Source organism: Colossoma macropomum, unplaced genomic scaffold (assembly GCF_904425465.1).
Source record: "Colossoma macropomum unplaced genomic scaffold, Colossoma_macropomum, whole genome shotgun sequence".
Classification (NCBI taxonomy): domain Eukaryota; kingdom Metazoa; phylum Chordata; class Actinopteri; order Characiformes; family Serrasalmidae; genus Colossoma; species Colossoma macropomum.
In genome coordinates this window covers 40073850-40195745 of record NW_023494803.1, presented here as the reverse complement: position 1 = coordinate 40195745, position 121896 = coordinate 40073850, and the positions used below count along the sequence as shown (strand labels likewise).

The 121896-nt window shown below is 39.1% G+C and overlaps 4 protein-coding genes and 1 long non-coding RNA gene across 8 annotated transcripts in view; 3 read left to right on the top strand and 2 right to left on the bottom strand.

The window, feature by feature from the left end:
- Positions 1–593: 593 nt before the first annotated feature.
- ero1a (endoplasmic reticulum oxidoreductase 1 alpha) lies at positions 594–16179 on the bottom strand. Its single transcript, XM_036592801.1, is given in 17 exon segments — positions 594–806; positions 2743–2815; positions 2818–2878; positions 3966–4052; positions 4155–4224; positions 4664–4910; positions 6353–6445; positions 7158–7184; positions 7283–7294; positions 7422–7468; positions 7568–7688; positions 9136–9209; positions 10617–10693; positions 11955–11993; positions 12088–12171; positions 14061–14180; positions 15872–16179. Coding segments are annotated over 17 exon segments (1374 nt in total). The 5' UTR covers positions 15944–16179; the 3' UTR covers positions 594–736.
- Positions 16180–18952: 2773 nt separating this feature from the next.
- On the top strand, positions 18953–75159 carry wdhd1 (WD repeat and HMG-box DNA binding protein 1). Of its 4 annotated transcripts, XM_036592798.1 has the most exons (28): positions 18992–19071; positions 21586–21646; positions 23189–23300; positions 25491–25602; positions 27200–27351; positions 29352–29463; positions 32209–32259; positions 32895–32990; positions 37052–37144; positions 37403–37512; positions 38074–38233; positions 39680–39890; positions 40551–40723; positions 42633–42817; positions 44296–44537; positions 49830–49967; positions 50098–50254; positions 51322–51436; positions 54942–55073; positions 56519–56736; positions 59974–60110; positions 61919–61978; positions 62729–62760; positions 64031–64198; positions 64746–64885; positions 69241–69376; positions 74583–74785; positions 74876–75159. In XM_036592798.1, the coding sequence occupies exons 3-27, from the start codon at positions 23224–23226 to the stop codon at positions 74766–74768; spliced, it is 3393 nt and encodes a 1130-aa protein (XP_036448691.1). In that variant the 5' UTR covers positions 18992–19071; positions 21586–21646; positions 23189–23223; the 3' UTR covers positions 74769–74785; positions 74876–75159. The 4 variants fall into 4 exon arrangements, with proteins under 4 accessions (XP_036448690.1, XP_036448691.1, XP_036448693.1 ...); XM_036592800.1 differs by having other exon boundaries at positions 37406–37512; positions 74583–75159; XM_036592796.1 differs by having other exon boundaries at positions 74583–75159.
- A 4303-nt stretch (positions 75160–79462) lies between these two features.
- gch1 (GTP cyclohydrolase 1) lies at positions 79463–105586 on the top strand. Its single transcript, XM_036593335.1, has 6 exons — positions 79463–79979; positions 88340–88449; positions 95777–95832; positions 104271–104302; positions 104464–104548; positions 105306–105586. The coding sequence occupies exons 1-6, from the start codon at positions 79628–79630 to the stop codon at positions 105430–105432; spliced, it is 762 nt and encodes a 253-aa protein (XP_036449228.1). The 5' UTR covers positions 79463–79627; the 3' UTR covers positions 105433–105586.
- On the top strand, positions 96364–100902 carry LOC118823622. Its single transcript, XR_005008544.1, has 2 exons — positions 96364–96797; positions 100808–100902. It is a non-coding gene; the product is annotated as an uncharacterized LOC118823622 (long non-coding RNA).
- Positions 105587–113878: 8292 nt separating the features above from the next.
- The window catches only part of samd4a (sterile alpha motif domain containing 4A), a 110669-nt gene continuing 102651 nt past the window's right edge, over positions 113879–121896 (bottom strand). The window contains 1 exon segment of the mRNA XM_036593990.1: positions 113879–121896. This exon segment is cut by the window's right edge and continues 1159 nt beyond it. The gene's annotated coding sequence lies outside the window, so the exon portion shown is untranslated.

Genomic DNA, 121896 nt, shown 5'->3' with positions numbered 1-121896 from the left:
TAGGTCACATAAAATTAATGATGACTGTTTTTGGTACAAAACAACACACAAATGTCATAAATTGACCTCAAGGGGAAAAACAAAACACTCGAAATTATAAGACGTGGACCCTTTAGACCTCCTAATGAAGTACACTGAGACATTCCATAGTGCAAACTGTGCCAAACTCGCTCCCAATGACGGATAAGGTGCTTCTTTTTTAAGGGTGCTTTACTAACAGGCCTCCTCTGTGCTGCTCACTGTACAGGATGATGGATGAAATAAACAATGAAAGCTGCAGCTCGACAGCAGTGATATGGCTACACAGGTTTAATGAGAGGTGGGGTGCGTCTGAAACCCTGGACGCATGTGTAAGATTAATAGGAAATCAAACGAAGGCTGACAGACGTCCTCCCTCACGTCTCCTGAGGTTAAAGGAAACGTTCAGTAAACATGACTCTATACAGCCCCCCCCACTTATTCCAACTGTAGTCGATCAGTCAAGACGTGTGGTGTCTGGAGTTTGTTGTGGCTCCAGTGCAAAACTAAATAAGCAAACTTCAGACAACAAATACGTCTCAGCTGATCGACCACATCTAAAGTAAGGGGGGAAAATTGTGTACATTTTATTTTGTTTGCTGAACTGTCACTTCAAGCTGCCCTTGGTTGCCCCCTTGATCTTCACTCCTCCGTCTGGGTCCAGGTTAGTAGTCCACAGTGAGGAACAGTGCAATAACAGATTAGGCTGTGCTGCTGGTTACAGCTCAGTTTTGAGTTCTGATAACAGCGTCCTGAAGTTCTCCAGTTCTCTGATGCTCGTGGAGAGTCTGGAAAAATGTGGACATTATATCACTGTTAGTTTTGGAAATGGTACTATTAAGACTTACACCGATCAGGCATAACATTCTGACCACCTCCTTGTTTCTACACTCATTGTCCATTTTATCAGCTCCACTTACTATATAGGTGCACTTTGTAGTTCTACAGTTACAGACTGTAGTCCATCTGTTTCTCTGATACTTTGTTAGCCCCCTTTTACCCTGTTCTTCAGTGGTCAGGACCCCCATGGACCCTCACAGAGCAGGTACTATTTGGGTGGTGGGTCATTCTCAGCACTGCAGTAACACTGATTTGGTGGTGTGTTAGTGTGTGTTGCGCTGGTCTGAGTGGATCAGACACAGCAGTGCTGCTGGAGTTTTTAAACACCTTGTCAGTCCACCTTGTAGATGTAAAGTCAGAGACGATAGCTCATCTGCTGCTGCACAGTTTGTGTTGGTCATCCTCTAGTCCTTCATCAGTGGTCATAGGACGCTGCCCACAGGACGCTGTTGGCTGGATATTTTTGGTTGGTGGACTATTCTCAGTCCAGCAGTGACACTGAGGTGTTTAAAAACTCCAGCAGCGCTGCTGTGTCTGATCCACTCGTACCAGCACAACACACACTAACACACCACCACCACGTCAGTGTTACTGCAGTGCTGAGAATGATCCACCACCCAAATAGTACCTGCTCTGTGAGGGTCCATGGGGGTCCTGACCACTGAAGAACAGGGTAAAAGGGGGCTAACAAAGTATCAGAGAAACAGATGGACTACAGTCTGTAACTGTAGAACTACAAAGTGCACCTATATAGTAAGTGGAGCTGATAAAATGGACAATGAGCGTAGAAACAAGGAGGTGGTCATAATGTTGTGCCTGATTGGTGTATAGTGAAGTTCACAGTGTTGGAATCATCATATAAAACCGATTTTGTAGCAGATGCATGTATAAAATTGTTAATATTGTTAATAAATGAGAAAAGCTTTATAAGACTGAGTTCTAATAAAATGGCTACCTAAAATGTAGTTCCAGTAACGCATCCAGAATGAGGTTCTAATAAAATAAATATACTTAATAACTTTTGTAATAAAATGAATATCAGACTGAAGTGTTATACAATTAATGTCTAATTAATATACAGCATTAAAACATTATTCCGGAAATAAACTGTACAAAGTTCTAATAAAATGAATATCCAGAATGAAGTTCTAACAAAATTAACATCCAGAATGAGGTTCTATTCAACTTATTATCCTTAATGAACTAATAATAAAACCAATATCCAAATAATATATACAATTAACACATAGTACAATTTATTTCTGGAATAAAGTTCTAATAAAATGAATATTCAGAATGAAATCCTAATAAAATGAATATCCAGTATGACGTTCTAGTACAATTAACACCCAAACTGAAGTTCTAATATTATTAGTGAAAACAATTAATATCCTTTCAATATATGCAATTAATATACAGTACAGTTTATTTTCGGAATACAGTTTTAATAAAATTAATATTAAGAATAAAGTTCTAATAAAATTAATATCCAGAAGCTTAATACTTCAAAAGCAGTGATGAAATCTTGAGGCAGATAAAGTTGATCTGATATTACAGTAAGATACATAATTACAGTATATTATTTATCATTTAACCCTATTCAACACATTTATGGCACAGACTAAAAGTTTTGAACCACACAGCGATGAGCTGTGAGTCAGAAAGATTCATGTAAGATCACTGCATGCTCGTGTTACTGCTGGTGACTTTTACCTTCTAAAGACCATTAGATGTTAGTAATATATAATATTATGATTTCATTACATACTGGACACATTATTATTAAATAAAACAGTGTCTGAATTTATTATAGGTAAAATATTACTGTGACGAGGGATCCCAAACATTGGAACATTAGAGTGAGTATTAATGATGAGACTGTACCTCCCAAAGGCGTTAAAGAGTGAGACGATCTCTTGGCGGCTGAGCTGGAATGAGGGTTTGGAGCTGCTGGATGAGGCAGAGTCTCGATCTGCTTCTCCGAGAACAGAATCTTCAGAGCTGTACCCAAACCCTGCGTCTGATACACAAACAAAACCATTAAACATTTTCAAAATTGCATAATTAAACGGTTAAGATGTAAACAAAGTCATTTAGAGTGGTTTGGTTTGAAATGCTCTGTTCTAAAGAAACATAACGTTCAGTACACAAGTAAACAGTCAACATGTAGCCAAATAGACAGGCAAGGCCTTTGGCTATTAAAGAGGAATTCCACCTATTTAGAATTTCTGCATAATTAAATGGTTCAGATATAAACAGAGTCATTCAGAGTGGTTTGGTGTGAAACGCTCTGTTCTAGAGAAACTTACAGAGTCAGAATTGTTCAAAGTGGTGGTGATAGGAACCAGACGTCCACCTCTAAAAGCTCCCTCACAGAAAGTTACCACATGAAATGGTTATGAATTCACTGCCTGATGACTGAGACACTGTTTTATGATAGTTTTGAGAAGGTTCTGACCTGATATATATCTAGTAAATATATATTTAGCATATATTTTAAAAATCCATTCATAGTGGAGGGGTATCACAAGGCAAAAGAGTCCCCTAAGAAAACGTATTATTTTAGATTTACCACATCACATATAAACACTCAGAAGGCTCGTGTGGGTTCACTGGTGGTTTTGGAGATAAATAAAATGTCTATATTTGTGTTGTAGTCATGGCGACCCCTGGTTCCTATCACCACCACTGTAAAGACATCTGAACCATTTCACACCAAACCACTCTGAATGACTCTGTTTACATCTCAGCCACTGAATTATGCAGAAATGTTGAAAAATTGGTGGATAAATTCCCCTTTAAATACTGCATACATATATACAAGTTATTCACTGTAGGGCTAAATGATTTGGGGAAAATATCTAATTGTGATTTTTCAAAGCAGTACTGTGATTGTGATTTTTATAAACTGAGGTTCAGGCTTATTCTTTTGGCCAGGCAGTCTGATCTGATCGAACTTACCTACAGATCACAAGCTCTATTATATCAAATTTTCCAGCTTAAAACTTGTAGGCTTTCAAATTGCGATTTCAGTGTAAAAACGATTCATCTTTCAGCCCTAATTCACTCAGGAAAGTCCGAGACTGGTGCGTTTTCAGTCCTCTCACCTGCAGCTTGCCCCAGAGTCTACACTTAAAGCATCCCACACAGTCCATGATCCTGGAGATGTTTTTAAACGTCAGCTTGAAGTCATCCTGATGGACAGAACAGAAAGGTGAGTACACAACGTCAGACTGTGCTCCTTATATTTATCATAGTAATAACGTTTTTTAAAGAAAGTACAAAAATGCGCTGACTTTTAGTTTAGCTGCTTCTTTCCTGTCACCAGCAAACAGTGTGGTTTCATCAAAATGCAGCGGGAAAGATCTGGAAATGCAGATAATCATCGCTTTACTTTAGATAAAACAGCATAAATAAAGAGTAAGCAATGCGGTGTATGCAGGCATGAGTCACTTTTGCTAGTCTGCGGATCTCACATGTCTAAAAACTCTAATATTCACAGTAAATATCACATTAATCAGAATCAGAATTGTTTTTACTAGCCAAGCAAGACATCAGAGATATTAATCTTAGCAGTAGCTCACATCAAGACACACATAATAACAAGTAAAGACATTATAATTAAAAAAGAGGAGAAGAGAAATGAATGCAATACTAAAAGGAATGGAACCAAAAAAATGAGAAAATAACATTACTAGTAGTGAAATATCTACTAATATATGCTGAATGTATGAAATACACTGAGTGAACAACACTGTGAGTCACAAATCACACAAGTAAAGATGAGTGCATGCAGTACTCCTACTTGGCCATGTGGAGGAGCTCCAGCAGCAGCTCTTTATACTCCCTGTCCTGCTCTGGCTGGCCGGTGTACAGGTTGAAGGAGGGGCGCTCGAAGTAAGGAAGGACTTTAGCCAGCGCTCGGAGCTCAATCAGATAGAGGAAGTAGAGATTGCGGAGCCGTTTAGGCCCCTCCCCTTTCGTCAGCTCTTCATCAAATCTCAGCTGGAACTCGGTGACGTTATGCCCCCACTTCCTCTCGAACCAGTTATCTGAGGAGTCAGAAAATGCAGGGTGACCAAAATGGAACAATTACAAACCTCAAACAACAAGAAATGATGTGGAATATGATTAAATCCATCTATTATTTCTCTGCATACTTTGTTAGCCCCCTTTTACCCTGTTCTTCAGTGGTCAGGACCCCCATGGACCCTCACAGAGCAGGTGGATCATTCTCAGCACTGCAGTAACACTGACGTGGTGGTGGTGTGTTAGTGTGTGTTGTGCTGGTCTGAGTGGATCAGACACAGCAGTGCTGCTGGAGTTTTTAAACACCTCAGTGTCACTGCTGGACTGAGAATAGTCCACCAACCAAAAATATCCAGCCAACAGCGTCCTGTGGGCAGCGTCCTGTGACCACTGATGAAGGACTAAAGGATGATTAGCTCATACTGTACAGCAAGAGATAAGCTATCTTTCTGGCTTTACATCTACAGGGTGGACCAACAATGCAGGTGCGTCTAATAGAGTGGACAGTGAGTGGGCACAGTATATTTTATATGCAATTCTTACTTTACATTTGCATTTTGTATTTTTATGTATTTTTGTTACAGTAGCGTAGTCTAGTACTATTACAAACTTATTTAAAGCTGCACTATGTGAGATTTGGGGATTTGGAGACCTCTCTGGTAGAAATGTGTAATTGCATGCAATGTATGGAAGAACACTTTTTTCAGAACTCTGACTTTTAAATGATTATTTCAGGCTTTTTATTGACACTTCTTTCAATTTTCATAAGAAATCTTTTATACAAAGTGCTGCTTTAAAAACTTGATTTGGAACCTTCTTTTTTATTTGAACAGTGTTTTGTTTTTTTTGGCCTAAAACAAAAAGGTTTTGGGCAACTATGAGCTACTATATGTTTGGAATCTTAAGTTTTGCACTTGAGCTACAAGGCCAATGTAGCTAACAAGTAATGGAAACTTATACTCCACCAATTATCTGCAGGCCTGAATCATCATTCGCATCAAACCATGTGCAGTTTTTCAGAAATGTCTAATAGATTTATGTGGTTTCTGACACTGTCTGACACACTGTTATCTATAAACAAGCACTAAAGGTCGCTGCTACTGTTTTGAGCTATGTGTTGACCTGACAGTGTAATCAAGTCTATTAAAGATTACAGAACAACTCCACACGCTTTGAGGTGAGTGCGTGATGATTTAGACATGCTAACTAGCAAATTAGTAACTTTCCATTACTTATAACTTTAACTTCGGAGCCCAAAACTAAAGTGCCAAACTAAAGAACTTCAGACACCGGACTTGTCTTGTATGACTCAGTACATTTGAGGCAGGAAGGAAAATTAGATTAATGGCCAAACTATCACTTTAAAGGAGCTCCAGATTAAACCAGTGACACATCCTGCACAAATCTCAGGTCAGCTGCTTATCTGACCTTTCCTCTCTTTCAGCAGCAAGTTTGAATGACTCACCGGCCAGCAGGTATCTTGCGCTCAGGTGGACGTTTATACTGGCATGTAGTCCTGAAACAAGTCTATAGAAAGCTCTCTTCTCCACACACAGACCTAAATAGAGCACAGAGCCATGTTAAAAAGCAATAGAGACGCTTAAGCACTACTGGAGCTGGATTCGTTTCACTGCAGGAGGTTGTATAATGTTTGGGATTTCATTGGTTGAGTAGTTTGGCATAAAATATCTGAGTAATTTCCTCAAATTCCCACAGCCTGAATAGTCATAGACAAGATAATAATGTTACCGTTACCCCATAGGACCCACTCAATAACAATAACGACACGGCCACGTCTACTAGTGGGTTTTATTATCCCATTAGCATGAGGTCAATTAAAACAGGACAACTATTACTGAGAGAGCTCCAGGTTCGGCCAATTACAGAAGAACTTTCAGTTTTTACAGACTGTAAAACTACACACACTGCAGATTCATACTGGATTAAAATCACTCCACAATTATTACTGTCAGACTGTAAAACTACACACACTGCAGATTCATACTGGATTAAAATCACTCCACAATTATTACTGTCAGACTGTAAAACTACACACTGCAGATTCATACTGGATTAAAATCGCTCCACAATTATTACTGTAAAACTACACACACTGCAGATTCATACTGGATTAAAATCACTCCACAATTATTACCGTCAGACTGTAAAACTACACACACTGCAGATTCATACTGGATTAAAATCGCTCCACAATTATTACTGTCAGACTGTAAAACTACACACACTGCAGATTCATACTGGATACTCACCTTCTAACCACCTATAGAATCCCTTTCCTGAAAAGCAGAAGAAGTTTTTTTTAGTATGTTATTATGTTCATCAATTAACTAATTAATTAAGGCAAACTTTCACAAAAAATAAACATCTTACTTACCTTCACTCTCACCTAAAACAGAAGCAAGAAATTGGAATAAATAAAAGATTTACACTGAATAAATATTCAGGGATATGGTGTATTTTCATACTCATTTTTCTCCAAACAACATTATTTTTATTTTATAAGAAACACTCACCGCTGCTTGATACCAGGGGATTCAGGGGTCTTTGAACTGTATACGGTCTAAGAGTTTAAAACAAATGGAGTTGTTTTATACAGATTAGCATTAAAAAGCACTGATCAACTAAAGGCTGCTATTAATATCAACTTCTATAATCTTACTTGAAGCAGTTCTCTTCATATATACTGTTCCATATCTGCCACGCCTCAGGACCCTTATATCCAGTGTATCTCTCAGGGTTCAGGAGAAGGTCCACATACTGTGCATGCGGAGAGTCTTCATCTGGAAAAAATGAAATATTAAAATATTTAGAGAATATTTTAATTTTTTTTCAGTTCAAAATCAATCAATCAATCAATCAAGCAATCAACCTTTATTTCAACTCGGAAGTACATTGAGGGTGACCCTCATTTACAATGTAGCTGAGCAAATTACAAGAGATTGAAAAAGTTTAAATGAAATTTACCAACTAAAACAAAGGAAAATCATCAAGACAAAAAGATTTATTAAAAAAATAATAATTAAAATAAAAAAACAGCTCTAATAGAAAACAGGCATAAAATATCAATAAAATAAAAACACATTAAAATGAAGTAAAGGACCAACTTAGATACTAAGCAAGAAAAAAACTATTTTAGAAAAATCAAATTATTTACTAAAATAGAACAGTAAAAGAAATTAACATCAAATAAATTGCAAGTCGTAATAAAATATTAAAATATAATAATAATAATAATAATGCTAATAATACTCATAATAATAATAAAATTCTTTATGAGCATATATGTACATTTCTCTTTCTAAAGCAAATGTCAGAAACTCCTCAATCCAGTCATCCTTAGTTGAGATCAGTAAATCTTTGACGACGATTTGATTCAGTTGGATTGTTTTGATAAGATTCAGAATTACATATAAAAAACCCTGAATGTATAAACATGACTGGAGGATCTGTTTACACAGTAGTGGAACACAGACACTACATCAAGATCTTTTTTCTTTTTTTAATTCAGCCAAAAAATGAGCCTTATCGAATTTCATTTCTTATAACTGATTCTAATCAATTAGTCATATGCAAATGTTTAGGCACCCCGGTGTTGATTTTTCTATGGTTTCTAACCACAGTAACCATAGTAACTTCTACTAACCACAGAAGAAATATTCTGGAGCTGTGTAGAACCCTTTTCAAAAAGGTTCTATATAAAACCATCGATAGCACATTGTCCATCAGTCTGAAGAACCATTTCATGATGCAAAGAACCCTTTAAGCATGCAAAGTGTTCTTTGAGTGTTCATGGTTCTATGTAGAACCATTTTCTTTACTAACGAACCCTTAAAGGACCATCATTAAGTGTGTAAGTGTAAATAAGTGAACACATCCTCTACAGGGAAAACACATTTTAATACACAATTACTGTGTATTTGAATTTAACATGTTGGGAAAAAACAAACATAAAATGTTATTGTTGTTTTTTCCATTATGTTAAATTCAGCTAATAAACAGTCATGGTGTATTAAAAAGTGCAGAAGATGTGCTCAATCATCAAAGCGTGTCATTTGACCGGGGTTGTTAAAACTGTATAAGGTCCCAGTTTAACTGCCAGTCTCAGAATGCATCAGTGTGTTTTTACACCTCTACTCGGGATCGTAACTTTCTATCTCGTCGCGCTTGCATTACGGTAAAGAAGGCAGAGTGTCATAAAGACGGAAACGTCCTTTTCAGCAAAATTACCATCGTGCATGCAGAACCGGTCGGCCTCATCGTCGTGCCTGTTCCACTCCAGGAGAGCTTGTCGGGTTTCATCACTGAACAACACAAACAGATGCAGAGTCAGAACTGATACGAGTGTTTATACACACACACACACACAGACACACACACAGACACACACACAGACACACACACAGACACACACACAGACACACACACACAGACACACACACACAGACACACAGCATCGTTACAGTTTAACAGACTTAATTAAAAGCATGGCAGACCGTCACAAACATTAGAGGGTAATAATATTTTGGATGCACAATAGATGAATGAATGGTGGTGATGAGATATGACTCTGTTGCTGGAGCTCAGAGATACTAGACATGTACTAGTTCATTTAAAGGGGAATTCCACCAGTTTTTCAAAATTTCTGCAGAATTAAAAGATTAAGATGTAAACAGAGTCATTCAGAGTGGTTTGGTGTGAAATGCTCTGTTCTAGAGAAACTTACTGGTTATGAATTCGCTGCCTGATGCCTGAAACATTGGTTTACGATAGTTTTGAGAAGATTTTTGGCCTTAAACTCCCTTCATGGTGGAGCGACACATGCAGGGTGCTGTGAGGCAAAATAGTCCCCAAGGAAAAATTATTATTTCAGATTTACCACAATTTCACCATCATCAAGATTCCATATATAAACTCAGAAGACTCGTGTAGGTTCACTGGTGGTTTTGGATAGTAAATGAAATGTCTATATTTGTGTTGTAGTCATGGCGACCCCTGGTTCCTATCACCACCACTGTAAAGACATCTGAGTCAATCAACCATTTCACACCAAACCACTCTGAATGACTCTGTTTACACCTTAATGACCGTATTATACAGAAATGTTGAAAAATTGGTGGAATTCCCCTTTAAATACTAGAGTAATTCACAGTATGGATAAATGATTTGGGGAAAATCTCTAATTATGATTTTTTTAAACTAATACTGTGATTGTGGTTTAAACTGAGATCATTTTTATAAACTAAGGTTTATAAAAATTTGTTCTTTATAAAAATTGTTCTTTTTTGGCCAGGCAGTCTGATCTGATCAAACTTACCAACAGTTAACAAGCTCTATTTTATCAGGCAAAATCTTCCCACTTAAAACTTGTAGGCTATAATTAAAAATGCACACTTTGTGATTTGAAAAACTGGTGGAATTCCCCTTTATTTCCCAATACTTACACACACATTTATTTAATATGCATCTACATTCAATTCTTATTTCAAGAAAAGTGAGGAAAATTCAGCTTTTAAAGATAGAGGCCCTTTAAACATCTGAACACACTGCCTGTGTTAAATAAGACACACTTTGCTTACAGTAATACAGAATGTGTTGTTCTTAACTGGACACCCAGATGTGTGTAAAGAAACACACTATGTGCTGTTTTTAGCACTCAGTTTTAATGGCGTATTAGGTGCAGTGTTGGGTTTTTGGTAGCGGTGTTTTACCTCAGAGAGCCGTTGACGGCTCCAAGCTTCTCTGCCATTTCACACTCCTCCGTGTGTTTGCTGGTCTCTAATGAAGGCTGTTCACACCAACACATTCAATCATTAACCAGCTTCTGCAGCGCTGCTTAGAACAATCACTTCAATAGAGAACATGAAAACCACACAGCTCCTACACACACACACACACACACACACACTTATCCCGCTCAGCTCACCTACAGCCTGTCCAGTCACCACAGACTTCCATTAAAAAAAAAAAAAACTTTTTTTAGTTATGAATTTTTAAAGTTTGTCTTTACAAGTTATATATTAAGTTTTACTTCTTACTATATTATACTATACTATGACTGAGCTGAGCTGAGACTGGATATATATAGGCTACAACACTTTAAATCAAGTCAGAGCACATCTGTAATTTTTTTCTATTTTAATCAAACATAACTGTTCTCATTCAGAAAAACAATAAAAGTTGGAAGGAAGTAAAATTGGTCCCTTTTGAGAAAATACAGGGTCTAAAAGGCAAATGTTTAGCTGTGAAGCCGTTAATAACTCATGGTGTAGTTTCAAATATTACCTGCTGAAATTATTCAATCATGGTTTGGATAGAAATTTAGGAATACAACATAAAACATACATTTTCTTAATAAAACTAACTGAATAATTAATTTTCAAACTTGACATTTTTCATAATCTGATGAAACAACAGATACAGATGGTTAAACAAGTTAAGCCTCTTCTGGGGTTCATCCTAAAGTTAGGACAGTATTTAGGAGGTTTAGTCTAGTCAGGATGTTTGTGTGATACTGTTTTCTTATCTGGAGTTAACAGATAAGTTTATGAACTTAAGAACTGTTGCTCTGTAATAGCGTCTGTCCTAAATTCAGTCCTGACTCAAGTTGTCATGGTGACTAAGCAAATAAGATAATACATCAGAAAATACATCTAATAAATTAACATGAAACCAGTTGATGTAAAGTGGAATATTATCCTTATTGTATTGTGTTGCATTTATACTCATTTAATATTTCAGCTCATTTCAGTCATTCTGTAAGCAGTTAAACTCAGTATTTAATATTTCAATATCCAATTTAGAAAGCGATGGGGCAAAATTCATAACTAAAAAACAGCTCAGTTCTGAAATTTTTCAAGGTTGCAGGAACTAAACAGATGTTTTTGCTTACATTTTTGACATGACTGGACAGGCCATAAGTGAGTTGCCATGGAATGACCCTATATTTACTAATTCACATAAATGAATTGAAACACTTTTATCTAAAGTGATTTAATGTGGTTAAATAAATACAAATGTAAACCTTCAGGACAATAAATTTTTTTTACCTTGTGATTGTTGGATTTCAGCCCCTCAGGCACTTCATTCTGTAAATATTAAATATATATGACGGTACCTTATACAGGCTCACTAGCACAGAAAACCTTCATAAAGACCCTGTAGTGAAGAAATATGACTCACAGCAGTGCATGGTTTAACAGCGCAGTCCCTGAGCCCACAGTGTCCACTGTCTGTCCAGAACGGACATGGGTTATTCAGATTGACCTGAAGAGGAGACGGTTAGCAGCCAAAAGTGAAGAGCAAAAGGGATGAAATGTTCTTGAGGATCATATGTATCATATATATCTGCATATTAACTAACCATCATTAGCCATTTTGCATATGTTATCAGCTTTGTGTATCTACTATATTTATGTTGATGAAATTCAACCGATTTTTCACATTTTCTAAATAATTAAACAGTTAAGATGTAAACAAAGTCATTCAGAGTTTTAGAGAAAGAGTCAGAATTGTTCACAGTGGTGGTGATAGGAACCAGACGTCCCCCTCTAAAAGCTCCCTCACAGAAAGTTACTACATGAAATGGTTATGAATTCACTGCCTGATGTCTGAGATGTTTTTTACATTTTTATGGTGGAGCGGTGCACGCAGGGTGTTTTAGGGAAAAACGGTACCCAAATTTTTTTTTTTTTTTCAGATTTATCACTATTTTACCATAATTAAAATTCCATATAAACTCAGAAGACACGTGTAGGTTCATTGGTGGTTTTGAATAGTAAATAAAATGGCTATATTTGTGTATATTTACAACCATTCGTCATATATGCTTATGTAAACATGCTAACAGAAATACCTCTGTTCCTATCCTCTCATATTTTACTCTAATTTATGTCCATTTTTATTTTTGCCTAATATATTTAAGTTTATGTGCAATTATATGTCTTGCTACTGTAACACTGAAATTTCCCTTTGTGATCAATAAGGTTATCTATCTATCTATCTATCTATATATCTATCTATATATCTATCTATATATATTTGCATACATCGTGACTCAGGGGGCTGTATTACAGAAACTTCCTATCTTTTTGTCTTAAGTTAAGATCTGACAGGTCAAGATAAGATTTCTCACAAATTCGTATTGCAGAAGCAAATCTGATCTTACTTTAGGAATCTTATCTTACAGCATCTTATCTCGAATTAGGAAATCTTAACTCACTCAATCGAAGTCGACAATGAACTGTCATGTCTAGTTTTGTTTAGGTCAAACAAAACTAAAGCGTGATAAACTGAAAGTTAAGAATATTGTTTCAGTGCTTCCTGCTGTTTATCAGAGTCGCCGCTCCCCAGTTTCAGTCTCCATTTCCCCAAACGCTTTAGCCGAGCGCGCTAACGTTACTCCTCCTAATAAACAGACACACGTTCAGCTCCGTCTCCTCATTATTCACCACCATCACTGTAATATTTCATCATCAACATTAACACACGAAGGTGATCAGAGGGGCGGTGGAGATCGAGTCTGCAGCGTCTGGGGGTTTTTAAACGCTGTTAAAAAAAACCCCTCACAAGTCAAAGCACCATTTTCAGTGTTAATAAATGTATCATCATTCTAGTTATAGTGAACTGTGCTGCCGGTCACTGCATAAAACAACAGATACAGATGGTTAAACAAGTTAAGCCTCTTCTGGGGTTCATCCTAAAGTTAGGACAGTATTTAGGAGGTTTAGTCTAGTCAGGATGTTTGTGTGATACTGTTTTCTTATCTGGAGTTAATGATAAGATCATGAACTTAAGAACTGTTGCTCTGTAATAGCGTCTGTCCTAAATTCAGTCCTGACTCAAGTTGTCATGGTGACTAAGCAAATAAGATAAGATTTCAGACTTAAGAAGTTTCTGTAATACGGCCCCTGATTCCTATCACCACCGCTGTAAGGAAATCGGTACTCAGTGTAATGTAATGTGTCAGACAGTTTCTCTACAATGAACCTTTTCAGGTCTATCCACTCCGAATGACTTTTATTTATTTTTTTTTTTTTTACATCGCAGCGACTGAATTATGCAGAAATTATGGAAAATTGGTGGAGTTCCCCTTAAACATCATCTTATCTTAAAAGAAGAAAGTCTTCAGCAGAGTGTTCAGAAAAAGGTCTCACCTTATAGAACCTGAAATAATCTGAGGAGAGGAGCTTCTGGAGTTTAGTGAAGAGGTTCCTGTTGTTGAAGTTGTCGAGAGTTTCTACATCACAGGCACAGTCATCCAGGCTGCCTGTGACCTGATGGAAGAGGAACAGAGAGTAAAGTAAGGTTTAATTTAGCCTGAACTGGGAAACCCACTGGCTGCTTCTCTGCAGAAAAACGAGAATTAAAACAATTAGGATTAAAACCTGATAGATTTTTTGACTTCTAACCAGAGTTGGCTTAATGGTTACCATAGAGACTACTAGTTTCCTATAGGACACCTTTAGGAAACCACCAAATGCATATGGAATCAGTCACAGGTCACCTGATAAACCAGTAGAATCCTTTACACTGTGATATCAACCCCACAGGAAAACACAGAACACCATTAGTAACTACTGGACGCCACCAGGAACCAGCAGACACTTTAATGGCTTCTACGTTTTTTCAGCAGGGATTTCAGGCCATTATGTCCCGGTTTGATGTATATTATGGTTAAATGTTTCTTAACAGTTACCATTAGCGACCACTAGTTTACTGTTTCTCAACCCTGGTCCTGGAGGCCCACAGTCCAGCACATTTTCTGTGCTCTTCCCGATGTAACACGTCCACTTTAACTCAAGGTGTGCGTTTACGTGCACTCAATAATCCGATCATAATCGGATTTCGGCAGTTATCTGATTATTTAAATGGTCATGTAAACAGCACACACCGATCTATAAATCTGATTAAGAAATCTGATAAAGAGAGCTGAATTTTAGCTCAGTAATCAGATTTTTTAGTGCATGTGAACTCTTACTCTGATTTCTTTCGGATTTCTCAGTCTGCGCATGTGTGAAAACAGGCCGCGGTACCGGAAATAAGCGAGCAGCGTCGCCGTGAGACGACACATGCTTGACAAAATGAATGATTTAAATATTCTTCATCTTCTAGATGATGTGTGTTCATAATTTCAGGTAAAGTGGAACGATGTTTTTAAAAGCCGCAGCATAAAGTTTGAGTTTACGCTACGTCACGTCTTCTTCTGTGAGTTTACTGGCTGGTTGTGAAAGTAGAAATCTGATTACTGTCTGGCTCATGCAGACCCAGAGTTTCCCCATTATCTGATCACTCAAGTGCATGTAAACATGTCGATCAGATTACTGACAAAATCTGATTTTCTGCAGTTATCAGATTATTAAGTGCATGTAGACGCACTCACTGCTGTAGGACACCTTTAGATCCTATTAGGAAGCCATCAAATGCACCTGGACTCAGTCACAGCTCACCTGATAAACCACTAGAGTCCTTTACACTGCGATATCAACCCAACAGGAAAACACAGAACACCATTAGACGCCACCAGGAACCAGCAGACACTTTAATGGCTTCTATGTTTCTTCATCAAGGATTTCAGGCCATTATGTCCCGGTTTTATGTATATTTTAATGTATTTTTACGTGGTTTAAGAAGATAATAGGGAACCATTAGGGTTAAAACCTGATGGTTTTGCTTTCTAACCAGAATTGGCTAAATGGTTACCATTAGAGACCACCGGTTTTCTGTAGGACACCTTTAGGAAAGCATCAAATGCACCTGGAATCAGTTTGAGAACACCTGTTAAACCATTAGTCCTTTACACGGTGAAATCAACCCAACAGGAAGACATACAATACTATTAGAGACTGCTGGTCACCACCAGACACTTTTAATGGGTCCTCTGATGTCCAGCAGGTAGAAGCAGGTACATGTGAGGTTTTATGATGCTGCACGATGAGAAGATGAATAATGTAAGAACTGAACTTACTTTGCAGAAACATCTCGCCCAGCTGCCCGGAAGGACAGTAAACAGAGCGAACAGAGGCAGAAACAGGTTCATTGCTCTCCGGTGGAGCCTCAGCTGAATAAAGCAGCCAGCTGGTCTGAAAAATAGGAAAATATCTGCCCGTTTAGCTCAGAAACACCGACACATCTGCTGGAACTGCAGGCTGGTTTAAAGCTGATGTGTTAACTCATATTCACTTCCTGTTGCCTCACGCAGGAGCGTGAACGAGGCTGAAGTCGGCTTCCTATTCGCCAGCTTTCTCGTTCCACATTTTCCCGTTCCACCTTAAATGCTGCATGTATCATTATAACGGTTCAACTGCCAGAATGTAACTGTTGCGCATTTAAGGTGGACCGGGAAAATTCGAATGAGAAGCTGGCGAATAGGAAGCCAACTTCAGCCTCGGGGAACGTGAACTACGTGACAGACGAGTCTGAACGACACAATGCAGTATATTAATTTTTAAACCGTAAAATGAAACTGTAAAATGTAGTTTAACAACGAGAGAGGCGAGAGTCGAAGTGTTCTCCTACTGAAAATATGAATTTGGTTCAGTAAAAAATCTTCGTGTTTTGGTCCAGAAAGCGGTTTTAAACATTACCCACAGCTTCGAGGAGGGCATGTGTACAGAAACCTGTCTATCTACGTCTTTTCACCTCGATAACTGAGTAGCTGTGGTCAATCTTTTAAAACAAAAATCGATTTTTCCTCAGTGAATCGAGACAAACTCTAGATAGCAATGCGCTGAGCTCGCCACGAGATGGCGCCTAAGACCAACTCTCGCTGGACGGCTGACGTCTTAACTTAAAGGGGACCACGTCCTATATTTTTCTTGTCTTGCATTTTGTTTTTACCCGCCACTTAAGACATTTCTACGGAGCCCCGCCGGTGACATCCTGTATACATAAAAAATAATGCGTGGCCACGACTTAGTAAGGCGTGGGAACGAGATCCTAATGCGTGGCCACGACTTAGTAAGGCGTGGGAATGAGATGGTTGAGCCGTGGCCACAACTTAGTAAAGCGTGGGAACGAGATCACGGCTTACTAAGTCGTGGCCACGCATCAGGGTCTCATTTCCACGCTTTACTAAGGCGTGGCCACGACTTAATCATCTCATTCCCACGCCTTACTAAGTCATGGCCACGCATTATTTTTATTTATACAGGATGTCACCAGCAGGGCTCCGTACATTTGCATGGTTTTATATACAAAAAAGAGAAGTGGAAATTCATTTTATATGCATTTCTCCTCACTTCTTGCTATTCCAGGCTATGTCTGAGATACTGTAATTAAATATAATGATTGCATTTCACACAGAAATACTTTACTTACTATAATTTATATATTTGGTCAACAAAATACTGTATTCCATTGCTGTTCTGGTTGCTACCTCAGTGACTGCAATGCTCATATATCCTAGGCTATCTGCTCATCTGATAAGTCATAGTATCGTACATCCTCCTTTGCACAGCCCCACATACTCTCAGTACCGTGAACTGTCTCTGTGTTCTGTTCTGTATTTATTGTAAGTCTTTCGTGTTTATTTATTGTACTGTATTGTCTGCACTGTGTATATTGCATTGTTTTGCACTTGTGTTCCTGTGTTGGTCCTGGAGGAATGTTGTTTCGCTTCACTGTGTAGAGCTGAAATGACAATAAAGCCTCTTCAAGCGGTCTGTTTTGGTCACAGTGCCATTAAAATTGGTATATTCAAGGATGATATACACTGAAACAAGACAGGCTATTATCAGGTACAGGCCAATAAATGCTATATAAAAGTAAAATAAGGGTATAAAAGTGTGCAAAAGGTATTCAAGCAGTATAAAATGTTTGCCAAGTTTATCATTACAGTACTTTGTAGTAGCAATACAGCAAAGTACACAGTGTGTAAGTCACCTCAGACACAGGGGACTTTTGGAGGACCTGCATAAATGTGTAATAAATTGGAAAAAGACCTAAAAAGTGAGATTAAATAATGTTTCACACTCATGTTTATTTCCACTTGGAGCTGCACTGGACATTTGTTCATAGTTTGTTATGAAAATAAACAAAAGTAGCCTTAGTAATGTGAAATATCCTAACCATGTTTTGTTAAAAATTTGCCTTGTGGTCAGCAGCAGAGGGCTGTGATACCAGACTGTGATGCAGATGGTCAGTAAGCTCTCCATTGTGGACCTGTAGATGTGGTGAGGGAGGAGACAGAGGAGTTCTCAGTTGCTGGGCTACAATTCTACAATTACAGACTGTTGTCCATCTGTTCCTCTGCATACTTTGTTATCCTGTTCTTCAATGGTCAGGACCCTCACAGAGCAGGTACTATTTGGGTGGTGGATCATTCTCAGCACTGCAGTAACACTGACGTGGTGGTGGTGTGTCAGTGTGTGTTGTGCTGGTACAAGTGGATCAGACACAGCAGTGCTGCTGGCATTTTTAAACACTGTGTCCACTCACTGTCCACTCTATAAGACCCTCCCACCTTGGCAGTCCACCTTGTAGATGTAAAGTCAGAGACGATAGCTCATCTGCTGCTGCACAGTTTGTGTTGGTCATCCTCTAGTCCTTCATCAGTGGTCACAGGGCGCTGCCCACAGGACGCTGTTGGCTGGATATTTTTGGTTGGTGGACTATTCTCAGTCCAGCAGTGACACTGAGGCGTTTAAAAACTCCAGCAGCACTGCTGTGTCTGATCCACTCAGACCAGCACAACACACACTAACACACCACCACCACGTCAGTGTTACTGCAGTACTGAGAATGATCCACCACCCAAATAGTACCTGCTCTGTGAGGGTCCATGGGGGTCCTGACCACTGAAGAACAGGGTAAAAGGGGGCTAACAAAGTATGCAGAGAAACAGATGGGACTACAGTCTGTAACTGTAGAACTACAAAGTGCACCTATATAGTAAGTGGAGCTGCTAAAATGGACAATGAGCGTAGAAACAAGGAGGTGGTCATAATGTTCTGGCTGACCGGTGTAGTATTCTCTATTGTTTCAGACGCAGCCGAGTTCAGCCGGAGCAGGAAGCCCGCCAAATTGACGTCAATTCCTGAGGCGGGTCCAGATGTCAAACGTCGACCAATAGAAACGCGGCTGAACGAAAGTGCACGCCCCTTCTGACGTCGTCGTCCTCAGCGCGGGAGAACCGGCTGCTGTTTTGAAGAATCGCCAACGGACAAAGTGAGTAGAGCTAAAAAAACGGCTTTAAATGAAATTATTTTACTTAAAAGTCGATTTTTTAGTGATTAAATGTCGTCCAGTACTGTTTAATGTGTTTTTAGAGCTTATGTTTAGCTGTTAAGTCGCCCAAATATGGACTACCAGTAGTAAGTGACGAATGTTGTAGGAATTTTCCCGTTCCACCTTAAATGGTAGGTTAACTGCTGCAGCATTTAAGGTGGAACGGGGAAATTCGAATAAGAAGCTAACTTCGCGTGTTAAAGTTGATCATTTTTACAACATAGCTGCAGAAATGAGCGCATTTTAGCGTTTTGCTTCGTTAGGTTGGAGAAGTATCTGCTTTTTATTTTCTTTTAAGTGACTTTTATTGTGTCTCTGATCCACTTTATGTTCTCAAACTTGACATTTTCTCTGAAGCGAGTTAGTTTAGCTGTTAAAGCTCTTTAATCCTGTGTGTGAAGCGGTTAATCTGTGTGAGCTAGTGCACGTGAGGCCCACTGCTGGGTGACACTGAAACAAGAAGTATTACTGACTTATATTTCCTGATATTGAAGTTTAGCATTAATAATAATAATAATAATAATAATAACTCTTTAAAAAGATGGTGAACACTCAAAGAAATTCAGTGTTTCTTTGCATGGTGACATGGTTCTTCAGATCAATGGAGAGTGTGTTGTAGGTGGTTCTAGATAGCACCAAAAAGGTGCATCCCTTTTTTGCTGCTATATAGAACAGTTTTCAAAAAGGTTCTGTATAGAACCATGTACAACATCAATAATCTCTCCGTTAATTTGACGAACAAGCCATTCAAGCGTGCAGATGGTTCTTTGAGTGTTCATGGTTCTAGACAGAACCATCGTCTTTACTAAAGAACCGCTGAAGAACCATCCTTTTTAAGAGTGACTGTCAGATTTTGATTTTGAGCCCAAGTATTTAACGTATCTGATATTTTTAATTCAGCATCTCTAGCAGTGCAACATCTCTTTAAATGTTAAATAAAGATCAAAGATAAATAAGAAAATTTTAAAAAGTAGCTGAATATTTGAGCTTCAAAAAGGGTTTTCACTCTCACTTCATTTACAAAAAGGGTTCTTTATAAGAACCATCCATTGAAAGGTTGTTCTTCTAAGGGAACGCTCTTAAGAACCCTTTTTTGGCGTCTTTGTTCAAGAATGTAGGTGAATGCGATGCCAGTCTGATTCAAACTTACATAAATAAGGAATGTAAAGTATTGAATTTTAAAGTATTGAACTATTATTGAAAGTTTGGTTCCTTGTCTAACTTTGAATGAGCTCTTGAACTGATGGCTGCTATTTTACACTCAACGAATGTCCTCAAAATATAACTTGCTTTGACTGTTTTCTTCCCTTATAATACTTCATGATATTAAAGTTTGCATTAATAATAATGCTAATAATAACTCTTAAAAAGGGTTCTTTAGTGAAGACAGTGGTTCCATATACGACCATGAACACTCAAAGTACCATTTGCATGCGTAGATAAAAAGTAGCTCAATATTTGAGCATTAAAAAGGGTTTTTTACTCTCACCTCATTTACAAAAAGGGTTCTTTATAAGAACCATCCATTGAAAGGTTGTTTTTCTCTCTTAAAATACTTACGTTCCCAATCAGAATGATGTTACAGTTAGCATTAATAATAATGATAATAACTTTCAATAAAAAAAAACATTTTTAAAGGGTTCTTTAATAAAGACGGTGGCTCTGTGTAGAACCATGAACACTCAAAGAAGCATTTGCATGCTTAAATATATTTTTACATGGTGAAATTGTTCTTCAGATAGATGGAGAATGTGTTGTATGTGGTTCTAGATTGCACCAAAAAGGTGTAACCCTTTTCCCTGCTATACAGAACTGTTTTCAAAAATGGTGGTTCTGTATAGAACCATATACAACATAAATAATTTCTCAGTTAATCTGATGTACAAACCATTTAAGCGTGCAGAGGGTTCTTTGAGTGTTCATGGTTCTAGACAGAACCATCGTCTATACTGAAGAACCATCCTTTTTAAGAGTGATTGTCGAATTTTGATTTTGAGCCCGATACCAAGTATTTAACAGTTCTTTAATTCAGTATCTTCATGAATGCAAATCTCTGTAGATGTTAAATAAATAAAAATAAATTAAATAAATAAAAAAAGGAAAAAAGGTTCTTCACGCTGTCACCCCATTTACAAAAAAGATTCTTGAAATGAACCAACCATTGTAAGGTTGTTCTTCTGTTCGCTCTTAAGAACCTTTTTTGTCATCTTTTTTTTAAGAACGTAGGTGAACGCAGTCCCAGTCTGGTGCTGGCTTTCATCAATAAATGATATAAAATACTAAACTGTTGTTGAAAGTTCTGTTCCTTGTCTAGCTCTGAACGAGCCCAGACATCCTGACTGCTGTTCTACACTAAAAGAATGTCTTTAAAACCCGATATAACTTGTTTTGACTGGTTTCTTCTGTTTTTGTCCCTTGGATTGACACCAAACGGACCCTAATAATTTGGCACAGTTACCCAGAAGAACCAGACAGGATTTTCAGAAAGGAAGCTTGCTGCTCATTTAGTGTTGAGGTATTTTTTTTTACTGTTCTTTTTAACCCTTTATTGCATGAATTATTACTTAAACATGATACAAATGTTTAAATATGTTTTTAAAAATGTAAAATTGCTTAAATAATGGAAATATTTGATTTTAATTTTTAATTATTATTATTTTTTTTTAAAGTGGTGTATTTGGTAAATCGTGCAATCATGCCGCAATCATACCGCAATCATACCACAGCACCATAAAATAATTTTTTTCTCTGAAACATGTTTATTGAAAACAAGACCAAACAAATCCAGCGTATACTAGTGAAATTTACAACCCAACGTTTACAAATATTTAAGCAGTAGAACCCGAGAGGGAGTGTGTTATCGCGAAATAACATCACGGCTGTGATTTGGTCGCCGTAGATCATCACAGCCGTGATGTTATTGGCGATAACACACTCCTCGAGTGTTCTATCGCTTTTATACAACAGTTAAATAAATAAAGTAATAAATTAATAAACTGGGCCGTGAACGCAGCGTTTAATATGTTTTAATGTTCACAGCTCCTTCACTAAATTACAGTTCCTTAACGAGCAGCTTGTTGCTACGTCAGAGTAACGAGCTCCGCCCACTCGCTGCACAGCCGGCAGTTCGTTCTCCAGCTCCACACAGACCAACTGACAGTTTGGGAATTTAGTGTCGTCTCATCTTCAGAGTCTGACCAAATCGGCTGTCGGTCAAATGTGACCTTAAAAGTGTCCGTTTTCTGTTTGCGGCAAAGTAAGAAGTAAAAACGTTCAAATGTCTCCTACAGCTGTCAAAGCCGTTGCTTAGCAACAGCGTCTCAGTGGAGTGATACAGTATTTGTGAAAAAAAACGTGATGTTATGGTGAAATAACAGCACAGTTAGAACGCTTCTCAACCAATCAGCTTGTGTGCCTGAAACTAACTGTTGTATAATGGAAATTAATACAATTTCAAATGGTATTTGGAATATATGGTAATAACAAAATCGTAATAGGAATTCCTGATCATGTGATGCCATAAAGTATTTACCCTTTTAAAATAAAAGACTCATTTTCCACAATGAAATAGGAAAACACATCTTATGGTACTGCTTTTTAGTAAAATTGTTGCCGTATGGCAACACTGTGCAATAGAGGGATTAAAACACTATAAATAACGTGCTTTTCAGAAAACTGTCAGGTCCTGGCTTCGCCTGTGATAATGTTCCCAAAAAAAACTTGGGGAAAAAAATGGGAAGGACTCAGTTTAGTTCTGTCTGTTTAGGTTTAGTGCAGCGCAGTGTGTGAAACATTAAATAAAAATCATTGTATTCATAGTTTTTCTGCTCGTAGCACTGCTGTTTCTTTTTTCTGTCCCAAATTTTCAAATCTCATATAGTGTGACACGAGCGTCTCTAGTATTGCGATATTTTTTTTCGCCGTATCGCCCACCCTTACAGTCCACCAGTATTGCTACAGTGATGCTAAAACTGAAACCAGTGCATGAATGTTGTGATATATTGGTATACATGCTGAATTGTCCAGCTCTAATGAGGCCTGCTGCCTTCTACTGTAGGTGACCACATCCTTTTCCCTGTGGACTGAGATAAGATGCCCTGTGAGGTGAAACCCATCCGCTATGGCCACTCAGAGGGCCACACAGACGTCTGTTTCCATGAGGATGGCAGGTAAGAATGAACATCAGGCACTGTTGGCCATGATCTACTACTGCCAGTCTGCCGGCATCTCCTTTCTGCTGTTTTCAGAGACTTTATTAGAAACGTCTCTACTTTATTGCACAGATAGAGGCGGCAGATGTACAGTTCGTCTTAGTCATCCTCTAGTCCTACATCAGCGGTCAGTTTCTGACCACAGAGCTGCTCTTGGCTGGAATGTTTGGGTGGTGGTCCACTCTCAGCCTAGCAGTGACACTCAGACCTGATATATACATGCGTGACTGCTACTGCTCACACGTATAGGCCATTCACACAGCGTTCTCCACCCCAAGACCCTCTACCCTCCTACTTTAAATACAACTTTATTTTTCCTTTTCATAAATGCTGCTATTTTACACTAAACGAATGTCCTCAAAACCTAAAATAACTTGTTTTCACTTGTTTTCTTGTCTTTTCTTCCCTTAAAATACTTACATTCCCAATGGGAATGACATTAAAGTTAGCGTTTATAGTAGTGATAATAATAAATCTTAATTAAAAAAAAAAGCAAACATTTTTAAGGGTTCTGTAGTAAAGACAGTGGCTCTATATAGAACTATGAACACTCAAAGAAATTAAATGTTTCTTTGCATGGTGAAACGGTTTTTCTGATTGATGGAAAATGTGTTATATGTGGTTCCTTATAGCACCGAAAGGTGTAACCCTTTTTGCGGCTTCATGGAACCATATACAACATCAGTAATTTCTCAGTCGAGCTGAAGAACGAACCATTTAAACATGCACATGGTTCTTTGAGTGTTCACGGTTCTAGACAGAACCATCGTCTTTACTAAAGAACCCCTGAGGAACCTTCCTTTTATAGAGTGATTGTCGAATTTTGATTTTGAGCCTGAGTGTTTAACATATCTGGTATTTCTTAATTCAGCAACATTATCAATGCAAATCGCTTTAAATGTTAAATATAAGGAGTGCTGACACTGAAAACCTGAAAATTAGGTCCTGAAAAAGATCAGATCGGCTCTCTGGTCATCCGTAGGTTTGCAAAATGTGCAGGTATGTTACAGAAAAATTAAACATGTTTAAAAACCACATGTAGTGATGTCTAAAAGGGGGAAAAAGAATATAAAATATAAATGTACGAGGTAGATGTGATTTGGAGCTGCAGTCCATCGTGTTTTCACTGAAATGCTCCACTGGCTTTTCCAAAAGAGCAGCTGTTTGGTCTTGAGAGTCTCTTTTGCTTTGAGGGGTTTTGTGATTCATATGAAATACACCACACACTCCATTCACCAAGCTTTTGTACTAGCGTCGTCACAATCAACAATAATGATAAATCTTACCTGATATCTGCGTCTTTGTCTTTGGTTTATCAGGAGTTTAACCACTCACGTCGCTGAGGCTCGACCAAATATACGCTCTGCGATACACGAGTTGAAATCAAACGCATCTCTTCTTTATTATTTTCTGACTTGTCTGTTGTTTTTAACAGCAGCTTGTGCTCGGTGTCTAAAGAGTCAGACGTTAAAACAGTCGTTATGCTGACTGTACAGCACCGACGTGCCTCTAGAGGAGAAGGAAAGCCATCTCTGTTGATAAAAAGAGCATGTTTCCATCAGCAGTGTGCTGAACAGGGTTCGGCCCGTGGACCACTAGAGGGCGCTTCACGGCCCACTGGTTGAGAAACCCTGCTGTAGAGCAGTGCAGCAAGAAATTTGCACAACCGTCCTTGTACCAAACAGATAAATAGTCAAATCAATCACTTTGCTGATTTGGTGTAAATATAATGTGTAAAAGAGCACGGTATGTTTGTTTATCCTCAGCTGCATTCTTACTTGTGATTGGGCAACTGTTTTGTCTCTGATAGACCACACAGGAAATCTGTTGCAGCAGGTTTAACTAGTATTTAATTGGATGACCGTCATGAATGAAAGGATTTGCCTTTTAAAATGTTTTCTTCTGTTTCCTGGTTCTTTTTTCATTGAGTGCGTTTACATGCACTCAATACTCTTATAACTGCAGAAAATCAGATTTTATAAGTAATCCAATAACCGCATTTGCATGCACTTGAATAATCAGATAATGGGGAAACTCAGACAGTAATCGGATTCAGATTATACAAGTTAAATTCACTCATTAGAAGTGCTGTTTGGGTACGTTTAACATTTGCTGTGAACGTTTAACATCGTTCTTCATCTCTTGCAGCTGCATCGTTACCTGTGGAAGTGACGGCGATGTCCGCATATGGGAGAGTTTAGATGACGATGATCCTAAATCCATAAATGTTGGAGAGAAGGCCTACTCCGTGGCTCTGAGAGTAAGTTTACACATCAAAGTTGTTTGTTTGTTTGACTTCTTTTTGTGAAATACCTTTATTTTGTTTTAACATTAGTCAAACTTCGGTAATTCTATCCTGTCTGTTCTAATCTGTTGTGCTACTTTAATTGATTTTATCATTTTTATTTATTTATTTATTTAAGGGGGGGTGGTGTCCAGTTTTCTCCCTAATTTAGTTGCATTCAGTTCCATCCACTAGTTAGGACTCCCCCAGTCACGCGATTCCACCAGCGCTGAAAGGGTGAAGGCAACACAAGGAAGTCGTCGTGTTCTGAGACACATAAGCTGGACGTCCGTCCCACCGCCGTCTTTTAAAGATCAGAGCATAAACTTCGTCTCCTCTGCAGACCAGTTTCTGCCCCGCCATGTTGAACGGTATAAACTTTCACTATGACGCGACGAACATGATCAGAACAGACTTAAACTTTCCGATAGGGAATGTAATCAGATACAGGCGTTTACACGGATATTATTCTTCTATTTAATGGATTATTTACAGGATTACCCACCTCGATCAGTCGGATAGACACTGTATTCCGAATGGCCTCAATCAGACTAGACTATTCAGATTGAGATGTATACATGGATGCATTCTATTCCAGTTGAGTTATTAGTAAGATTATTCTATCCTGTCTGTTCTAATCTGTCGTGATAGTTTAATTGATTTTATTGTTTTTATTTATTTATTGTCCAGTTTTCTCCCTAATTTAGTTGCATTCAGTTCCATCCACTAGTTAGGACTCCCCCAATCATGTGATTCCACCAGCGTTAAAAGAGTGAAGGCACGAGCTTCCTCAGAGTCATGTGAAGCGCCACCGCATCTTTTCGAACTGGTGCTGCTGCTCTGACTCAAACTATTTAATCAGAGCCATTGCTTAACCTGCTTTTCCCCTTGTCTGTACTTTAATATTTTGTACTAAAGATAAAACCTTATTCTCTGTTCATATTCCTCTTTTTTATTGTTTGCTATCTGGCGTCGACCAGAGGAGGATGGGTTCTCCTTTTGAATCTTGGTTCCTGTCAAGATTTCTTCCTCTTGAACTTAAGGAGTTTTACCCTGCCACTGATGCTCATGGGGGCTCGGACCCAGATTTTTCTGTGAAGCTGCTTTGCGACAGTGCCTGTTGTAAAAAGCGCTATATATAAACTTTGACTTGCTGCTAAGGCAACATCATTGGAGAGCTGAACATGCTTGGAGGAGAATGCTAACCACCAATGCTGATATGTCAGCTAACAGACGCCTGATGTCTGCGTTAAATGCTTGGGAGGAGAGGGAGGCCATCCTACCCACCCAGAGGGAGCGTGGCCAGGGATGCTGCGGAATGTTGATTTTACTTTTCCGGATTTCCTTACATCTCCTAGATTTCCTTACAGCGATCCTTCACAAACTGATCATCATGAAATACTTTCTGTCCTGAGAAAGGAACGTACAGTACTGTGTAAAAGCAAACTGTTTAAATTTAACTCAGTAGGCCTTTTTGTTCCCTTTGGTTCTCTGATGCTCCGTATTTTACTACGTTGTGTAAGCTGGAGGTGTAACTCATCATAACATTGACATTTATAATCTTCTCTTTCAGAATGGGAAACTGGTTACAGCTGTTTCCAATAACACAGTTCAGATTCACACGTTTCCTGATGGAGATCCTGATGGAATTCTTACTCGCTTCACTACCAATGCTAACCACGTCACCTTCAACGCCAGTGGCACAAGAGTGGCTGCTGGATCTAGGTAATATATTATACCTGCTCATTGTAGATATACAACCTCATTTCCAAAAAAGTTGGAACGCTGTGCAAAATATAAATAAAAACTAAATGCAATGTTGTGCAAATATTTTAAACCCTATATTTCATTGAAAATAGTACAAAGACAACATATCAAATTTTAGTGTTTTTTGAAAAATATATGCCCGTTTTGAATTTGATGCCAACAACACATTCCAAAAAAAAATGTACCAGCTTTTTTGGAAATGGGTTGTAAATAGGGATTGAAAAGTCATTTTCGCTTTTAATCCAAAGCTTCTTGATCAGAAATGCGTTTTGATCAAAAATAAATAAATAAAAAAAATAATCCAAGTAAAAAAAAATTACATTTAAATACAAAAAATTTAACTGGAATCCTATTTTATTATCATACATAAACATAAAAATACTTTTTTTTCCCTCTTTGTTGCTGGCATTTAAGTTTACTATACCCAATAAACCACTACAAAAGTGTAAATGAAGTATGATTGTCCACTATGAAATTGTCCACTGGCATAAAGAAACACTTTGCATCCCTTTTAAGTAGGAATTATGTTTTAGAATGTTTCAAAATAAATTTTATTTAATAAATGTTACTGTTCACTGTCAATGAAATTAATTTTGTAAATTTTGTTAATAGTTTTTATGTCATATCATGCTTCTGTAGGCACAAAACGTTATTTTTCTATCAGATTTTGTATCTGATACCAGTAATTGAGGATTTCATTGCTGTTGGAAGAAAACCTCATCTCCATTTTTGTCATTTTTCAGTTTTTTGACATAACCTGAAACTACTTGTTGCCCTTTACATTGTGTGTGAATGTAATGATGAATGGACTAAAAGAAATGACCCAAAATGACTCAGAAAAAAAGTCTGGTTTCACTGACTTACATTAAAAGTAAAGTATGTTGTTTTTTTTTTTCCCTTCTCCTGTAAAATTATTATTTTGGAGATACGAGGTTTTCTTCCAACAGCAGGGTGTATATTGTTTTTTTTCCATCTGAATTTACATGACCAAATCGTAAGGCAAATTATTCAGTAACTACATGAAATAAATGTAAATTTATGTGTTATTTATTTATTTATTTTTTGTAAAAGTTCCCCTCAAATTAACAGAACGTGTTTTATGATCACACATTGCTATATGCTTACAATTTACTGCTGAAAGCCAAAAATCTTAGACGCTCTTTGTATTATTTTATAAAAATAATTTTCACAGAGCAGATCACTGAAGAGACGCCATCTGTTTATAGTTTACAGCCCAGATTTGTGGAAAAATGGGTCGACTTTCAGTAGAAAAAAAATAGTTCAGCTTCTTTTATTATAAGGGTTTAAAATTACATCACCCATCTATTTGACTGGAAAGAAGACAGTTACAGCTCTCATACGACCCCCACCTTTAGAATGTAGCTTATGAAATATGAAAGTTATGAAGAATATGACGAAGTGCATTTTGGAACCACTGGTGGTCTCAAGGAGTTGAAAAGGTTAAGCCTAAACAGCTTTCCAAAGATCACTGTCATTGTATTTTGAGTTCTTTGTCTTGAGCTCCCTCTAGTGGCTGTACCCTTCATGGGTCTGTTCACTGTCTGAACACTGCATACGATTAAGATCCACATTAGCACAGAGAGGAAAACGTGTTGATTGTTTACCAATACTCATGCTCACACTGAGTGACTGCTTGTTGGATGTATGGATTTTTAAATGGGGAAACATTATAGAAATGAAAGCACTGACCATGTCGCTGCATCGATTGAGCTATTTTTCCTGCACTTGCTTCGTTTTGAATATTGATTCAGCGTGCTCCGGCAGCTGAGGCCCAAACAGGTTATTTGATTTTTTTTTTTTCTTCCTGTAGTGTTAGGAAATGAGTTTTCCTTCATTTCCCGCACTTGTGGATGGAAGATCTGTGCCTCTAATATGAGTGAGGCTCTGGGTGAGGTGAGCCGTGCGGATGTGTGAGCTGATGTGACTGTATTTTTCAGCGACTTCATGGTGAAGGTGATCGAGGTGACGGACAGCAGTAAGCAGAAGACTCTCCGTGGACACGACGCTCCTGTCCTGAGCGTGGCCTTTGACCCCACTGATGAGTTTCTTGTAAGTGGAAAAGAGGATTACGGCGTACATATTATTTCTTAGATGCATCACCTCTGTTTTTCTTTCATGTATCTCAGGGGTCGCAACCCAAACGTTAAGAAGAGCCATTTTGTCAACAAAAATCGAACCACCTTGGCAGCCTCAACATTTTATGTCCATTTTACCGTCTTGGCTGTAAAAATGTCTCAGTATGTGCTGATGTACTAGAATAGGATAAGAATATAATATAAACAAAGTTTATATTATACACTTACAGACTTACAGCTTTTGCTCAGCTAAAGCTGCTTTTCTCGCATCTCCAGCAGGAAACTTTTCCTCAAAAGTAGAACAGTTTCTTGTAAAATGTCTCTCAACGTTCGACTTTGTGCGAGGCTGAAGTCGCTTCTCATTCGCCAGCTTCTTGTTCGAGTTGTTCCGTTCCACCTTAAATGGTGCCTGAGGTGCCAGAATGTAACTGCTGCACATTTTTAAGGTGGAACGGGAACATTCGAATGAAAAGCTGGCGAATGAGAAACTGACTTCAGCCTTGCGACTTTATAATTTTGGACAGTTTTTCGTTGCAGATTAAACGTATCAGGAAACCAGCTGGAGTGATTATAAACGCAAAGAAGTCCATTCGTCTCCAAATTATCAATGTTCATTTTAAATCTCTCTCTTTGCCTTTTCGTTAGATACTAGCTATGCAGGAATGTTATCTGCGTTGTCTGTGTTGCTGCGCTATAATGTGACCAGCAGTCTGCACTGATCTTCAGGGTTAGAGGGTGAATCAGCAGTTCTACATTAACTCCAGAGTTTAAGACCATTTATTGTTAAAACTGTGTTGAACGATCAGCAGAGCTTTATTTTACTACAAAGGAGGGTTATTTTATTTTTTCTAAATCTAATTCTGCTGTGGAGCCACAACAGGGCAGGAAAAAAGCTGCATGTTGCCGACCCCAGATTCATCTCTTCAGATGTCTGGTTCCTATCACCACCACTGTGAACAGTTCTGACTTGGACAGTTTCTCTAAAACGGAGTGTTTCACACCAAACCACTCTGAATGACTCTGTTTACATCTTATTAATTTAATTATCTAAAGATTTAGACAAATTTCTCTTTAAATTTCAGATCCTACTCCAGTAAAACTAATCCAGCACTACAAAGGTTAAAGACAACAGCTCAGACTTTGCTGTGGCTGATAAGAAGTTCATGTATATAAGCCAAAGGTGGCCCGAAGACCCTGACCCGTTTAATTTATACCAAAACAGCATCAGCACATAGGACAAAGTTTGGCAGGCTTCTCCTTGAATCTGTTAATCTTTTAATGGCTCTGAATGCGACAGTGAAATGTAGAGTGTAAATAACACATTTGAACTCACATTGATTTTTGAATGCATGTTAGTCTAATGCACACAGACTGACCTCTGAATTGGACCCAAATACAGTCTAGATTGACTTGAACAACAACTTCTTAGCCAAATTGTTCATGTGCATTTTAGTGTTATAGGCCAGTTATCTTTTAATTTTCTCAAAACCTTTTAATTATGTCATCAAAGAATTGGTGTGGTACTGATATATGCCAGTATATAAATGGTGTATACTGTTGCTGTCCAAGAAAACAACATTCTTTTCCCAATTTTTAGTTTGCTGCCTAATTTGCGCTCAGCAGCTGTACTTCACACTGCGTGAAAATTTCATTCTGATTGGACCAACAGAAATGGTCCAAAATTCATTTGAATAAAATCTCTTTACAAAATTTAGAGTGTTTTTCTTCTCTCCTGTGAAGTTACCATTTTGGAGAGACTTGTTTTTCTTTGGACAGTGACTATATATTTATATGCATATTTTTTTTATTTGTATTTTTTATTTGTTTATTTTTTGGTAACTGTGCTTTGTAAGAATTCTGCCCAATCTTAGTTTCTGTATCGCTCTTCTGCGAAAGATCTAGCAAATTAAGACACTTGATCTACGTAATTTGGGTCAAAATAATGCTGTCATTAATAACAGTCTTTATCTTTCTTTTAGCCTGGCTTTACACGGTGAAACTTCTGTTCAGTTAGTGGCATGCCTGGGCAGCTTGTCGATTACACAGTTTAGACAGCAATTTAAAAACAGTCATAAAACACTGTACCCTTCTATAAAGCCGTCCATCCATGTGTTATTTATGTATTTGCATCTCCCTTTTATTTTCCATTGATTCGATGAAATTAAGGTTTTAAAATTGAAATTTTGATTGACTGATTCAGGAAACTTGTTCCATTAAGCTCAGTTTCAGGGCACTTTAGTTATGCAACTCAATTGCAGCTTAGTTTCATGTAAGTTTCAAGCAACTAAAATCTCACACGTTTCCCTGAGCAAAGCCAGCCGAACAGTCATCAGAGTTTACTGTGTTTTTCTTCTGCATTTTTGTTGGGATGGTTTTATTATCATCGGACAGATGTTTAGATTTGACTGATATTTTTGATTTACTCATTTCTTTGTTGCAATACAGTGACAATACTGTCAGACCCACCGGCTTTCCCTTTTAAAGACATCCCATCCCATGTGCTTACATAACTCTTACCCAGCACGACCCATTTCACAGGGTTCAGAAGTTCAGTTCAGAAGCATACGGCTTAATCCTATATGACCCCCTCCTTTAAAAGAGACAATCCATTATTTCTCTCTTCAATCAATACCTGATCAGCTGATTAATAAGATATTTATTCAAATCAGCCATCATAATGCTGTTAGTTTTATCCCAGTGAACATTGATCCCTCTGCAGGCGTCCTCCAGCTGCGATGGCTCTGTAGCAGTGTGGTCTGTAGAAGATCAGGTAAGGATGTTTGTTTTTCTGTTATGTCATCATAAATGCTGTGTTTCGTGGATATTGATGCTATACAGCCAACTCATAGCGCCTCTGCAACACACGCAAAAGCTTGGGTGCCCTGGGCAAATTACTTGTTTTTTATATAGAGGGAATAAGTGAAAACATCCTCTACAGAGAACACACTTCTACACATTTTACTGCACAGTAACTGTTTATTTGCTGAATTTTACATATAGGGATGGAAAAATAAAACATAAAATGTTACTGTGCAAAAGCTATGGCACAATTTATATTTGATGGTATATTTTATTCCTCAAATGTTAAATGCAAATAAATAGAAATTGTGCACTAAAATGGCCATATTTAAATGTGTTTTTGTGTAGAGGATTTGTTTGCTTTGTTTGCTTTCTTTTCACTTTGAAAGTCAAAACAAAATATTTCATTTGTAGGAAATTAAATGTGTATATTGTAACTTTTGCATATGACTGTGTGTTCACATGATTTATATGTTTACTTTTTATTCATTAAAGTCATTTTGACACTGTATACATCCATGCTGTGCTTGTACACACGCTGCTGCTTTGGAACAGTTGAATATCCGTTTGCGAGATCAGTAAAGATGATTTCATCTTGTTTTTCAGACTCAGGTGGTGAACTGGAATGTGCTGGCAAAGTGCAATGATGTCAGCAATACCAAGTCTCTGTGCAGACTTGCCTGGCAGCCGCTGTCTGGGAAGGTACAGCCCTGCAGCTTTTCTTTGCTAAAGTTCTACCTTAAATTAAAGACTGCTTGGATTCCACTTTGGCTTTGTTGTGAGTTTGAGGGCCACACACAACTGTTCAAAAGGAATCTGTGCTTTTGATAATATAAAACCAGTCTTGCACATAAATGTGTAATTCTAATATGCTAATCCAGAATAATGTAACATAGAGAAGTTCTAATAAAATTAGTATTCTGGAACGTAACATCCCGAATGCCTCATATTTCAAAAGTGCTGATCAGATCTCGAGGCTGATAACGAAGTTAGTTAAACAATAAGGTGATTAACCTCTTATGATCTCGTGGGTATGTTTTGGTTTTTCCATCTGAATTTACATGCCCAAATCGTAAGGCAAATTATTCAGCTACTGCATGAAATATTGTGCATTTTTGGGTTTAAAAGTTCCCCTCAAATTAACAGAAAATGTGTTTTATGATCACACATATTGCTACATGCTTACAATTCACTGCTGAAAGCCAAAAATCTTAGACGCTCTTTGTATTATTTTTATAAAAATAATTTTTACAGAGCAGATCACTGAAGAGACGCCATCTGAGATCCAGTTTATAGCCCAGATTTGTGGAAAAATAGGTCGACTTGCAGTAGAAACAAAAAATTGAGCTCAGCTTCTTTTATTTTAAGGGTTTAAAATTACATCACCCATCTGTTTGACTGGAAAGAAGACAGTTACAGCTCTCATACGACCCCCACCTTTAGAATGTAGCTTATGAAATATGAAAGTTATGAAGTAAAGAATATGACGAAGTGTGTTTTGGAACCACAGGTTGGTTCCAAAGAGTTAAAAAGATATTTATATAATATTTAAATAATATTTTCTGAAGTCATTATTTATGGAATAGCAAATAATTACTAAGAGAAGGTATTTCAAACTTTTGTACAGTAGCGTTACTTACACAGCCGTCCTTAAAGGCCAGTGAGTTTAATAACCTGAATCATTCCCTGCTTGCTGTATTTTGCATGCTCTGTACATTGACAGTAACCTTTGCATATAAACTCTAGTAATCTTGGATGATGAATCATCTGTCATTGTCCATAAAATCAGCTGAGAAGACTGTTGGATATACACTGTATCCTAATAAACGTCTCTGTCAGGCCCTCCACACCTATATGGATATTTCTGAATACACCTTTGTTTGTTTTTCTCCATTCTAAATTTAGAAAAAGACCAGCAGCATTTTCTGAAAATCTGCTTTTTGTTATTGTTTCTGGTTTATTACTGATTTATGTAAATGCTCTCTGTTCTTAATGGCTGCCCTGTTTTGTGCCTCATTCAAAGCGCAGTCCAGGCTGAAACATCATATTTTCACTGTGAGTGGGCGGAGCTAAACTGCTGTAGGCTGAATAGGCGGATAAAAGTAAATGTTTATAACGACAGCATAAAAACGGTGAATTTAAAATAGGCTGTTTTTTTGCAACATCATTTCCATATTTGGACTGCACAGCCAATGGCATTTTTTTAATTTTAGCGATGTTTACACCAGGTTTGCCACTAAAGGCTATTTTTCTATTGATTGATCTACCGATTAGTCGAATAATCTAAACGATTAAATTCCCTCTGAAGAAAAAAAAGGGAATTATGGCATTCCCTACACAAAGAAATGTGTTTAATATAATGTCAGAAATAAAATAAGTAGATATGGTACATGTCCCATCAAGCTCAACACACAAACACACACATGCTGGCAATCAGTGTAGAATAAATCTGGATTCTGGCCTAAACGTTATCTCAAAAATGTGTTCAATAAAAAATTCTAAGACAGCAGGCAGATAAGTTTATGGCTTTAATAATGAGTGGACTTAGCAGCTACAAGGACAGCAGAGTTCAGATTTAGCTCTCCTAGCTACTAATGATAATTTAATAAATATGAGTAAACAACACTTAAAGTGGTTCAGCCTTTTCTGGTGGTCCATCATCATCCAGAATGAGCTGAGTGTGTTTTCTCTTCAGGTGCTCGTGCATTGCACTAGCGTGGATGTGGTATTCCATAGAAACTGTGCACAGTTTTTTTTATGCTAATTTTAAGTACCCTACTTTCAATGCCTTGGGTCTTTGGAAGCCTTTAGAAACCTCTTTCACGACAGAGTCGGATGCTGCAGCCGACATGATTTTTTAAAACTGTAGTGTTGAATGGAGCTGACTGACTGACTGACGTCTTGCTCACAGCAGTTATTTTGTTATTTTGATTTGAAGCATTTTAGAAGTCAAAAAGGTAAATTCATCAAAATAATACTAAAAAAAATTATGTATCGGTTTAATTACATTGACTAATTATGGCAGCCCTAGTTTACATACTACAAACCTATTTCCAAAAAAGTTGGGAGGCTGTGCAGAATGTGAATATAAATAGAATGCAAATCATGTAAACCATATTTTTAAAGGAAAATACAACAAAGACAACATCTCAAATGTTGAAACTGAGAAATTTGATTGTTTTTGAAAAATATTTGCCCATTTTGAATTTGATGCCAACAACACATTCTAAAAAATTTTGGACGGGGGCAGGCTTACCACTTCTTCTTTTAACAACACTCTGTAAGCGCCCCATACCATCATGAATACTGGCTTTTGAACTGTGCACTGATAACAAGCTGAGTGGTCTTTAGCCTGGAGGACACAGTGTCCATGATTTCCAAAAAGGATATCAAATGTTGATTCGTTGGACCACAGGACACTTTTCCACTTCCCCTCAGTCCATTTTAAATGAGCTCGGGCCCAGAGAAGGTGGCAGCATTTCTGGATCCTGTTCATGTACAGTTTCATCTTTGCATTTAAGAGTTTTAATTAGCATTTGTGTATGCAGTGATGAACTGTTCACAGACATTGATTTTCAGAAGTGTTTATAAGCCCATGCAGTGATTTCCACTACAGAATCATGTCTGTTTTTAATGCAGTGCAGCCTGAGGGCCCAAAGATCACGGCTAGCAAATACTGGTTTTTGGCCTTGTCCCTTACATACAAAGATTTCTCCAGATTCTCGGAATCTTTTAATGATATTATGTACTGTAGATGATGAAAAGCAAAAGTTCTTTACTATTTTATGTTGAGAAACGTTATTCTTGAATTGTTGCACTATTTGATTGTGCAGTCTTTCAGAGTGGTGAACCCCTCCTCATCTTTACTTCTGAAAGACTTGATATTTTGATATGTTGTCTTTGTACTGTTTTCGATGAAATATTGGGTTTAAATGATTTGCACATCACTGCATTTTGTTTTTATTTACATTTTGCACATCGTTAAAGTTGCACTCTGCAGGTTTTTGGGGATTTGGAGCCCTCTCTAGTGGAAATCGTGAAAAGAACACTTTGTAGCGTGGGTTGTGTTTCGGACCCCTTCTTGGAGTGGATAAATCTGATGATTGATAGAGAATCAAAGAGAACTCAGTCTAAACCTGGTGAAGGAGCGTCTTCTGAGGATGTGAGCGAATTATCTACCATTGTCATCATATCTTCATCAGTATGATGTTGATTTCCTTAGCACATGCAAAATAGCAGTGACCAACCCTGAATTTTCATATATTTTACACGTCCTCACAAGAACCTGAAGGTGAAGCTTTTAAAAAAAGTCCACCTTAAAAAAGTTTTTCCAAAGCTTTTGTTGATTTTTACATCCATAATAACCAGCATTTCTTCTCAAATCAAGGTGTTAATAGTGAGAGCCTCTACTCTTCTGGGAAGGCTTTACACTAGATGTTGGAACATTGCTGTGAGGATTTGAGCATTAGTGAGGTCAGGTACTGATGTTGGATGGTCAGTTCTGAATCACCCCTGCTCATCTCAAAGGTATTGGATGGAGCCCCATCACTCAAGAGAAGACCACAGTTCCACTGATGCCCTATGCTGGGGGGGGTTTATAGCCTTCTAGCCCACAGCTGCTCCAGAGAGCCCCATCCTATTGGCCAATGCTTTCTATTGAGATTATACAAGCTGTGCCAAAATAGTGGACTTCATTTATTAGAAGGGTTGTCTCGATACTTTTGTACAGATTTGAATCTTTGTTTTTTTTGTTTTTTTTTAAGCTGCTTGCAGTTCCAGTGGACACGAGTGTACATCTGTATGAGAGGAGCTCTTGGACTCATGTTGGCACTCTTTCTGATGACCTTACTACCCAGGTCAGTGAAGGCTGTCTAATGTATTACTGTGGAACAGTTAATATTCATTTATGATATGATTAAGAAAATAATGATTTTGAAGGTGGAAGCAGATCATAAACTTCTCCTCCGTGCCTTGGCTGTTCTAGCGAGATTAACCTTGTCCATGCCTGCGTTTCTGAAGGACGTAGAAACTTTTACGATCAGGAAAAAGCGCTGTGTGTTTATTGCACTATTGTAATGTTGAAGCTGTTAATCAGGTTTTCCTCTCTGAATCAGCAGGTCATTAACGTGGTGGTTTGGTCACCGTGTGGGAAGTTTCTGGCAGCTGGGACGGTGGGAGGAACTCTCTCTGTATGGGACGTTGAAGCCAAGCTATGCATTGAGAGGTACTCTGGCTTAAACAGTGTCTTTATATAAACAAACTAAACTGTCAGACGGTCGTCCTTTACTGTGGTACTTGCTAGGCGGTTATGTGGACAGTTTAACAGTTCAAATTACCTAGAGGTTGCTTGCCAGGTGGTCTTCCTCAAGGGGGGGGCGGTTGAAGGTATGAAATGCAGGGAAGTATGAATTTTAACTAAAATTAGTTAAAATTAACTAATTAAATTAGTTAAGAAAACAGCCTGGTCTAATTCTAAAGTATTCAGAGAGACTGGAAAATGGTTGTGTAAATATGAATGATCACTGTTTTTGGGACATAAAACCACACATATAATGCTGTGAAAAAGTATTTGCCCCTCACCTGACTTCTGTTTTTGCTAATTTGTCATATTTAAATGTTTCGGATCATCCAATTACTTTTAATGTAATATAATGTCTCTGGTGTTACCTTTCTAATGTGTAACACCAATGACGATGGGTAACACCAGTGACTCCTATGGAGAGATAGAAAAGTGGATGTTTCTGTAGAACGACCCGTTTACATTTTTCGTTCTTTTTGCTCCCAGACAGAAGCATGAGAGAGGTTACACTGTGTGTGGGATGGCCTGGCACCCCTCTGGAGGACAGATCGCTTTCACAGACACTGAGGGCTGTCTGGGTCTGTTAGATGGACTGTGTGCATCTTCCTCATCTTCATCATCCTCCACCACCAACAAGAACACCAAGGTCAGTCTCTCCCTCCAGCTCAAACAGCTTCACCAAACCATCTGCTGTGAAGGAACTGAAGTCATGCTGTCAGGATTACTTAAACGTTTCTGCCAAACTGGTTCAAATGTCAGAGTTGTGATCGTATTTGGGACTTTTAACTGACCTGGACTTGAGACTGAAATCCTTTTGATTGAGTTATCCAATACCTTAATTATGTTCGTTTTATTAAAACAAATGATTGAACATTTAATTTTGTCACCACCGAAAAAAATCGTAACACTACCAGACTTCACCAAATCTTTCAGTAGTGACAATTTTAGCTCATTTTTGAGCTCAAAAACACAGCCAGTACATGGTCAGCAAACCCAACTGAAAACAATCAACATATATTTTATCAAAACGCATAATTTTCTTAATTGTAGAAAACTCTGTGCTTCGGTGGTGACAATTCTTAGTGTTCCACACTGATTTTCAGACTTCGAGAATCATTTACCTCAAAACAATGAGATCCAACTGCTCACCGTGTGGCCATAAGGGACAGGGACATTTTAGGGGTTATTTAACCCCTATAAATGTAGGGGTTAAATAAGGCTCCACCTACAGAATACAACTGTTTTAGTAGATTTTTTTTTTATTTAAAAATTAAGTATTTAAGAAATATGTTATTTAAAAACTATAAATCTATTTTTTTTCAACTTCAATTTAAAATAAATCATGTAAATAAATGTAGTTGTTTTTTCTTAGGAATGCTTTGTATAGTTTATTATTCAGTTAAGTCTACTTTTATTTTTTAGCCCTTTTTTGAAAATGAAATTGATCGATTAATCTATTTTACATCTAATTGATAGTGACTGCCCTAGAATGGAGAGTATCTCACTGGAAATATAGGCTGAATCTCAAATCACTCCCTATTCCCTGTATCTACTGCACAATGAAACAGAGATCTTCTGTAACCAGAAAGATTAATTGATTTTATATTGAAAATTGCTGTTTGAAAGAGCTGCACTTTTAAATATAGCCTATAGTATCAACAACAGTTTACTCAGTTTTAAGCACAGAAAATCAGCCTAATGATATGGAGGTTGTGAACTGCCTGTAAACGTGTTAGACCAATCAGGAGTAGCCAAACACCCACATACACTGTAGATGACAACATGACCACATCTGACTGGCAGTAAATGGCAGCATGCCGGACTCAAGCTAGAAAAAGTAACAGGCCTTAATTTATCAAAAGAATCTTAATTTAAGATCTTACTTTATAAAAAGAAATCATAGTTTAAATTGTGGTCTTAATATTGATCAAAAAAATTGCAGTTAAGATGTTTTTCCCAAAATCGTTTAGCTCTGTCACTGTGCACTGTGTGTCCAACAGAGAGCTGTTCAGGACGCAGCTATGATCTGTAGTCTTGAGTAAAACAGTCACTGTGAGAAATGAGTGTGTTTCTGTTTCTGTCTGATCTCCAGGCTGCTGTGAGCAAAGAGCCGAAGGACTACGATGATCTGTTCGATGAGGAAGATGCTGACGGACTGTTGGATCAGTGTGTGAGTGACTCTGGCTCTCCAGCGAAGAATGCGGTGGAGGACGACGACGACGACGACGATGATGACCTCATGCCGGCCACTGGAAAACCACGGAACAGAGGGAGCTTCCTGGACGATGACGACAATTCTCAAGGTGTGTCTCATTTATTTATGAGCCGTTTGTCTGATTCTGGTCCAGCTGAGTTTGGTGAATTCTCTAGTTGTAAATACTTTACCTGAGTTGTAACTGCTGACTTGAATCAGGTATCAGGAAAATCAGTGAACAGTGTGGGACTAAGGCACTCCAGAAATGAAGCTGGACAGTCTTGACATAGATATTGTCATCAAATGTTAGTATCAGCATCACATACAATATCTAGGGCTGCAACAGTTCATCGTCCAAAACACATTGCGGAAAATGACACAATCAAGCAGTAAGGCTGCAACATCTAGTCAACCCCCCTCAACTGATTTTACCTCTTGTTTGGAAGCTGCAAACACGTGCGTTTAGAAGCTCCTGCTGATGTGGGTTCATGACTTTCTTCTCTTTAAGTGATGCACACAAAATAGACACTTCAGACCACGAATAAATGAGTGAGTTCCAAAGTTACATTCGTGTGCCTTTGCATATTAAACAGTGAAGGGTTTTCCGAAGTTATAGCAGAAGCGTCTTATGTCTTCTGTAACCAGACATAATTAAACTCATTGCAGTGTTTAAGCTGAGCAGAAAATGCTGAGAATTTTCCTGAGTTGGTACACCGATCAGGCATATAATTTTTTTGTATAATTTATTTTTTTTATTTTTTTTAAACAGATACCGGGTCAGTGAAGGTGGATAAGTTGGCCGACAATGACGGCGACAGTGCCATTCTTCCTCCTGTTGTGCCAGCTGTGCCGCGGCCGGTCTATGAGGGGCCGATGCCCACCCCACCTCAGAAAGCCTTCCAGCCTGGCTCCACCCCAACACACCTCATGCATCGCTTTATGGTGAGTGTCGGTCACACACGCTGCGCAAAGATGTAGAGCCTGCAATTTCCCTTAGGGATCATTAAAGTTGTATCTATCTATCTGTCTGATGGTGTTTATTCAGAATTCATTATTCATTTATCTTTTTAAACAACCAGAGTTTATGATTCAGGGCTTCACAAATGAGGTCAGAGCACTTCAGGCATTGTCAAGCATTTAATAATGACTGCACTGGCAAACTGAGCAGTCAGGTTAGCATTCATTCATTCATTCATTTGGCTGTTTGATTATATTTAAACCAAAAGGTGTTCGACAATAAAAGGTGTTTGTAGAGCCTCAAGCAGAAGCAGAGTGACTTAATGAGCTTTCATGGCTCAGAGATTAAAGTGGAGCGAGACCAGCGCTGCTCTAATCTCTTGCAAAACTTGCACTCATGTAAGTAGTAAAATCTGCTTTCTCCTTGTCTCTGTTAGGCTGTAGTGATGTTTAATGCATAACTTATACAAACAGAAGACAACACATTAAGGTGTGGGGTTTTTTTGTATCACACATTTGTTATAGCTGCAACAGTATCTCAATTTCTACATAATTCAGTGGTTGAAATGTAGACAATCCTTCAGAGTGGTTTGGAGTGAAATTGTTCATTGTAGAGAAACTTGCTCACTTAAATGTCTTTACAGTGGTGCTGATAGGAACCAGGGATTACAACATCTACGGCACAAATATAAGCCATTTTATTTTCTGTCGATAATAACCAGTGAACCTACAGTTTTTATATGTAATGTTGATGAAGGTAAAATAATGATAAACTTATTTTTCAGATCATCTTTGGGGACTATTTTGCCCCACAGCGCCCTGTACCCCATGAGCCCATGTACCTCTCAACCATGAATGAATATTAAAGATGTTTTAGACCAAAATTTTCTCACATCTGTCGTAATATAGTGTCTCAGTCATCAGGCAGTGAATTCACAACCATTTCATGTAGTAACTTTCTGTGAAGGAGCTTTTAGAGGCATTAAACTCTTCAGATGCTGTGAACAGTTCTGAAGTATGAGGAAAAACCGATTTTGAGTGACAGACTTTTGCTAGCTACACTAGTCTCATAGTTTTGGTGCAAAACTAAAGAAGAAGACTTCAGACACCAAACATGTCTTGGCTGATTGACTACATTTGGGATAAGAGGGAAAACAGTACAATTTTTTCACAGATTTTTCCCAGACTGTTCCTTTAATTTGCGTATCGCAGCACCCCATATCTGTATGTAGTGTCTGATTTTGCACAGGTTATTAAACAGCTACTTTGAGCTTGTATTATATTTAAAAAAAAACTAATCTAAGTGATTTTGGCCACGTTCACATTACAAGCCTCATTTGTTCAAATCCAATGTTTTGCTCAAATCTGATCTCTCTGACAGGATGGTTCACGCTTGTTTAGGTAAGTGAAATGATCCTCATGAGCTCATCCTACTCAGTAACGTCACGTGAATGAATCACGTGAATCATCAGCACAAACTAACGAGCAAAATGAGCTTCGCTGAGAAGATAATTAACTCTGATCAGCTCTCAGCTTCATTATTAGAGCGAGACGAAGGAGAAAAAGGTGAGATGAGCTGCTTTTCCACCGTTTACAGGCTTTAACTGTTCGGTGCTGCTGCCATGGTAACGCTGAATGATGGCGCACGCACAGTGGAGAAAAGCAGGTGAATTCCAATCTGAGCGTCACATTAAGGTCACATGGCCACGAATCGGATACGTATCTGATCTAGGACCATAATGAAAGTGGCTCAGGTTGGATTTGAAAAGATCAGATTTGTGTCCACACAGCCCTGAAAACATCAGATCTGAGTCACATTAGTGCAAAAAATCAGATTTGTGCCACTTCAGCCTGGTAATGTGAACGTAGCCTAAGTGGATGTTTTGCTTTTCAGATGTGGAACTCTGTTGGAATAGTGCGCTGTTATAACGATGAACAGGACAACGCTATCGATGTGGAGTTTCATGACACAGCTGTCCATCACGCCATGCACCTCACAAACTCCCTGGACCACTGCATGGCTGACCTGTCCCAGGAGGCCGTTCTACTGGCCTGCGAAGGAACCGATGAGCTTGCGAGGTAAGATCTCAGATTCAGATACTTTCAAAGAAGCGTGGATCCAGATAAAATGTCCCAGATGTTTCTCAAGTTGAACATTTATAAAATCATCAGTAGTGATGATTTTGAAATGTAAGAATTAAGTATAATTGAATATATTAATTTTAAAGCTCAGGTTGCGTTTAAAGCTGGTTATGTCGTGTTATTGTTTGTAGTTATGTAGTGTATAAAGTATAAAGTTCCTCCATTTACATTTGTGTGTTCAGTGTTTCTCATCTGTATTCTGGCTTGGATTAAGTACATATATTTGGATGTCACTGAAAGGCTCACATTTGTTTCTGAGCGTTCAGATTTTATGTGGTATGCACTCATTTTTTGCTCAAAATAAAATTCTTCCAGTGTTTATTTGCACAGAAGCTTGAAATATTAAAGCAGAATTTAATTCTAACTTTGGACAGCTGATTATTTTATCATATATAATCTTATATTTTTTAATATTTTATTTATCCGTCACATCATGACAGCAATTACTGTCACTACAGGTTGATCCGTGCTGTCTTGTCGGGTTGTATTCTGCTTTTTTGGGTGGTGATTGGCTGATTTGGGTCAGTTTTGGACTCAGAATGCGATGCTGTGGTTTGAGTCGGGCTCGGACCAAAAATTCTTAAGCTGTATTCGGGTTCAGACCAAAAGTTCAGGCCTGGTTGTAGCTCTGCTCTGTTTATAGATCTAATTCACTGTACAATTTAATCACAGTTTTTCCACATAGACTTTACTGTCCAAACAGAAGTCAGTGTTGGTTTAAAATGCTATTAACAGTATTCATAAACATTTCTGTAGAATATAGAACCGTATGGGAATTATTCCTTGGCCCAGATTGTAAAGCATTCAGTCACACATGAATTCTAATATTAATTAACTACCTATAAATTCCAAAGACAATTGCACTGTTTAAAAATGAATTTGTACAGAATGTGAAACTTGGTGTGAAGTCATATACAAAGGTTTAAACACCCCAGTCAAATTTTATTAAATAAAATCTTTTATTGATTTTCTGAGAGTAAATAAATGTACAGAAGTGTGTCTCTGTAGAGGATGTGTTAAATTATTTTCACTTAGAAATTCAACAAAACGTGCTTTGATCAGGGGCACCCTAACGTTGAGCTGTGATGTTGCTCCAGTACCGCATGAGTTTGATTGAACTTCATACAGACAGCACCTGTATGTATTTAAGAGGAAAATACGGTTTACAAAAACATACCATCATTTTTTTCCTTAGCAAGCATCATGATGAGTTTTTGAACACGTCATTGTTTTCCAATATTTCTGAGAGTTGTCTTATCGATTAATGAGATCCCATCAGACTGGACTTGTTTTATCTCTGTCCCCAGTCTTTAGGCTGCCCCTTATTTGCAGAGTAAATTTGCCCAGTGCTGTTTTGTACCTCTGCTCTCCTCACAGTCCCTCAGTGACCTGCTTTAATCCATCTGTGTGCGCAGTAAGCTCCAGTGTCTGCACTTCTCCTCATGGGACACAAACAAAGAGTGGATGGTGGACCTGCCCAAAGGCGAGGACGTGCAGGCCTTGTGTTTGGGGCACGGCTGGGCAGCGGTGGGCACCAGCGCCATGCTGCTGCGCGTCTTCTCCATCGGCGGAGTTCAGAGAGAAATCTTCAGCCTACCGGGACCTGTGGTGTGCCTGGCAGGACACGGAGAGCAGCTCCTCATAGTTTACCACAGAGGTATCCGATGAACTCTGTAGACCAGCGAGCATCTTTATATGTCCCTTTATTTAAACTCATAGCTGTAAACATGCTTTCTTTTACAGTAGAAATCACGCCTAAAGCTACACTGATCAGGCATAACATTATGACCATTATGTCCTTGTTTCTACGCTCACTGTCCATTTTATCAGCTCCACTTACTATATAGGTGCACTTTGTAGTTCTACAGTTACAGACTGTAGTCCATCTCTTTCTCTGCATACTTTGTTAGCCCCCTTTTACCCTGTTCTTCAGTGGTCAGGACCCCCATGGACCCTCACAGAGCAGGTACTATTTGGGTGGTTGATCATTCTCAGCACTGCAGTAACACTGACGTGGTGGTGGTGTGTTAGTGTGTGTTGCGCTGGTACGAGTGGATCAGACACAGCAGTGCTGCTGGAGTTTTTACCACTCATTGTCCACTCTTTTAGGCTACGTTTACACAGCAGGTAAAAGTGGCCCAAATCTGATTTTCTCACCAAATCCGATTTTTTTGTTTGGCTGTTCACATTATCTTTTAAATGTGATCTGTATGCGACATCAGTCTAAACAGATCAGCTCCTAAACTGACCCGCATGCGCAAAAGAACAGTGCTTCACATGGCTCGTCCAGAGGTAAACAGTCATGACGGCCAGTGAACGCCAGTCGCTCCCGCAGCTTTCAGTTTCGGCTTCGCCAGCATCACAGGAGCGAGTATAAAGTTCCAGTGGTTGACAGCTGGACTCATCACCTACAGTGTGTTTGAGTTCACCGTAAAAGGGCGCGTTATTCGGCCACGGTCGCCTCTTTGGTTTGTGTCCTCGAATTCTTTAAACTGTTCTCTGACGCTGCAGCCTCGGTCTCCTCCGGCTGCGTTCGGCCGGTTCGTTCGAAACCTCTTCAAACACGGAGCGGTTTGATGAGTCTCTTCTCATTTTTCGGTACAGAAACATTAGACTAAACGTTTATAAGTCTCAGCAGTGCAAAATTATGACGAATGTCGAGTTGGACTGGCGTAAAAGTCGCATGAATTCCTATCTGGCTGTTCCGACTGAGTCGCACTGCCGCAGATCGGATATGTATCGGATTTCAGTACCACATATGAAAGCGTCTCAAATAGGAATTGAAATTGTCAGATTCAGTGCGTTTTTTGCTGTTCACCCTGCCACACAGACACACATCTGTGTCACATTTGAGGAAAAAGATCGGATTTGGGCCACTTTTACTTGCTGTGTAAACGTAGCCTTAGACACACCTGCGTTGCTGGTCCACCTTGTAGATCTAAAGTCAGAGACGATAGCTCATCTGCTGCTGCACAGTTTGTGTTGGTCATTCTCTAGTCCTTCATCATTGGTCACAGGGCGCTGCCCACAGGACGCTGTTGGCTGGATATTTTTGGTTGGTGGACTATTCTCCGTCCAGCAGTGACACTGAGGTGTTTAAAAACTCCAGCAGCACTGCTGTGTCTGATCCACTCAGACCAGCACAACACACACTAACACACCACCACCACATCAGTGTCACTGATAGTACATGCTCTGTGAGGGTCCATGGGGGTCCTGACCACTGAAGAACAGGGTAAAAGGGGGCTAACAAAGTATGCAGAGAAAGAGATGGACTACAGTCTGTAACTGTAGAACTACAAAGTGCACCTATATAGTAAGTGGAGCTGATAAAATGGACAATGAGCGCAGAAACAAGGAGGTGGTCAGAATGTTATGCCTGTTTAAAATAATAAATCCGCTGAAGTTTACTGTACGAAGCCAATATTCTATTGCTATCATAGCTTTCCTTTACTGTTATTCCAGCCTTCTTATTAATATTATTAGGCCATTAATTAACAGACATTGTCTTTTTTTTTTATTGACTTTGATGCAAACACAACATCAAAATGATTTAAGGCCTCACAAGAGAACACGTTCAGTGTGTGAAAGATTGCAGCTCAGCTTTATCTGTTTAAAAACAGCCAGAAGTTCTGAAGCCAGACAACATATTTAGGCCCAATCCCATTTGTTCTTTTTATCCCTACCCCTTGTTTTCAAATGTGTCACCCTAACCCCTTGGAACTGAGTTACTAGTTGTAGTGGTTGAAATCTTGCCTATGAAATGGGACCCTCAAATAAAAAGAGCATCACTTCATTAACAGCTACCAGCGCTGCTCTGTAGGCGACCCTGCCAGTCTGCAGTGACAGCAGAGGAGGGTAAAGTTCAGCCCCTCACTGCTGGGCTTTAGTTACATTTAGGGCATCATATGCCTTTAAAGAGGGGGTTTAAGACAGTTATTTATTGTCAGCCACCGCAAATTCTTTGGTGATACAAACCTGAAGTCAGATATTCACCAGCTTTTTAGTTTGAATTTCCCCGTTCCACCTTAAATGGAGCAACAGTTACATTCTGGCGCTTCAGGAGTCAGAACTGCTGGACTGTTTAAGTTGGAACGGGAAAGTTAGCTAGCTGGCTACCGAGACATTAGCATGCTATTAGCGATTTTCTTTTTTATGCTTGTTATGAAGAAAAATACCATAATAGACTAAAACGACGTAAAACTAAGATAAAACAATGGTTATCGTAATTTTTAACTGAGAAAATTCTCACATTTGTGACTTGCCAGTTTTTCTTTTTTTCTCATATCACTCAGTTTGGAGTCTGAAAAACCTCAGTTTGGGGGGCCATGTAGCCCTAACACTTCGCCTTACCCCTCTATCTCAACTAAAACTGGGACACCCTACCCCTAGACGTGAACACGCAAAACAGAGGGCTAAGTGGTAGGGGCGAGGGGTGAAATGGGATTGGGCCTTGGACTGATATGAACCTGCACTGCACAAAGAGTCAGATGTTGTTTTTGTCCGTCTTAAAGCTGTGCGTGACTCATTTTCTGACATTTAAGTTGACCTTCCAGCTTGATAGCATGAGATGGGGGAGACCTAGCAATCGAGTAGGAATTGGACATGACTCAGCTGAGGAGCAATTTTGAGTTAGGGTTGGGAAACAGAAAAGAAAACAGTGGGTGGAACAAATGTGCAAGAAATTCCAGGTTCGGGAATGTACGTGCGCATCAGCCTTTCCCTAGTGTTGAGCTCCAGCCTAAATGCAACCTACCCAACTAATCAAGATCTTCTGGAAAAAGTTCAATAAACCAAATCAGGTTTACTGTGTTTTTTTTCCCCATTACCCAAAGTGTAGCCCAACAAATAAGTCAGGTTTGTTCTTTAGTTTTGTACAGGAACTGTAGTAGTAGTGTAAGCTAATCCCCCACCATGCAGCATCATGAAAGCTGCATACCTAAATCTTCACACTTGTCTCAGTGGTATAGGAAACTGTTTCCAGTCCTGTTCCTGGAGTTCCCCTGCAGTGGATATTTTACTGTTCTCCCTGCTTTAACACAGCTGAGTCACCTCATCAGCTAATTAAAAAACCCTTCACCACTTTGAAAGTGGATCTGATGGAGCAATAGAATACTACAGTGTGACCACAGTCCATATTACATACAGTGTAATTTTTGTCTAGGATGGGGAAAAAAACAAAAATCCAAACATTACTATGGAAAAATGTGAGGAAATTTGTTACGAAAGAGAGAGGAATTTTTAACGGAATGAGCATTTCTCTGAAAACATGTTTCAGCAAGGTTCAGGGAAACTCCAGGACTGGGAAATTTTGGTATAGCCAGTGTCTGAGTGCAGAACTGCGTGGTATGTATGATTGACGCCTCAACAAACCATTTAGGTTTACGGTCTGGTGGACTTACGGGGGATAGAGTGCTTGATGACTTTATCCTCGCCTGGAAAGGTAGAGAGTTTGCTAAAATGTTGTTGGCTTCAGCTGTAAGTGTTAGCAAACACAGAGAACACGCTAGTGTAGCAGTAGGTCCTCTTGGTACCAATCACCAAAAACTACAAAACTGGACCAATTGGCCATTGGTTCTGGTACTTTATACAGTGGAAAACCTTATTGTGTGAACATTTCATATGAAGTGGAACCATAAACATTATCCAAAATCACTTTGTGTCGCCCACCCGCCCCCTGGGCCCTGATGGCGGCTGCGAGAGCTTGCCCGAAGGCAGGGCCCGAACACCGAGTGGTGACGAACCCTGGCGAGGACGGCGGGGAGAGAGGCGCGGGTGGGTGGGGGACGGAGTCCAATGCCCGAGCTCCGCTGAGGGACGAGTGTGACGGCGGGAGGAGGACGACAATGGTGCCTGGCACGAGGGCAAGGAGCGAGGGGCTTTGCACTCCGGGCCACCATCGGGGCCCGCCCCCTTTTTCCGCAGCGAGGCCGCTCCACCTCACGTTCGATCTGGGTGGACGAGCTGCGAGCAGGGGGCCGTGACGAGGAGGCGGAGCAGCGAGCTCTCGTTCCTTCTCAGCTGAGGCTGATCTGGCTGGCGCCTTTTAAGAAGAGCTGAGAGGGACGAGCAGCAGTAGCAACAGCAGAAGAGACTGAGTGAAGAGCTGAAAAGCTCCGGTGATGAAAAGGACTGAAAAGTCTATCTAGAAGGCTGAAAAGTGGGCAGCTTAGCGTTTCTTTTGGTTGGTTTTGTGTTTATTTGGTGTGTAAATAAAGGGAAAATGGCTACTGCAACCTTGAATCCTGCCTCCTACGTCCTCCTTGTGCCTGGGGTAGCGCATGACATGCTACACACTTGTAATAAAACCTTGTTTCATTATTTGTTGTCATGTTGTGAAGAGGTTTTTCTTCGCTATAGAAAGAATTGTGCATCCACTTCAGTTGTCTTCCGTGGTCTTCCAGCCTTTTTGGTGTTGCTGAGCTCACCATTGGCTTTCCTCTTGTTTAAGAATGTACCAAATTGTTGATTTGGCCACCCCTAAAGTTTCTGCTGTCTTTTTGATAGGTTTGTTTTCCTTTTTCAGCCTAATAATTTTCCCATTCAATTGCGTCGACACCTCTTTGGACCACAGAATTCCCATGAACAGCTACCAAATGCATATTCAGGACTTGGAATCAACTCCAGACCTTTTTGTTTCTTTAATTTGTCAAGAAATAACGTGTAAACATTGGAAACTGCTCATCAGTCAACTGTCCAATTACTTTTGAGCCTGTGAAAATGCTCCTAAATGGTTAATGCAGTATTTTTGTTAAACCCTTAATAAATCCGAAAGTCTGCACTTCCATCACATCTTGATTCTTCATTTCAAATCCATTGTGGTTGTGAATGGAGGCGAAATTACAAAAAATTGCCACTGTCCAAATACTTATGGGCCTGACTGTATGTCAGGTAGCTATTTAAACTAAGTGTCTATTAAAGCTGATCTTTTCTCACGCTGTGTAATCAGGTACTGGTTTTGATGGAGATCAGGCCCTGGGGGTTCAGCTGCTGCAGCTCGGCCGGAAAAAGCGGCAGATCATCCACGGTGAGCCGCTGCCGCTGTCCCGCAAATCCTACCTGGCTTGGATGGGCTTCAGTGCAGAGGGTGAGTCATCCACCTTCCTGTTTTCCCTCCCCCTTTAAATCCTTTCATTTTGGGTTCTTTGAAAGGTAGTTGTGGAAGAGAGAATGGGTCACGTCTGAAATTAGCATTATAATACCTTGTCGTGCTGCAGGGACTCCGTGTTCGGTGGACTCGGAGGGTGTGGTGCGGATGCTGAATCGCTCAATGGGAAACACGTGGACTCCTGTGTGCAACACCAGAGAGAGCTGTAAGAGCAAATCTGACCACTACTGGGTGGTCGGCATCCATGAGAACCCACAACAACTCAGGTGCGACACTGAGATTTTCTTCTCTGCTTTAAAGCGACAGTTTGGCAAAAAATCTCATTTAGTTTTCCCTGCTTACTCCAAATGTGGTCGATCATCCAAGACATGTTTGGTGACCTGAAGTTTGCTTCCATTGTTTTCTGTGCTGGTGCTACAAGGCTAATGCAGCTAATGCTGATGCATTAATATAAGCTTATGCCTCAGCAATTAGCTTTTTAAATGAAATAGAAGAAGCCATATCGCCCCCTACACTTCCTGTAGTGTATTACAGTCTGTCAGAATGACTGTGTGGATCATATGAACATTATAGAGGCTTTTTAAATGAAACAGTAGAAGCCGTATCGCCCCCTACACTTCCTGTAGTGTATTACAGTCTGTCAGAATGACTGTGTGGATCATATGAACATTATAGAGGCTTTTTAAATGAAACAGTAGAAGCCATATCGCCCCCTACACTTCCTGTAGTGTATTACAGTCTGTCAGAATGACTGTGTGGATCATATGAACATTATAGAGGCTTTTTAAATGAAACAGTAGAAGTCATATCGCCCCCTACACTTCCTGTAGTGTATTACAGTCTGTCAGAATGACTGTGTGGATCATATGAACATTATAGAGCTTTTTAAATGAAACAGTAGAAGCCATATCGCCCCCTACACTTCCTGTAGTGTATTACAGTCTGTCAGAATGACTGTGTGGATCATATGAACATTATAGAGGCTTTTTAAATGAAACAGTAGAAGCCATATCGCCCCCTACACTTCCTGTAGTGTATTACAGTCTGTCGGAGTGACTGTGTGGATCATATGAACATTATAGAGGCTTTTTAAATGAAACAATAGAAGCCATATCACCCCCTACGCTTCCTGTAGTGTATTACAGTCTGTCAGAATGACTCTGTGGATCATATGAACATTATAGAGGCTTTTTAAATGAAACAGTAGAAGCCATATCGCCCCCTACACTTCCTGTAGTGTATTACAGTCTGTCAGAATGACTCTGTGGATCATATGAACATTATAGAGGCTTTTTAAATGAAACAGTAGAAGCAATATCCTCTCTGTCTCCAGGTGTATCCCCTGTAAAGGTTCTCGATTCCCCCCAACTCTTCCCCGCCCTGCTGTGTCCATCCTGCCCTTCAAACTACCCCTCTGTCAGACCAGCACGGAGAAAGGCCAGATGGAGGTGAGACTTCACTACTGAAACTTTCCACTACTTTTTACTATATGCTGTAGTTTCATGTGAATTATTTCTGACTCGTGGCTCATTGAAACAGGTGGGTAATTGTGTGGAAATTGCAGATTCTGAACTTTCATTTCATGCTGCATTTGTGTTCGTAAGATGAAGAGGAGATATTTTATTATGATTTGCATTTGATAAAACGATTATCTTGTTTTGCTGAAAGAAAAAATGTAATTCAAGGGCTGTTGAAGTTAACACGTTAACCAATCCGCAGTAGTGCAGGCTGAAGCCCAGCTGAATGTTGCTCTGATAGAATCCACGATTGTAGTGCTCTCATTCAAATACAGCTTTTAAACATGATACCATCAGCAGACTACACTTGACAGTGCTTACCAGAGAACTGTGAATAAATCAACAAGCAGCTAACGAATAAAAGCAATAGCAAAGCGGAGCTTAAGTTCCTCTCGAGCCCCCACTGTAACAAGAATCCACAAGCTGTATGAACGAGAGCGAAAGCGAGAGGCTGCTAACACAGAGGATATGTTTGATATATACACTCATTTACAGTACATATGGTGTATATGATATATACCAGGAGTCGCAACCCAAATGTTAAGAAGAGACATTTTGTCCTTTCAAGAAAAATCAAACCAACTTGAGAGCCACAACATTTTCTTGAAGTAACGTTTTACCATCTTGGCTGTAAAAATGTCTCAGTGTGTGCTAATGTACTACTATAGGCTAAAAATAATAATAATAATAATATGAACCACAACGCAAACTTTTTTGCTCTGCTTTAAGCTTTAACTCAGCTATAGCTGCTTTTCTCACATCTCCGGCAGGAAACTTTTCTGTGAAAGTGGAACAATTTCTTGTAAAATGTCTCTCAGCATTTGATTTGATTGATTTTACGAGTCAGCTTCTCATTCTCCAGCTTAAATGACGTTTGAGGTGCCAGAATGTAACCGCAGCTTCAGTGTTTGACAGTTTCTCGTTGCAGATTAATCATATCAGGAAACCAGCTGGAGTGATTATAAATGCAAATAAGTCCATTCATCTCCAAATTATTGATGTTCATCTTGAATCTTTCTCTTTGCCGTTTCGTTAGTTACTAGGTAGGTGAGACTGTTGTCTGTGTTGCTATGGTGACCAGCAGTCTGTGCTGGTCTTCAGGGTTAAAGGGTGAATTAGCAGTTCTACATTAGCTCCAGAGTTTAAGACCATTTATTGTTAAACTGTGTTGAACGATCAGCAGAGCTTTATTTTACTGTAAAGGAGGATTATTTTATTATTACCTACTAATCTGATTCTGCTGTGGAGCCACAACAGGACAGTAAAAGAGCAGCATGTTGCCGACTCGTGATATACATGCTTAGTGACTGTATGTATGATACATATGATCTACACTCATTGATTGGAACATTCAGCCACTGTTGCTCTCACTGGATGTCAGTGATGAAAATTGGAAACTGGATTCACTGTGGAAATCAGGTAATTTTCAAATTCCGGTTCCGAAAATAGTGTTATGGAAAGTGATAAATACTTTCTGATTGTGCTTATTGTGTCCACTCAAATAGCTATAACAGTGCACTGCTTTTTAAAAGGGACAACTTTTGAGCAAATAAGACAAATGTGATTAATTACAGTGAATTATTTTTAGCTTTGACAGCCCTCATAGTTACATTTAAATATAGTGGCAAAACGAAAGCAATAACTTCTGAGAGTCAGTGTCTGCTTTTGTAAGGTCACAGTGAATGCTGTTGTTTGCTCTCAGTTTGGGGGGGATAGAGGGGGTGGGGGGGTTGTCCTGCCCAAAAAGGTTCCTAGTAATACTTGTTCACTCTTATCTGAGCGGTGTTGTCTGGTCACACTATCAGTCAGCCAGAATTTGCTCCAGGCTGTGAAATGGGGACACTAGTCTCCTTATGACCAGCAGCAGAACTGGTGTTTCCATCATGGATTACAGATAATATGAACTTTTTCCATATGGGTGCCTTTATTTTTGTTTTTTTGTTTCTTTTTTTATTAATTTCTAACATCATTTGAAAATGCCAGATGCTCTCATTGAAAATGTTTACACTGTGTGGACATTTCGTGGTGAAATTTTTTTTTCTTTTTGTTTTTTCTGTTTACCCAATTTTCTCCCTAGTTTAGTCGTTCCACCCGCTAGTTAGGACTCCCCCATTCACACAACACTATCAGCGCTAGGAGGGTGAAGGCTAACACAGGCTTCCTCCGAGACCTGTGAAGCGCCACCACATCTTTTCAAACTGTCGCTCACGCAACGTCATTGGACGCCTGCGCTGACTAGCATTGCGTTAAGTGATGGGGGGAGAAGGAGGGGCCATCCTACCCACCCAGAGAGAGCGAGGCCAATTGAGCTCGCTTGGACTCCCAGCTATGGATGGCTGTAGCATCACCAGGGATCGAACTCGCGATCTCCTGATGACAGGGCCAACGCAACCGTCTAAGCCAATTTTTATTTTTACCTGACAATTTTCCAACCTCTCTCTTTTTTTTTAAACTGTGCCTTTAAGACTTTTGTATGTAATATTCTGGCTGTCCTCTTTGTAACTTCAACATAAATGACGAGGCTAAACTGCTGTAGGCTCACAGAAACAGTGAGTTCAATTCATTGTTTTCACAGCTAAGTTTCCGTGTGTGGACTGTGTGGACTGGGGAGTGGATGGCATGTTTTGAAACATCATACTCTTTTATCTCAAAACACCAGTGAAAACTGGGTTTTTATGAGGCATGGGACCTTTTTACTCCACTTTTTAATTTAAAATATTATTTTATTACATCACTTTAAATCAGCTGCCATTTACATTGTGTGATCCGATTTCCTTATTGTTTTCTGACATTAACAACTTCTTCTCCCAAACAGTTTTAGTTTCTGAGATTCGAGGTTAGAATATGACAGTGACATTGTCCAGTGACTCTATCCGTGACGTTAGCCACAATTAGAACATCTGCCTCAGAGAAAATCACTCACCAAAGCATAATTAATCATCTGAAATCGTTCATTTGCATACAACAGTCATTCAGGTGGATCTCTTTCTGTGTTTAGTGCTTGTGTGGGTGTGGGTGTGGGTTTTACAGTTTAAGTAAAAACTTAGTTCTAAAACAAAAATAACAGTTGTGACCTACAAAACCTAAAAAATGCTCCTTGCTTGTTTATGAAAAATCTATAAATCTGTGTTTTATGAAAGATCCATGTTTAAAGTCAAAGTGTAAAACCGTTTCTTTTTGGTTTTTTGAGGTTAGGGTTAGGATTAGTAAGTATTAGGCTTTTTAATATATATATATATATATATATATATAGTATATATATATATTAAATTTGAGTAATTTTGTCCCATTCCTTTTTGCATAGAGGTACATGGTTTTTTTATATTTGTATAATATAATGTGTGTGTATATATATTTATTATGTATGGGTACTTGCATGTGTATTGGTTGTCACATTGTGAGATTGTATAAAACCCTGAATGTGTGTGTTTTTCAGGAGCAGTACTGGCGCTCTGTGCTCTTCCACAATCATTTCAGCTTCCTATCCTCCAGCGGTTATGAGGTCAATGAGGAGAACCAGAGGCAGCAGGAGAAAGAGCAGCAGGAAGCGCTGATGAAGATGTTCGCTGTAAGTCATCCTCAGATGATCAGAGCAGGAGGAAAACTAAATGCAATCAGATGGGCCTGCTTTGAATTTAACTGCAAATTGATGTCTGACATGCAGAGCTTGGCTATAATAACTGAAACGTCTGTCTCAGCTAAAGTTCTGCTTTAATTTTAGATCAGGGTACACAAGGGACCTGTCTGCTTTCTCATATAGTTACTGTTGCTAGGTTGGACAAGCTTTTACAGAATATTTAATGCAGTGTGGCAAAAAAGTTGAGAAGGGTCTGGCTGCAGACATGCACTCTCAGCCTGGCATTAACCGCCAGCCTGTTAATGACGTCAGTGCCGCTCTGCCACGACAGTGTGTTTTGTCGGTTTTATGAGGAAAAACAGTGAAACACGAACTGCTGGGCAACAAGAGCTACACTGAATGTATATTAACGTTGCCATACTGATAATAAGGTAATTAAATATGGAAACTTTCCAAGTAAAACCTACCACGATAAGACAGAATGTCGGGTTTATTCGCAGAAAAAACAAAAAGGCTACTGAAACTCGTGAAAGCCATGCTGAAGATGATCAGAACCGGTTATCAAAAGCTGTAATATTGATTAAAATAGAACTCATTAAGGATTCTAGGAGGTTGTGACAACGTACAGCCAACATAGTACCGATTATTTTTGCTGTCTCGTCAACGTCGTCACAACCTCCTAGAAGGCTGTCAGACAACGTTCATAACTTTCTGAGGAATTACATTTCACCATTGTGACAGTGTAGAGAAGCACCAAGCAGACGATGCTGTGGGCTCCAAAACAGTACGTTGACTCAACGTAACTGTGTTTGCAGAGCCGTTAGGAATAAAACCTGATGGTTTTGCTTCTTAACGGGAATTGACTTGATGGCTGCCATTAGAGGCCATTAGGAAACGATCAAATGTTTGTGGAATCAGCCCCAAAACACCTGATTAAATGATCAGAATCTTTTACACTGTTATATCAACCCATCAGGAAAACACGGAACCATTAGCGACTACTGAAAACCACCAGGAACCAGCAGACACTTTCAAAGGGTTCTATGATTTTTTTCAACAGGGAGGTACATTAACTGTAACTCTCTAGCTGTGTTATGGCTGAAAAATGGATTAAGTGATGTCGCTAAGCAGCAGCAGCCAAACGTTAACGTGCCGTTGGGCTGCGTCTGCCATTGTAGCAGAGAGTGCATGTACACATGACGTCACTGGGGCTGAGAGTGCATGTCTGCAGCCAGACTCTATTGAAAAAGTTTGCAAATGTGGTGCAACAGTCTGTTTTTAGAAATTAGTTTTATTCTTAAGTGTGTGTGGGTGTATGTATGCACACATATATATATATATATATATATTATATATATATATATATTTAAAATGTGTGTGTGTGTGTGTGTGAACATTTTGTTTTCCGTCCTTTTTGACATGTTTGCGTGTCTCAGCTGTCGTGTAAGCTGGAGCGCGAGTTCCGCTGTGTGGAGTTGGCGGAGATGATGACCCAGAGTGTGGTCACTTTGGCCATCCGCTACGCCTCACGCTCCAGGCGAATGCTTCTGGCTCAGAGGCTCAACGAACTCGCTTTGGAAAAGGCCAATCAGCTGGAAGAGGAGGAGGAGCTAGACGAGGAGCCGGCCTATCACAGCACAGCACAAAGCACAGGGTAGGTTGGAGCTTGGTGTTGGATACCGGGTGATATAATATGATCTGGATTCACAGAGCCACAACTAAGTAGGCTTGTGGGTGGGACTTCTTGTGATGTTCTTTGTACCCTGTTCTTTAGACTGGTCCGTTTTGACAGGTGTGAACACTCCACCTGTACTCGGGTGCACGCTGTGTAAAATGTAAATAAATGTAAATTAAAACAGAATGCAATGATTTGCAAATCTCATAGACCCATATTTTATTCACAATAGAACATAGAACACATATCAGACGTTGAAAGTGCGACATTTCAGCATTTCATGAAAAATATTAACTCATTTAGAACTTGATGGCAGCAGCTTGATGGCATTTCCAACAAAAATCTAACTACCTGGGGAACCACAGCATTTTATGTCCATTTTACCGTCTTGGCTGTGAATGTGTCTCAGTATGTGCTAATGTGCTAGTATATTCCAAAAAATATATAAAATAAACCAAAACACAGACTTACTTTGCTCTGCTTTTCTCGCATCTCCAGCAGGAAATTTTTTTTTGCAAAAGTAGAACAGTAGTGAGGCGCCAGGTTACTGGAGCACCATTTAAGGTGGAACGGGAGAATTTGAACAAGAAGCTGGCGAATGAGAAACTGACTTCAGCTTTGTGACTTTTCAGTGTTTGTCAGTTTCTCACTGCAGATTAATCATATCAGGAAACCAGCTGGAGTGATTATAAACACAAATAAGTCCATTCGTCTCCAAATTATCGATGTTCATCTTAAATCAAAAGTCAAAAATCTAATTCTGCTGCGGAGCCGTAACAGGACGATAAAAGAGCCGCATGTTGTCGACCCCTGTCTTAGATGTATCTTATGGTCCTCAACACTTAATATTGTGAATCTTTATTTTTCGGTTATTGTTCATCTTAAAAACAAGTGGAAAAATAGGGCTGAATGATTGCTGAAAATATCTAATAGCGATTTTTCAGACCGATATTACGACTGTGATTTAAGTCTCAATTATTGTCTATAAATTAAGGTCCAGTAGGCTGGAATATCCCCTTTTTCTGTCTTGAGTCTTCAGTGCTGGATGTTCAGTACTGCCAGTTATTTGTACTTGTGTTCTCATGTTCACAGCACATGGGAGTTGAGTTGATTTGAATTGCTCACCTACAAAAGGTTAATAAGCTCTGCATGATCAGGTTCAGTTTCCCCACTTAAAACATAAGGCTCTGGTTTTGATAAAATAGGCCATAATTGAAATCGCAGCTCATGTGGAAGATTGCGCTCTTTCATATTGTAATTTTGATAAAAGCGATTGCTCATTCAGCCCCAGGACACGGTAGTGGGGGGAGAAAAAATTGGCTTGTTGGTAAATGTGATTCATCTGAGCTTCTTCCAGCTCAACTTTCAATCCTTTTGTAACAGTATTACATCAAATTGCTTGTGCGTTGGTTCTGAATTGCTGATTAATGGTTTGGATGTAATGAATCATGTTTTCCCTGGTGTATGCCATGATGAATGTAACAGGGGAAAAGAAGCTGCCTTTCTATGAGAAACGTTAAAGCAGTATATACTGGACATAATACCATTTTAGCCAGCCTGTAGTAGTCCACAGATCCACTGCTGTTTGATCGTTGTGTGCTGAAGTGGGAGACCTTATGATTAATTCTGGATATGAATTTTGTTATAACTTCTTCCTTGATGTTCTACAGGTTTCTCAGTCATTTTTCAATCAGCTCTGTTTATCACTCTGCACACATTTAGCATTTCTTCATTTTATTTCCTGCTTCCTAATGTCCTACTGATTATTTGACACTAGTTAAATTGTACATGACTAGAATATTAGGCTGTGTTCACACAGAAGGTAAAAGTGGCCCAAATCTGATCTCACCAAATCCGATTTTTTTTTGTTGGCTGAAATATCACCTCAAATGTTTGAGTCTCAGCAGTGCGAAATTATGACGAATGTGGAGCTGGATTGACATGAAAGTCGCATGAATTCCGATCTGGCTGTTCAGACTGAGTCGCATTGCTTCAGATCGGATACGTATCAGATTTCAGTACCACATATGAAAGCGTCTCAAATCGGAATTGAAAATGTCCGATTCGGTGTGTTTATCTGTTCACACTGACACACAGACACACATAAAAATTTGGGCCACTTTTACCTGCTGTATAAACGTAGCCTTAGAGTAATTTAATACATTTGTCTGCAACCAAATTGGTTTTATATTATTGAAATGATTTGATTCCAAATTTTTAAGTAGTTGTGAATATTGAAGCAATTCATAATAATCCGCCAACTGAAAATCCAGCTGTCAATTGTTCTGTTATAAGAACTGGTAAGGCACTAGAGTAGAGGTCTTTAAATCTGGACCTTGAGATCTGCACTAGTGGCCAACCCGCTACAGCAACAGTTCCATTAACTGCCAGTGACTACAAAATCTAGGACCGGATTTAAGGTCAAGATTTTGAAGACCTCTAAAGAATGGCAGAACTGGTATTGTCACACTGGCTGAGAACGCTGTGCAAGATCCTGCAATCGTAAAGCATATACCTATATTTAATTTTTATATGTTTAAATAAAATGGACATTAATGTGTGTCATATTTGAGTTTGCATGCTTTTCTGTTGTGGAAATCGGGTTGAAGGGGAGTTTCACCAATTTTTCAAATATTCTCCATAGTTAAATGGTTAATATGTAAACAGAGTCGTTCAGAGTGGTTTGGTGTGAATTTTTCTGTTCTAGAGAAACTTACAGAGTCAGAACTGTTCACAGTGGTGGTGATAGGAACCAGACGTCCACCTCTAAAAGCTCCCTCACAGAAAGTTACTACATGAGATGGTTATGAATTCACTGCCTGATGACTGAGACACTGTTTTATGATTCCATTCCATTCATGGCAGAGAGATGCATGTTGGATACTGTGAGGGGACATCGTCCTCAAAGAAAACTTATTTTTTAAATATTTATCACTATTTAACATCAACATTCCATATAAAAACTCAGAAGACATGTGCAGGTTCACTGTTGGGTTTGGATAGTAAATAAAATGGCTGTATTTGTGTTGTATATTTGTGTTGACATCTTGACACCTGGTTCCTGTCACCACCACTCTGGAAGACTTTGATCTGAGCAGATGAATTAGGCTGAAATTTTGGAAAATAAATGAAAAATTTCCCCCCTTTTTTTTTAACATTTATTTATTTTTTAAATTGTGCAAGAACCCTGTATATAAGTTTGTCTGGTGTTCACAGGTTTAACCAGTCCAGCAGAGCATCCAGACACTCCAGCAGCAGAGCAGCACAGGAGAACGATGATGAATATGAAGAAGAAGAAGACGAACAGGAAGAATCAATGGAAGCGGAGGATGAAGCAGAAAGCAGGAAACCACGTAAGAGTACTGTTTGAACTGTTATTACTCAGTTGGATGTTATGTAAAAATTAGGACAGGACCAAGGCTGATGAGCTCATACAAACAACATATACCGCTGATAGGTTTTTAATACCTTTTTTACTGTTATTTTATGATTTATTTACATCTAATTAATTTACGCTGTGTTTGCTGGGGCTGTGCGTTCCAACTAATTTTAATATTTGCATCCTTAAAAATGTAGCCTTGACTGTGCGCACACATTAAGGCTTAGCAAATTGTGATAGCAAATTTGTAATACTCTGACTTACCGCAGATATGAGCCGATTTGCCACATTTCACAGTCCTGTTAATAATATAAACAGCAGTGTGTCACTGGATTATAAATCTGTGTGTTTTCTCTGTCTTACGGTAATGAAACGTGAGGAATATCAAAGCAGTGATTTAAGTATTTGAATACTGGCACCTTAAAGGCTTACCTGAGTACTGAAGAAGCCACGCACATCATTAGCATTTACACCAGAAAACATCTAGTGAAGATTAAGGCCTAATCCCATTTCTTATTTTTACCCCTACCCCTTGTTTTGAGTGTCTCCTTGCCCCTTGGATCTGAGTTACAAAAGGTAGTGGTTATAATCTTCCCTATAAAAGGGTAGGAGGGTAAATTTCAGCTCCTCACTGCTGGGCTTTAGTTACATTTAGGGCATCATATGCCTTCATAGGGGGTCAATTATTTATCACCCACCCCTAATTCTCCAGTGAAATGAAGCTGAAGTCAGATGTTCACCAGCTTCTCCCGTTCCACCTTAAATGGAGCAGCATTTCCGATGCCAGAGGTGCCAGAATGTAACTGCTGCACCATATGAGGTGGAAAGGGAAATTTATCTAGCTAGCTACTGGGACATCAGCACTACTAGCAATTCTTTTATGCTTGTTATAAAGAAAAGGACCATAATAAACTGAAATTACATTAAACTAAGATATGATGGTTATTATAATTTTTAAACAAAGAAAATTCTTACATTTGTGGGTTTCTCTGGTCTCTCATGCTCCATCTTGCTGGTATTTCTTTTTTTCTCATAACACTCTGTTTGGAGTCTCTGAAAAGCCTCTGTTTGGAGGGCCATGTACCCCTAAAGCTTCGTCGTACCCCTCTATCTCAACAAGAATCGGGACACCCTACCCCTAGACATAAACATGCAAAACAGAGGGGGTATGGGCTAAGTGGTAGGGGCGAGGGGTGGAATAGGGTTGGGCCTTAGTGATTAGATTAGCTTTTTCTTCATGTAGCCCAGCAGCGCTCGGTGACGTAGGCCACTGCATTAAAGGGCCACTCCATTTAATTCAAAGTAGGAGGAATTTTTTGAGAAGCTACACCTGCTTTGGGGTGGATTTTCATATGTCGTATAGGCAGTGCTGAAGAGCTCGCGCTGCCTTTTGGTGTTTGGAAAGTTGTTTATGGCATTTTGCTGCTAGACGTGTGCGGAAGTGAGCTTATGAATACTGCGCCTGTTTTTCCTGTGGGGTCACAGACAGAGTAGCAGCTTCTAAGGTTACACCACTGAGACGCTTTAAAGTGGAGTTCAGGAATGAAACAAGTGCTATTTCTCTGTTCTGTTGTCGTATTTATGGATTAGCTTTTTATCCGACTTCCATTTGTGAACGTTTCGACTGAGAATATTTCTGCTCATTTAATCTTAATATCTTTTAAATGGACATTTTGAGCTGACACACTTTTGGGTCTTGCATGTACACTTTGGTGTTGATGTTTTTCAAAATATTTCCAGTAAAACTGGAATAAATTCTGGTTTGTGTGATTGATGTTGCAGGTGTGAACCCTTTCAGTAAAGGCCCAAAAGGATCACCTGAAAAACCTTCCCCAAAACCAGGTGAGTGAACAACCAGAATGAGAAGTGATTGGACAGTTTTATTTATTGCTGTGTGAAAGTTTGGAATCAATGTTTTTAATAACATATAAATAAATAAAAATACAATATATAAATATATGATATATAAAACCCATTTAAAATGATTTAATGTATAAAATCATTCTAATAGGCTCGTCTTGTTCAACTTCACCGGGTTCATATAATCAGTAGGACACTAGGAAGCTGTAAATATAGATAAAAATAGATGTGTCTAGAATAAACATCAATAGAGGATTCTGAAATGACTGAGAAAGCTGTAGATCATCAGTAGATACAATATAATGTAATATAATACAGAATTCATCATATAGATTACAAAAATGTAGTCTAAATAATTACAGTATCTTATTTTATTAATTTTTCACAGAATTCTTAAAATATTAAAAAATAACTAGTTATAAATAATCTGCATTGTACAAGTTATTGTTGCATATAAAATAACAAACATTGTTAATATGACAAGTGATTCCAAACTTTTGAGTGGTAGTGCACGAAGGCCAGATGAGTCCAGTCTAACGCTCAGTGTAGCCCCGTTTACAAATAATGCAGCAAATACAAGTAACAGTAGTAATGCTAAAAGTACTATGCAGTCCTCATAAAGCACTTGCTCTGCCAGTCTACAGTCATACATATACATATTAAAATTGTATACACTTTTAAATGGATTGTTTTGTTAAATAATTTTGTGAATCCTTTTTTTTTCTCTTTCAGTCAGTAAAGAAGGCCGTGTGAACCCTTTTAAGGTGAGAATACACACTGGATATAGACAGTTACTGGTTTTAGTGGTGCACACATGCTATAAGAAACCAAGTAACAATCACAGTGTGTGTTATATACCTGAATATTATGTATAATGATTCCACTGCCTGTGTACGATGAGGTAAACAGTCTTCTGCGGTCTGCTTGCATGTGCAAGAGCAACACGTGTATGTAGTTATAATCTGAACAGTTACAGCCCGGTTCTGTGTTAGTATTTAAGTTGTCATGAAAAAGCCAATATACTGTACTTTGCTTCTTCTTTAAGTTCTATATGGTCAAAAACGTGACTCCTCCTATAGCTTCCGAGAAACTGTGCAGGATAGTAGAGCCTACACCCTAAATAGAAGTCAAAATAAAATTTGACTTACTGTGTTTGTACAGCGTTTGTTCAAACTCAAGTTCTTTCCACAGAAACTGAGTCATTCAACTTACAAAATTTATAAAACTTATACCTCTACCTCTTATTCCACCACAGTCTGTTTACACTCTGTAGCCAAGTGTTTTGGACATGTCTCTTATGTCACCATCATATAACACCTTAGCAACGACCTGGGTGGGATACCGTAGCAGTGGCCTAGCAACACCTTAGCAACCACCTGGGTGGGATACTGTAGCAGTGGCCTAGCAACGCCTTAGCAACCACTTGGTGGGATACTGTAGCAATGGCCTAGCAACACCTTAGCAACCACCTGGGTGGGATACTGTAGCAATTGCCTAGCAACACCTTAGCAACCTCCTCAGATACCCTAGCAATGGCCTAGCAACACCTTAGCACCACCTGCGTGGGATACTGTAGCAGTGGCCTAGCAACACCTTAGCAACCACATGGGTGGCATACTGTAGCAATGGCCTAGCAACATCTTAGCAACCACCTCAGATACCATAGCAATGGTCTAGCAACACCTTAGCAACCACCTCAGATACCATAGCAATGGCGTAGCAACACCTTAGCACCACCTGGGTGGGATACTGTAGCAGTGGCCTAGCAACACCTTAGCAACCACGTGGGTGGCATACTGTAGCAATGGCCAAGCAACATCTTAGCAACCACCTCAGATACCATAGCAATGGCCTAGCAACACCTTAGCACCACCTGGGTGGGATACTGTAGCAGTGGCCTAGTATTAGTATATTTTTATAGTAGGTATATTTTGTTTACCACAGTATTATGGAAAACTGTTTGATCACTAATATCATAATAGGACATTTCATTATTTACCAACATAATATTTATTGTGTTATTTTAACCTCTAGGTCGCTGGTGCAGGAAAGTCATCCGGATCTCCTGCAGGCCAGCCCAGAGTGGCTAATGTTCTGGACACCATGACCATGTCTAGCAGGAAACCTTCTGCTCTGACTGGTTCTTCAAAGCAGAGCAAAGCTCCAGTGCTGAAGCCTCTGGCACCCAAACCCAGGAGCAAGGTACAGTCTACTGATCAAACACGCACAGCAAGTCACTCCGCCCGGCTGCTTTCATAAAGCTCACTTCTGCCTGTCAGACAGAGGCGATCCTCTTATCTCAAATGCGTTTCAGAACAGAAAGATTGCCACGGCTGCCGTCTTATTTTTTCAGCCTCATGATGGCCTTTCTTACCTACACCAGTGATTTATTGAGGCCTTATACTGACAAATGAAAACTCTGAGGGGAGGAAATAGATATATAAAATAAATAAATAGAAACTAGTATCAAAACTGGGTGCATTCTATTTTGCCATTTTGACATTTGAGTATTTGTAAGAGATGATGAACGGATACCAGTTAAACCCAGGGAGTTTTATAAACAGGCTACATGAAAATGCTACAGTAACAAAACAATAAATACTAAGTATTTTTGAAGCGTCAGATCACTCTTGTTTATCTATAGCTCAACTCTACTGATCTTCTGTGTTGGTGTACAGTTTTGAGCGTGCATCTTTATGAATGAGTGTGCGGTTGGTTGTTTTATAAAGCCGTGCTGTCTGTGTTTTAGGCTCAGGCCACTCTGCTGCAGATGAGTGCGAATAAAGGAGCTGGAAAGAAGCCGGAGGAGAAACAAACAGAGAAAGAGACAGAGAAACAGACTGTAGAGAGAACTCCATCAGCAGCAGGAGATAATGCGGAGAACACGAGGTAGGAGTGGAGCTGACTATCAACAACTACTACTACTACTACTAACAATAACAATAAATAATAATAATAATAATAAAAAGGAAAATGTTTTATGTATACAGCACATTTAATGCATTTAAAATGCAGTGTGGTTTTAAAAAAGCAGTTCAAAATAGTAAAGAAGAATAAAAGTACAATAAGTAATTTATGTGTCAGTAAAAGTAAAAAATAATAGGTAAATGCTAAAGTGAGGAAATACAATATTTATTTAATTTACAGTACATTTCTCAAACCCAAGGATGCTTTGCAACTGTGATGCATACACTGGAGCACAGATCAACAGTAGGCAAAACGTAATATAAAATAATGAATGAAAAACCTTTTCTACTTTGTGTGTGGTGTTTTGTCTTTTTTGTCTTTTTTTCCCTCTCAAGCTTAGTCAGCTTGTTAGAAATGCTCAAATGTCCTACACCAGCCAAGAAGATTGTGTTTTTGCTTGTAAAACCTCTATATAATATCAGATTAACTCCTTATAATCCCAGGCTTGTTGCACACTAAGGCCTATTATTCAGTAACTACATGGACAACAGTGCAGACTGGCTGAGCTATTCTTAGGTCATAGAAGTGTGTATTAAAACCAGTGAGTCTTGGCCATTTAAGGGATTAATGCAAATAAATAATTAAATATTCAGCTAAAATATAAGTATTTTAAAACGGTTTTCGACTGAAAAACACTTCAACACTGAGTGCGTTTACATGCACTTAATAATCTGAGAACAGCAGAAAATCAGATTTTGTCAGTAATCCGATCAGCACGTTTACATGCACCTCAGTAATCAGATAATGGGGAAACTCCAGGTCTACATGAGTCAGACAGTAATCAGATTTCTGCTTTACAACTAGACAGTCAACTCACAGAAGACGTGACGTAACATAAAACTCCTTCTTCATGCATTTTTTTTTTAAATACTTTGTGCCACTTTAGCTGAAATATGAACATACATCATCTAGAAGATGAAGAATATTTAAATCCTTTATTTCATGTATGGTTTCAGTGTTTTGTTGCGTCTCGCGGCGACGCTGGTCGCTTATTTCCAGTACCGCGGTCTGTTTTTACACTGTGCAGACTGAGAAATCTGAAAGAAATCAGAGTACGAGTTCACATGCACTGAGAAATCTGATTACTGAGCTAAAACCCAGCCTTATAATCGGATTTCTAGATCAGAGTATGGTGTTTACATGACCATTTAAGAAAAATCGGATAACTGCAGAAATCTGATTATGATCGGATTACTGAGTGCATGTAAACACACTCATTGGCATAAAAGCTGTGAAGTATTTAATCCAGTAAAAACAAGAACAGATACTTGTTCACAAACCTGATTTAATTTCAATGAAGTATTAAACTGATTTAACTTAATGAAGGGTTGAAACTAGGTGTTGGGTGATGTCTGTGAATACTGGGCTTCCTCAGTTAGAGGTATTTATTGTACGAATGTTTAACCGTATTTACTCCAATCTTAGTGATTTTTCAGTGAATAAACGCTGATCTGATGATCTCGTTTGGTTATTTGGATGAACAAAGGCATATTCTGAATGTAGTATTCTATTCTGCTTTGTTTTATTCTGTTATAAAATTTTCTCAGATGGCCTCGGGGCTTCACGCTGCGTTTTTCTGAAGGCAAAACACGAGGCGCACCACCTGGCTGAGCGTTTTCCTGTTCCTAAGCAACAACAGTATTGCAACCGTCAGTCAGCTCTGCTTACAAGCTGTTGATTCCAAAAGTATAGACACAAAGTTTAACTGCACACTTTAAAAAGATGGTTCTTCAGGGCTGCTTTAGTAAAGAAAATGGTCATATATGGAACCATGAACACTCAAAGAACCCTTTGCATGATTAAGATCGACAGAGAACGTGTTTTACATGGTTCTATATAGAACCTTTTTAAAAGGTTTCTATATAGCACCTAAAAGGGTTCTTCTGTTGTTACAGCCTTGACATTGTAACTATAGAAGAACGCTTTTGGGTGCTATTTAGAACCCTTTTTAAAATAGAACCATCCACAGCACTTTCTCCATCAGTCTGAAGAACCCTTACATGGTGCAGAGGACCCTTTAATCATGCAGAGGGTTCTTTGAGTGTGCATGGTTCTATATAGAACAATTTTCTTTACTAAAGAACCCTTGAAGAACCATCTTTTTAAAGTGTGTACTGTTAACTAGCAGAAATGGTGCTGACAGAAAAAAGAAGCTAAACCAAAAAAAAAACAGAAAATACTTTTTCGTTTGTCAACAATCCATAAATGACCATGAAGGACTGCAGTCACTAATCCCTCCTTCAGTACTGGAGTCACCGAAGGCCCGCCTTACCTTAGATCCGATTGGTCAGTGCAGCAAAAAAGCGTTCTGACGGCTTTGAGTTGAACCCTTTTCGACTCAGGGCCACTAGACACTGCACATGAAAGGGGCCCAACGTGAACAACCCCGCAGGCAGATCTAGGGGACAATGGGGTCAGTAACATGATTTAAAATGCACGAACCAGGAAGGAACAAGACAATTGGTTCCTTTGGTTCTTTTCTTTTACCATTTAATGCACGCTAGGGTATTGTTGCTATCACGTTAGGACCACAGTGAGCCATGACTGGACCATGACGGCACTAAAGGAAAGAAATCGTCAAAACAAACAAAAAGAAACACTACCCTAGCTCTTTAGTTTAAGTTCTCGCCTAATGTCTACACTGATCTTACCTATACCAAAAATATAAATACAAGGATTGGCGCCGCCTCTTACCTAATGTGTCTATACATTAGGCTGCTGGTGTAAAATCTTTGAGCATGAACTTCTAACCCGTCCAGAAACCCCAAGAAAGCACCGCAGCATATGAGAGAGAAATAGAACTAGACGGATGTAAAGCAGCAAGTCTATAAAGCTCGTGTGATAAACAACTCGAGGCATAAAGGCATAAAGCTGACGTGGTCGAGACAAATCACCAAACTGGTGTGACGAAGCTAGACTAGAATCTACTACTAGAATCAGCAGCACAAAAACTACCCGAGTTAAAGAGTACAAAGCGCCTGCGTCCATAAACAACAAAGACCAGTAGCGCACTAAACAGCTATGAGCTCAGAGAGAACGCAGGCTTCTCGACGAGCTTAGCTGGGCTGCTTTTAAAGTTCAGGTCCCTCCTTCAGTGCCAGAAATCTTCATGATAATTGGTCATCGAATGGTAGACGTTGAGCCTCTAATGAGATTAACACCTCGACCAACCTATAACAGAGATAGAAACCAAGCAAGGGACATACAGGACGAACAGAGGAAGAGAGAATGAGCAAGCAGGACAAACATGGGCCAGACACCCCTTTATCCAGCCACATAACACTGAGTGCAAACCGTGTCTCTCGTATTGAAAACAATAGAAAAAACTTGCTCTATAAAAGGAGTCTATAATTAAAATTCATTAAGGTCCAGTTAGGGAAAATATCCTCAAGCAAAGATCCAGAACATCATAATGTCTAACCTGACATCATGATTCAGTGCCATATACTGTTCACTGAAGTGGCCTAGTAGGTATATCAACATTTATACAGTCAACAACTGCATGTCAAATCAAATAAAGTACAATTCAGCCATATTTCAGCAACATTTATGGTCATTTTTCTCTTTTTAGATCACGCCATGTGAAATAACTTCCCTCTGACTCACTTTCTTCTCCGACTGCTGTTTCTCGCCTCCTCCCTCCCGTGTGTGCGTCATTCACTCGAGTTTCAGTGCTCATCATAATGCACAGATCTGATTGGCTGAGTAGCGTCACGTGTGATATTTACAACGCATGCGATTGGTCTGTGAGTCTCCCGGGCCACTAAAGCTACCGTAAAGGCTAGAAAAGTTACGCAGATTAAAATAGGACCACCCTGTCAATCAAATAATTCTCCATAGTTTATCGGTTATAGATCTGGGTCCGGACTCGGACCGCGGTCCGCCTATTAGTGACCTCTGCTCTATAAGAATGTACACAGCAATGGATAAATACAGTTTTGCTCTTCCTTTTGCTGAGACCTGGTCAGATCAGTAGCACGTTTGAATTCCCTCGTGTCCATTATCTGTAGGTCAGAGTTATAGTAACAGTTTTTGCACCATGTAGTGCACTGACCGCTTTGGCTATCAAACTTCTGAAAAGGTCCGTCAGGTGACAGACTAAAATTTTCTGCATTGATTTGTTCTCTTGTTTTCAATGTGAGAGACTTGTTGACTTAAGGACAGGTACGCACATGCTGACTGAAGGTAACTGAACCAGTTGTGTAGCCACAGCAGTTGTTTACCAGCTCCAGTCATTTATGGTCTTATTTAACACTATGTGCGCTTGTTTCCCTCAGACCGAAGACGGGTTTCCAGATGTGGCTGGAGGAGAACCGGAAAAACATCCTCGCCGACAATCCTGACTTAGAAGAGACGGAGATCATTAAAGAGGCCATGGGCCGCTTCCGCACGCTGTCAGCCGAGGACAGACTGGTGAGGCGCTGCGATGAAGGATTGCTAATAACAGTGGTGGTGATGATGGTGATGCTGTGTTTGTGTAGAACCTTTCAAACATGTAAAATGTGGCTGAAAGTGCTGCAGTGTTAAAAAGCAACAGGGGAAACAAAACAGTAAAAGAAGCAAAAGCAATAAATAAATTGCAGCATTTATAAATGTATGCAAATAGAATAAAAATGCAGCAGTTATATATTATATTATAGTAATATAATAAACCGAAGTGCAAAGGAAAGTAAGAAAACATAAATGCTAATTAAATGGTAAAATGAAGAAGGTTTTTAGTTACATTTGTAGTCATGTTTGTAAGGGTTTTGTTTATTCTTTTTCATTTATTTTTTTTAAATGGAGGGAGTCTGTTCAGCTGCAGCTACAATGCTATTTGTTCTGGAGTAGTTTTACTCCAGGAAATCTAATAAGTCATTGCCAACAAGATATGTGATTTTAATCCAGTATGAATCTGCAGTGTGTAGTTTTACAGTCTGACAGTAATAATTGTGGAGTGATTTTAATCCAGTATGAATCTGCAGTGTGTAGTTTTACAGTCTGACGGTAATAATTGTGGAGTGATTTTAATCCAGTATGAATCTGCAGTGTGTGTAGTTTTACAGTCTGACAGTAATAATTGTGGAGTGATTTTAATCCAGTATGAATCTGCAGTGTGTAGTTTTACAGTCTGACAGTAATAATTGTGGAGTGATTTTAATCCAGTATGAATCTGCAGTGTGTGTAGTTTTACAGTCTGACAGTAATAATTGTGGAGCGATTTTAATCCAGTATGAATCTGCAGTGTGTGTAGTTTTACAGTCTGACAGTAATAATTGTGGAGTGATTTTAATCCAGTATGAATCTGCAGTGTGTGTAGTTTTTACAGTCTGACAGTAATAATTGAGTGATTTTAATCCAGTATGAATCTTGAAAGGACCTTTATTATCACCACTGCTGTAAATACACTCTCCACTGTTCTTCTATTAAAATTACACCAAAGGGAGCCGTATACAGCATTGTACAAACAAACAAAAAGTACATTTACAGATGGAAGATTTACTATTTACTTAATTTTGTAGATTTTAAATTTCAAAATTACTTGCACTGAAATTAACAGAGATTTCCTGAAAACAGTGTGTAAAATGTGCGAAATTGATTAAAAAAAAAAAAGGTAAAAAGGAACTGCTTGGTCGCAGGGACAGCACTGTTTTGGGGCATTATTAAATAATATAAACAGTAATAGTAATAAAATAATAAAATAGTAGATTTCAGCAGGCTCTCTCCTGCTCACTGACACAGCTTGTTTAAATTGTGCCGTTTTCAGCGTCGCTGCTTCAGAGAGCCACACAGCATCAATACTGAAGCTCCTCTTCTCTCTGCCGCTGTGTCTCTGCGTAATGCTTTCCTCACAACTTCACCTACTGCGTCTGCAGAAATGTCACGTTTTTCATATCAGAAGATGTTGCCATTTCCTCATGAGTGATGGTGGAAGTCAAAACTCATTTTGCAGAAGCGTTATAAACATGAAGATGGAGCCGGGGGCAAAACATCAGGGAAAGTAAAGCTAAGCTTATTTCGAGCCATGTTTGAATACATTTACTGCTTTCAGACACACTGCAGTCTGACGCTGGTAGAAACCTCATCAAACATCCTATTAATTACACTGGAAAATTTACAAGGGAATTGATTCAGGGGCATCACATCTAATACAATAAAAATTCAAAATCAAATTAGTAAATCAGTGCTCTTAACGTAGTTGCAGCTGTGATGTTAATTATTCACTATACACTGACATTTTACTTTTTTGTGGACTTTGCTCTCTTAGCCTGACCTGGGGGTGTGATTAGGTGGGTGTGTGGGTGGGCTGTAGAAGCCCTTGTGCCAGTGACGTTTGCGACTCTGCACGCTGCAGAATACTCAACACACACTCCAGATGTGAGGTGTGTTTGCGTTTTTCTTACATGTCTGGGTCAAAAATCTTCAAAGTTTGTAGTAAAACCAGAGAAAACATTTCTAACCTTCAAGATCAACCAAATGCTTCTGACTGTAAAGTGCTTTTACAAAAACAGTTTCAGGTTTTTAAAATTAAAAGGGAAAAAACTTTAATTATTTGTTCCTGTGGCTAATTAGGCTTAGGTTTTGCGTTGGGCTTAGAAAATTCTCATTTTATATTGATACTTTCAATATATAATGAGATTATTTTTTTTATATATATATATATATATATATATATATATATATATATATATATATATATATATATATATATGTATGTATGTATGTGTGTGTGTGTGTGTGTGTGTGTGTGTGTGTGTGTGCTTTTTCTGTTTTTGACACAATCTAAAAATTCCTTTTACCCTTTATATTGTGTGTAAATTTCATGATGAATGGACTAAAAGAAATGACCTAAAATGACTTGGAAAAATGTCTGGTTCCATTGACTTACATTAAAAGTAATGTTTGTTTTTTTCCTTCTCCTGTAAAGTTACCAATTTGAAAATATGAGGTTATATATACACAAATATGCAAGTACTGATACGTAATAAGTCCCATATATATATATATATATATATATATATATATATAAATTACTTTTAATGTAAGTCAATGGAACCAAACATTTTTCCAAGTCATTTTAGGTCATTTTTTTTAGTCCATTCATCATGAAATTTACACACAATGTAAAGGGCAAAAGGAATTTTTAGATTATGTCAAAAACAGTATATATATATATATATATATATATATATATATATATACACACACACACACACAAGTCTATATGTAATGATTCATCCTGTGTGTATGACATATATGCGAATACTGATCCACTTCTTTGATCTATTCATCATAAAATGTACACTCGGGCCAACAGGCACTAGTTTTGTTCCAACAGCATGTATACACACTCACACACACACTCACATATCACTGCTGTTGGAACAAAACTGTGACCTCCATTTCTGTCAGTTCTCAGTTTTTTACGTAAGCTGAAGATGCGTGTTGGCCTGAGTGTAAATTTTATGATGAATGGATCAAAGAAGTGGATCAGTACTTGCATATATGTAATACACACAGGATGAATCATTACATATAGACTTGTGTGTGTGTGTGTGTGTGTGTGTGTGTGTGTGTGTGTGTGTGTGTGTTTTTGTGTGTGTAATAATATAGTAAAGTTATATGTGACCTCAGATCCTGAGGTTATATTAAAGCAGGCGTGTATGTTTGTACAGGGGGGTGTTCTGGTTTGGGCGCCTGTTGCTCTGGAAACGTGGCCTGGGGGAGGAGGACGTGGACTGAACTCATTGATCTTATGTTAATGTTGAGGAGGGGGCTGGTTTTGAGTGGGTTTCAGGGCTGAATGAATAGAGACAGAGGGGTGGATGGGTGGATGGATGGATGGTGAACGTGTGGAGTGGGCTCAGGCTCTCATAAGTGAAACGTGTTTGGTGACTCATCTCTCAGCCTCCGTAATGTCCACCGCCTTTGTCTACTCACTGAGGAAACGAATGCGTCTGGACTGGCTGGAGCTGCTCTGTCTGTCAATAATGATTACTCTGACAGCAGCTGTTTGAATTTTCATGGCTTCTGTGCACATTTGACCAAATATAAATGTCACTGTCGTAAGAACGTGTTTGGATACAAAACTTTATAGGAGAAGTGAGAAAAAAATCATCTTTACTCTTAAATAAGGATGTCCTGATCAATTAGACCTCTGATCAAGTAATCAACTGATTATTTTGTCAATCAAGTAATTAGGGTGCTTCAGTGAACAGTGACGAAGCATGCACAGCCTTTGGAAGATTTCAGTATACTTTCCTGGAAAAGATGAACAAGAACCCAGTAAAACCTTAAAATAACTAAAAATAAATTCTTTTTTTTGCCAACTAATCATTTCTGATTAATTGAAAAATTGTAATCAATGTGTTTACATGCACTTAACAATCCGATAACTGCAGAAAATCAAATTTTATCAGTAATCTGATCAACATGTTTACATGCACTTGAGAAATCAGATAATTGGGAAACTCTGGGTTTATATGAGTCAGACAGTAATCAGATTTCTGCTTCACAACCATCCATTAAACTCACAGAAGAAGACGTGACGTAAACATAATGTAAAACTCAAACTTCATACCACAATTTTTTTTAAAACATCGCACCACTTTACCTGAAAGTATGAACATACATCATCTAGAAGATGAAGAATATTTAGATCCTTCATTTCATCAAGCATGTAGTCGGTTTCTGCGTCACCCCAAAAGTGTTTTGTTGTGTCTCGCGGTGACGCTGCTCGCTTATTTCTGGTACTGCGGTCTGTTTTCGCTCATGCTCAGACTGAGAAATCTGAAAGAAATCAGAGTAAGAGTTTACATACACTGAGAAATCTGATCACTGAGCTAAAATCCAGCCTCTTTATCAGATTTCTAGACCTTACTCCGATCTACAAAAATCAGTGTGCTGTTTACATGACCATTTGAATAATCAGATAACTGCAGAAATCAGATTATTGAGTGTGTATACATGCATTTGTCCGATTATACAAATGGTCATGTAAACACCATAGTGCGATCTAGTAATCTGATTAACAAATCTGATAAAGAGAGCTGGGTTTTAGCTCAGTAATCAGATTTCTCAGTGCATGTAAACTCTTACTCTGATTTCTTTCGGATTTCTCAGTCTGTGAATGCGCGAGATCAGACTTTTTGGCTTTTGGAGCGACACTGGAACCAAACACATGCTTGACAAAATGATGGATTTAAATATTCTTCATCTTCTAGATGATGTATGTTCATATTTTCAGTTAAAGTGGCGATGTTTTAAAAAAAAAGTCTGCAGCATTAAGTTTGTTTTACATTACGTTTACATCACGTCTTCTTCTGTGAGTTTATTGGCTGGTTGTAAAGCAGAAATCTGATTACTGTCTGACTCATGTAGACCCGGAGTTTCCCCATTGTCTGATTACTCAAGTGCATGTAAACATGTTGATCAGATTACTGACAAAATCTGATCTTCTGCAGTTATCGGATTATTGAGTGCATGTAAACACACTGTTAAAAAAATCAAGTAACGATATATAATTAAATGAATAGTTTCTGTAATATCGGTGGATGTTCTCCTGGAAAGACTCGGGCGGTTTAACCTGTAATCCATCCTTACACACCCTTTGACCCTTTATTCTGCATCTCCTCTGCAGAAGTGGACAGAGAGAGCGAAAGGTGGGTCGGGAGAGGTAGCGGACCTGAAGAAGAGAAAGCGGGAGGAGGAGGAGGAGAATAAAGAGATGGATGGAGAGATGGAGGTGGATGAGAACAGCGCTAAGAAGAAAAAGCCACTGAACACTTCCGCTAAGCTCTCCGCCTTCGCCTTCAACAAGGACTAAGACCTGAGGCTAACGTTGTAATGTTATTGTTTGTTTTTGTAAGTTGTTGTTTTTAATACTTGGAAAATCCTTCAGATGTTTATTCTGTGTGTTTCTAACCTTTGCAGAGGGTGAGCAGTAACAGTAGAGGCAGGTGGAAGCTGAAGCTGTGTTGAGTGTCTTGTCAGATCAATCCGGAGTGAAACAAAGTCTCTTTAGAAAAAGAAACCAGCGTTTTCTACAGCTGAGAATGATGTTCTTTCCCTTAGACCTTCAAATCTGAGGAGTAAAGCACGTTTTTTTCTTTTCATGTCTTGTTCTTGGATGTTTGTACATATTTGTTGTGATCTGTTCAACTCTGTACTGTATGTAAAGCAAAAAAGCGAATAAAATATTGTCTTTTATAAATGTAGTATTGACAGCACGTTTGTACCGGTGTAAAAGGAGATACCACATCTGTTGACTCAGAATGTACATCAGATAGTCAAATGACATGTTTTGTTGATATTCAAAGTTAAAAAGTTCTTTAAAAAGTTAATAAGTCAACACATCCTCTACGGAGACCACACTTAAATATGGCAATTTCCAGCAGATTTTAGAACTTAATATATTGGGAAAAAAACTAAAACATGAAATAATAAATGACCCTGCTGGGGGAAGAAAACAGAAAAGTACAAACCAGCAGAAACATTAAATGTAAAGTCTTGGCTTGATGGGTTGATGTCGCAATGTAAAAGAAAGGGTTTTCTGAAAGGATCTAAAGGTGTTCTAAAGGAAACTTGTGGTCTCTGATGGTCCATTTAGCCATTTCTCATTAGGAAGCAAAACCACCCCCCGCCAAAAAATTTTAAATTCAAGCCAATTAAAAAAAAGTGCATTAAAGTGCATAAAACGTGTCTCTGTGGAGGACGTGTTCACTTATTTACACTTATAAAATAAGACACAGCATGGTATTTGACACGAGTGCCCACACTTTTGCATATGACTACTCAAATTCTAGGTTGCTGGTTCCCGAAGTCAGTCTTAAGTAGGACTGGCTATCTTGATTTTTTGAATGTTGATACCGATAATGATATATTTTTATTTTGATATCGATTCCTGAGCAATACTTTTTCCAACATCTTTTAAATCACACACTGTAACACACTAATTGAAAAGTGCTGACATTAATAATGTGTATACGGAGCGTTCTTTATACAGTTAATCTGCAGTCAGTTAACCTGTGCTGTGATTGGCTACTAGTTTCCCTCCTGCACTAGAACTGATTCATACTTAAGGTCTCCTTATTGGTTACTCTCAGCTTTTACTTTGGAACTTTAGCATTTGTTTTAGTGCAGTGGCACCAATCACAGCACAGGAGGGCTTGTCTGAATACAGGTGGGGAAAAAAAAAGGTTTCCTCACTCAAGTTTAGCAATCTGAAGGACCTGTTGGGTCAGTTCAGGCAAGCTTCATTTGGCAGACGAGTTGGGCTGCTGACCCATGGTTTACTGACCTTTAGGGACAACCAGGAAAGCAGATGTTCATTATATTCCACTAACACCCTTAACAGAAGGTGGTTCTTCATTTCGTCAAGCATGTATTTGGTTTCAGCGTCGGTCCAAAAGTGTTTTGCTGCGTCTCGCGGTGACGCTGCTCGCTTATTTCTGGTACCGCCGTCTGTTTTCACACATGCGCAGACTGAGAAATCTGATTACTCAGCTAGAATCCAGCCTCTTTATCGGATTTCTTAATCAGATTTCTAGGTCGGAGTGTGGTGTTCACATGACCATTTGAAAACTGCAGAGATCCGATTATGATCAGATTATTGAGTGCGTGTAAACATACTCATTGTTGAAATTGAATCTTATTAAATATTTAGCATATATCTTAACAAAAATGCTACTCAAACCAATCTGTGAACTGTGGGTGGGGCTTAATATTCTAATGAGAATGTGTGATTAACAGCCCTCAGTCCAGCACTTTCAGCCTACTACCCCACTACTGCAGAATTAAACCCAAAAATGTGACTTAATCAAGCAGAACTGAGTGAAGCAGATATTTAGATACTCTAAAAACACTGGGCCTCATTTCCTGACATTCACCAATGTTTATGTGGGATTTATTCTTAGGTAAAAACAGAATCTACACACACTCAAGAGCACAAAGGTGAGAACAGTTCTGCGCTTTGAGAACACTGACGTGGCAAACCGAAGGACAAATGGACGAACAGACTGGCGACAGGCAGAGGAGCTACCTTGACAGCTCAGTTGTGTTTGCTGGGTTAGCTTTCGCTTGGTGGTTAGCTTTCTTTGCGAGTTTGTACGACTCAGAACTCTTAGAGAACAAAGTTTTGTTAGAACAATGAGGGTGGGGCAAGCCGCATCAGCTTTGTGATTGGTGGGGACACTGCTTACGTAAGTGCTACCCAAGATTAGGACCGCCTAACCAAAAGAGGAGAATTGTGGTGAAATATATCAGCCATTTGGTGGAAAGTGCAAAGTTATTGTGTGAACACAAAAGCAAGATTAATTTACTTTGAAAGGAAACATGGATTTAGGTTCTCGTATCGGCAGAGAACAAGGCTTTGGTGTTATTATATATGTAATTGACATGGATATAGAAAACACCTTTTGTTCACACTTCTGAGTGAGTGCACCTCTGAATGTGGTTTGAGGGATCTGATCACAATGAGTCCAGCTTGTGTTTACACACGTTTTTTATGTGGTCAAGTGAGATCCGATCAAATAATGCATCTCAATTTACACGTAAAGAGCCTCTAGTTCCATCCAGCCTCTGCAGAAACTCTTCAGAAGTCTTTGATTGGCTGGATCGGGTGTGTTTGTGGTAGGTAAGAGAAGGCAGCCTGCAGGTTGATGTTGGAAGAAAACTCTCTAGGAAAGTAATAGGGTTGTAATAAGACGGTGTATTATATCATATTGTTGTCTCATGTTTAGCATGGTAGCTTGGGGCTCGAGCTTCAGTTTGAGACCCTATTAAGCACAGCGTTAGTTTCAGACATTGGGCCTCATTCACCATTTCTTAAAATCCACTCACACAGTATTCAAGGTTCTGACATTCAACAGTGTTTTCTTTTTTGAGATTTGTTCTTAGGTAAGAACAGAATCTACACTCACTCAAGAGCACAAAGGTGAGAACAGTTCCGCGCTTTAAGAACAAGACATGAATCTGACGCAGACTTTTTCTTAAATTTCTCAAGAACGCGTTTAAGAACAAACTTAGGAAGGTATTGGTGTTCTTAATTCGTTTTTTGGGGGGTTCAATTTCGTTCTGTTGTGCTGGTTCAGCTCCTGGACTGCTGTGCTGTTGCTCAACTCTCTAACTTTGGAGCTCGAGGGTTTATTTTAGACCTAAAGGATCCAAAATGAGAAAAACGGATCTTAAACTTCAGTGTCTGCTGACACATACTGGATGTACTAAGATGATCCGTTCTGGTTCTGCAGGGTTATCATGCATTCATTTTTCTTTTCTTTTATTTCTTTTTTGCTGGGCTACATTTTCTTTTTCTCGTGTCGTTACAGTGACTCAACGACCCTCTTCTGAGAGGTGTAAGTCATTGTAGTCTGTCTAATATTTTCACGTAATATTTCCAGTCTTTCTAAAAATGCAGATGAAATTGTCATTCTTCATAACTCTCTATACCAAAGGCTGTATATCGCCACTGTCCAAAGAAAAACAAGTATCTGCACAATAGTAACTTTACAGGAGGGCAAAAAAGTTCTTTATTTTTAATGTAAGTTAATGTAGAGATATTTTATTCCAAGTAATTTTAGAGCCTCGCTATTGATCCATTATCACGATCCATTGCCACTGTGTTCAAATGATATAGAGAGCGAAAAATCTTCTGGTTCTGGGCCTTTGCATGACTAAAGGGTTCTTTTCATCTTTAAAGGGTTCTTCAGATTGATGGAGAATGTGTTTTATATGTTTCTAAATAGATCTGGTTTGAAAAGGGTTCTGTATAGCACCAAAATGGGTTCAGCCTTGACATTGTACACAATAGAAGAACCCTTTTCAAAAAGGTTCTATACAGAACCATGAACACTAAAAGAACCCTTTGCGTGGTTAAAGCATTTTTTTTTTTTTTGCATCTTTTAATTGTTCTTCAGATTGATAGAGATTGTGTTTTGTATGGTTCTACATAGAACCATGAACACTTAAGGAACCCTTTGCATGGTTAAAGGTTTTTTGCATCTTTAAAGGGTTCTTCAAATTGATAGAGAATGTGTTTTGTATGGTTCTACATAGAACCTGTTTGCAAAGCGTTCTGCTATTTTTACAAGCTTGACATTGTACACAATAGAAGAACCCTTTCAAAAAGGTTCTACATAGAACCATGAACACTTAAGGAACCCTTTGCATGGTTAAAGGTTTTTTGCATCTTTATAGGGTTCTTCAGATTGTGTTTTATTTTGTTTTATATAGAACCGTTGTCTCTACTAAAGAACCCTCTTTTTTAAGAGGGTACCGCAAACGGGCTGTTAGTGAGGGAGAACTATTAGCCAATCCGAGCGCAGGAGGAGGGACACGGTCAGCCAATCCTATTCGAGTCTAGCGCAAGGGGGCCTGGCTTTCCGGAATACGGGTGGGGAAACTATCAAAACCAAAACCATCATCCTCTTACGAGCCCCACGTCCTCTCCTCCTGGCTGATGACGCGGCTGGCGTCACAGTGGCTCTCGACCAATGGCCGTTCAGGAATTAGGCGAATGTTTATAAAGCCCAACGTGCTCTCGGCGACCGAGCGGAGTTTCTGTCTTCTCTGGAAGACGGAGGAGGAGAGGAAAAGGGAAGAAAGCCACCGCTTCTCTGTCAGAGCAGACCATTATCTTTATTTCTCTCTCTCTGTCCATCTCTCTCTCTCTCTCTCTCACCTCTGGAAATGGAGCGCTCCAAAGTGAAGCAGAGCGAGAAGGAGGCGCCGGTGGGCAGCGACGCGTCTCTGAACGGACACTGTGAAGGAGGGAGGGCGAAGGTGGCCAAGTGGAAGGATGCAACTGGTGAAGCCTGTAGCAGCAGCAAGCAGACCTCTTCGGTCATGGAGAGCTGGAAGGAGGAGCGCACTCGGAGCGTGGAGGACAACGAGATGAGCCTGCCCAGCATAGCTGCTGCCTACACCACCATCCTCAGGGGGCTGGGAGAAGACCCCCAGAGACAGGGCTTGCTGAAAACTCCTTGGAGAGCAGCTACAGCCATGCAGTTCTTCACCAAAGGCTACCAGGAGAAAATTATAGGTGGGTCTGAAACTTCAGGAGGTGGGTAGGAGCCTAGAAGCGTCCTCAGAAATCCTTCACCTGTCAGCACAGGAGGTGAAGAAGCTCTGTTTTTCTGTGTTTTTGGTCTGAAATAAAGTGCTGAAGCTCCAGAGTGAGAGGAGTGATCAACAGTAAAGCAGAGCAGGAGCTGAAGCAGCACAACAGAAGAGAATTAAAGCCCCTAAAAAGGATTTAGGAACTAAATGTTAATGATTAAAGTGGAACATTTGGAGTAGAAGTAAAAGTATGAATTAAAATACTCATCAAAACTGCTTAAAGGACAATTCAGCTAAAAAATCTGCATAATTCAGTGTTTGAGATGGTTTAATGTGAAGTGGTTCATTGTAGAGAGTCAGATCGCTTCCCAGTGGTGCTGATAGGAACCAGGAGTCACAGTGCTCTTCTAAGTTTGAATATATGATAAAATTTTGATAAATCTGAACAAAATATGTTGTTTTTTTATCTTAGAACATATTGCATGTTCCTCACTGTTATGAAGGTATTTTTTAGAAAAGAAAGTTTTAGGCCAAACTATTATAAAACACTGTCTCAGGCGTCTGAGTATCCACAGCATTTTGTCTAGTAACTTTCTGTGAGGGAGCTTTTAGAGGTGGACGTCTGGTTCCTATCACCACCACTGTGAACAGTTCTGACTCTAAGTTTCTCTAGAACAGAGCGTTTCACACCAAACCACTCTGAGCGACTCTGTTTACATCTCACCTATTAAATGATGTAGAATTTTTGAAAAATTGGTGGAATTCCCCTTCTGAGGAAACATTCATGTCTGCTCAGAAGCTGCTGGAATCTGTAAGGAAACTGTTTTACATGCAGTCGAGCTGTGCAGCTTTCCAGGAAAGACACACGTTTGATATAAAAAGGAATAAAGGAAAGTGACTCGAGCCACCTACTTTCATTTCTTTTTCTTTTTTTCCCCCCTTTCTTTTTCCGGGTGGTTTGTCATGCCCTGAACACTGTCATTGCACCATTTTGGCGATTACTGTAATAGGTTTCTAATTTAAGGAAGGAAAAATCATATGATGTTCCTCATTCCATTTGCATGTACTCTTCCTTTTGTTTTTGTTCTTCATCATTTCCTTCACTGTTCCTGTTTGTTTGAGCCTTTCTTGTTAAGAGCTCTGCCTTCATCACTGTGATGACTGCACTTTAGGAAAATTATCCTTCCTTTATCCCTCCAGTGCACCACCACCACCATCATCATATAACCGGCCGTTAGACGGCTTGGCGTCCAGGACATTGCGTACGATTGTTCTGCAGGAGAAGGCCGTATGCAAGCTCCATTCCAGGCTGTGTTGTAAGTGGTTGAGGCAGGGTGCTGCCCTCTTTTCAGTTTTACCCCAGACTCCACTAAAACACCACATCTGGACCTGGTTTGAACAGGATCTGAAAGACTTTGCATATAAAAAAAGGAAAGAATGAGTGTCGAGTCATTGCCCTCGCTGACCTTTACCCCCGATGCTCAGATATGAACATACAGTACACATTATCACGATGACATAATAGTGAAAAAGGAATATTCTGAAGAAATCTCTTCTCTCGTGTGATTGGCTGGCATGTTCACCACCCCTTTACATTGTAGTGTGCTTTAGAGATATTAGCATATTTCCTGAATGCTCAGAATGCATCACTTCACTGTGTCCCATCTGTGTGGATGTGTTTTAGTGGTTTGGTGACTCAGGAGGTGAGTTGGTGCCCAGGAAGTACTTAATTTGTACAGAATTAATGATCTCAGACATTCTGTGTGAAGTATGTGAGGTCAAATTATTTAGAGGCACTAAATAACATCTGGATGACCACCCCCCCCCCATCCCCCCTGCACTGTTAGAAACGCTTTGAACCTGCAGTTAATGACAAATGGGATAATTTCTGCTTTTTCCCCCGACCTTTTCCTTTTGTGTGCAGAAAAACAGGGGAGAGACGACTCATCAGATTTCCTGCTTTCTTTGCTCTGGTCACTTTATGGCCGAGCTCATTATAACCAGCTCTAACATTTTTGAATCTGAAGCCCCATAATCGCCAAGACCCAGCTAATAACAGTAATGGCATACATTTTTTTTTTTTTGTTGAAATGCAGTTGAGGATCTGTAATATATATATATATATATATATATATATATATATATATATATATATATACACACACACACATATATACCAAATATATACCTTAAACTTTACAAACCTCCAAGTCTTAACTTTGTGTAAGTTTATGTACTGCCATTTTGGTCAATTCCTATTGGTTAAAAATAATAACAAAAATAGACATACAAGATTTTGGCAAAATATATTAAATATATAATAAATAAGTGTAATATTCCTTTTTTTTGAGGTTTGAAAAAAGAAAGCGCCCACAGTGCCACATAAAAAATGGCCAAATTTCTCTCACTTTGTGACAAAGTGCCCAGTTGGTCACTGTTTTTTAAGTACTGGAGTTAAACATTATTAAGTGGTCTATTTTAGGGCTTCAGGGTCCAAAATGATTGACTGAATGGTTGTATGACAAAAAGTATATGAACACTTGGTCATCACACCTATATAACTTGTTGGATGTCCCATTCTAAAACCATGGGCATTATTATGGAGCTGCCCCCCCCTTTGCGCCTGTAACAGCCTCCACTCTTCTGGGAAGCTTTCTACAAGATTTTAGACTGTGTCTGGAAATTTGTGCCCATTCAGTCAAAAGAGCACTTTGTGAGGTCAAAAACTGATGTTGGACGAGAGGCTCTGGCTCACAATCTCTGTTCAGGTCACTGGAGTTCCTCCACACCAAACTGGTCACTCCATGTCTTTATGGAGCTGCTTTGTGTACAGGGGCTCAGTCATGCTGGAACAGGAAAGGCTCTTCCCCAAACTGCTGACACAAAGCAGGAAGCAGATAATTGTGTAAAACATCTTTGTGTGTTATAGCATTGACATCACTCCTCACTGGAACTGAGGGGCCCAAACCCTGAAAAACAGTCCCCAGCCCATCATCCCTCCTCCACCAAACTCTACTGTTGGCACTGTGCGTTCCGGTAGGTAACGTTCTCCTGGTTTCAGATTCTCCAGATTCATCTGTCAGACTGCCAGATCAGTGAAGCTGATTCATCACTCCAGAGAACACGTTTCCACTGATCCAGAGTCCAGTGGCGGCGCTTAACACCCCTCCAGCCGACGCTTGGCATTGCACATAGTGATCTTAGGCTTGTGTGCAGCTGCTCAGCCATGGAAACCCATTTCGTGAAGCTCTCGACACACAGTTCTTGTGCTGATGTTGCTTCAAGAGGCCACTTGGGACTCTGTAGTGAGTTATGCAACAGAGGATAGCTGACTTTCACACGCTGTGCTCTTCAGCACTCAGTGGCTTCACTCTGTGAGTTTGAGTGGTCTGCCGCTTCGTGGCTGAGCTGTTGTTGCCCCTAGACGCTTCCATTTCACAATAATAGCACTTACAGTTGACAGGGGCAGATCTAGCGGGGTGGAAATTTCATGAACTGATTTGTGGCAATGTTCATATCTTATGACAGGGCCACAGTAAAGTCACTGAGCTCTTCGGTACGACCCATTCGGCTGCCAGTGTTTGTGCATGGAGACTGCGTGGCTATGTGCTTGATTTTATACACCTGTCAGCAGTGGGTGTGGCCTGAACTCAGTAATTGGGAGGAGTGTTCCCATACTTTTTAGCCATATAGATAGATAATAAAAGTCCTGTTTTATTCTATCAGCTCCTAAACAGTCACATTTTGGAAAAAAATATTATTATTATTATTATTATTATTATTACTATCCCTGCTCCACCAAACTTTACTCTTGGCACTATGCAATCAGGTAGGTAGTGTTCTCCTGGCATTCACCAAACCCAGATTTATGCATTTATTATCTAAGCTAATTAATTAAATAATTTAGTTAAAAACTCTAATTATATACTAGTTTGTGTTAGACTGTATAGGCACACTCCATTATATGCATATTAGACAATGTCCTCTGTTATCAATATTAGTAACACTTTACTAAAACCCTGCTGAATAACACTGACATAACCATGCCATAAACATGTCATGGCACATGTTATGTGCGGTCATGACTGGTTTTGTCCAGTAGTATATAGAGATGTGCAGTATATGCACAATGAAATGTGGACTATCTGAAAGCTACCACCTCAAACGGCTAATCGAGTACTCGAGTACCTGTTCACACCGCTAGTAGCATAATAGTGTCATGTCACAGTAAAGTAAAGTTATTGTAAAGACAGATGACCCTGCGGCTCATTTGCTCAAGGCCTGCTGAGGACAGATGGATGCCGTGTTGTTTTGTGTTTGAGGGGGCAGAGGGCTCACTCGTTGACATCCCCACAATTTGAAGGGTTTCCATGGCGACCCGCATGCGTTTGCTGTGGTGTGTAAGGCGGTTTAGTGCGTGTAATTGAGTGTGTGCCCTGTTTGTGGTGAGAGATGACTTCAGGGAGAAGCTGATTTGATTTCCTGTTCTTTCTGTTGGTAGCTGTGTGCGTGTAGCAGGACCTGCATGGTGACAGCGCTCCCTCCGAACAGCTGCTGCCCTCAGGTCGAGTTCAGCTGAGGCTCCATTGAACTCTTACATTTAACTGGAACTGCTCTTACACAGCATGTGCAGTAATAAAACAATAGTCCACCCTTCATTTGTTTCAGTTCCACTAAAACGGCAGTAAACATATGCTTAACAAAACATTACACAGAGGCCTCGACAGCTAAATATCATAGTTTTTTTTAGTGAGTCACTCTGTACCTTCATTCCAGCTTCCATTCTTTCCAGGAGACTCACTTTCAGTTCCTCAAAGAATCTGCAGACACACCTCCAAAGTTCAGTCTTAGAAGCTGGTTGATCATTTTCTGAAGTAATCAAACCCATTCAGTGGTGTTGAGGTCTGGACTCTGGGGTGGTCGGTCCATCGTTCAGCTTCTTTGTTTGATGTGTCCGTCTCCTTTTCTCAGTGAGGTTCTCCTTGATCAGCTACACATCCTTTCAGACCCACAGCGCTGAGTCGTCTTCTCACAGTGGAAGGATGGACAGAAACACCTGTGGATGTTTTCAGATCTGAAGCAGCTTGATTTTCTCCTCTCTCTCAGAGATGAAAGCTTTAAGTGCTGTTTATCTGATGGGGGCAGTTTTGGTGTCTAACAGGTCTTCCAGGTGGTTGTTAGGAGGCACATTTTCTCTGTAGCTTTTTATATATTTTTTTGATATTATATATCTTTTGATTTGTATATATATATATATTTTTATATTTTTGAATTCCTGTTTTTTCACTTTCATTCATTTGACATTCTCCTTCATTATGCAAGTGGATTATTAATCTCCTGAAAAACAAATAACCTATATTCTGTCCCTTATGTAATATATAACATATGTGTGCTTGTGTGTGTAAGAAGTTTGTAAACCTAACCCCAAACCTAAACCTTAACCTATATTTATATTCCTATATTTCTTCTATTGAAAAAAATCACCTTGAATTGAAATACTTTGAATATGTTCTGATCCATATTTGTAGCTTTTATATGTATTTTAACTACCTGATAAACTGTTTTAGTACATCTCCTCTTTGCTTTATGAGGGTTGTGGTCACACCTTCTTATCAGGTCGTGTTGGTTTAATATTAAGGTTTGTTTTCTGGTCTTTATTGGATGCACTTGATGCCGTATTGATCACAGCGGCGATAATGGGCCTCCAAATCGATATGTTTGTGGCGTCCTCAGCGGTGCCCACAAATGACACCCGCAGACACCGAAACCCTCGAGCAACAAGTCGCACACTCCGCCCGCCGTGTTTCCACGGAAACTTTCCTCGGTCGAGAGATAGGGAGCCAGGAAATTAAAAAGCCGGAGAGAGAAAAGAGGAGCGTCTTGTCACAGACTAGATAAAGCGGGATATATTTGAACAGTGATATGAAGTCAGAGGAAGCAACAGCAGCAGAGTATTGGCCCGTATGTAATTACTTTCCTTTTTTCCCCAGTCAGAGTGTTTCAATACCAGAATTCAGACTTTTACACCGATACCATGCAGTGACATTAATCAACTGTAAAATGATGCTATGGCAAAAATTAAAACTCTTGTCATTGTCTAAACATTTAGTATCTATTGAATAATAGAACCTAATAAATATACTACACTCTCAGAAACAAAGGGTCTGAAACCGTCACTGGGGCTGTGCCCCTCTTGTCACTGGGGTGGTTCCCTCAAGGGTCCATCTCAGTGCCTTTAGTCAGGGAACATAACTGAACCATAATCCACTGAAATGATATGTTCTAAGCTGTACTGACTCCACACACCCCGTCTCGTCTCCAGGCTTTTAGTTTACTGTTCTGTTTAAAACATTCGGTTATGAAAAGGTACAAATACGAACTTTTCACCTGGAAAAACTTATTTAAGGTTCACAATCAGACCTTAAAACCACTGTTGGAGCTTTGAGGGAACATTAACAAAGTCAAAGTTTATTTATAAAGCGCTTTTTACAACAGGTGTTGTCACAAAGCAGCTTTACAGAAAAAAATCCGGGTCTGAGCCCCCATGAGCGTCGCCAATGGCGACAGTGGCAAGGAAAATCTCCCTAAGAGCAGGAGGAAGAAACTGTGAGAGGAACCAAGACTCAGAAAGGGAACCCATCTTCCTCTGGTCAACACCGGATAGCAAACAGCATTAGTATAAAATATTAGACTACAAAATGGGGAAAAACAGCTGGAGCAATGGTTAATTAGATAGTTTGAGTGTATGCAGCAGCAGCAGCATCATCTATATAGAACCATGTACATTTACATAGTTTGTACCTTGATGAATGAGAAATGTACCTGCACAGAACCTTTATTTCTAACAGTGTGCTGCATCTCTGTCATACAGGTACAGTCACCACAGACTCTGCTGAAGCATCTGCCCATTGACTCCTATTATAAATGAACAGGTTTTCAGTTCTTTTCTAAGTATAGAGAAATTATTCACATCTATTATCTGTGATTAGCTTCCATGCAATACAGATCAGGTTAAAAATGTCTGGAGTGCTCCTTTAATCTCTTTTCGTCAGCACAAAAGAAGCTAAATAGTTTGAACACGGCTTCTTTTAAACTTGAAGGGAAGATGATCAGTGAGATGAGGAGAAAGAGGAAAGATTGACATTCAGCACTGGGGTCTAAACTGGGGTTACAGACCATTAAAAATGGATCATGCCTTATGTTAATTGCTCGTAGGAGTCTCGTCACCGGTGTGTTAGATATGCTAATGAGCGTCTCTGCCCATTGAGTCAAATTAGCATGTGCAGTGCAGTAGCATATAGGCAGAATATGACATAAGACAGTGTCGGTGTGTTATAAGTCTGTTTAAATAAGGAATTTAATCAATGAGTGTTAGTGCTGAATCGTTTTCCATGCTGCAGGCTGGGCTTGATTTGAGGGGGGATGCAAGGGTGCCCACCCCCCCCCAGTCAAAAGAAAAATCCAAGGGAGATGGAAAGGTTATGTTATGTGGTACCACATGAAATGTCTATTTGAGTCTAAACCCATTAACATTTGAGATTTATACTCCAAATTGCCTTCGATAGATCAGATTCTTATGAAACCAGCAAGTTTTGATCAGAGAAAAGCATGTATGCATTAAAGAAGTGATTATACACACTTTTCATCGGAAAACCAAGTCTAAACTGTAGATTATGAAGAGTTTGCTCTTTGTTCAGTACAGGGCTGATTTCATGGACACGGTTTAAGCTACACCCTTAAAAAAGATGGTTCTTCAGATTGGACAATGTGTTGTATATGGTTCTATATAGAACCTGAGAGGATGATGTCAAGCTTGTAACAACAGTAGACCCCTTTTTGGTGTTACTTTCAAAAAGGTTCTATATAGAACCGTATACAACACATTCTCCATCAATCTAAAGAACCAGTTGACCATTTAAGCAAGAAATAGGTATATACAGAATTCATGGTTCTAAGTAGAGTCATTGCCTTTACTAAAGAACCCTTGAAGAACCATCTTTTTTCAGCAGGTAGACCTGGACTGAATTACAGTGTTGGTGGTGTTTGACCATTAAAATCCTCTTTAGTCTCGGTTTAGGCTTAAACTGGCTCTGAGAACCTGTCCCATAAACACACTATATAGCGCTGCTCTAAAGGAGTGAAGAAGGTAACCCCCCGCCCCCCTCCCACCTCTTCAAACCCACCATTTTAAAAATGTTTACAGCACCACTGGCTGTTAGTGCTGATAGAGCTGTGAACTCTTCAGGAGAGAGAGGGGGGTTAGAGGTGTTTACCTTCTGTTTGTCTTTCCTAGCTGAGAGTTAAAGCTGTGTCTTTGCTGCTGTTCGTCTTTTCTCTCTGCAGATGTTCTGAACGATGCCATTTTTGACGAGGATCATGACGAGATGGTGATCGTGAAGGACATCGACATGTTCTCCATGTGTGAGCACCACCTAGTTCCCATCTTCGGCAGAGTAAGACTCCTTTTACCCAGTGTACTTTGCTTCTCTTGGCTGGATAGACAGATAAATGCATACGTATTTAAATTATGTGTTGGTAATTTGACCTCCTGCCTTCCAAAAACGGTTTCAATGAACAACACACTTTTTGTGTGAAAGGGCTCATGATCCTACGTATTTCTCGTCCCCGCCCCTTTTCTTTGCTAAGGTCCACTTATACAGACATATGTGAAATTGGCACGCCCCTGGTTAAATGTTGTGCACACATCCTCTATATAGTGCAGTTCTGCACGTTTTGTGTTTATTTGATGAATTTAGCATAGTGGGAAAATTAAACAAAATTAAAATTTGAATTAAAAAAAAAATTAACATGAGATTAGATCTGTGCAAAAGTTATATGTGTGTGTGTGTGTGTACATTTTATATATATATATATATATATATATATACACACACACACACACACACACGTATGTCGCTGTTGTCGGAGGAAAACCTTGCATCTCCAAAATGGTAACTTTACAGGAGAAGGAAAAAACCTACTTTACTTTTAATGTAAGTCAATGGAACCAGAATTTTTTCCATATCATATTAGGTCGTTTCTTTTAGTCCATTCATCATGAAAATTGCACCCAATGTAAAAGGGTAACAGGCATTTTCAAATTATGTCAAAAACTGAAAAAAGTCAAAAATGGAGATACAAGGTTTTCTTCTGACTACTGCAATATATATATATATATATATATATATATATATATATATATATATATATATATATAATATGCCCAGTTTGTTAAACTTAGCAAATAAACACAAACTAAAATGAGCAGAAAAATGCTATATTTGAGTGTGTTCTCTGTAGAGGATGTGCAAAACTCAAAAACAGACGAAAAATGAGCTCTGTTCTGATTGGCTGCCGTGTACTCTGCCTCATTCAACAAAACAGTCCTTATAGCTTCAGCGTGGGTGGGCGGGGCCAAACTGCTGTAAGCTACATAGGTGAATATGTGGATATGTGTAAATGTGTTGGGTTCTGTGACATCATAAACATTTCCTTCAAAATGAGCTGCTTAAAGTTTTGAAACTTTAACCATGTTTACATTAATCCATCACTCTTTTATTCAAGAAGAAGTGAGAGTGTTTGTGTTTTTCATGATATGGGCCCTTTAAACACATCTGTACTCAGATCTTTGTGTTAACGTGTTAAAACAAGCGTCTGTGTGTCTTTTTTTGAAAGTGTATACCTTTTTATATCTCTGTGAGGGACAAATGCTGATTATATGTCTCTAATTCAAGGAAAGTTACTTGTCAAACGTCGTCAGCGATGAAACAATTAAGTGTAATTAACTCTCCCTGAGCGGCGCTGACCGAGACACGGACGCGCTGCTTATCTGGCTCTTAATCCTCAGGTTTGACATTTCGTTCCTCCCTCCAGCTCACAGCGCAGCAGGTGCGCCATTTAAGACAAAAGAGCCGCTCTCAACGCCTTTCATGCTGCAAATGGCTGGTGATGATAGAACACACCATTGATCAGGAACACAGAGGGTGTTTGTTTTTTTTTTTCTGCTCGCAATTTAGTTTGTCAGATGCTGTCCGAGGGCGTCCGCTCTTCCTCCTCGCCGCCCGCTGACAGCTCGCTCGTCCTGTCCTTCTGTCGTCAGCAGCACGCCCCTTATCCCCTCTGTCATCTCTCCGCTTCCGCGACCACATAATGACTCACCAATTTCTCTCCCAGGAGGCCGTTTTTTCACCCCATTTACAATCATCACTCACGTCCATCGTTTGGTTTTATTGTTTGTTTTGTTGTTTGTTTATTTGGATGTTCTTTGTGTCTTTTTTGTTGTTTTTTTGTCTTTTTTTGTTTTTTTGTTTCCCCTTTCCAGTTTCAGTGATAACTCCCATCCTGCTTATTTGTTTGCTTATATGTTTGTTTGTTTGTTTATCTAATCACTATAGTTTTTTCCAAATTGTAAATTATCCATCTTTACTTCTTTTTTTTTGCTTGTTAGATTTTCTTTTTCTCTTGCTTGTTTTTTTTCTCTTTTTGTTTATTGATGTTAGCTTTCCCTCCATTTTCAATGTCAACGCACGTCCTTCTTTTTCATTCGTTCATTCATTCATTCATTCATTTTGCCCCCCCAATTTTGTTTGTTTTTTTTCTTGTTTTTTTGTTTCCCCCAGTTATCAGTAATAACTCCAATTCTTTATTTTGTATTTACTTTTTTATTTGTTTGTTTGTTTTCATTGTTTCCCTCCATTTTAAATGATCGCTTACATCCAACTTTTCTTCTTCTGCTTGTTGGATTTTCTTTTTCTCTTGCTTGTTTTTTTCTCTTTTTGTTTGTTGATGTTAGCTTGCCCCCCATTTTCAGTGCCAATGCCCATCCTTCTTTTTCATTCATTCATTCATTCATTCATTTGTTCCCCCCTTTTGTTTGTTTTTTTTTGTTTCCCCAGTTATCAGTAATAACTCCCATCCTTTTTTGTATATACTTTTTTATTTGTTTGTTTTTCATTTTTTCCCTCCATTTTAAATGATCACTTACATCCATTTTTTTTTTCTTCTTGTTTTTGTTTGTTGGTTTAATTTTTTGTGCTTATTTTATTTCCTTGGTCTCTTTTTTGTTCTTGTTTATGCCCCATTTTTAATTGATCACACCATCCATCCTTTTTGTGTTACTTATATATTTATTTATTTATTTATTTGTCTTTTTGATTGTTCCCCTTTTTTTCTACTTCTTTTTGTTTGTTTGTTTGTTTTTTCCCTGATCCTCAATGATCTGTCTCGTCCATCTCCAGCGTCCGCCGGTCTAATAGCCGCACAGAGCCTCTTAGCGTCCATCATCCGCTCTGAGCCAGTCAGGTGTGATCTCTCAGCTCCTCACGCTTCATATCACTCCATCACACTCTCACCGGCTGATGACGCCTAAAGAACAAACCCTGTTCCTCCAGTGTTTTAAAGAATATTGATGAAAAATTAGATTTACAGATTCTTCCTCTTACCTCAGATATACTCGATCAGCCACGACATGTTTGGTGTCTGTAGTTTGCTTCCATAGTTTAACACTATAGTGCGGCTAACTAGCAGGCCTGCTGGTAGCTAGATGTGCCAGGTTAATTAGCATGGTGCTAACTGCAGGCCTAAATCATCGCACACTCAGACAGTGTGTAGTTGTTCACGTGATTATGTGGTTTCTGACACTGTATGACTCACTGTTATCCATAAATAGAGACTAAAGTACAAACAAAACTGTGGCGTTTCATAGTTAACCATATTTCAACTTTATACAAATGAGTGCAGCCACTGCATTGAGCTCAGCCAATCAGATGAGAGTACACCAGACTTCATCGTGAACAACAAACATAACTTTCTCAGAGGCTTTGTCGCGTAGTGTTCTCGTCTGCGGAGTTCGCCCAGCTGCCATGTGCGACTCTGCGACTCTGCGTTTGTCCGTTTTCTTCGCAATTACGTCATATTGTCCGCTGAAGCCAGGCGAACGTCGTCTCCGCAAGAAATGCGCTGAGGCCTTCAGACACCAAACATGTCTTGGCCGATCTACCACATTTGAGGTAAGGGGGAAAATTGTGGGCATTTGATTTATCACCAAAATATTCCTTTAAAGTTGTGGAAACAATTTTGGTCGGCCTCCCTTTGCAGTTTACTATACTTTACAAGTGCATATTGTAGGACGTTGAGCAGGATTGGCAGGGCCTGGTGGGGGTCAGGAGAGATCACTGCCCATCCCTTCATGTGGCTTTATCACGTCCGAACAGAGAGAGAGAGAGAGAGAGAGAGGAGGAGGAGAAGAGGAATCTTTGCATGCGTACTGAAGCTGCCCTTTCTCTTGGTCGGCTTCATCAAATTGTTGCTGACATTTGAGTGCGGCGGCGGAGTGGAGCTCTGGCTCCGGGGGGTTTAGGGGCAGACGGATACTTATAAAGCACAAACTCACTCTCTCCATCTGTCTGTCCACTTTCTGTGTTTTTCTTCTTTCTGTCTGTCCAACCATGCTGATCTGAAATAGCTTAAAATCAAATCTACAGTTTTTCCCCCTTACCCTACGTGTAGTCGGTCAGCCGAGTCATATTAGGTGTCTAAAGTTTGCTTCATTAGTTCTAAGCTGAGGCTAAAGCTAATGGAAGCTAATACTGCACCAATTAGCAGGGTGCTAGCTGTGTACCTAACTCAGGCGTCGGCAGCATGTGGCTCCGGAGACGCATGCGGCTCCTTTGCTCCCCTGTTGTGGCTCCACAGCTGAATCAGATTAGTAGGTAAAAATAAAATAATCCTCCTTTACAGTAAAATAAAGCTCTGCTGATCGTTCAACACAGTTTAACAGTAAATGGTCTTAAACTCTGGCATTAATGTAGAACTGCTGATTTACCCTTTAACCCTGAAGGTTGGTGCGCAGACTGCAGTCTCAAACATCAATAATTTGGAGACGAATGGACTTATTTGCATTTATAATCACTCCAGCTGGTTTCCTGATACGTTTAATCTGCAACGAGAAACTGATAAACACTAAAAAGTTGCGAAGCTGAAGTCAGATTCTCGTTCGCCAGCTTCTTAACCAAATTTTCCCGTTCCATCTTAAATGGTGCAACAGTTACATTCTGGCACGTCAGGCTCCTTTTAGGTTGCATCAGGAAAATTTGAACAAGCAGCTGGTGAATGAGAAGCGACTTCAGCCTCGTAAAAAGTCAAACGTTGAGAGACATTTTACAAGAAACTGTTCCACTTTTGAGGAAAAGTTTCCTGCCGGAGATGCAAGAAAAGCAGCTAAAGCTGAGCTTAAAGCTTAAAGCTGAGCAAAGTAAGTCTGTGTTTTCATTTATATTATATTTTTAGCCTATACTAGTTCATCAGCACATACTGAGACATATTTACAGCCAAGATGGTAAAACAGACATAAAATGTTGTGGCTGCCAAAGTGGTTTGATTTTTGCTGAAAGGACAAAATGGCTCTTCTTAATATTTGGGTTGCGACGCCAGACCTAAACTCATCACACTCATCTCAAAGCGTGTGGAGTTGTTCAGCATCTCTAATAGACATTGTGTGGTTTCAGACACTGTATGATACTTTATTATCTATAAACATGGACAAAAATACATCAGCATAGCTAAAACAGTAGCAGCAGGCACTTTGATGTCTTTTGTCATACTTTAGTCCAGTTTATAGATAACAGTGAGTCATTCAGTGTCAGAAACCACTCAATCAAGTCTATTAGAGATACTGAACAGCTCCACATGGTTTGAGGTGAATGTGTGATGATTTAGATTAGCACCGTGCTAATTGGTGATGCTAACATGCGCTTCCGTTAGCTACTTTAGTCTCGCAGCTTAATCACATAACTAAAGAAGCCAAATTCAGGCACCAGCACTTCCCTTATTCATCGGAATCGCCTAAAAGATTTAATCGACTTTAAAGACATTCAAACTGCTCTGCATCCGATTTCCGAAACTTTCGTACGACGTGGAAACGAGCGGAGATTTGAGCGCAAAAGATGAATCTGCTTCGAGGGATGAATGAGCTTTAGTGTGTGAAATCAAGCACCAGCCGACAAGCGCCTCATTTGCATATCATTTACATAAGGCACGCCCTAATCCATGCAGATATTGTAGTAGGGAGCAAATAAAATGACACTGTTCAGCACCTCGTGAGCCAACGACTGAGCTCGTAGGTGGAGTTTGAGGTGGAGCAGTGAGTGTAGTGCTCCCCCTACTGACCAAACTTTATAGTGTTAAAATTACGATGACTGAAGAGAATAAAATGTGAAATAAACAAAATGATGTAGTGTTTTAAAGGCAGAAGAATGTTGTGATTGTGTAGTGTGATGTACACTCTCAGAAATAAAGGTACTAAACTGTCACTGGGGCAGTCCCCCTCTTGTCACCGGGGTGGGACCCTCAAAGGGAACATCTCAGTACCTTTAGTCAGGGAACATAACTGAACCATAATCCACTGAAATGATATGTTCTAAGCTGTACTGACTCCACACACCCCGTCTCGTCTCCAGGACTTTATTTTACTGTTCTGTTTTAAAACATTCGGTTATGAAAAGGTACAAATACAAACTTTTCACCTGGAAAAACTTATTTAAGGTTCACAATCAGACCTTAAAACCACTGTTGAACCTTTGAGGTAACATTTACACTGTTTGTACCTTGATGAAAAATGTACCTGAACAGAACCTTTATTTCTAACAGTGTATAATCACATATTTGAACACTGCATTAGTGCACTGTATGAGATGCATCTGCTCTAGCTGTGCTTTTTATTATTTATTCTGTGGATGGAGACAGAATTATAAAAGAAAGGCACAGTGTAATTAATATGTTTTTGAATAGAATGTGGCATAATTGTTTATTGATGTGCATGTAAAATAAGTACATCCACTTTTGGACTAGAGTGCACAGATTATTAGTATAGTTATGTCCTATTTTTATTTTTATTATATGGGTTATAGATGATATTGATAGTATTTTTGGGTAGTTAACAAATTAAGCATTTTTTAGGTTGTTAAACTATTATGCTCAAATTTACACACTCCTAAAAGACGTTTGAAAGAGTTTGATTGTCCAGACATGCCAAAGATGAAACTAATGAATAAAACTCTGAAATTCATGCACTCATTAAATCTGCGTGTTCACCTGCAGTCTGATCCGATTTCTGTTTAGGCTTTTAAGTCTGGAATGAAGTGAAAACAATGTGGCAGAATTATTGGCTAGAGTTTATAGGGACCCTCTATTGGAATAGATTTCTTGTATCCCAGCCCTGTTTTGCCGTTTACCTCCAAAACTGCGACAAAACTGGATATTTTATATGGGGGAACTGTATGGGTTGACCCCTGTGTGATTCAGTCCAGTTTCACTTCAGTCACGTCACTAAAGTTGGCAAGGCTGCTTAAGTATTCGTGGGCTGGAGGTTAGGGAACCAGCCTTGCGACCGGAAGGACGCAGGATCCCCTGAACCGACAGTACGTGGTTGAAGTGCCCTTGAGCAAGACACCTAACCCCCAACTGCTCCCTGGGCGCCGTGGATAGGGCTGCCCACCGCTTACTGCCCCCTAGTGTGTGCGTTCACTAGTGTGTATGTGGTATTTCACTGCACAGATGGGTTAAATACGGAGGTGAAATTTCCTCATTATGGGACTAAAAAGGGTCACTTAAAAGTACTTAAAAAGTCCATTTATGACAGAAATGGACTACATAACCTGATGGACGTGCTATGCTATGCCTTGTTTTTTTGCATGCTATGCCAGTTTTGGTCACATGAATGCTTTTTCTCCCTACTGTCCGTTTAATTATCTAATCAATAAGCCTTGTGTTTCATCCACTTAGGTCCATATAGGCTATCTCCCAAACAAGAGGGTGCTTGGTCTCAGCAAACTGGCCAGGTGAGTTAGCACAATACGTCATCAGGACACACACAGGTATTGCTAACTTTGTACAGTGCTGTTAGCTGTAACATTTCTCTGGTCTTAACATTCAGGCAAAATCATGTGTTCTTTTTCAAATAGAGATTATTCCACTAAATAAGTTTGAAGTCAGAGCTGAAAACACATTTCAGACTTTTAATTGATTTGATCTTTAGAATAAAATTCTTTTGCTTTAAGTGACCCTGTACCTTAATTATGATTATTTTATTAAAATAAATGATAGAATATTCCATTTCGTCACTACTAAAACAATCATAACGCTACCCAGACTTAACCAAATGTTTCAGTAGTGACACTTTTAGCTCATTTTGAGCTCAAAAACGCAGCCAGTACATGACTAACAAACACAGCTTTGAACAGCTGTTCACACATAAAATCATCATATTTTCATTAAAACAATTTAGTGAAACTGTGTTACGGTAGTGACAATTCTTAATGTTCCATGTTTTCCACTGATTTTCACACTTTGGGACACATTTACCTCAAAACAATGGGATCTAACTGCTCACCATGTGGCCATGAGGGACAGGGATGCAGCCTCACTTCCTGCTCTAAAATACAGGGGTGTGGCTAAAATACATACAAAAACTTTTGGTAGTGGCATTAAAACATAAGCTGAACTCAACTTTACTTCAAAAGAAATGAAAAACATAAAAAAAAAAATGCAACAAAAATCCAAGTATTATTTTCATAAGTGTAATTTAGGGGTTAGGGTTTGGGACAGACTGCTCCCAGTAGAGTATAAGTACCCTTGTACTGACCAAAATTTAAAACCAGTTTAGACGCTGTTTCAGTTGTTACATGCTTTCTTGTTATACACACTGTGTTTGGCTGTGAGTCATACCTGTGTTCAATAGTGGTGGGAGAGAGGTGAGCAGGCAGGCAAACAAAGGAGTAGGCAGGTAGGTATGTGGACAGTGCAGGTAGGTATGTAGACAGGCAGGAAAGTAGGCAAACAAAGGAGTAGGCAGGCAGGTATGCAGTGATTTTATCAAATTGTTTGAAAGTTCAAAATAACCAAAAAGGTGGGTTTCTAAAGTGCAGCTTCCAAATGTACGAAGTTTTCAAAATGACAAATGAAGAGGTTAAGCAGTAAGCTTTAAACAATAAGCATAAGCGGTAAAAACTGTTTGTTCCCAACATCTTCCATGTCTAAGCTATGAGGCTGTGTCTGTACCTAAGGAAGACGCCATCTTAACTGGTGGTGTGTCATGTGGCAAGTGTCAAAATAAGAGTGTCAAGTGAAAAGCCATTAAATCTAAATCAAAATAAACGTCTCTCAAGGAAAATAAATGTAAACTCAAATGTGGCTCCTACATCTCCGGCCCCTTATAGCAACCGCATGGAGCGTGCTATAACAAAAAAGTATCCATAACAAAGGGGCCAATTAAATTCCAATTGAAAATATTTTATTCTAATTCTAATTTTAAGGTCAAGTCAAGTATGCAAATATCAGTGTATATGTATGTGATGCAATGAATGCACATGCAAGAGCTTTATTTAGTCTCTTGGCTGCTAGCCTCTACTAAGAGACATATCTTGTTGACTGGCCTTTGTAGTTGGTTTGTCTTGGTCTGGAGTTGTACACTACGGACCAGACCTTTGGAATCATGGATGGCTTCAATGACTCTTGCCATTATCCATGAGCCTCGAGGTGCTACAGCATCAGCTACCAAAACAATGTCCCCTGGACAAAAATTATGCTTGACACGGGACCACTTTTGTCGTTCCTGTATGAGCGGAAGAAACTCTCGTATCCAGTGTGTCCAAAAAAGGTCAGCAATGTATTGTATTTGTCGCCATCATCTTCTGACATATAAATCCTGTTTTCCAAATAATCCTGGTGGTAATACAGGTTGGACCTTGAGCTGGAGTAAATGAGTGGGAGTTAGTGGTTCCAGGTCATTGGGATCACCTGAAACAGTTGTCAAAGGACGGCTGTTCAAAATAGATTCAACCTCACACATCACTGTGGTGAGACCCTCATCATCCAAAGTTTGCTGGTTTGTGACAGACAAGAAAATCTTTTTGACCATTCGGATCAGTCGTTCCCAAACACCTCCATGATAGGCACCAGCAGGAGGATTGAACGTCCACTTCACACCTTTCTGGAGGAGACTCCTTTCGATCTGTTTTACATTCCAAGACTCTATTGCTTCCCTTAACTCCCTTTCAGTAGAGATTAAATTAGTTCCATTGTCTGATTTTATTTCTTTTACTTGGCCTCTTCTGGAAATGAAATGCCTGAATGCATTCACACAGGAGTCTGTATCCAGAGAGTGTGCCACTTCCAGATGAACTGCCCTACTGGTGAGACAGGTGAAAATCACACCATATCGCTTTGCCATGCCACGCCCTCTTTTAACCTCTATAGGTCCAAAATAATCAACTCCTACATATGTAAAAGGGGGAAGGTCAGGAGTCAAACGGTTTACTGGCAGGTCAGCCATCTTTTGTTCACCTGCATGTGCATGATGCCGCCTGCAGGAAACACACTCATTCATGACCTTCCTTGCCAAAGAATTTGCGCAAGGGATCCAGTACTTCTTCCGTAGGGTTGACAGTATGTGGTTTCTTCCACCGTGTCCAACTTGCTGATGAATATGTCGAAGCACAAGCCTTGACACATGATGATCTTTGGGCAAAATGGCAGGATGTTTCTGCTCCTCTGGCATTGCCATCTTGCTTAGACGACCACCAACTCTTAGGATACCTTGGCTGAGTACTGGATCCAGCCTGAAGATAGAGCTCTTCCTGTCTACATTCTTTCCATTGCATAAGCGTGCCATTTCCTGTGGGAATCCTTGATGTTGGCAAAACTTCACAATGGCTACTTCTGCATCATCAATGTCCTAGACTGACAGTGACATAAAACCAAGCGTCCTCGGAAGCTTTAATGCTGTTGATGCAGTCGACATTTCCAACCTGTCCTTTTCCTTACAGCTCAGTATCTTCATAGCATCTTTCCTTTTTTGGGCAAGTTGTATCAGCAAGTTCTTGAATTTGAGCATCCATGCTACAGCATTCCTGAGTTTACCCCAATTTGAAAAGTAATTTAGGAATTTGCTGGTGGCATCACAATTGCTTGTGATAGTGGTGTTGACTATAACCATTTCTCTTCTCAACCCTGGGTCATCTGGGGAGATTGCAAGCTCACATGGAGAATTAGGCCAGTGTTGTGGTAAGTCTTTCAAGAATGTCGGTCCATTGATCCAGGCCTTGTTTTTCAGAAACATGTAGTCCACGGGTATCATAATCTGCTGGGTTCATCTTGCCAAGAATGTGTTACCACTGGAGGACATCTGATGCGCCCCTGATAATGTTGACACGGTATGCGACGAAGGTGTGAAAACGTCTACTTTCATTTCTGATGTACTTTAGAACAGTTGTACTGTCTGTCCAAAATACGGACTGTTCCAGCTGCAGCTGCTATTCAGTGAATAACATGCGGTCAATACGAACTGCCAAAACAGCAGCAGTAAGCTCAAGACGTGGGGTAGTCATCTACTTCAATGGTGCCACTCTAGATTTCCCCATAACAAAGGCCACATGTGCTTGATTACAGCTGTTAGTCAATCTTAAATATGTCACTGCACCTTATCCAGATTCACTTGCATCACAGAAGTGATGCAACTGTGCACCTTTGTTGTTTCCAAAGTTCTTTGGCTTGAAGCAGCGAGTAATATTGAAGTCTCCAAGACTCTGAAGTCCATTCAGCCACCGTTTCCATGCTTGAGAATATGTGTGTGGAATTTATTCATCCCAGCCAAGGTTAAGTCTACATAATTCTTGCAAAATATGCTTTGCTGGAAAGGTCAAGGGTGCAAGAAATCCAAGAGGGTCATATATAGAACTGACCATGGACAGAATTCCTCGCCTGGTGCATGGCTGATCTCGGAGAGACACATGGAATTTGAATACATCCTTTTCAGCACACCATCGCACACCAAGAGCTCGCTCCACTGGCAGGTCTTCAATGTCCAGGTCAAGATCCTTCACTTCCTTTGCCCTCTCAGCTTCAGGGATGGAAGCTAGAACTACTCGACTACTGGTCCACTTTGTCAAGTTGAAACCTCCAGCTGCACAAAGTGCTTTCAATTCCTGGTACAGATGAATGGCATGGTCTTCTGTGTCCACTGACTTCAGCAGGTCATCCACGTAAAAGTTGCTCAGAACAGTACTGACTGCCTCTGCTGAGAAACTGCTTTTATTGTCCTCAGCTGTTCTTCTCAGGGCATAACTAGCACAACTGGATGATGATGTGGCCCCAAACAGATGAACAACCATTCTGTGTTCCATGAGGGGTTGCATGATGTCCTCATCCTTCCACCACAAGAAACGAAGAAAATCAACATGCTTTGGTGGGATCTTGACTTGATGAAACATCTTCTCCACATCAGCCAAGATGACCACACTCTCAAGACAGAAGCGCACTAAGACTCCAGTCAAAGAGTTTGTAAGGTCTGGGCCTTGTATAAGCTCACTGTTGAGAGATGTTCCTTGATAGGATGCAGAACAATCAAACACTACCCGCAAAGTTCCTTTTTTGGGATGATAGACCCCATGGTGAGGTATGTACCACCCTTTCCCATTTTTCAATACAAGTTCTTCTTTAGGTACAAGCTCAGCATGTCCACACTTCAAAATAGTATCCATGAATACCCTGTATTCCTCTTGGAAAGTCTTGTTTTCCCTAAACTTTCTTTTTAGTGACACTGCTCTTTGCTCGGCCATCTGGCGGTTGTTTGGCATTTGAGGATCACTCCTCTTGAATGGCAAAATATACTTTGCTGGAAATGCTTTGCTGTGTTTGTCTGTGAGTCATACCTGTGTTCAATAGTGGTGGGAGAGAATTGAGCAGGCAGGCAAGCAGGCAGGCAAACAAAGGAGTAGGCAGGCAGGTATGTGGACAGGCAGGTATGTGGACAGTCAGGTAGGTATGTAGACAGGCAGGAAAGTAGGCAAACAAAGGAGTAGGCAGGCAGGTATGCAGTGATTTTATCAAATTGCTTGAAAGTTCAAAATAACCAAAAAGGTGGGTTTCTAAAGTGCAGCTTCCAAATGTACGAAGTTTTCAAAATGACAAATGAAGAGGTTAAGCAGTAAGCTTTAAACAGTAAGCATAAGCGGTAAAAAACTGTTTGTTCCCAACATCTTCCATGTCTAAGCTATGAGGCTGTGTCTGTACCTAAGGAAGACGCCATCTTAACTGGTGGTGTGTCGTGGTAAGTGTCAAAATAAGAGTCTCAAGTGAAAAGCCATTAAATCTAAATCAAAATAAACGTCTCTCAAGGAAAATAAATGTAAACTCAAATCTGGCTCCTGCATCCCTATAAATGATGATTTTGTATCTGTTTAGCTTATTACTCTCTCTATTAATGCCTTGGGTTTAAATGGATCAGAACATAATCTTTATAAACATTTAAGGTCTGAATACATCATTATTTTTTAAATGGAATCACTTCTATTAATAATTTGAAAACTAAAAACCAGACAGTTTTATTTATTTATAAGTAGATAAATGTATCTTAGATGTTTTATTGAGTATCACAAGTAAGGATGGGCAGCATTATAGTATTTTATTGTATTGTGGAAAATTGCATTATAAGTCAACAATATCGCTGCTGTCAGAAAAAAACCTATGCTGTGTCTGATCCACTCAGACCAGCGCAACACACACTAACACACCACCACCACGTCAGTGTTACTGCAGTGCTGAGATTGACCACCCAAATAGTAGCTGCTCTGTGAGGGTCCATGGGGGTCCTGACCACTGAAGAACAGGGTAAAAGGGGGCTAACAAAGTATGCAGAGAAACAGATGGACTACAGTCTGTAACTGTAGAACTACAAAGTGCACCTATATAGTAAGTGGAGCTGATAAAATGGACAATGAGCGTAGAAACAAGGACATAAGGTCATAATGTGTTATGCCTGATCGGTGTATAGCCACAGTTTGTTATTGATTCCAGGAGATGTCAGGGATGAGGAGGTACCACTAAGTACAAGACATAGGGCAAGACATTGTTGTTGAGACAGTGCAGGATGAGGAAGGATCAGGGCAGGAAAATGAGAAGAAATTCTCTTATTTGGTGAAGATGATCTTTATGCTAACCTGACAAAGACAAAAGATATCCAGTGGCATCGTACTCCTTATACTCCTGTGCTGTCTGCTAGGGAAGGTCCTATCACAAACATCACTGACGCATTAACTTAAACCCAGACCGTCCACTGCAATGGACATTTGAAAAAATAACAATAAAATATTAGATTTGATTTTCTGTTAGTCTTATTTTTGAGATCATTACAGACAGAAAACAGCATTATTATATATTTTTCCATCACTAAAACATAATTCAGGTCTGAAAGGGTTTGAAGAAGGTTAGAAGAAACAGTGATTCCAAGCTTAACAGTAGCGTATACAGTATAAATCTTACTGCTTTTTAAATATCTCAGTGCTTTAGCCTTCTTAACTCCTTGGAACCACCGGTGGTTCCAAAACGCACTTCGTCATGTTTTTTACTTCATAACTTTCATATTTCATAAGCTACATTCAAAAGGTGGGTGTCGTATGAGAGCTGTAACTAAGTCAAATAGATGGGTAATGTAATTTTTAAAACTTTATAATAAAAGAAGCTGAACACTCATTTTTTTGTCTACTGAAAGTCAGATGGCGTCTCTTCAGTAATCTGCTCTGTAAAAAATATTTTTATAAAAAAATACAAAGAGCGTCTCAGATTTTTGGCTTTCAGCAGTAAATTGTAAGTATATAGCAATATGTGTGATCATAAAACACATGTTCTATTAATCTGAGGGGAACTTTTACAAAAAAAGCTAAACAAAAATGTACATTTTTTTTATGCAGTAACTGAATAATTTGCCCTATGATTTGGGCATTTAAATTCAGATGGAAAAACTGAAATATACCTACGAGCGTAAGAGGTTAGAGTGTGGAGCAGTGCCCCACTGTAATTAACCCCCATTAATCACACTGCAATCACTAATGAAGCTGCTAAATCTCAGGCTGCCACTCCAGCACATATTCTCTTCTTTTTTAATCAGGATGCTCCCTTTGAGTGAGTGAGTAACAGTAAGAAGATTATGTGCGGTGTGTAAGTGACAAAGAAGAGACTGATCCTCTCTGACCTCAATACCCAGGATTACACTTTCTCTAACAGTGCACACACAGTACTGCACTATTCACAGTGCAGCCTACACTCTGCACGAGGGACACTACAGATTCACACTCAAACACTGCTGTACACATGTAGTCGTATGCAAAGGTTTGAACACCCCGGATCAACTGACATGCTTTGTAGATTTTTTAAGTGATAATAAGTTCACACATCCTCTACTGTAATGTGGCAGTTTTCTGCAAATTGTAATGCTAAATTTCCATTTATGTGCTGAATTTAATAGATTAGAAAACATGACATGTCCCATAACTTTTGCACAGATCACGTTTTCTGTTTTATTTTTTTTTTAAATATGTTAAATTTAGCAAGTCAACTGTAATTGTGAGTTCTCCGTGGAGGATGTGTTCACTTATTCTCACTTAGAAAATCAACAACATTGCAACATTGCATTCGACTGTACATACATACACTCATTAATATCCAGGCAAAGTGTCACATCAGTCCAGGTTATTTGTTTTTTGGCAGAAAATTGGAGAATAACAGAAATAGAGAACTAATATGTGTGTGTGTGTGTGTGTATATATATAGTATATATATATATATATATATATATATATATATATGTTGTTGGAAGAAAACCTCGTATCTCCATTTTTTACATTTTTTAGTTTTTGTTATGATTTGAAAGTACCTGATGCCCTTTACATTGTATTTAAATTTCATGACTAATGGACTAAAAGAAATGACCTAAAATGACTTATAAAAATGTCTGGTTCCATTGACTTACATTAAAAGTAAAATATGTTTTTTCCTTCTTCTGTAAAGTTACCATTTTGGAGATACAAGGTTTTCTTCAGACAGCAGCTATATATATATATTCTCCTCTCTCTCAAAGATGAAAGCTTTAAGTGCTGTTTATTTGATGAGGCAATTTTGGGCACTGATGTTGATCGAAGTCATTTTGCATCGTTTCTGTGGATGCATTCATCATGCAATATTCACATGATGTAAAGAGCAGCTGGCGATGTTATACGGTGGAATAATTTGTGTTACAAGCTTTTGATATGTCAGTCATGATATACACACACACACACACACACACACACACACACACACACACACACACATACATCACTTTTTCCGTAAACACAGCATTGTTTTAATAGCCGGCCCTGTGAACTCATTCCTCAAACAATTACACAGATGTTTTTATTAAAACGCCTGAAGTGTTTCTTCTTCTCTGATGTTGCCTTTGTTACAGGATTGTGGAGATCTACAGCAGGAGATTACAAGGTAAATCTTTCTCTTTTTTAAGCTGAGGTCAGACCAGGACAGAGCTGTCTTGTCCTCAGTCATGCTGGTCTGCTGTCACTCAGATGCTCTTTTGGTCAGATACTGCCCACAGATCTGCGCTGTTTCTGTATTTGATTTGGTTTGCTCTTAATTGTTTTCAGTCCAGGAGCGGCTGACCAAACAGATCGCCGTGGCCATCACTGAAGCTTTACAGCCTGCCGGAGTCGGAGTCGTCATTGAGGCAACGTATGAACTCTTTTTCTTAAACTGTTGATCAGATAGAGGCGCTGGAGTGTATTTAAGCAGGAACACAGGAGCGAGTGTGTTATGGAGAACAACATCACAGCTGCGTCACTGTAGCAACACCATCACCGTCCATCCAGGGTCCTCCTGCTGCTTAATAAGCAAAGAAAACAGTAAAACAGGGAAGCGTTGTTTTTTTATTTTATTTTTTCATTTGGTCAATTTCTTCCACCAAGAAGCTTCAAATATATTATTATTATTATTATTATTATTATTATTATTATTATTATACCATACTTTTCAGCCTGTCAGATTGAGTGGGTTGTCCTGTTACAAAAATTAACAGCAGTAGATACTGAACACTTTATTATCTTTACTGAATAATTCATAGTAGTTATACAATAATTTGTAGTAGTTACTGAATAATTCATAGTAGATACTGAATAATTCATAGAAGATAGTGAATAATTTGTAGTAGATAATAAGTATTAAGTAATAAGAATAATAAGTATTAAGATTAATAACAAAACAAAAAAAGATAAATAATAAAAAAAATAACGTTATGATCATGTTTTAAAGATTCTCATATATTAAAAACATTTTGAAAAGCGAAATGTCCCCATACTTTTGATGAGCAGTGAAAAACAACAACGACAATAACAATTAAAATGTAAAATTATATATAAAGTTCTTTAAAAGAGTTAAATTGGACATTTCATCACATTTTGTGAGCGTTTGTTCCTGTGCCTTTGTCCCGCAGTCACATGTGCATGGTGATGAGAGGCGTGCAGAAAATGAACAGTAAGACGGTGACCAGCACCATGCTGGGGGTCTTCAGGGAGGACCCCAAAACCCGGGACGAGTTCCTCACGCTCATCCGGAGCTGAGGAGAGCCGCACCAGCAGAAACATCGCTCAGACCAGCCGTCCCCCTTCGACACTCACTGAACCCACCGAGTCATCTCTGAATAATCAGCCTTCACGCTGGCGCCGTCGCTGCGGGGCCCCCCGCCCTCAGCCCGGCCCAGCGTGATACGCAAGTCTCAGCTACACAGTCTCTTTACCTTCCTGCGTGTGTGTGTGTGTGCGCATTTGTGTTTATATATGTGTGTATGTGTGTGTGTGTGTGTGTGTGTGTGTGTGCATCAGAAGGTGCTGTGTGGTTTGTCAGGTGATGGACTTCACGGGATGTGGATCAGTCTGCAGTCAAGCAGTCAGCTATAATTTTATTTGTGTAACCTGAAACCGTGTTTTACTAATTTGACGAATATTCCATTTTAACTGTTTTCATGAGAGCATGAATAATCTGATCTGTAGCCAGAGCTTAATTGCATTACAGTGCAGTCAAGCCAAAGGAAACCCAACCAAGAGTGGTTCGGTACAGCACTGAGTGTAGGACATGCACATACAGTATATGGATGCTGTACAGTTGTTGCATTCTACTGTACAGCATATTCAACTATACACTGTATCCAGTGCTGTAAATGCCACATTTAGTTGTGCAGTATATCATGACTGTCCAAAGAAAACCACGTATCTCCATTTTTATTGATTTTTATTTGTCTACATCATTTTAACACACTACCCGTCCTTTGTGTTGTGTGAAAACATGATGAATGGATCAACAGAAATGCTCTAAAATCACTTGGAATATAATCTCTTTACATTAACTTACATTGGAAGGTAAGAATGTTTTTGCCTTCTCCTGTAAAGTTACTATTTTGGAGCTGTTTTTCTTTGGACAGCGACGATATTCAGCTATATAGAATTTTCAAAGCTATACAGTTGGTGCATTCAGTTATACAGTCTATTTGACTGTACTCTATGTTCAGTGCTATTCAGTTGTACAGTATATTCAAATATACAGTATATTTAATGCTGTGCAGTTAATTATTTTCAGCTATACTGTATATTCAGTGCTCTGCAGTTGGGCAGTATATTCAACTATACTGTATATTCAGTGTTGTACAGTTGGTGCATTCAGCTGTACTATGCGTTCAGCTATACAGTATATTTTCAGTGCTATTCAGTTGGTGAATTCTGTTGTGTAGTATTTCGCTGTTGTCGGAAGAAAACATCATATCTCCAAAATGATAACTTTACAGGAGAAGGAAAAAACCTACTTTACTTTTAATGTAAGTCAATGGAACCAGACTGATTTTGGGCCGTTTCTTTTGGTCCATTCATCATGATATTTACACACAATGTAAAGGGTAACAGGCATTTTCAAATTATGTCAAAAACTGAAAAATGGAGATACGTTAAGTTTTTTTTTCCCGACAGCAGCGATATCTAACTGTATCGTATATTCAGTGCTGTACAGTTGATGCATTCCACTGTAATGGATATTCAGCTGTACAGTATGTTCAAGGCAGTAAGGTTTGAATATACAACGCTGTACAGTTTGTATATTCATTTAACAGTATATAAAAACTGTACAGTTTTGAATATATTGTAACGCATTGAATATAATTAATTCTCAAAAAACATCCAAATTTGAACCTAATTTTAGGCACCAATTGAAGCAGAAAGTTAATATTAGAACTTTGACAACAGTCATGACTCATTTTACCACCATAGGAATGTAGTGAATATCTCTGACAGATGGATTCGGGCAGTGTTGTCGTGTTGTGTCCTGAACTCTACTGTTCACAAGCTTTGATTCAGCAACCATATTTATCTTTTTTATCGTTTTTATTATTTTATGTACTATACAAAAATGTGTAAAATCATTATAAACAAGATGGCAGAAAGTATTTTAGATGTCTTTGTATAATATACTGTAATATCTCACTTTATATTTTATCTATTAATATTTTTTACATGACCACTGCTTTTTAAATATATGGGGCATTCTAGATCAGATAGAATTTCATTCTGTATATTAATTATATTAGAACTTCATTCTTGAGTTCAGTTTTATTTGAACTCCATTCTTGATGCTCTACAGTTTCTCCATTATTTTAGGTTCATCTGCAGCTGTTGTTTATTATTCTGGATTAATCTGTACAAAATGTCTAAAATTTCTACTGCACAAAACTGCCAAATTAGAATTATTTAATACTTTTATCTGCAAATAAATGAGATTTTTCTCCTTACAGATGGTGATTTGAAACTTTTGAACAGTAGTGTGTGTTGAGTGAAGTGTGCAGTTTTGTCTGACGTCAGCAAATGTACTGTCATGTCTGTGTGCGACTGAACCACTTCGCTGATGAACCACTCAGCACTGCGCTGCATGTCGTGTGTTGTAGTGACACTCTGGGCCTTTCTCTCTGTGCTGTGTTGCTGACCGTAGACGTTGTTTGTGCTCTGATAGGAGAATCTTTCTTTTTTTGTCCTCTCTCTGTGGAAAAAGGACCAAAGTTCAGCTGTGCAGTTGAGATTGAAAAAAAAAAAGTCTCAACTTTGATAAAAAAAACAGATAATAACTACGATAACTGTTGATAAATGTGATCTTTGATATTGCAGCATCTGTGAAGTGATGCAAACCCACATATTGACACACTAATCTTTTCTATTTAGTGAATTTTATTTATCCGTGTTCTCTTTGAGCTGGAAAGCTTTGGTCTTGGTTCATGAGCCAATATCAGACAGAAGGAAAACATGATTTATTACTCAAATATTTATACACATAAAGTTAATTGAGAAATGCAGAGGAAACATACCGGCTCCTCGCTACACATTTTAATTAACATCACGTTTTTTTATCGTCTTTTGTTTGTTTTGTTTGGCTTTGAATTCGCCTGTTTGTTTTTAATTTGTGTCTGAATTACTGTCATATTATCTGAAGGGCAGATACAGTATATATATGTGTGTGTTTGATGGACGTGTAACTAGAGACAGGCTGGAAAAAAAAAACGAGCACTTATGGTTAGAGCTCTGATGTCCGTGTGGCCTTCACCGGGACTGCAGATCGTAGTCCTGCAGATACAATATTAATTTACAGCAACTGATGTTCTGTCATTTTAAGTTAATATGACAATAAATTATGTTTTAAAGAAGTGCCTCCAAAAATGCTTATTATTTATTTATAAAATAGCTTGGCCTTCCATATTCAGTGCTATATTCTGTGATTTGGTGGGTTCAGGTGGGCCAAAATAAGAAACAACACCCATATCTGTGGTTACACTGCACCCATATCTATGGTTACACTACACCCATATCTATGGTTACACTACACCCATATCTATGGTTACACTACACCCATATATATGGTTACACTACAGCCATATCTATGGTTACACTACACCCATATATATGGTTACACTACACCCATATCTATAATTACACTACACCCATATCTATGGTTACACTACACCCATATCTATGGTTACACTACACCCATATATATGGTTACACTACAGCCATATCTATGGTTACACTACAGCCATATATATGGTTACACTACAGCCATATCTATGGTTACACTACAGCCATATCTATGATTACAGTACACCCATATCTATGGTTACACTACACCCATATCTATGGTTACACTACAGCCATATCTATGGTTACACTACACCCATATCTATGGCTACACTACACCCATATCTATGATTACACTACACCCATATCTATGGCTACACTACACCCATATCTATGGTTACACTACAGCCATATCTATGGTTACACTACACCCATATCTATGGTTACACTACAGCCATATCTATGGTTACACTACAGCCATATCTATGGCTACACTACACCCATATCTATGGTTACACTACACCCATATCTATGATTACACTGCACCCATATCTATGGCTACACTACACCCACATGGTTATACTCTACCAGACAATTTTTTAGGAGAGTAATGTTAAAATAAAAAAGATGTGTAGCCAAATGGACGGACAAAGCCCTTGGCTATTCAAGGGGAAACCCATCGATTTATCCAAATCTCTGCATCATCAAATGGTTCAGATGTAAACATTCAGAGTGGTTTGGTGTGAAATGCTCTGTTCTAGAGAAACTTACCGAGTCAGAACTGTTCAGAGTTTTAGTGATAGGAACCAGATGTCCACCTCTAAAAGCTCCCTCACAGAAAGTTACTACATGAAATGGTTATGAATATGTCTTGAATTGTTTCCTGATAGTGAACTGGTAAAGATTTTGGCCTGAAACGTTTTTTTAAAATTAAAACTTTTGCCATCAACAGTGCCTAAATCACTTTGCTTACATCTCAATTTGAATTTTGAAATGTTGAAAAATTACTTGTATCCCCTTTTAAATGCTGACAGTTTTATCACATTCTAAGGATTATTATTCAGCACTGTTAACATCTTGACTTACTATCTTGAATGAATCTCAAAATTTTGACTGACTTTTTTTTTATTATGACTTTTCTCAAAAGATTAACTATATGGAAATAATGACAACTTTCTCAAAATATTGATTATGCCAAAATAATTTTCTTAAAATATGAACTTACTATGTCAAATAATTACTTTTGTCCTCAAAATACTGACATTGTTACTTATTATGCTACTTATTGACTTACTGTATTACTTATTACGTAACCCTCTGCTGCGTGCACTATGAGAGCAATTTAAAAAAATACTCAATTCACTTTTCTTGCATAAAATGGTCATTATTTTTTTTGGACCCGATTATTAAATTCAAAAACATAACAAAAATAATGTGTGCAGGGGTCATTTTGGAGTATGTTGCCTTGAGGCAACAAGTGCGACAATGAGAAGAAATGATGTAGAGCCGTGTTCCCTGAAGTAGTGAGGCCTGGCTTGTGACTGGCTAAATCCAATCCACTGTCGCTTCTAGGCAACAAACATATTCCTGCATTCTCATAACAAAAAAAAATTATACTGAATGGTATAAAAATGAGGTTTAAACGTGCTCACTAAGAGATAGTATGACCAACTACATGTTCTTTATTGTCTTACTCAAACTCTTCCCTTTATTTTTAACCCTATTGTTGTCTTTAAATATGTATAATCTTATTGTAAACTGTAGGAAAATGAGTTTGAGGCAACATCATGCAACAGAGGGTTAAGTACTTGCTATATGGAAACTGAATACATTTATTAAATACATTTAATAACCAAAATCTATAAAAATGTCCATAATTGGAGAAAATCAAAAATATTAAGACATTTTAAGACACAATATTTCAGGAAAATAGTAATTATTTGGAGATACTACATCAATATTTGGACACACTGCTGCCCGAAACGGAGGAGGAGAAAAACAGAGGTGATCTTCCTCTCTGTCTGTCCAGAACAGGTTACTGTACATTCAGGACTGCAACTCATTCTGGCACTACACAACTCGAGAGGACCTTCGCTTCTTCCTTCTTGAACTCGTCTCTTTCGTCCCACGTGTTTATTATTAGTGCAGTTTCCTGGTTGTGAAGTTTCTGAGTGTTTAAAGCTACAAACCGCAGTGACTCAGCACTTTCTACACTCTGGCAGTGTGAGTGTTTCAGCTCCTCTGATTGGTTTAAACTAAGAGGAGGCTTCACTCTCAAAAACAAAATGTGGGCAAGACACTGCGCTGTTAGAAATGAAGGTTCTGTTCAGGAACATTTCTCATTCATCAATGTACAAACAGTGTAAATGTTCCCTCAAAGGTACAACAGTGGTTTTAAGGTCTGATTGTGAACCTTAAATAGGTTTTTCCAGGTGAAAAGTTTGTATTTGTACCTTTTCATAACCGAATGTTTTAAACAGAACAGTAAAATAAAAGCCTGGAGACGAGACGGGGTGTGTGGAGTCAGTACAGCTTAGAACATATCATTTCAGTGGATTATGGTTCGGTTATGTTCCCTGACTAAAGGTACTGAGATGGAGCCTTGAGGGTTCCACCCCAGTGACAAGAGGGGCACTGACCCAGTGACAGTTTCACACCTTCTTTTCTGAGAATGAACAGATTATAAGGGTCAGTTTATTTATCACAATTAATCTTCGCCTGTTTATTTCCAGTTTTCTGATATTTTTTTTCTGCATTTGCACCCCAAAAAATAGATATGCAAATGTCCCACGACCACTTCATATCATATCTCACTGAAAAGCTTGTCTATTTAGGTTCTATGGGAAACAAGCTTTTCAGTGATATATGCCATGACGTGGTTGTTGTAGTGTGGGCAGAGCTAAGCCTTCAATAATGTTGGCAACTTTTGGAAAATCCAGTTAGATGCTAGTGGACGTGAATTGACTAAACACGCTGAAAACTGCGCTCTGTAAGACTTTTTAGCATTTTTGTAAGATTTAAGTATCATTACTAAGTCGGGAGAATAAAAGCAGGCTGATATATGCTGAGTGCGCCCTGCTGTGAGTCGCTCTGTAAAGCCTACAATAATCATTTTAAAGTCAGAGGCGTCGGGTCGAGAGTTTTTCACACCACATCTTACGTCTTTACGTCTTAACGTCACACACAGACTCAAAAAGAAGGGCCGGCTCGATGTTTTGGCCTCAAACGATCTCAAAATCAACATCATACTGATGAAGATGTGATGGCAATAGTAGATAATTCACTCACATCTTCAGAAGATGCTCCTTCACCAGGTTTAGACTGAGTTCTCTTTGGCTATGTTCACATTACATGCCTCATTTCTTGAATCCGATTTTTTGCTCAAATCCGATCTCTCTTACAGGATGGTTCATGCTGGTTTAGGTAAGTGATTCAAATCTGTCATTAATGTGACAAACCGGCGTCCTGAAATGACCCTCATGAGCTCATCCTACTCAGTAACGTCATGTGAATGAATCACGTTCATCATCAGCACAAACTAACGAGCAGAACGAGCTTCGCTGAGAAGATAATTAACTCTGATCAGCTCTCAGCTTCATTATTAGAGCGAGACGAAGGAGAAAAAGGTGAGATGAGCTGCTTTTCCACCGTTTACAGGCTTTAACTTCTGTTTGGCGCTGCTGCCATGGTAACGCTGAATGATGGTCATGCGCAGAGGAAAAAAAGCACATGAATTCCGATCTGAGCGTCACATTAAGGTCACATGGCCAAGTGTCCAATCTAGGACCACATATGAAAGTGGCTCAGGTCGTATTTGTGTGTCCACACAGCTCTGAAAGTCACATTAGGGCAAAAAATCAGATTTGTGCCACTTCAACCTGGTAATGTGAACGTAGCCTTTGAATTCACTTTCACTCATCAGATTCATCCACTTGGGGAAGGGCGGCGATGCACAACACACATTACAAAGTGTTCTACACTTTGCATGCAATTACACATTTCCAACAGAGAGGTCCCCAAACCCCCAAAACTTACACAGTGTAGCTTTAACATTATTCTGTTGAGTTTTGATGTTTTTATGATTATTTTATTAAACACAATTCGACCGAGAATCACTATTCATTGGCCTAGGCTAAATTAAGATTAATCCTGGTCTGGGGAAAGTGGCCCCTGTACTGTTTTTAACATGATGTGAAAGTCTGTAGATTCTGATTGGTTTAAACTGAAGTTAGATTGCTGATTATTATAAACTGAGAAAAGGTTGCTTTCTGACTGGCCTAAACTGAGAGGAGGTTAATGATTTTTGATTGGTTGAGGCTGAGCGGTGATTGTAGATTCTGATTGGTTTAAACTTGGAGGAGGCTTCTGGTTGGTTTAAAGGGAAAGTAGGCGTCTGATCGGTTTAAGGGGAGAAGAGGCTTCTGATTGGTTTAAACTTGACAGGAGGCTCCTGATTGGATTAACCTGAGAGGAGGCTTTTGATTGGTTTAAACTTGAGAGGAGGCTCCTGATTGGTTTAAACTTGGAGGAGGCTCCTGATTGGTTTAAACTTGGAGGAGGCTCCTGATTGGTTTAAACTTGAGAGGAGGCTTCTGATTGATTTAACCTGAGAGGAGGCTTTTGATTGGTTTAAACTTGAAAGGAGGCTCCTGATTGGTTTAAACTTGGAGGAGGCTCCTGATTGGTTTAAACTTGATAGGAGGCTTCTGATTGGTTTAAACCCAGAGAAAGCTTCTGATTGGTTTAAACTTGAGAGGCGGCTTCTGATTGGTTTAAACTTGAGAGGCGGCTTCTTATTGGTTTAAATAGAGAGGAGGCTCCTGACTGGTTTAAACTCAGAGGAGGCTTCTGATTGGTTTAATCTGGGCTTTATTCCTGAGATTGAAACTGAGAGCTAAACTGTAGACTCTGATTGCCAATAAGGTTTTAACGACTTCAACAGATAACTTGATAAGTATTCAGTATGTGTGCATATCGGGTATTACACAGAATGGCTCAGAACGCAGCTCAGCTTTAGAAACGGAACTGATCTGAACTATAAGCAGCGACTTAATACTGCTCAGAAAAGCATATCATGAACATTCATCATGAAAATGATAACAGCATCATATCAGCTCCACACAGCTGCTTTTTCAAAAGTTACTCTTTAATACTTTGTCTCTGGTTATTACAAAGATGTCAAGCATTGAACGCAGACTAAAAATGTATGGACGCACTCTCACAAACAAACAAACAAACAAAACACAATGGTTTATGCATACAAACACATACAGCACTCACACAGAGAAATACAAACATCAGAGGCCCGACTGAAATCATTAGCCAGCCGCAGCGGTCAGGCTTCGGCTGGATTCAAACAGAAAAACTCAGTATTTGTACCTCCCTTATTTCACCTACACCATATCTGAACATCTGGACGCACATGGACGTCCACAGATGCAGAATGCAGCAAATCTCAGAATCCTTCTTTAACTTCAAAGGGCATATCCATCAATTTTTTACAAATTCTGCATAATTCAGTGGTTGAGATGTAAACAGAGTGATTCAGAGCGGTTTGGTGTGAAATTGTTCAGATGTCTTTACAGTGGTGGTGATAGGAACCAAGGGGTCACCATGACTACAACACCAATATAGACGTTTTATTTACTATAAAAACCACCAAAAAACCATCTTACATGGAATGTTGATGGTAAAATAGTGATAAATCTGAAAAATTAAGTTTTCTTTAGGGACTATTTTACCTTATTCCTGCATGTATCCCTCCACCATGAACGGATTTAAAAAAAACTGATGAAAAAAATGATTTTAGAGGTGGACGTCTGGTTCCTATCACCACCACTGTGAACAATTCTGACTGCGTACGTTTCTCTAGAACAGAGCGTTTCACACCAAACCACTCTGAACGACTGTATACATTTTAACAAATTAATTAGGCAGGAATAAAAAAATGGGTGGACTTCCCCTTCATAACTGTAGAGTCAAATGAAATGGAAGGAAACAGGGAGGGGAAAAAAAGGCAGTTCATGTCAAAATGCAGCGTTTTTTTCTTTTTTCCTGAAAACATATGTACAAAATTACACTACATTTCACGTCCCCCTTGCAAACAACACGCAGACATACAAATATATATATATTTATATACACACACACATACATCTTTGTTGAACAGACCGGTATAGTTCATAACTTCATATCAGCATTGAAAGTACCTAAAGTGTACTGAAGTATAATCAACCAAAGGACATGCTCAACCTGCACAACTGTTGCTGTCATACGGAGCTTGTGTGATTCATCGTTTCTGACCATCAATGCGTCCAGCTTTGCTAATAACCACTAAACATTTTAAATCCATATAAAATCCTTTACATTTCGAGTAAATATCAGAGTCCGAAAGAAAAAAAAAAAAGGCACTGCCATTTGTTATTCTAAATACGACTTCCCAGCCTGACATGCATTTCTAAAATATAAATTACTTTTTTTTTGTTCTATTTTCTTTTTTTTTTCAATAAACATAATGATATTCTTTTTAAAATATATATGTATGTAATAATATATATGTAAGCCTGCAGTCAATACAGGACATCGGCTCTTGAGAATAAAACAAAAGAACTAATTGAAGGACACAGTAAAGCGGTATAGGATACAGTATAGATGCAGGAGGTTTAAAAAAAAAAAGAAGAAAGGATAATTATGAAATATGACTAATGCACTAATACACAGAGCTGCTTTCTCAAAGGCTGGAATATGAAGATAGCGCTTCAATGCTAAACCTGCTACAGCATCTTTCTCACTGACGGTTTATATCAGGCATGTCAAACTGGGGACCTTCCTGGCCAAAGTGCTGCGGAGATCAGCGTTTACCCTCATCTGACGCTCTGAATTCAGTTCACAAAGTCTTTGCTAATTAGCTGATGAGCTGAATCAGGTGTGTTTAATGAGGCAGTGAGCTGAAGTCTGCGGTGTTTTGGCCTGAGAGGACTCGAGCCTGACACACATGGTTTATGGGAGGAATCACACTACAGGCCAGAAGTTTGGAAGCACCAGCGTTTCTTCTGAAATCAAGGGTGTTAATAGTGAGTTTGTTCTCCTGTCCTGCAGTAACAGCCTCTGCTCTTCTGGGAAGGCTTTACACTAGACATTGGAACATTGCTGTGAGGATTTGATTGAGCATTAGTGAGGTCAGGTACTGATGTTGGATGGTCAGTTCTGGATCACTCCAACTCATCCCAAAGGTATTAGACGGAGCTCCATCACTCCAGAGAACACAGTTCAACTGATTCCCTGTGCTGGGGGGCTTTTTACCCCTCTAGCCCATGCTTGGCATTGGGCATAGTGACCTTGGGCTTGTGTATGGCTCCTCCAGAGCGTCCCATTCTATTCCTAGCTTTTCTATGGATATTATATAAGCAATTGGGGCAGCTTAAACGGACCATGTCCCACATTTTTCCTATATTTCATTATTTCTTTTCTTCCCTGAGGTCATTTGTGACATTTCTGTGTGGTTTAATGTATCAAAAAGAGTCATAATTCATTTTTACATCCCTTAGAATTAAGCAGGCTGTGCCTTTAAGACCGATATATGCAAATGAGCTATGTTCCGATCGGCTGCTCTGTGTTGTTCCTCATTCAAAAAGCAGTCCAGCCTGAAACACCCCACAGCATTACTGTGCAGGGCTGAACTGCTGTAGGCTGAACAGGACGATATATGTAAATGAATTTGTGACATCACAAATACAATGGATTCGAATCACGTCACTTTCCATATTGACTGTATGAACCGTCGACTTAGAAAGTGTAATGTTTACATACTAGACCAAACGTTTATTTGGCAATAAAGCTAAGAAAATGTGGTTTTCCATGATACAGACCCTTTAAAGCAGCTGAAGGGCTGTCTCGGATACTTTTGGATGTTATATCCTTTAAAAAAATCACTTTTCTTCCACGCTGTTCTGGCCTGTGGTGTGAGCCGAAGCGTTCCTCGCTCCTGCTCTGCTCCCACATTTCATTTCCGAGCGCAACCAGCAGGTGGAAAAACGCACAGCATCATCTAACGTCATCTGCTGAGGTGATCGGGCGTGAAGAACAACGTGACGTGAACTGAAGCAGCACTAAAAACAGTCCACAATAAAGGGGAACAATGTGTTCAACGTCGAGGCATAAAGTGATACCACACTGCACTGTACAACATGCTTTCTGGACGTACGGATCCCAGAGCGAGCGTTAACACAAGGAGAAAATAACGAGAATCAACTGATGCCTATAAAATACAGTTTTGAGATAAAGAGAAAACAAAACAAACAAAAAAAAATAATAACTTGATATTTGAGATGTACTTATGGTTACCAGCCATAGCGAGTTAATACATATGGTATCTTAAATAATACATCTAATGAATACAATAACCTCTGCGACAATAATAGAAAAACAAAACGAATAAATAATCATTTGAATCTGCTAATAGTTTTCTTTAAATGGCAGTGTCGAGTGGCTCTGCTTTACACTGTACGTATACGAACACGCCACTCCGATCAGACGTGAGTGTCGCTCACGTGCTTCTACACATTTCCCACCGTCCCACTGAAGGCTAATCATATGTAGGAAAGCAGTAGACCGGTTCAGATCTCCTTAAAGGGGAATTCCACCCTATTTTTTCAAAATTTCATCAGTTTGCTTGACGAGTACACAAAATCATTCCAACTGTTTTGATAAAGTAGAGAGATTTACCAAGACAAAACTGTAACAGGTGCCCTCTTAAAACTCATCAGCAATAACAAAACATGCATTTCTCACTTGTAGCTCAGTGAAACAACTGGAGAAATTGAGAGGAAAGTGCATATTCTGAATGTTCAATCTATTCCACGTTAGTGTTTGTGTTTAATTAGGACTTGAATTTAATAAAAACGCTAATATACATTCATTTTTGTGACTTTCACACTGAAACAAATGAATAAAAACTGTCCATATAGAATGTAAATGTATTTCATTATGGAACTAACTGTGTAATTGAATATATAACTACATATTTACACATCGCTGCTCTCAGAACAAAACCTCATATCTCCAAAGGTAACTTTACAAGAGAAGGAAAAATGTTCTTGAGTTTTAATGGAAGGTAATGGAAAAATGATTTTGGACCATTTCTGTTGGTCCAATCATCACAAAATCTTGACCCAACACAAAGAGCAAGTAGCTTTTTCAATGAAAAACGACAAAAATGGAGATACAAGGTTTGTCTCGACAGCGACGATATAAACAGGATAGCAAACGACAGTAACAACTCACAACAAAAGCTACCTCACAGAAATCATTACAGAAAAAGACTGAGTGCTGCATGCCACTTAAATCTTAAGCTAAATGCTTAAAAGGCCCATATTATACGAATTCGTTTGTATTTTATTTTTTCCCTTAATTCCACTTATAACGTTTGTGTGGATTTATTTAACAAAAACAGTCATAATTTTTCTTTGCACAACTGTTCTTTATCTCTTAGAATTAAACAGACTGTTTTTGTTACTGTGCCTTTAAGACATATATATGCAAATGAGCTCTGTTCTGATTGGCTGCATTATTTTGTGCCTTGTTCAAAAAAAGCCCAGGCTGAAACACTCCTTAGAACTTCAGTGTGAGTGGGCGGGGCTAAACTGCTGGCTGGATAGTGGTATATATGTGAATGTTGCTGTGACAACACAGAAACAATGAATTCAAAAAAGGCCACGTTGCCATATATGGACTGTATGGGCTGAGTTTTCCATAATATGGGCCCTTTAAAGCTGTACATTACATTTATAATGTAAACTATTATGCTAAAGTTACTTCCATAAGATGCACGCAGGGTGGAGAGATATATGTATGGTAAAAGAACAAAACTGATTTTTAGGGATGATCATTTTTAGCACTATCAGCATTACATATAAATATATATATATATAAACTTAAGACGGGTAGTTGTTTTTGCTTTGTTCCTGGTTCCTCTCACCATTATTGTAACAAAATCCCATTAAAATACGATCAATCCCTCTCAAATTGCCCCAAAAAGGCCCACTCTGGATAACTTGGGTCTCTTCTCACTGACCAAATCATGCTGAAATTTTGTAAAACGGGTGGAATTCCCCTTCAAGTCAAAAAGCGAAAACAACACACTGCATAGCCAACACATTAAATGCTTTCTCACTTTCAGAATGGCCATTATATGGCATGCATGAGACAGAGGCGTTCTCTTAGGCAGCTTTTTGAGTGTCTGTGTAAGGCAGATGTCGTCCATGCCTCCCCTTTCTGACCATCATTTAGACCAATCACAACACAGTATCATAGGGAGAGTATCAAAGTGCCTCTTTAACCTGGACTTCGGACTCCATCGATTCTCTCTCTGTCGCTCTCAGTACGTCCGTACTGGATCTTTGGACGATTTATAGCTTGAGGTGGGGCTGTGAGTGAAGTCCACAGCCCGTGAGTGATTACACAGAGGGGACGCCGGACACATGCGGGGACTTAACAGGTGCTTTTCCTCACGCTTCTTCTTCTACGAAGTGCGCTTCATCTCCAGCAGCGCGTTTCTGCTGCACGTCTTCGCCCCATCACGCTGCTAACGAGAGGCTATTGCACATCTTAGTGTTCACTTTTGATGTTTCAGCAAAAATTTCACAGCACCAAGTGCAGGACAAACAAGAACTCGTATAAAAAAACGAATCAAAATAAGAAAAACACTATAAACCCTCACTGAAGGACTTTGAATAGATTAAAAAAAAACGCAATCCTGTTAGATTTTTAATCAAAGCCCCTTTTCCATGCAGAAAACAAGATGTGTCACAAAGTGGCCAAGAATAATGTCAATCTAATGAGCTTATTCTGCATCGTAAAACCTACGACGTTAACAACCTGGCGCTAACTAACAGCCCATATTAAGACAACACTGAAAAAACACAATAAAGACTCGTTGATTATTTAATTAATCCTAATTGTCTTGGACTAAATGACTCTGTGTAGGCATTCTGCACTGAAAAGCCTTGGTAGAAAACATGCGGATGCACTCTGCAGCATATGGCCACCAGATGGTGCTAAAGACTCACATTACAGTTTTCCAGGTTGGCACTCTTTTAAAGGGATGACTCACCTAAAAATCAGATTTGCACAGTTTTCCCTCCTTGCTCTGTATGTAGTGAATCAGCCAAGACATGTTTGGTGTCTACAGGCATTTTAGGGGGCAGAGGCTCGAGGAAAAACATCAATGTGCATATTAATTCATTTAAGTGTCAGCATTTGGCATGCATATTTGTCCACAGAGATGGTCTAACCATGTTCCAGAGCAAGGAAAAAGGGTACCACTTTAGAATAAGACCACCCTTATGAAGGCAAATTAGTTTATTAATGCTTAATGGTCATAAACACCTTATAACAGTTAAATAAGAAGGCCAACAGTGACCTGTTGCTTGCCAAATAGTGAGCCCACTTTCAAGTACACTCAAACCTCAGACGCTGCTGGTTGCAGATCTTACTCTGTCTTCTCCAACAGTCAGCTTCCTCACTTACTCATATCACTACTCCCTATTTATTTACGTGTTATACAAGCTCATTATTGTATTTATGATGTAATAACCATTAATAAACTAATTTTAAACCCTTTATAAGGACAGTCTTATTGTGAAGAGGCACTGGATAAAGTATTAGGACTCTCATCTAAGGACGCAGCCTAATGACGCAGCTAAATGCTCAGGTGAGATTTTCGAGCCAATAATCTTCCGTTTACAAGCCAACCACAAATCACTACTTAAAACTGGGTTATAGCTCCCTTCAAGCATCTCTTCTCAGAGCATCACATTAAAAAATCACATAAAAATAACAATAACAAAGAACCTGGTCTGTCAGGTTACTGGGGCCCCTTGATGCTCTTCAAAATAACAGACCAGATTCTAAACAACGGCAGAGATCATATAAAATACAATTACCGTACATCCTGTCTAGGAGGCCACTGTTTTTGGGTGACACAGACTTTTATTATATCAGGCTGAGAGCGTAAAACTAAAGACACACCAGACACGTCGAAGCTGATCGACTACATCTGTGGTCAGAGGAAGAGGATCTGATGTTTTGGTGAACCATCCCTTGAACAGAACATCACATTTTCTGCTCCAGCACTGAACAATCCAGTTATATTACAACTCACAAATCAAAAGCGACTATTAACCCTTTTACTCTACAGGAAAGCCCTCCGCAGCACCACACACAGTCAAATAGTAAGGGTGTAACAATTACAGCACTTAAAAAGTGCAGGAAAACAAATGAAATAGTCTATGATGAACTGATACTGATAACTGTGTTGATGATGCATCTTTTGTCGAAACCACAAAATGTGTAAAAATGTTAACTAGTGATTTGATCGTGGCTGAACTTCACACTGTAAAAAGTAGAAGAATCGCTCATTCAATCTCATTCAGAGTATTTATTTGAGATGAACTTGAATAAAAGCAGTTAAAGGGCCCACATTGACTTTTTTCTCATATTTTATCTTTTAGTCTACTTGTAATATCTGTGTGGTTTTATGTGCAAAAAAACTATTTCCAACCCATTTTACTTAATTAAACAGGCTATATTTGTTACTGTGCCTTTAAGACTGATATATGTAAATGAGCTCTGTTCTGACTGGCTGCTCTGTGTTGTGCTTTTTAATTAGAAAGCCGTCCGGGCTGAAACACTCTTTATAACCCCAGTGTACGTGGATGCATGGTTTTTGTGACATCACAAAAGCACTAAATACCAATAAGGCAGCTTAGTATCCATATATGGACGGTATGGTCTTTACTTATAACTCTTTTGATTAAAAAAGTGGATTTTTACATCATATGAGCCCTTTAAATTGCTTGTTATTGAACATTATATGAGCCCTTTAAATTGCTTGTTATTAAACATTATATGAGCCCTTTAAACTGCTTGTTATTAAACATTATATGAGCCCTATAAACTGCTTGTTAGTCATTTTTTAGGCTGAACTGGAAAACCATTTTTACAGTGTACAGCAATCTTATTTTTTTGTATTTTTATCAACACAAAATATTAAAAATCAAATCAAATATTGACCTCGGACTCAAAAATCGCATCAAATCTGAAAATGCGCATTTGTTACACCCCTATTAACGATACACAATGACC

Coding starts and splice junctions, on each gene's coding strand:
- wdhd1 (XM_036592797.1), top strand. CDS start 23,224: ATGCCCTGTGAGGTGAAACCCATCCGCTATGGCCACTCAGAGGGCCAC. Junction 61,979..62,728: donor AAAACCTTCCCCAAAACCAG/GTGAGTGAACAA, acceptor TTTCTCTTTCAG/TCAGTAAAGAAGGCCGTGTG. Junction 69,377..74,582: donor TGTCAGCCGAGGACAGACTG/GTGAGGCGCTGC, acceptor TCTCCTCTGCAG/AAGTGGACAGAGAGAGCGAA.
- gch1 (XM_036593335.1), top strand. CDS start 79,628: ATGGAGCGCTCCAAAGTGAAGCAGAGCGAGAAGGAGGCGCCGGTGGGC. Junction 104,303..104,463: donor CTACAGCAGGAGATTACAAG/GTAAATCTTTCT, acceptor AATTGTTTTCAG/TCCAGGAGCGGCTGACCAAA. Junction 104,549..105,305: donor GGAGTCGTCATTGAGGCAAC/GTATGAACTCTT, acceptor TTTGTCCCGCAG/TCACATGTGCATGGTGATGA.